Below are 144,179 nucleotides of genomic sequence, written 5' to 3'. Positions count from 1 at the left end.
ACTACTGTTTACGACCGTTTCTTGTTCATTATTTCTGTCGTGTGTACGCAACAACTGTTTTAAACACTAAAAATCACAGTGCTTATACGAAGAACATAGTATCAAAAAGGCTATTTCGGACGTTTTTCTGTTCGTAAATGCGTGTTTGCTCTATTAATACGAAACTTTTGGCCATGTTAATGTGACTTGTTCTTTGTTGGTATAATTCGAATAAGAAAGAAGAGAAGGAAGGGATGTGAAAAGCTTGTTTTAGTAATCCATTTAATTTTACTTTCACTGAACATGTATCGAGAGCAAATGTAGCTGTAACTCCGAAACCCATGCTTTTCGCTTACTGGTATTGCTTCTTCTTCGTTACATCTTTAGGTTTCATCTCGTATGAACATCATTTTTCATGTTCACGTTTGCAAAAAACTTAGTGTCTTCTGTGCTAGCACATAAACGTGGGCACTGAGGAAAGAAGAATGTCAACCAAGTAAAAGAATATTGAAATGTCAAAGAGACAGAACTGGATATAGGTATACCTCCATGAAGAAACGTCACACTCTATATAGAGTTCATGTTTTATTAGATTGTCAATGGAATAGTTGTACTGTGGTTTACACATCGTATACCTCAGAAATCGTGCCTATGATGCGTCATTCCGTGTGAGACCAATAATAACATTTGACAGGGTTGAAAAAGCCATATTTTTAAGCATGTTCCAGCATTTTGCGATACAATAAATGTGATTAAGGGTATGGTTTCCAACGCTTAGTTCCCGTAATAAGGGTATTTTTCTTTAACATGCATATACCGGTAAGTAATTTTTAGTAATGAAAGCCTAACCATGGAACATACAGGCCTACCTTTCCAACAGTAACCTATTTTCTTATTTTCCCGGAATATTTATTGTCAATAACTCTGTAAGTTTTTCATGAATACCCAAAATATCACAACTGGAATGTACATCTAGTTTGATCATCTGATTTAGTTTAAATTTGAGCTTTATTTTGAGATTTTCCAACTATATAATTCTATACCTTGCTTTATAATATACCGGTAGTTAGTTACTTAGTTTCACGTTCCTTGTATCATTTGCACGATAAACTGTAGTGATGTGGAAGAGTCATTTTATATAGGGTGAACATTAATAAGACCGACAAACTGCAGGGACGGATTCCTGAGTGGAAACGGAGGAAAAAAAGGCCCTATGAACATGCGTCCGGAAACGGACGGCGTGCATGCAACGACAACAAATCGTTCCGAAGCACAGTACAGAATTGCATCGCATCCACAACAAATGTTCTAAGTAGCCTCCCTGGGATGCACTGCACGCGTTCAGACGTCGCACCATAGATGGTCGCACTCTTTCCCACTTTCCGGGCTCTCCGAATAGCGTCACAGGCGTCGTGAACACGCTGTTGAAGGGTCTGCACATAAGGAACTGGTTCAGCATAGCGTTTTTCATATGCTCTCCAGAGGTAAAAATCCAGAGGTTTCAAGTCTGGTGATCTAGCAGGCCGTGCTACAGGGCCTCGGCGTCCTATCCAAGTTCTGGGAAAGATGTTGCTGAGGTGTCGGCGAACTGTAATGCGAAAGTGGGGTATTGCTCCGTCCTGCAGAAACCACATAACCTGCCGTTTTGCCAAAGGCACGTTATCAAGCAGTCGAGGTAGAGTATTCAGCAAGAAGTTCAGTTACATTCCTCTGTCGAGGTGTTGCGGAATAATAATCGGCCCAAGAATGTGATCGCCAATAATCCTTGCACACACATTAATGCTGAACCGATCCTGAAGAGCCGCCTCAACTATTCCCCAGCGAATGACTGTAGCCCACAGATGATGATTTAGATTGATGATGCCAGTTCGGGTAAAGGTTCATTCGTCGGTGAAGAGGCCTGATTACAGAAATACCACAACAGAAATGGTCTGTTGCATAAACCATCGACAATATACTTCCCGTAGAGGGAAATCTGTTGTTGATAATCCTTGCACTTGTTACAGGTGATATCGATAGTAGCCGTTGTCACGCAGGGTACACATAATCGTACTTTGACTTACGCCATGTTAGTGGACCACTTGCCAGGAGCTTGTGCTAGGCTTGGCCTCAATATCCTGTAGAGCTCGGTCCTCCAAATCTGGTGTACGCACAGTCCGCCGCCTCCCTGCACGTTCGTCTTTCTGAAAGGACCCAAGATCATACAAACTCGCACACAGGTCTTGAAATGTTGTGTGATGTGTTTGATGTCTGTGAAGATTATTGTTTTGGTATAGCAGTGATGCCTCTCGACAGTTTCCATTTGCTTGGCTGTAGGCAAACATCATGTCCGCCCCGATAGCTGAGTGGTCAGTCTGCTTTCGACTGCGGTGGGGCGAGGACGTCCGCTGCGGCCCGCCGTGCGCGACCGTGAGCGCTTGTTTGTGTTTACTTTCGAGCGGCGCGAGTTGTATTTGTTCCACGTTCAGTGCGGCTATGGCACACACATGGCGCCACGATACGATCAAAATTACTTTTCTACCAGTTCATGCGCGTCCTCGAGCCTATGACATAGAACAGTTCATACGCGACGATCTACGTTTAGATCCGACGACTGTCGTCGGAATAAATTTTTCTATAACGGCGAGCGTGGTTTATGTGAAAATGGCCAGTGCAGAGTTCTGCGCGACAGTGGAGTCTAAATACTCGAACTCACTCAGATTCAAACATTCTGACGGGCATATCGGTGCCGTGACGGTGGATCATGTAGGCATGGGCCTAAGGACTGTTCGGGTTTTTGAGCTCCCCATCGAGGTCCCAGAGGAAGTTGTCAAGGACGCCTTCCGACCATATGGCAATGTTATCAGCCACGCTGCAGAAAAGTGGCAAACTTTCTCGACATACAAGGTCTACAATGGTGTGCGCCAAATTAGAGCTCAAAAAACATGTGCCGTCCAATTTGAACATCGGTGGCTGTCGTGCAATCATCATGTACGACGGTCAACCGCGTACCTGTTCCGGATGTGGGCAGGAAGGCCATGTTCGATCGAGCTGCTTACAACGTAGAATTACGCAGATACCGGTGGGAGACTCCGCTTCCCCGACGGGGATGACAATCCTGCCCCTCACGTACGCTCAGACGACGATGCGCACCATAGATGAGGACGAAGCGGGCGATCAGACACTTCCATTGACGTCAGAAGTACCAAGGGAGGAGGAGGAAGGACCCCCTATACCAACCCATATGTCACCCCCTCCACAGCAACAACAGCAGCAACAGTCCCACGGAATCCAGACGCAACATCACATTCAGAACGCGATGGACATGGACGCGAATATTATCCCGACCGCGGCTTTCATAGCGGAAGGTGATACGACGCTGGATTGCCTCCCACATTCGGATACGGATGTCCACGTTCGAAAGCAACGTTCGCCTCGACGACGCAAGCGACGTCGGGGGACCCCTTCTGACGATTGCCTCCTCCACACGGCCGGTCAAGAAGGTGACATCTCATCATGGATAATGCGCCTGCTGAGGATCTAAGTGGTGTAGACGGTTCACTTGCCGATACTACTAGTGCCAAGTTACAACTTGCACCACAGATGCAGCAGGTCGCGTCGGTGGATGGCGCTCCGTCTACCTCTACCAAATACGACGTACGTGAGAAAGATTTGGGTGCCGATCAGCTACACAGCATCATGTTGCACCCACTGTAGTCGGACGATGTTGAGGAACTTCCTGGAGAGGGAACGGGTGACAGAGGAGGGGGTGGCATTGGGGATGCCACTCCTAGCGTCAAAGACTCATAATTTATAACGGGTTTGGTGGGTTCGGCATCTCTTGCGGTTATTTTTTATTGCCATGGCGTCTACCTTAGGTGAAGAGACTAAGCACCACACCTTTCGCCTTGCCACCATCAATATCAATGCGATAAGGGCACCACACAAACTGACAATGCTACAACGCATGCTCGATGCGGCGGACATCGACGTGGCCCTCTTACAAGAAGTATGTGTCGCTAGTTTCCCTGACTTCTACGGATATACAGCCCACATCTCCCACGCCTCTTCTACCGATTGTGGCGTGGCTATCCTGCTACGGGACGGCTTGGCGGCTACGGACGTACTGTACTTACCGAGTGCAAGAGCCATGGCAGTAACTGTCAACGGTGTCCCACTCATCAATGTATATGCCCCTTCAGGATGAGGGAGGCGGAGAGATCGGGCCCGCCTTTTTTCGGAAGATATTACGCGTCTATTTATGGGCCGCATAGACGATATGGTGATCGGAGGAGATTTTAACTGTACATTATCTCCATCTGATCAACAGCCACATCACGTCCCGTGTGCGGAATTGGAAATGCTAGTGCGTGACCTCCACCTGATCGACACGTGGCGCCACATCCATGGCTCAGCTCCTGGTTACACCCATTATACAGGTCATTCATCAAGTCGGTTGGACAGGATTTACGTCACAAGCACCCTTTCGACGGCGACGAGAGGAGCAGAGCTCTGGCCCACTGCATTCACCGACCACACAGCCTATATTTGCACCATTGCCCTCCAACCTGCACGTGTGTGGCGCAGTAGCCCCCCCCCCCCCCCCTGGACACTGAACGTCGCCCATCTGGACGAGCCGGCATGTAAAGGTGCTATCGAAGAGTCGTGGAACGCGTCCTTACAGCGTCGTGGTCGTTACCGATCGACCCTCAGTTTGTGGATTGAATGTGCGAAGCCTGCTCTTAGGCGCGCCTTCATGGCTTGCGGCCGGGAAGCGGCGGCATGGAGGAGGAGCACGGAAAACTTTTATTACACCGTCCTACATGAATGTCTTGCTATGGAGCCCTCACCTGACAGGCAGATCATAGTCAATCGCGTGAAAGCGCAGCTCGTCTCCTTAGCACGCCATCATTTACAAGGCGCTGTTATACGGTCGCGTGCTCCAGACATGATACAATCAGAAAGGCCATCTATGCACCACGTGCTCCTAGAACGCAGGAAGCGCCGTAGGGCACTGGTAACTGACATGATAACGGACGACGGACGACACGTGGCAGAACAAGCAGATATAGCAGAAGCCTTCTATGGGCATTCCGCTCAACTTTATTCAGCAGTGCTCCCTGATATGGCGACGATAGACACTGTTTCAGCACATGTCCACGGTACAGTTCCACCAGACATGGTACCGACTTTACTGGGAGAAGTGACAGAAGAGGAAGTGCTCGACGCCATTGGTAAAGGTGCTCCCTATAAATCACCAGGAATCGATGGATTACCATTAGAGTTCTATCGAGCATTTAAACGACTGTTGGTACCGTGTTGGGTTGAAATTTGTCAGGAATTGATGTCCCCGGGTATACCGTTGCCTGCACCATTCTTGGAAGGACTGATTGTCCCCATCCATAAGCCGAAGGGACGGAATCATGTCCGCGATTATCGCCCCTTAACGTTATTGAACAGCGACTTCAAGATCTTCTCGAGGCTGCTATCAGAACGTCTTTGCACCACACTATTGCACGTCCTGTTCAGCAATCAGATGTCCTTGGGGGGACCCAACAACATCAGAACTGCGTTATGTCGTTACAGAGACCTCATCTCCCTCGCACGGGTGAGACGCTTGCCGGCAGCTCTGGCGTCTATCGACTTCAGCCAGGCTTTTGACCGCGTGGGCCACACTTTCCTCACGGCCGTTCTACGGCGCATGGAATACCCCGACCACTTTATCACAGTGTTGACACGCCTTCTGCATGGGGCTGCTTCTCGAGTTCTTGTTAATGGAAGACTGACGGCACCCACGCCGATCCGCCGATCAGTACGACAGGGATGTCCATTATCAACATTGTTATTTGCATTGGCCTTAGAACCCTTGTTGTGTGGTCTCCGAGACAGGCTCACTGGGATACAGTTCGGCGGCTCCATCTATCGCTGCACCACATATGCGGATGATTTGATGATCGTCATACGTGGAGCCGACGATATGGCCGCGGCTTTGGACTGGATTGCAACCTACGGTACAGCTTCTGGTAGCCAAATCAACGTTGACAAGTCTTTCGCCTTGAGCATCGGGATTGGGCTACCGCAGGAACACATTGCCCCCTTACGCTTCAGTGATACTGTCCGCTGCTTGGGCTTAGATTTCATGAACGACATGCGACACGCGACGACGCTCAATTATCGACGCCTTCTTAACAAAATTAGGGCCGGAATTGCAAATCAGCGCTTGCGATCCCTCAACATCGTTCAGCGGGCGTATTATGCCAATGTATACCTTGCGTCCCGCATACCGCATTTCGCCCAAACGCTACCCATTCCGAAACCTTTGGCTCGTAGCATTGTGCCAGCCCTGGGGTACTTCGTCACCGCTGGTATGTTACTGAAGATCAGATACGTATCTCTTACCCTCCCCAAGGAAAAAGGTGGTCTCGGCCTAGTTAACGCCCATGATAGGGCCATTGCCCTCTATGGTAGCTCACATTTATGTCTGCTGCGCCGTTGTCCTACGAGCCTCACGAGTCTGCTTCTAACGGCACTACGACCTGCTTCACTAAGAGCGCCGGTGCCACTACAGGACATCCCAGCGCCCCTCTTTTATATAGGACGTTTCTATTTAGAACAAAGTTATTGCAGTGTAGCGCTCACGACACCACAAATGGCCACAACTCGACGCCTATATCATGACATGCTGCAACGCCGCCCCCTAAATGTGGTCGAACTAAAATATCCTGACGTACGGTGGCGCGTGGTGTGGAAGACTGTACACGATGCCATGCTTGACTCCGATGTTATTTCCCAATGGTACGAAGTCGTTAATGGGAAGCTGGTGACGCAAGAACGTCTCTACAATATTCACATGGCAGAATCTCCCAATTGTGTGGGTTATAATACGGTAGATTCTGACGAGCACCACCTCAGCTGTGGAGAGGCGGAACCGGTTTGGCACCTAGTGCGGCAGATGCTGGCTTATCTCTTGCGGTCCATTACCTCTGTCGTGACGGACACAAAAATTTCCTTGACTTCTGGCTCTATTTGCAAGAAAGACATCATGCTATTTCCGGGCATACCAGATATCGACAGTGCTTCGCAAACTACATATGGAGTGACTTTCACAGCCCGCCGTGCAGCTGGAATGTTCCAGGCAGTGGCAGATGAGGTCAGAACGAACTACAAACGAGCATATATTGAACAATCTTTATCAGTGGGCGCAGTCGCTGGGAAGCCTAACTACGATGTGGTAGCTTTCTTTTTATGTTATTTATGTTTCATATCTTCGATGGTGTCTTCATTCTGTTTTAGTTTTCCAGGCTTGATTAACTATGACTGTTCGCACATTGATATCTATATACATAAAAAAGATTTAAGAAAAAAAGTGGGCAGGAGACCTGCTTTCGAATCCAAATAAATACACAAGAACAAAATGAGCAACAAGTAAAATATAATAAAGTATTATACCCTTTCATTTCTCCTTTTATTTTTATAAAAAGTTCAGAGGCATATTTAATTTTTGTTCGTTGGCGGAACCTGAAGTGGTGGCGAACGGACGTCCTAGTTAGCTTCAGGATGAAAGTGGCGGTGGCACTAGCTTTTTTTTTGTTTTTAGGCTAGATAGGTTTTTGGGGGTAGTATGGGTGATAGGGGCCAACGCCTGAAGTGGAAGAGGTAATTTTCTTTCTTTATATTAAAAAAAAGAAAAAAAAGAAAATAAAATAAAACAAAAAAAAGTGGTCAGCGTGACGGAGTGCCGTCCTACGGGCCCGGGTTCGATTCCCGGATGGCTCGGGGATTTTCTCCGATCAGACTCTGGATGTTTTATTCTCTTCATCATCATTTCATCTCCATCCGGCTCCCATGTCGCCCAATGTGGCGTCGAATGTCATATAAGACCTGCACCAAGGCGCCGGCACGGTATCTCAGCGTGTTCGGTCAGGGGGTTCGTTGCCCTCTGTAATAAAAAAACTGAGTACATGGATAAGCGACGAACTGAAACGGGTGTCTTCCGACGTTGGACCTGCACCGTGGGGGGTCTCCCGGCCACTGACGCCAAACGCTCATTTCCATTTTCCATCTCGGAGTGTTCCCGACAAGAATACTGGACCATTCTGCTGATTTCAGTACTCTGCATCGATCTTATAGCCTGCAACACCCAACAGACACACTGCACATTATCACAGGAAGTTTCACTCGTCAGCGTCTTCTACCTTGGCGACTATACATTTCCAGACACGTGTTCATAGGACCTTTTTCCTCTATTTCCAGTCAGGAATCCGCCTCTGCAGTTTGTCAGTTTTATTAATGTTCGCTCTGTATTAACATCAATTGTCTCGACTGTCTTTCTTTGTTTTTTCAAATATGCCGCCATTCTGATCATTTAGTACGTTTATAATTAAAAAGAGACAGATGTTAGTAATTCCTACCCACCACCATTTACACATTACAATAATAGATATTCTTCTGCGTAATAGGAGGATTTGTCAAAGAGAAACGTTTTCAGTTTAAATTTTATTTTGTTGTCTGTCAGGCATTCCTTATTACTGGGTAAGTAATCAGAACTTCTGATTACAACATTGTGAATCTCTGTTTGTGCTATAGGCAACATTAATGTGCGTAATGAATGTCCCTTTTTTCTTCTGATATTGCAAATTATGTAAGACATTGTTCCTGCTAAAGTGAAATGAATTGTTTACAACAAAATTCATGAAGGAATAACTATGCTGTGAAAAGAACAGATTGATACCCACGCACTTAGCAGCATGCAGCACTATCGAAAGAATGTTCACATATGTTTTCGTCCAAAGCCTCCTTCACACACACACACACATTCGTACAATCATACACACAAAACTCACACACACATGACCGCTGTCTCTGGCTGTTATAGCTAGAATCTTTCTTAAATAGGGAGGAAATGTGAACAATTAACAAATCATCGGGGGGAATTTAGGGTATGAGGTGCTGCACCAACAATCACGCGATCACGTAGCCGTGTGTGCTGCGGAGACGAGACGGGTGATACAGTATGGCCTGGAAGGCCATGAGAAACATAGGACTGAATAAAAGTAAACAGCGCAACCTTAATTCATGTATACCTAAGAATACCTTGTTAGAATGATTCCGCTTATGAATGAAACTTTACCTTTTAACTTAAAATTACGATTGGATCGATTAGTACACCGGTAAAGGACGCAAGCTGGCATTTTTGATGAGACAATTACTTCACATAATGCAAGCAGAAGATGCTATTTGAGATACGACGATAAATCTAATTTTCGATTGAGGGAAATATTACTGATAAAAATTTTTTATAACTGGTTTTCGCTACTGATACTGATTTAATACCACCGAGAAAAAGGTGTTGTATTTTCCCTTTTTCTCAATTTTGAATGCGTATAGTCGGCGTAGATTTATCGATAAAAACTATTATAAGCCCTTGACATAGAGTTCGCGCTGTGCTCTATGTTTAAAAGGAATTAAATAACTTTTCACATTAAGAGAAAGCTACGTAGACATGTCTACGAACTTATATGCAAAATACTTCACGTAACTATATTTACATAGATAGACAGCTGGTTGTGTCTATAACCGAACACTATTATTACACCCATCAAAAACAGGTTTGGATCACCTCGATTCCGAGAGTTCCGGAACCTGTAAAGAAAATTGGAATAGAGGTCAACATAAACATCATTTCCGCCCTTTTTATTACTCATGAAAACCACACATACCACCATACAGCGTGACCTTCAGAGGTCGTGGTCCAGATTGCTGTACACATCAGTACCTTTAACACCCAGTAGCACGTCCTCTTGCACTGATGGATGGCTGTATTCGTTGTGGCTTACTATCCACAAGTTCGTCAAGGCACTGTTGGTCCAGATTGTCCGACTCCTCAACGGCGGTTCGGCGTAGATCCGTCAGAGTGGTCAGTGCGTTACGTCGTCCATAAACAATCCTTTTCAATCTATCCCAGGAATGTTCGATAGGTTTCATGTCTGGAGAATATGCTGGCCATTCTAGACGAACTATGTCGTCTTCCTCAAGGAAGACATTCACAAGAGGTGCAAGATGGGGGCGCGAATTGTCGCCCATGAAGAAGAATGCTTCACCAATATGCTGCCGATTTGGTTGCGCTGTCAGTCGGAAGTGGCATTCACGTGTCGTACAGCCGTTACGGCGCCTTCCATGACCACCAGCGGCGTACGTCGACGCCACCCCAAATCAGCAGGAAACCTCCACCTTGCTGGATTCGCTGGTCAGTGTGTCCGAGGCGTTCAGCCTGATTGGGTTGCCTGCAATCATGTCTTCGATGATTGTGTGGTTGAAGGCATATGTGACACTCCTCGGTGAAGAGAACGTGACGCCGGTCCTGAGCGGTCGATTGAGCATGTTGTTGGGCCCATCTGTGCTGCACTGCACGGTGTCGTGGTTGCAAAGACGGCATCATGCAGCCTCGTGCGCACAGTTTGATTCATAAAGCAACGTTCTGTGGCTGCACGAAAAGCATTATTCAACATGGTGGCATTGTTGTCAGGGTTCCTCCGAGCCGTAATCCGTAGGTAGTGGTCATCCACTGCAATAGTAGCCCTTGGGTGGCCTGAATGAGGCATTTCATCAACAGTTCCTGTTTCTCTGTATGTCCTCCATTTCCGAACAATGTCGGACACTTCCCCTGTTCAGAGCCCTTCCTGGCACAAAGCTACAATGCCGACGCGATAAAACTGCGGTATTAACCGTCTAGGCATGGTTGAACCACAGACAACACGAACCGTATATCTCCTTCCTGGAATGACTGAAACTGATCGGCTATCGGACACTCGCCGTCTAATAGGCGCTGTTTATGCATGGTTGTTTATAACTTTGGGCGTGTTTAGTGACATCTCAGAACAGTCAAAGGAGAATATGTGTGTGATACAATGTCCACAGTCAAGGTCTATGTTGAGGAGTTCTGGGAACTGGGGTGATGCAAAACTTTTTTTTTGATTTGTGTACATTCAAAGGGTTTATTATCAGTTAAGGGCCAAGCAAACACAGACGTGTTGGAACAATACTGTCTTGTACGAACATTAGTGAATTTGTACTGGAAAACCTAGATTCAAGTGCGATCTTAACCGGGATCATTTTCGCTATAAGGTAATGCAAACAGAGACAGGAAGTGTCGACCCGGTAGTAACATTCAGGCTATTCGTTCCCTTTCCTCTGGTAGTATAGCACACAGTGTTACCGCACAAGTAAGCCGCCTTGTCGCGCTTAAGTGAACGCTAAGGACGGCAAGATATGAACACATGTTACAGCACTGCTTACTGCGTACAGTTGAGGAACTGTTCGGAAATGATGGTTAATTCTGTCAGCTTGATAATATACTGTATAATAAAGTAACGTCTTTGAGGCAATGACTCGCGGAAAAGAACATTTATGAAATGGACTGGCGTGTCCAGAGTCCGGACTTGAACCCAACAGAACATCTTTGAATAGAACATCCTTCAGTTAAGTAAGAACGTCGACTTCTTTCCACACCCCAGCGTCCAACATCATTGCGTTCTGGCTTTGGTGCTTAGGGAAAAATGGGCTGTCATTCCTCCACAGACATTCCTACACCTCGTGAAAATGTCCCTAACAGAGTTCAAGCCCTCATAAAGGTGAACGACAGACAGAGAACATATTAACATCATCTAATAGGCGTCATGATATGTTTGAGTAGACAGTGTGTACTAGCTGGAAAGTACTTTTACATATGAGCTCAGGCAATAAAGCCACGAAAAGACGCTTCCTTTCTTAATTTTCCATTACGAAACAAAAGTAATGTTTTCGACGAAATTCAGCTATAAATGTTCAGTCAGAAAAATGGAATTCACGCTAATTTCTTTTTCATGTGAAGAAACTGATACATTTTCGTAGCGGTAAAGAGAAAACTGGGAGAGTTGCAGCTTCCTGAATCTCAGCTACTATAAAGGTAAAAATTCATTTACTCGGAAATCTATTACAGGTACGAAAGATCAGATACGTAAAAGAAGTTCACGATTTTGCCAAGAAATAAGTCAGGCGCAGAGTAGCAGCGTAAGTAACGTAGAACAGTAAAGCCTATTTTACACGACGACATTGGGTTGCGCCATTCGCTGCGTGGAATTACTTGCACGCAAATGGTTTCATATTTGACTGTAGACACAGCGAAACCAGTATATACTTCAGTTTCGTCGTTTTGTGAGTTCCTCAGTAGTGTCTGAAATGAAAGTTTTGGCAGCTGCACGTCGCACGAGCTGTGAGTTAAGGCTTGTTGCGTGCAATCGCTGCATAAGAAACGTGTTTCGATTCGTGACACGATGAAGACAAGTCATCAGCTCGGTTTCTCAGCATCCTTGCTGAAATACTTTGTAATGGAAGACCCAAGAAGTTCTTTTAATTATCTTAGAATTTCACCAGAACTGTTAACGTTTCTTCTAAATAGAGTTAATTATGCGATAAGGAATAAAGATATTGTAATGCACGAAGCACTGTCGCCAGAACTGAAATTACATATCACATTGCATGCATTACAATCGAGAACACTCGGCATGCTGTAAGATGCGATTTTATTTGGTGATGACGCTTTTTCATTAACACCAATAATTATTTACATCAACGGTAATAATTATTAACATTAGCAACAATAATTACTCGAAGCATTAAGAAGAGAATGGTTTGCAAACTACTCTCTTGAAGAGAGATCATTACAGTGGCAATATTTCAAAATTCTAACATAAGTGAATGGGGAGCACTGCAGCGCCGTTTTAAAAAGATGACTATTGAATAGAGAATGCTGCTTCTTGAATTTGTATAGCCTTCCCTTCTGTCAACAATATTCCTTAACAAAGAGGTGGCCAACTCTAACGATGGAATTTTAGCCTTATAGACGAGAGCATTACCACAGCTAGAATTACACTAGCTTGTATTTTTCTTAATTCAGTAGTATATGTGCTCCTAACTCAATAACCTTTGCTTTGCAGCTTATATATTGTCAAAACATCTACGTTATAATCGCACATGACGGTATCAGCAGCAGAGATATGTTGCTTACTTTTGAAATCAGCATCACTGAAATCCCACGAACACCTATGCAAAGCATAGATACCCAAACAACGAACATTATTCTCCGTTTCCCACTTCATATTTCCGTTTGTCTACACTCTATGAACACATATAACCTCAAAACTCATGCAACTACTGTCGCCAAAGCTGGAACGCCGAAAGTGTTTAGTTTCACCAACGAGCTGCGCGCAGGCGCAGTCGCCAGTAGCTCAGTTGCCTGCAACCTAGTGTCGTCGTGTAAACTATGCTTAAGTGACGCAGAACAGCTGCTGAATTACATTTTTAAGGCTGGAGCATTTAAAAAATGATATACCAACCGACTTTGTCTGATGTTCCTGTGTCTTTTGAATACGTGCGTTGTTGTCGTTTTTATACTTCTTAAGTCAAGAAGGAGCTAGTAGGACTGTAATGTGTAAGCAGATAAAAGTATCTAATGCGTGATAAGTTTACATCAGAGGTCATGAAATTATGAGACACGTATTCTAAGCCATTTCCACTTTGTCCCGCCACCAATCACTGTAGTTTCTATCTACGACGCACAGTAAAACGTACTGTCGACTCACTTTAATACCGGATAGCGGTCGATGCGGTAGACTATCAGTGGTATTAACAGACAACAACAGAGCCACCGCAAATCCAGTAATGGGTCGAACAGCGCCCGTTCCGCTATCCAGCTGCCGGGAACAAATGCTGCTATTATGGCCGCCTCAGTGAAAGCACCTGTTCCAATTTGGAAATTGTTCCCCAGGGCTGCCTACAGATAGCATGTGTGGCCTACACATTGTTTTCCGCTTGCATTCGTGACTTTTTTGTGAATCCTCTGCATTTCAAACTGGGAAGATTATTACAAATCCCACTGTGCTGGTCCACGGCTGAATGCGACTATTTATTCAAAGCACATTTGTTTTATACTGATAAGTTAGGATCAAACTGAGTGAAGCTTCATACATTATGTGCGCACAAACTTCGTTGGTACACTGCTGTGCAGTTTATGTAAGAGTGATTAGAAGCGATTTATGCGTTTCCATGTTTTCTTTTTGTTCTGTCCTCAAGCTCACGTTCAGTTTGCTGACACTTAGTAGGATATATGAGGCGAGGGAAGATAATACCAGTACAGACATCATATGTAAACAAGACGCTGCATGAAATCTAGTGGGCATCAACAAATGAAGAAATTAATAAAATACTTTACAGTGTGACTTCGGAAAAGAAACAATTCGCTCAAGTTTAGCAATTACGCCTTGTTACTTATGTGGAGTTATGAAATGATGATAGGGAGGTGGGAGAGGCGATGGTTACCTTTGACCAGGAAAAGTATCTGCTGCATCTGTGATTAGTACTACGAGAGCTGCTACTCTTAGATCAGTTACATAAGTATGCTGCTATGTGCGAAAGCCGGAATTACCGTCTACAAATTACTCCAGCAGACTGCGATACTTTATTGTACAGTAAACCTCATTTTAATTGTTTTGTTTTATTTCTATGAGCATCCACAACCCTCAAATGCTTGATAAAAGAAAACATGGTCCCTAGTGGACTATAATGTAAAGGTTCTTTATTTAAATGTTGAGAGTAGCAAATTCGACCATAAGTCATTCTGAGGCACATATGTGATGCTACGTATTACATACGGTAATTATCAGATTCTTTGACTTTACGCCTACAAAAACTGGACGTCATATTTCATAATTACATTAAGAATGAATCCACATCAAAAAACATTACATAATCACTTGCCACATATTGGTAACTGGAATCTAAGTACTTTGTGACATGTGAGGTTGTAGAGTTTTTGATGTGGGTTCATTCTTAATCTAATATGACGCCTGTTTTTAACATTCCAAGCAAAAGAATCTGAAAACTTGCAATATGTGTTACGTACCAACATGCATGTGTTTGAAAATGACTTATGGTCTAAATGAGCTAATCGCATGATTTAAGTAAAGAACGTTTACCTTACAGCCTACTACGAACAATATTTTATAAAATCCTGACTTTTTTGTGGGGCTCACTGCAACCTCTTGGGCTCAACGGGTATAGTTGTCCAAAAATTTACGTAGCAAGAAGTTCTCCTTTCTTCTTGTCATGTCTGCTACGTGCCACACTAGCATCGCAGTGAGATAACAGTCCGTATACTCCAGGTATGTCGACTAAACGCACAACATAGTAAAAGAGACAACTTAATAAATAATAGTAACGAATGTACGTCCAGTGGGTAAGACATTGTTGTAATTTGACATTTTAGCCACATAACGTCGTAGTTAGTCCCCGCTTCAGTTTAATGGAGAGAGATCGCAGAAGTCATTTGTTTTAGAAGCGATAGATATCACTCCTTTATATATCCTTCATTTCAATCACTTAGAAGGAGAAACTGGTAGAAACCGACCTCGAGGAAGATCAGTTTTGATTCAGGAGAAATGTAGGAACACGTGAGGCAATACCGACCCTACGCCTTATCCTAGAAGCTAGGTTAAGGAAAGCTAAACCTACGTTTCCAGCATTTGTAGACATAGACATAGCTTTTTATAATGTTTACTGGAATACTCTCTTTCAAATTCTGAAGGTGGCTGGGGTAAAACACAGGGAGCGAAATGTTACTTTTAATTTCTACAGAAACCAGAAGGCGGTGTTAAGAGTCGAGGGGCACGAAAAGGAAGCAATGGTCGAGAAGCGAATGAGTCAGGATTGTAGCCTATCCCCAATGTAATTAAATCCGTACACTGAACAAGTAGTAAAGGAAACCAAAGAAAAATTTGGAATAGGAATTGAAGTCCAGGGAGAAGAAATAAACACCTTGAGGTTTGCCGATGGCATTGTAATTCTGTCAGAGACAGCAAAGGACTAACAAGAATAGTTGAATGGAATGGACAGTATTTGGAAAGGAGGATATAAGACGAACATCAACAAAATCAAAACGAGGATAATGGAATGTAGTCGAATTAAGTCAGGTGATACTGAGGGAATTAGATCAGTAAATGAGACACTTAAAATAGTAGATGAGTTTTGCTATTTCGGCAACAAAACAACTGAGCATAGTCGAAGAAGGGAGGATATAAAATGTAGACTGACGATGGCAAGGAAAGTGTTTCTGAAGAAGAGAAATTTGTTAAAATCGAGGTTAGATTTAGGTGTCAGGAATTATTTTCTGAAAGTATTTGTACGGAGAGTAGCTATGTAAGAATGTGAAAAATGGACGATAAACTGTTTAGACAAGAAGAGAATAGAAGCTTTTGAAATGTGGTGCTACAGAAAAATCTGGAGATTAGATGGGTAGATCGCGTAACTAATGAGGAGGTACTGAATAGAATTGGGAAGAAGAGCAATTTGTGGCCCAACTTGACTATAAGAAGGGATCGGTTGGTACGACACGTTCTGAGGCATCAAGGCACCACCAATTGTTTTTAATACTGGGGTGAAGCGTAGAGGGATACCAAGGTCTGAATACAGTGACCAGATTCAGAAGGATGTAGGTTGCAGTACTTACTCGCAGATGAAGAGGCTTGCACACGATAAAGTAGCATGGAGAGCTGCATCAAACCAGTCTGTGAACTGAAGACCACAACAGCAATAGCTGGATTTGGTGTTTCGAAAGAAGAATGTGCGTTTAGTTATTCTATCTAATTGTGCGACAATGAAGATATAAATGTGTGACATATTCCGTAATATTTAAAAGTTTGATTAATTTACAAGTGCGAATAACTCACGCGTCAGAGAATATATTTAACGGCCGCCTCTGGCATGGAGGTAAAAAAAAAAAAAGGGAGATGGCGCTATAACTTACCCTGCAGGTTAAGCTAGAATGGACAGGGCTTGCCGCCATCTTAAAAAGATCTCTATATTAACAGACTACTATTTACGTATGCTTCTTGTTCATTATTTCTGTCTTTTGCACGCAACAACTGTTTTAAATACTAAACATTACAGTGATTATGTGAATAACTGTGTTAGAAAGGCAATTTCGAACTTTTTTCTCTTCTTGAATGTGTATTTGGTCTAATAACACGGCACACTGGGCCTCGTTAATGTTTTTGTTTATAGATTGAAGTCCCAAAGAAACTGGTACAAGCACACGTATTCAAATACAGAGATATGTAGTAGTGGTAGTAGTAGTAGTAGCTTCATCATACGTAGATCTCTTTTTACAAGGATATGGGCATGTCAAAGTATTTACAAATGTAGATCAATTTAAAATAAGCTAATTCGTATACACATATATTTACAGACTTCTAATTAGATAAAATCATTAGATTTACACCTGGTATACACTACTTCTTTTACAAATAACTTATTAAACAATGTAATGCCACATTGTTCACTCATATCTCACTATCAGTCACTGCACACACTATACACATATTGTCTCATAACACTTCACTCAGTACACACACACACACACACACACACACACACACACACACACACACACACATTGGCGATCTCTGGGCCATTTTCTGTACCACAGCTTCCCATTTGCTATCCTGAAAAACTGAACTGGCATGTCCCCATAATGAGTGAGATGTTGAGCTCAGAAAGAGGAAGAGGTGTTAGTATTGTGCTATGTTATGCATAGCTTGGAGGTAATTATTTCTAGAAAGGAAAAAAAGAAGGAAAAAAGTATAAAGCGAAGGTGTTATTTGGAATGATGGATATTCTATAATAATAATAATAATTATTATTATTATTTATTTGTATAACATTTTTATCACCCCTTCTCTGTTTTAGCTAACAAGGGAACCTCCCAATCGCACCCCCCTCAGATTTAGTTATAAGTTGGCACAGTGGATAGGCCTTGAAAAACTGAACACAGATCTATCGAGAAAACGGGAAGAAGTTGTGTGGAACTATGAAAAAAATAAGCAAAATATACAAACTGAGTAGTCCCTGTGCAAGATAGACAACATCAAGGAACGTATGAGCTCAGGAACGCCGTGGTCCCGTGGTTAGCGTGAGCAGCTGTGGAACGAGAGATCCTGGGTTCAAGTCTTCCCTTGAGTGAAGAATTTAATTTTTTATTTTCAGACAATTATTATCTGTCACCAGTGTCGTATAGAATATATCAGACGTGTTTCCCTGTGCAGGAATCGGTTGACCTATGACCTTGCGATCAAATGTTTTCGGTTCCCATTGAAGAGGCACGTCCCTTCGTCTACCAACCGCACCGTTTTGCGGTGCGGTGGCAAAACACATAGACTAAACTTTCTACAGTGAACAGAGACGTCAATGAACGAACGGACAGATCATAACTTTGCGAAAATAAAGAAATTAAAATCTTCACTCGAGGGAAAATTTGAACCAAGGACCTCTCGTTCCGCAGTTGCTCACGCTGACCACGGGACCACGGATCTCCTGGTCTCACGCTATCCTTGATGTTGCCTATCTTGAACAAGGATACTCAGTTTGTATATTTTGCTTATTTTTTTCATAGTTCCACACAACTTCTTCCTGTTTTCTCGATAGATCTGTGTTCAGTTTTTCAAGGCCTATCCATTGTGCCAACTTATAACTAAATCTGAGGGGGGTGCGATGGGGAGGCTCCCTTGTAAGTAATCTTTCAATGTATAAAATGTATTGCATAACAGGTAATTTTAGCTGCCTTTTTTAAATAAGTGTATTTTGGCAATTTCTTTAATCTCTTTGGTAGTTTATTATACAGTTTTATTCCTCGATAGAAAATGCTGTTTTGAGTTTCATGTTTATTCTTTCTTGGTAAATGTAAGTGAGTCTTTCTCTTGTTGCATGGCCATGGACAGAGCTGTTTGTGCAGTAATTACGAATGTTATTTTTGATGTGTACATCTGACTGGTAAATGTATTCACATGGAGCAGTTAAAATCCCAGTGTTCTGAATAGATCTTCACAATGAGCTCGACTAGTATTTTTGGTTAATTTTCTTATGGCTCTTTTCTGGAGTTTGAAAATTGTGTTCATATTTTGTGCATTTGTTCGCCAAAAAAGAATGCCATAGCTAAGAACTGAGTGTAAATATGAATAATATGTAACTAAAAGTCACTACATGTTACACACTAATGATAGGATTCTAAGGGTGTAACATGCTGATGACATTTTGATTGGAAGTACCTTTGTGCATTCACACCACCTCAACTGAGAATCGATATTCATTCCTAGAAATTTTTCATCTGTTACACAGTCTATAGAGGTGCCATCTACATTTAATTTAATATTGTCATTTTTCCGCTTCAAATTGAAATTCATGGCATTAGTTTCTTTATGTTCAATGTCACTTTATTACTTATTGTCCAATCATAATTTTCCTTGAGAGTTTTATTTGCTTTCTCGGCAAGGAGTTCTCTTGTTTTCTCAGTGACTATAATATTGCTTTCATCAGCGAAGAGGATTTTTTCACCATGAGTAACACTACTGGGAAAGTCGTTGATGTATATCAGGAACAGTATTGGTCCTAATATGCTACCTTGCAGAACCCCTATATTAATATATTTTAGTTCCGATAAGTGTTTTACTAAATGTTTAGATCTATTTGAAGTATGTGTTATCTCTACTCTTTGTACCCTGTCTGTTAGGTATGATCGAAACCAGTCATGAGCTACCCCTCTTATTCCTAATGATTCTAATTTATTTAATAGAGTCTTGTGGTCGTCTGTATCAAACGCCTTAGAAATATTCAAAAATATACCTGTGACACACTCATCTTTATCAAGAGCATCAAGTACAACTTTTGTGAATTCTGCTATGGCTGAATCAGTATTTTTGTCAATTCGGAAGCCAGACTGAATCGCTTAAAATATTGTATTTATTCAAGTAATTTATTAATCTGTCTTTCATAATTGCTTCTATTATTTTTGTGAATGCTGTCAGCATGGGAATGGTCCTGTAATTTTCTATGTCCTCTGCATTACCTTTCTTAAACAAAGGTACAACTCTTGCCTGTTCTAATTGCTCTGTAAATGTCCGTGATGTGAAGCATTCATTTATTATATTTGCTAAGGGGCCTTTTATGATCCCTATACATTGTTTCAGTACACACATTGGTACTTCATCTAAGCCTAGTGACTTTTTATTTTTTAGTTTCTGAATTGTTTTTCTGACTTCATTCCCTGTGGTTGGAAGCAACATCATTGTATTTAGTGCAACATTATTTACAGGTGTTATATTTTTTGGGGGGAATTTTTGCTGCAGCTTCCGTGCAATACTTTAAAATGCTCGTTTCGATAGTTTAAGCGCTGTGGATCATTTATTACTTTATCGCCCTGCCTTAGCAGTATGTTATTCTGCATTTGTTTGCCTCTCCCCGTTTCCTTTTTTATAACATCCCAGACTGCTTCGCTTTTATTATCTGCATTGTATATTATTTTGTCAATAAACGACTTTTTTGCAGCAATAATCACCTTCCTATAGATCTTTTTGTATCTATGATAGAAATGTAAGAATTCAGGATCATTGCGAATCTTTTTTTATGGAACTGATGTGTTTAAGTGTTTGGGAGGACTTCTTACTCGTAATATCTGCTGTTATCCATCTGTTTATGTGAGATGTTGATACAGGCATGCAAACGTTTGGAAATGCTTTTTCGAAGTTCAATTTAAACAATGTGGAGAATTTAGTGAATTTCATATTCACATTGGTTTTCTTACACACTTAATCCCAGCTTTGTTTTTCTTAGTTCTTTTGAAAAATATTTTATTTTGATTTCTGATAGATGTCGTTTGTAGGCTCATAGTTTAGGGAATGATTCAATGCCTGACTTTACTGTTGTTATTTGACAGAGATGGATCCTTTACAGCTACATCAGATTTTTCCCTGTCCATATTTGTGGCCACATTGACGATTACTGATGAAGTCCTTGTGGTAGCCTAGTTGTATTATTGACCAATAGGGACATGCCAAAACTTCGAAGGTGGTTTATTAAGGTGCTGCTGGATTCATTTATGATGTTAGTGTTGATATTTATGTCCCCACACAGAATTATGTTGACCTTTGTGCTTGAGACTTTATCTAGAACTTCTGTTAACTAACTGAAAAAAGTTACACCTCGCATCTAGCAGCAGCACTTTCTTCTTCCTAACACTTTGTACATTCCTAGGCCTCTTGGCCTCGGTTGAAGTCTGCTGCACATTTCCTGCTCCTACCTGAGGCTCTACTCCACTTAAGTGTGGCAGTGGTAGACAGGCAGAATACGGCGCTGCAGTCGGCAATGCCTATATAAGACGACAATTGTCGGCGCAGATGTTAGCTCGGTTACTGCTGCTTCAATGGCAGGTTATGAAGATTTTAGTGAGTTTGAACGTTGTATTATAGACGGCGCACGTGCGATTAGACAAAACATCTCCGAGGCAACGATGAAGTGGTGATTTTTCCATACGACCATTTCACGAGTGTACCGTGAATATCAGGAATCGTGTAAAACATCAAATCTCCGTCATCTCTAAAGCCGGAAAACGATCCTGCAAAACCGCACCAACGACGGCTGAAGAAAATCGTTCAACGTGACAGAAGAGCAACCCTTCCGCAAATTTCTACAGATTTCAACGCTGTACCATCCACAAGTGTCAGCGTACGATCATTCTACGAAACATATGGGCTTTCGGAGCTGAAGGCTCACCCGTGTACCCTTAATGATAGCGCGAGACAAAGCTTTACCCCTTTCCTGTGCCCACAAACTCCGATACTGGACTGTTGACGACTGAAACATGTTACCTGTGCGGACGAGTCTAGTTTCTAATTGTATCAAGAGGATGTATATGTACGGAATGAAGGAAACCTTATGAATCCATGGACCCTGCATGTCAGCAGGAGATTGTTCAAGCTGGTGGAGGCTCTGTGAAGGTGTGGGGCGAGTATAGTTGGAGGGATATGGGATCCCTGATACGTCTAGATACGACTGACAGGTGACACGTACGTAAACATCCTGTCTGATCACCTGCATCCATTCATGTCCATTGCACATTCCGACTGATTTGGGCAACCCACACGCTCAGAATGGCTACAGAGAGGCTCCAGGAAGACTCTTCTGTGTTTAAACACTTCCGCTGACCACCAAACTCTCCAGGCATAAGCATTATGGAGCATACCTGGGATGCCTTGCAACGTGCTGTTCAGAAGAGATCTCCACCCTCTCGCGCTCTTACGGATTTATGGACACCCCTGCAGGATTCATGGTGTCAATTCCCTCCAGCACTACTTCAGACTTCAATCCAGTTCATGCCACATTGTGTTGCGTCACTTCTGCGTGCTCGCGGGGCTCTTCACTATATTAGGCAGCTGTACCAATTTCTTTGTTTCTTCAGAGTATATTTCGAATAACCAAAAAAGAAGTAAATGTGAAAAACGTGCTGCCGTAATACGTTTAACTCCACTTTTACTTTATTTTAACGATAGCAAATGAAGCTGGAACTCCGAAATCAGTGGTGTTCTTTTTTTTTTTTTTTTTTTTTTTTTTTTTTTTTTTTTTTTTTTTTTCGTTTCATTTTCAGCTTTCAACAACTCGTATACACAACATTTATAATGTTCACGTGTGCAAGTAACTTATCTACGTGTTATTTGCTAGCTCATTAAGGTGTGCAATGAGGAAAGGTGCAAGTTACGCTGTCGTATCTTGTGCATGTCACCAATGTGAACGACTATTGGAATATAAAGGAAATAGAACTGCACAGATGAATACCTTCCTGTAGAATACAGTTCTTGTTTTATAAAATTGTCAGTGCATTAGTTTAATTGAAGTTTACAGATTTTCCCACTTTGAAATCTTACCTTTTATGTGTCATTCAATATGTGACCAATAATAGCAATTTACAGGGTGAATAAAGACAAAATCCTTTTAAAAACGTGTTCCAGCTTTGTGCAGTACTATACTTGTAACTGAGGGAATTGTCTCAAACGTTTAGTCTCCTAAAATGGATATTTTGCTTTAATATATATGTAAGTGTATCATATAGGCCTACCTTTTCAACAGTGGCCTGTTTCCTTCTTTTCGCGCAATATTTCTCGCCTACAGCTCTGTCAGTTTTTCAGGAATAACCAGACATATGACATTTATAGGAATGTGTGGTATCTGTTCCTTCGGACATGTCCGAAAGAACAGACACCACAAGGAATTCGCAGCTGTGATACATGCACTAAAGAACATAACTCTCGCATTTTGCCCATCTACGCGGATCAGTTACATAAATGCATGGTGTCTGTTCTTTTGGCATGTCCGAAATCACAGACACCACGCATTGATATAAGGGATTCATTAAATGAGCAATGGATCCACCTTCTTTAGTACGGATGCACAAGAACGTCCGAACTGCTGCGGGAATCTCAGAGTAGCGAGCATGGAGGAACCGGACAGACTGCAGACAGGTTGCGCTCGGTGGCACGACCGTGAGGAGTGCCGAGGTAGTCCGCGCTGTTGCGAAAATGCTGTGCCCCGGTGGGACAATGGTTAACGCACTGGTTCCACGTGAAGTCCCGATGCAGCTGACATCAGTAATTCCGTAACTGTGACAGTTAGGCGGGAGTTGAGAAAACTTAGATTGTTTGTTTGAGCGGTGGTGTTATGGTACGGTCGCGTTTTTCATGGAGGAGGTTTGCACGTTCTGTTGTTTCGCGTGGCACTATCACAGCACTCACCTACACTGATGTATTAAGCGCCATCTTGCTTACCGCTGTTGAAGAGCAATTCGGGATTGGCGATTGCATCTTTCAACAAGATTGAGCACCTGTTCATAATGCACAGCCTGTGGCGGATTGGTTACAGGACAATAACGTCCCTGTTATGGACCGGACTGCAGAGTCCTAACTTGAATCCTATGGAACACCTTTGAGATATTTTGGAACACCGGCTTCTTGCCAGGCCTCACCGACCGACACCGATATCTCTCCTCAGTGCGGCACTCCGTGAAGAATGGTCTCCCATTCCCCAAGAAGCCTGATTGAACGTATGCTTGCGAGAGTGAAAGCTGTCGTCAAGGCTAAGGGTGGGTCAACATCAATTGAATTCCAGCATTACCGATGGAGGGCGCCAGAACTTGTAAGTCATTTTCAGCCAGGTGTCCGGGTACTTTTGATCACATAGTGTAATATCGTCTCTTGTGAGGAACTTTCTGTGAGTCTGACCACCATTGTGGAACCTCTATACAATATGCAATAATCCAACAGAGAGGAAAAAGAAAAAGAACACAGGCAGCTTGTAAGTAGGCTGTTTAGGTTTTCATGTTGGTAACGCCACTTAGCGCTCTGTATGAAAATCACTGACTATGCTGTGTGGTGCAGTCGGTGGCTGTTTGGACTCATTGTTGGAATATTCGCTAGTGTAGTGTTGGACAGTTGGATGGGAACAGCATTTAGCGTTGCGCAGTTGGAGGGGAGCCGCCAGCAGTCGTGGATGTTGGGAGAGGGATGCCAGAGTTTTGAGAGCGGACGATCTGGACCTATGTCCGTCAGAAAAAGGAAATTTGTAAGACAGGATGTCATGAACTGATATATATATATATATATATATATATATAAATTACTTTTGAACACTATTAAGGTAAATAAATTTTTTGTTCTCTATCAAAAACTTTCATTTGCTAACTATGCCTATCCGTAGTTAATGCCTTCAGTAGTTAGAATCTTTTATTTAGCTGGCAGTTTTGGCGCTCGCTGTATTGCAGTAGTTCGAGTAACGAAGATTTTTGTGAGGTAAGTGATTCATGAAAGGAATACGTTATTGTTAGTCAGGGCCATTCTTTTGTAGGGATTATTGAGTCACACTGCGTAGCGCTAAATATTGTATGTCAGTTTAGTGATGAACAGAATAAGTAAAGAGAAAACTGAATGCGTTGAGGTTTACTCAGCTGTCTTTATATCAAATCACGTAGAAGTTTACTAGCACAGTCATGTATAATTTTTCTGAGGGGACGTTTCAAGCTGTAACATCGAAACACTGCTTATAATTTTTTTGTCGGGCCTGCTGCATAGAATGTGTATTAATATGACATTTTGTAATGAATAATTCCAGGTAAGTTGCAAATGGTTTAATTATTAATTCTCCTTCTTTACTACAAATTTGTTTCGCGCATAGGTACCCCCTCTTTGTGGATCTTAGGGAGTCCATAGAGTCTTGGTGGTACAGGTTCTTGATGTGACAATTTCTTGGCGTCCCCCTCTGGTAGATCTGCGTCCTTGAGTAGAGCCCTGGTCTTGTTCTCCGCCTTATTCGTGGGTTCAGCTTTGATCTTCCCATAGGAGTCGTCATCTAGCAGGCGCTGCATCTTCTCAATGTAGTCCTTACGGGAAAGAACAACAAGACTGTACCACGAAGACTCTATGGACTCCCTAAGGTCCACAAAGAGAGGGTACCCATGCGCCCGATTGTCAGCAATATTAGGGCACCTACTTACTTGCTGGCAAAATATCTGGCTGAATTACTTAGCCCCTATGTAGGTAAATGCCCTCACCATATCCGTAATTCCGTGGATTTCTTGAAACGTCTCGACAACTTCAGACTGAAAGACACTGATATCCTAGTGAGCTTCGACGTGGTTTCACTATTCACCAGTGTGCCTCTACGAGAGTCAGTCGAGCTTATTGGGCAGTAATTTGACGAGAATACCACCGAACTCTTTAGGCATGTATTGACCTAAACGTATTTTCTGTTTAATGGGGAATACTATGAGCAATTGGATGGAGTCGCAATGGGCAGCTCACTCTCGCCGGTGGACGCGAATCTGTACATGGAGTACTTCGAGGACGAAGCCTTGGCGTCATTCAATTGGAAATCTACTTGTTTCTTCCGTTATGTCGATGACACGTTCGTCATCTGGCCCCATGGTAGGGACAAGCTCCTGGATTTCCTTACACACCTAAATTCCATACATCCAAACATAAGATTCACTATGCAGACCGAAGCAGAAGGAAGATTACCATTCCTGGACGTCATGGTCAAGAGAAGAGCTGATGGTACCCTGAGCCACGGTGTGTACAGGAAGAAAACGCACACTGGCCTGTACGTGCATGCAGACAGCTGCCACCACCCTTCTCAGACGAATGGAGTACTAAAAACACTAGTACACAGGGCGCGCAGCATCTCAGACGCAGAGCATCTGCCCCAGGAATCGGAACACCTCAAAACCGTGTTCTGAAAACACGGGTACTCGGAATGGCAGATTAGACGCGCTCTCCGTCCCACCAACACAGCAAAACCTGTGGAGACGGATGAAGTCACGGGAGAAGAGGCAGCCACTGCCTTTATTCCGTACAATGGCGCACTGTCGGGAAAAATCGCCCGTATATTAAAGAAAAACACCGAGTTAAAACCGTCTTTTGCCCACCCAATAAAACACGGGCATTACTGGAAACTGTGAAAGATGACCTCGGTTTGAGGAAGGCCAGCATATACCAAATTCCCTGCGAGTGTGGGAAGACTTATATCGGAAAAAGAGTACGCACCATCGAAGATCGTTGCCGAGAACATCAAAGGCACACTCGACTGAAATATCCAAATAAGTCGGCGGTAGCAGAGCACTGTTTGTCCGAGAAACACGAGATGGATTAAGAGCGTACCAATATCCTGGCTCAGACCTCTAAATATTGGGACAGCGTTATAAGGGAGGCGCACGTAGCAAGCATATCGACGCTACGACAGATTCCGACGTCCACGTCTTCGCGACCGCCGACGCTCGGGCGCGGACGGCGAAGAGAGCGGCCCGCGGGCAGAGGGGATTTAAATCGGCTGCCCGCCTTCAGGTGCTCAGTTCGTCAGAGCACTTGACGATGGCGACATGTCTGATCGCCGAAATATTGGGCCCGTTGGACACTATGAACCGGCAGTATACCCGAGGACTGTTCGAGTAATTCCGTCAAAGTCACCAAGAAATTGTGAGAACATTAGAACGGAGTAGGTAGTGCCTTGAATGAAGGATATAAGATTAACATCAATAAAAATAAGTGCCTGAGCTTACTCGTACGAGCTCAAGTGATGCTGATGGAATTAGGTCAGGAAATGAAACGCAAAACGAGTTTTCCTATTTCGATAGCAAAATAACAGATGATGGTGACAGAAGTGAGGATATAAAACGCACACTGACACAGCTGTTCTGAAAACAACAAGCATGTTCACATAGAATGTAATTTTAAGTTTTAGGAAATTGTTGCTGCAAGTATTTTTGTATCATATGGCCACGTATTTTATGTAAGTGAAAGGAGAATGGGAAAGAGTGCAACTAAAAAGAAAATTGATTTGCAAATGTTTTGGTGCAAAAGAATATCGACGATTAGAATAGCTGATCTCACAACTGTTGAAGAGATAATAAGCCTTTAGCTGTGTAACACAACTGGACTAAAAGAGATTAGCATCGTAAGGCGTCAAAGAAAAGTCATTTACTAATTGAGAGAAGAGCGGTGGGGACCAAATTCTGTGTACAGTATGCAGATTCAAATGGATGCTATTTGCAGTAGTCAGAGATGAAGAGGCTGACTTGGATAAGATTAGCATGGACAGGTGCATCATACTTCGGACTGACGACTTAACCTCAGCAGCCTCACAAACGTTAGTGAGACTTTCTCCAACAATGATATCATGAACTTTACCACTCGTTTGTTTGAAACCTGAAACCTGAAACGAGTCAAATCTACAGCGTTCCTGCTCTCCAGCTGGAGAGTTAGATCGTCAAAATCCCGTGCTAATTCGAGGAGCCAGACGGTAATGCTCGAGACGTTCTCAGTTTGGAAGAAACCCAGCGACCTTGCTGAACAAGTTAGGGTTTCACACGCACGAAGACAAGTAGAAGAAACACTTGTTGTGCGCGGGCGGGCATTATCGTGTTAAAATGTAAGACAAAGTGGCTAGCCATTGAGTGCAACAAAACGGGGCGAGCAATATCGTCGACGTACCGCTGTGATGTAAGAGTGCCACGGATGTCAGTCCCAATGGGGTCCTACTACAAATGAAATGGCCATCCACATCACCATTCGTAGTTGTCGGGCCGTATGGCGGACGAGAGCCAGGTCTGTATCCCATCGCTGACTGGGACGTCTCCAAACTCGTCTTCGGTCGTTTCGAAGAGTGACTTCTCACTGAAGACAGTTCTAGCCCTGTCAATGAGATTTAGGCCAAAGATGTGTCTGGAGACGCCACAGACAGCAGTGGGATCCCAGCTGCTATACGGTCAGACAACCCACGAATGATGATCTATATTGCCATTTGTATTTTATAACAGGATCCCATTGATGGTCATAGTGTCACCATTAGGAACAGCAGTATGTCAATTATATTGCCCTCTCCGATTTATTAGCCTTCATGGTAAGTTATCCTGGGCTTATATTTCAGTAAGATAATGCCCGTCCGCTTTCTATTGCTTGTCTTTGAGTTTCTCAAACCCTACCTTGGCCCTACCCTAAGGTCCCGAATCTCTCCCCAACTGGGAACGTATGGAGTTTTACGGGCAAGGCCTCCAACCATCTCGACAATCTAACGTGGCGATTGGACGGAATTCGGCACAATATACCTCAGGAGGACACCAAACATCTCTATCAATTATTGCCAACCCGAGTAACAACTTGCATAAGGGTGAGAGGTGGGCCAGCGTATTATTGATTTGATCAGTTTCTGAAAATATTTCGCTGGAATAAATCATCCAATTCTTTGGAATTGTAATCATTTGTTTGTATGTACATGTACATCCCATTCGGATATTTCCTTCGTGGTACGTCTCTTTTTGTCTTAAAGTGCATATTTATAATTTTTTCATAATGTGGGGCCACAATCTAATGGCGGTACTAAGTTACATCATGGCATGATTTCTATGAAACGTATCACTTAGAACAGATGTCAATATACAGAAGTGGACACATTTGAGATTTGAATGCAAAATATACGTTATGGTTACTCAAGTGGCTTAACAAATGTTCTAGTAATAGTATACTAAACAAAATACAAAAATTGTATATTATGTCTGTGTAAATAGTGGGCTAACTATAACGAATGTACTGTGGCCCGGTCACTCTAAAACACCTGATAATTTTTATTCGTAGTAAAACACGATTTATTTGGCAAGGTGTAACTTTACTTTTATTTCAGTTACCGTATCAATGACTTCGTACACAAAATTTTTACAATAATTTCTATTTCCTGAAATAACTGAGATATCACTTGTTCTGTTACTTTTATCGACTGTGGTCCAGAGCGCGCGGGGGGGGGGGGGGGGGCAGGTTTACCACAAGATACACGTGATTCTTTATTATGAGATCCAGTCACTCACTGATCAGTCTGGTCTGGCAACAGAAGACAGCAAAACGAAAGCCGAAATTTTAAATTTAGCAGTTGAGAAATCTTTCTCGCAGGAGGATCGTACAAACATACCGCCGTTTGAGTCTCGTACAGATTCCCGTACGGAGGACATTGTGATAGACATCCCCGGGGTTGTGAATCATCTGAATAGGTTGAAAAAAAATAAATCGCCAGGTCCTGATGGGATTCCAATTCGGTTTTACAGAGAGTACTCTACTACATTGGCTCCTTACTTAGCTTGCATTTATCGCGAATCTCTTGCCCAACGTAAAGTCCCGAGCGACTGAAAAAAGGGTACGTGACGCCTGTATATAAGAAGGGTAGAAGGACGGATCCTCAAATTTACAGACCAATATCCTTAACATCGGTTTATTGCAGGATTCTCGAACATATTCTCAGTTCGAATATAATGAATTTCCTAGAGACAGAGCAGTTGCTGTCCATGCATCAGCACGGATTTAGAAAGCATCGCTCCTGCGAAACGCAACTCGCCCTTTTTTCACATGATATCTTGCGAGCCGTGGATGAAGGGTATCAGACGGATGCCATATTCATTGACTTCCTGAAAGCGTTTGACTCGGTGCCCCACTGCAGACTCCTAACTAAGGTACGAGCATATGGGATTGGTTCCCAGATATGTGAGTGGCTCGAAGAATTCTTTAGTAATAGAACCCAATATGTTGTCCTCGATGATGAGTGTTCATCGGAGGTGTGGGTATCATCTGGAGTGCACCAGGGAAGTGTGGTAGGTCCGCTGTTATTTTCTATCTACATAAATGATCTTTTGGATAGGGTGGATAGCAATGTGCGGCTGTTTGCTGATGATGCTGTGGTGTACGAGAAGGTGTCGTCGTTGAGTGACTGTAGGAGGATACAAGATGACTTGGAAAGGATTTGTGATTGGTGTAAAGAATGGCAGCTAGCTCTAAATATAGATAAATGTAAATTAATGCAGATGAATAGGAAAAAGAATCTCGTGATTTTTGAATACTCCATTAGGAGTGTAGCGCTTGACACAGTCACGTCGATTAAATATTTGAGCGTAACACTGCAGAGCGATATGAAGTGGGACAAGCATGTAATGGCAGTTGTGGGGAAGGCGGATAGTCGTCTTCGGTTTATTGGTAGAATTTTGGGAAGCTGTGTTTCATCTGTAAAGGAGACCGCTTATGAAACACTAATACGACCTATTATTGAGTACTGCTCGAGCGTTTGGGATCCCTATCAGGTCGGATTGAGGGAGGACACAGAAAAAATTCAGAGGCGCGCTGCTAGATTTGTTGCTGGTAGGTTTGATCATCACGCAAGTGTTACGAAAATGCTTCAGAAACTCGGGTGGGGGTCTCTGGAGGAATGGAGGGGTTCTTTTCGTGAATCGCTACTGAGTAAATTTAGAGAACAAGCATTTGAGGCTGACTGCAGTACAATTTTACTGCCGCCAACTTATATTTCGCGGAAAGACCACAAAGATAAGATAAGAGAGATTAGGGCTTGTACAGAGGCAAATAGGCAGCCATTTTTCCCTCGTTCTGTTTGGGAATGGAACAGGGAGAGAAGATGCTTGTTGTGGTGCGAGGTACCCTCCGCCACGCACCGTATGGTGGATTGCGGAATATGTATGTAGATGTAGATGTAGATGTAGGTGGGATATTTGGCTTGCTGGAGTGACTTTCTCCTCCCGACATTTGTGGACTCTGCTGTGGTTGCTTGTTGGCCCCCTTCTCGAATATCAGATTTTGAGTTGCGATATAGGATTTCGCCACTATGTCGTTCACCTCAAGAAATACTGATTCGGTGTCCACAGAATGTCCATTTCTTATAGCCGCTACTACAGAGATTAACCAGTAATTATTACAGACTTCCTTCCACACTGAAAGTCAGTGCTACTGCAAATAAAGCATTAAAGCATTTACGAAATTTCAAGTACAACAATGTTTTGAAGCCCATAAAAATATTTCTTCCTCGTCTCAACCCCGTGTTCATACTAAATCTCTCCATCAATTGGCTTCCGAGACAAACTATAATTAAGGTGACGAGTTTCTTGGGTATGCCAAGCTCGGTTAGGCAGTTCCTCAGGCTCTTCCGATCACTGTAATCGAATGCCTTCTTAAACTCTATGAAATGCCCACCAACTTTTCCAAATCTTCTCGGTTAGCTGTGACAGTACATAGATGTTGTCCACAGCCGAAAGTCCCCGTCTGAAATCACCCTCAGATCCGCCAATCACTTTTTCTACCCCTCGACGACGCGGCCCTATTGTCCAGATCTAAGGAAGAACTGATGTGGATGAGCGACAGCGAGGAGATGGCAGCATGATGAGCAGGACTCATGCCTGCTCAAGACATCCTCTCTAGCCATTGGTAGTCGGAAACCGAACCTACAAAAGGGTTCTTAATTTTAAATGTCTAGAGGTAATCTCTACATAGAACGCATGGACTGAGGAAGAAATTAAAGCGAAAGGCCAAGTCGCAAACCAATCGTATTCGAGTCTCAGTTTTTTAAATCAGGCAGTCTCAAGGAATTTCAAACTCCAGCGGTAAAAAACACAGATCCAACCTTTAGGAATATGTTATTGCAAAACCTGGAGTATACGGAAAAAGAGGCTTCAATAATCTTGATCTCTAGTCTGATCACTGAGGTCTGGAGGATCCGACATAATTGTGAGCTGAATTACATCTACAACAGACCAAATGTTTAGGCCTGATGAGACGGAAACGGCTTATATGGGCAGGTCATGTTGCTCGGTTGGGTAAACATCGACGACTTTTGTAATTGGTAAATTTTCCTTCCCGCGGAAGGAGACCACTAGCTAGAGAGATGGAATCCATGAGGACAGCAAATAGAATCCAGTGGAACAGGCGTAATTGCAAGCAGTTCTCCGGGTTGGATCGTGGAAAGTAACAATACAAAATCTATTTCAATAGCCAATTGTGTCTCACAGACTGTTCGCAGATTTGAGATATTTTTTGTAGATGCCCTGTGAAAGACAATTAAGAAATCCAACGAATAGTAACAGAATGCATAGGTATAAGCCACACAAATCTCTTTTAAGCAATTTTTATATTATCCATGTAAAGGCAGAAGTTTATTTGCAGGCACAATCGTACAAATTATAACATCTATATGAGAGTGTGCACTATGGAGCTGACATATTTATCTGAAACAGTCGTATCTGTTAAAGTTGCAGAACAGTAAATCGTGTCTCCAGGACAACTCAGCAATGCGCTGTCGAGCACACAAATAACGCAGAAGCCATGAAGTTCGCAAACTTGCATGCCTGTAGCAATATTTATACCGTTTTCAGTCGCTGTGATTGCGCTCATCTTTCCTTCTGAACGTTGACACGGCACAGCTATTTCATTTAAAAATCATATCTACCGAGTGCAGAATTCCCTTTTGATGGCTCACCTCGATGCAGACTGCTGTTATTTTGCGTTCTCTTTTGCGTTCCGTCGCTCTGGGATATGTGTCCCCATATATTGACACACCGCGGGACAAAGCTGTGTGCGAGGCGTCGCGCTCCCGTTACTCGCCTCTGCAAAAATTCCCACCCCGGTCGCCGTTTGTGACACTTTGCTGCCGCGTCACCGGCAGCGCCGCACACGCGCGCGCGACAGCGAAAAACAGAAAAATTGATACTGGCTCCATGTCTGCAGAAAGTCGTTGCATTGAAATATGATTCCGATTTCTTTACGCTCTATCTGGCGTTATACGTACTGAATGCACACGTGGCGACTGTTTTACATAACGGGTGCTCACTAATAATATCTTGAGGAATAATATCAACACAAACAAGCGTGGTTCATATGTCAAAGAAGCAATTTTAAAAATATTTCTGCAGGCTATTGACACGTGCTTGGTCGAGCAAACTACATCACATGCTTCTAAGCTTAGTTAAAGTGCACACAATCTCTGTAATTAAGTTAATTTCATTGTCATGTTGAACATAAAGTGCAATTTTTAAGATATACAACGTCACAATTATCAGAGGTTTACGAATATTCGTGTAATGTCGAACGGTATTGTTGGTTTCGAAGACGCCAAAAATTTAAATAGCTTACATTATATATCTGGCATTACACTGATTATATTCCATAGAACCCCAAAGCCGCTGATTGGTTAGAAAGTCTATAGGCTTACATATTTTGTGCTTGGAGATAGGGTGCTTTATTGAAGCACCGACTTTACCTGAGCGTTCAATCTAAAATGTCGTAAAAATCAAATAATGCGTATAAACTGATATAAAAAAGCCAAAGTATTTCGGTAGTATGAAAGTGGAAGTCATACCCCGCTGTGGGGACCCTCCACAATGGCTCCACTGCATACGCACTCTGGGTGGTGGCGCCTGAGTCACGGTGACAGGCCATCGGCCTTTTACTCGTAGATTACAACACTTACTTATCAGCACTCACTTGATTTAAAATGTGGTTGTTACAGGTCGTGGTTTTAATCATTTTGATAAATACTACGAGGTCTATTCGAAAAATAAGGGCCGATCGGTCGCAAAATGGAAATCACTGTGAAAATCGAAAATGTTTTATTTGCAACAGTTAGCTACACCTTCCAACTACTTCTCTACATGGTTGCCGTCTGATTTAGACATTTGTCGTAGCGTTGTACCAACTTTTCAATACCCTCGTCATAGAAGGCTGCCACCTACGCTTCCTGCCAATTCTTTGTGCTTGTCTGCAGCTAGTTGTCTGTGCCAGGACATTTTCTTCATAGCCAGCGGTACATGTGAGCAGTGATAAAACTCAGGGAGAGTCAATTACTGGCTCTATTGTGGGTGATCAAACACTTCCCATCGGAAAAGCTGCAGGAGCATCTTCATTGCCCCTGCGGGTTGGGACCGAGAATTGTCACGCAGAAGGAAAGCATGACGGTTATGTTATGTGGGCTGCGTGACATCAGGCGAAATCTCACAGCAGGCCCTCATACTTTGCGGGAGACACTGCTGTTCTATGCATATTTACGTGCTCACTGTGCACTCATAACTGAAGAGAGTGACGTGACATGATCGACGGGCATACTAGAGGCACTGCCCAATGCATCTGTGCAAAGCTTCATGAGATTTTCACTGTGGTTTCCATTTCGCATCCCATCGGACCGTACTTCTCGAATAGCCCTCGTACATGATCTTGGTTTCCATTTCGCACCCCATCGGATCTTACTTCCCGAATAGCCCTCGTACTAGATCTTATGTATTAATGTATGTATGTATGTATTAATGTATGTATCTTATGTATTATGGAGGACACAGCGAATTTGATATTTATGTTGAGAGTTTTTCTTTTCATGTACGTTTTTGTACTTGTCTTAATTTTTTTTGTAACTACTATTGTGACGTTAATACATAATAATATACATTCTTTAAATTTTTATTTTTTTATTTTTTGTCAGCGACATTTTTCTAACAGTAACGAGCATACTGCCGACAATGTACTTACGTACACAGTTGTTAAAAAGCATGGTACATTCTTACTGTACTATCCGTTTTTCATGTTTCAATTCATTTCTAAGTAATTTTGCTTTAAAAGTGGTTAATTTCTTCACTTTTACTGAAAATAAGTTTTCCACTTGTCTCCATATGTTCGGAACTGCACTTAGTAATTTTGTTGATATGATCAACGGTGTACTTAAGTATGATACTGTAGTGCCAGTGTTTGTAAGGAGCATGATGCAACGTTCCTTCGGACATGCATGCATTACAATAAATATACAAGTGCAGGTTAATGACACATGGACGACGACATATGAAAGTTCGGGTCTGTCCTAGAGTGTGCATGCATAGCCGAAATGGTTAGGGCGACCGCTCACGACAAGGGAGAAATCCGGGTTTGAGTGCTGGTCCGCCACACATCTTCAATGTCGTCATTCCATTCTACAGTTGGAGGTAGACTGTATTCACAACTGTGAATACATTTCCTGTAGTGTATTTAAATCCTGGCATTTTAATGAGAATGGTACGGGATTTTAATATTTTAAACGCTCTAACATCCTCTAAATAATGTATATCTTAAGGATTGTTAACTGTTCACTTTAACTGATAGACATTTTCCGTTTATCTACATAGCTCCAAAATAGACTTACTAATGATTATTTGGTGGCCTACACGTACATAAAGAATAAGTCTCTACTAAGGTTGGTACGTTTTCAATATTTTACTTCTTTATTTTGTTATTTTGAACCAATGTACTTTTTAAAGATCGTTAAATTCGCTTTACGGCAAAGATAATTGTATGTTTATTGTTATTTTTGCCGATGTTGTTGTCTGGCAACTCACACAAGAAATAAACAAAATTTTATTTGCGGTGGTTGTCTAGCAACTCACACAAGAAATAAACAAAATTTTTTTTTGCTGTGTTACTGCGATTTAGTCAATTAAAAATAAATTTATAAACTACCATTTTATATGCAGAATGAAGTAAGACAGTATCTCATTGGCTGTGTCGTACTTGTGATACAGAACCAGATTTTATGCCACGGTTCCCTACGTTGCATTAAACATTGAGAAAATTTTTAAGTATTTGATCGTGGCCTAGTGTCCGTATTCGGAAACACTCCGCAGAGTATGCATGCCACGTTAGATTCTGAGGAATCTAGTAGCATCATTCGTGAACGGCGCGTCTGAACAAGACTTCGGCGACCCAGCTACAGCGTAACAGTGGGTTAACATAAGCTTCTTTCCTGTAGTGTATGATTAGACACCCATTTATTGACGACATTGAAGAGATCAAATACAATGGTCTGCGTCTTGCACACACGCTTGTATATCAGTATCATGATATTATCTTTATCAAATGAACATTTTATCCAAAGAGCAGTCAAGTGATGCTACATACAGAGTATTTCACAATTCAAGCTACGCACTTCCAGCGGTTGAAATTTGGTAGAGCAAGTTTTGCACAAGAACTCATGCACGGAAAAGTCGTCCAACGATGCGACAAAGCGACAAAGTTATAGGCGCCAGCGCCTGTAAATGTACGTACATACAGGGTGATTCCTTGATAATGATATAAACTTACAAGGATGATGGAGAAGGATAAATGTATCACTCTGCGGGAAGGGTGCCTGTTTTGGAAACGAAAATCCTTCTGATATCTCTGACAGTGAAAAACAAGTATCATTGCCGATGTTGCTAAGATTGCAGGGTAGGCAACTTCCCGGGGTGGTAGTATGGATGAAAAAAAAAAGTCTAGTGAACATGGGCTCTAAAATGCAATGCATATCTTCAGAGATGTGAGCACATGTTCAATAGAGGTGACGTGTTTCACACTAACGAAGATGGACAAGTGCTCATAGCTCCCTAGGTACGTATTTTAGACCCCGTGTTTACTACACAGTTTTGTTGGATTGGTCTATACTACCGCCTCTGAAAGCACATTCTCAGCAACAACAATACAGGTACGTGTACTCCACAGTCACAGGTAGTATGAGAATGATTATCGCTTGTAACTTTTGACTCGTTCGTTTCCGAACCAGGGACTCTCACCTCACATTGTTATATTTTTCCATCATCCTTGAATGTCTGTAATATAATCACCCATTCACCGTGTATACATATAAATGCGCCGCAGCCTATGATTTTCACGCTCTGTAATGTTGTTGCATGACGTTTCCGTCTAAAACTCGATCTACTAAGCCCCTAGACGTGTTTATGGGCAAAGTTCGTCACAGAAATATTGCAGTCCAAAGATTATACCGTATACAAGCAACGTCAACTGAAATAATACATCCTGTTCCGAAAGCTATATGTGCTGTGCGTGGACTAATGAACCGGTTTTATTCCCAGCTGCACATATTATACATGGCCTATGAGACTCGATCGTGGAAACAATTAAGTTTGAGAAACTCGTGATAATTATTCTTGAATGGAATAGTTATGCTGGTTAATGATCTACTCAGCTACAAAATTAAGAAGAAGGCAGAATTTACAGAGTGCTTGCTAACCATTTTAGCAAGAGAAATCAGTGCAGGTATTTACAATCCCAACGGAATGATTTCATGTAAGCAATTTTCGCTTCCACAAACCGATTTTCTCCCTCGCAACATAGTGTAGATCTTCACAATATCCGTCCGCTATCTCAGATGGAGGTAGACTCTTCATTCGTTCATAAGGTGCACACAGTAATGTATCCCCATTGTAATGGGAAGCACGTCCTTCTTCTCTGATAACTGGATTCTGGCTCCCCCTACAACCTCAAATGCACCTTGAACAGTACTGCCGCACCAAACCAATACTGCTATATATGACTTACTTCCACAAGGCACAGAACTGATTTACCGAGTCATTTATATATAGGTTTGAATTCTATTGCTCTTCCATGTCTGCCTATTCGTATAACTTTATGTTGCTAGTTTGCTGGGAATTCTATTTCTGTACCTGTGCCGTCGGTGTGCTGAACTACTTGTAAGTTCTCAAAAGATCAAAACTTTTTATGGGCAGCGTACGTTGTGTTTTCACGGATACGGACATCATTTGTTAAAGCGTTACATGGAACTCGCAATCAAGTGGGCACAAGTGGATATGAAATGAGTAAAAAGAAAATGTTAACAGCAGATACACGATGTTCGTTTCCAGTAATCCTGAGGTTTGTCTGAAAAATAAATCTTCAGCTCTCAATTTCTTCTAATACAGCTGTTTCGAAGCAGCTGCGTTCTTATAAACGAGAGAAGTATATGTATCGTGTTTTAATTGTAAAATTCCAACAATTTCGTACCGCTCGAACACTGCATTTCTTTAAGACTGGAGCAATGTTTCAATCATTGTGACAATTAAATCTGACAATTAAATCTGTAAGAAATACGGTAGAATTTCGGATGTGGGGCTGCTAAAGGCAGAATACAGTGGTGGAAATTCGTTTTTATGTGTTTAGTATTGCACGCATTTTTCCCGTGGAGTATACAACAAAGCAAAACAAAATACATTTTATCATTTTACCAATTTGAAGGAACAAGGCAGCCTTAGGGGTAGAAGCCGATATAAAGGCACATATGAATAACATAACGTTTTCAGTAAATAGATCACAACTATCACTCAGTATTTAGGCATTTAGTCGAACCTCCACTGTTCTAGTTAAATGCAAAAATCTTCGTAGGCATTGACTCCATAAGGAAAATGATCTCCTCCTGAGATTGACGTCCATTTAATTCGGATTGCAGTTTTCAGCTCGGACAGTCTCAGTCATAGCGATAAACACGTCGTGCTACGACTCGCCTTACATTCTCCACGGGATTTAAATCCAAACTTCTCGATAACCAAACAGAAGTAAAATTCCTTTATCTTGAAACCACAACATTGTGTTGACAGACTTGTGAATCCCTGCATTATGTAGTTGGAATAGTAAATTATCATCGGCAAACTCTTCATATATACGAACCGATTCAATTTCCAGCATTTCTGTATAATGATCGGACCTCATTTTGGGGTGCAGCCAGGCTATGTTGGACGAGCCTTTAGCACAAAGTGCTGTCCATATCATAACGCTGCCACCTCCATAGTTTCTACTCATCCGAACGTGTTCTTTTGCACGGAAATCATGCCAATAATACTGAAAACCATCTGGCCGATCCAAATTAAACTACTTCATCTGTTGAAAGTTACTTTGTTCCATTCTACGGTCCACGACAAACGTTCTTCCGCAAACTTCAGTCGAGCCTCCTAACATGCATTGTTTAAAGGTCGAATGCCGGATTCGCGTCTTGAGCCAGGATTGGTCTAACGCGTCTGGAAGTGACTGATAACTGCAAGTCAGACACTATTTGGGACTACCACAAGCGGTTGACGTTTGCTTTACGTAGAATCCAACGAGTATCTGATGGTGATAATTTTCGTGTTCTGCCATACTTGCCGTTTTTCCCATACTGTACAAGCAATCTGACGAAATCACCGATAACACAACGTGAGGGCTATAATTTCTTAGTAGTCAGATGACTAGTAGGCCCATTTCGTTGTAAGGCTTCAACACGTGCTTGCTCCTCACCCGACAGTGACTTTCCACGCATCATTATCATAACAACCGGCGTACGAAGTTAGGAGACGCACCTAGGAACTGTAACTGCAGCGAACTGTTGACATTCACCACAGTGCGCGTCATCCAGCGGACCTGTCTTTGTACCAAATTCCAATCCTTCCTACCCGAAAGTCCGTCTTTTGGCAGTTTTTAGGGACTCTGCGTAATTCTAATGGTGAAAAGAGAATGTATTTTGTTAGGCTTTGCTGTAAACCGTACGGGAAAAATGTGTGCAGTACCAAATACGTAAATAAACATGTTTTTTTTTCACGGAAGACCACGTGCCTTTAAACTAACTTACTCCTTACGTATAAAAACAGTTCCATGCTGGCACGTATGAGAAGAAAGTGTCATATGAAAACGTGCAGAAAATGGTTTGAGGATAAAAACATCGAAACAGATTTTCTATCGATCTTGGTCCGGTACTGAATCAGAGTCCGCCTTTTTGGCTCACTGTCTCCTCTAGATGCAATCTTCTGCTTTGTCACTGTTCAGATCCTTTATCTTCAGGTCTATGTGGAGGATATCTGCTTTAGTCCTGTCTTGTGCTTGGTCACGGTTGAGACCCGATGTCTTGAGGTCTATGTGGAGACTATATACTTTAAGAGTGTCTTGTGGCTGGTGATGGTTGAGACCCTTTTGAGATCTATGTGAAGGGTATCTACTTTAGCAATGAATAGTGGGCTCCATGTGGTTCCCAATTTGTGCAGCGACCGTAAACCGTAAAATTACCAAATAAGCAGCAACCAGTCGCAAAATCAGTAAATAAAACATGATTTTGCGACTGGTTGCTGCTTATTTGGTAATTTTACTTTATCAATGTCTTTTGCTTGATTATGGTGAGACACGGTCTCTTGAGGTCTATATTCAGAGTATCTAGCCAACGTTGCCTCGGTCTCCCCTCTGTTCGTTTACCACCGAAGTTCAACGGAAACCTATGCTCTCCTTCTGTTTCTTAATTGGTTACAAGTACGTGTCCACCGCATATGACTATCCCTCGTCTTCTCACCGATAATCATCATTATGAGGTGTCAGGCCAAATGTCCACCGAAACATTTTGGTTTTCATTACAGCAGTCTTTGCCTTGCTTAATTGATTGTTGGAAAACATTCCGCACCGGTCAAGCCAAATGGGCGGATTACAGAGCGCTATACAGGATGGCTTAATTAATTTTTGAAAACCCCGGAAGTGACGTAGGTGATACAGAGACATGTGGCTGCTAAGGTCGGGAAGGAGCGCAACAGTGCTGACAAAAGATGATGTACCTTCCACACGGGAAATACGTGGTCGCGAGTGCATGGCGGAGTAATTCCACTGTGTCTTCGTCGAAATGATTCTCCAATAGTTTCAAGAAGTCCTCTAACGGTACCCTCGTGAAGAGGAATGTAACGCCAAACTGACCATAATATCATTTTTGTCAAGACGCCACTCCTTGAGTGTCGTAACAAACTCCGTGGAATTCTTGATGTGGTGGGGACATTTACCCACGAGAGGCTTAAGTAGTTGCACCAGGTGTTTGGCTATACCATAGGTAGGAGAATTGATCGTGTCTCCTATCGGGCGTAGTAGTACCTCCCTCTTGGGGAGGCCGTAAAACCATGGTGGAACCAGAGCTCTGGAGTAAAACCTTTTTATCAGGTCCTGGTTCAGTCTTGAGTTGTTGAGAAGACCGATGGTCTTTTTAGTCACAGCTGTTGTAGAGTCCTTCTCCACTTGTTTGTAAGCCTCGTCCTGCAGCTGCGAATTAATCTTGTCCCAGTAGTCAGCCACTCTTAGCAGCACCGTCGAGTTACCTTTGTCTGCTGGTAGAATGACAGTATCCTCATCTTCTTTGAGGCTGCGTATCGCCCTGCGTTCCACCGCCGAGATGTTGAATTTCGGCATTCTCGATTTGTCTAGGATTCTGCAGGTTTCCTTTCTCACAAGGAAAGGAAACCTGGAAACGCTCACCAGCGTTTCTCTCTTTCAGATTCGACATCAGCCCGCAACGGCCCTTAGGGACTCGTGTGGCAAAATCCACGTGGCGTGACCCCCTGTCGAAGAAAGGAAAAATTGTCGCGGCATTCTAAAGAAGCAAACTTGTCGTGTTGGGGGCCACGACATGGAGGAGGAGCCGAAACGAGATGATCGCTCCGGTGAGATGCAGGGTGTGGCAGATGACGGTCCAAGGGAGGTTCCCCCGACGGCTGCAGCGTCTGACCCCCCACCACCGACGAAGACGACGAGCGAGAGTGATGCTCGCGGCCGCCGGATGGACGTGGAAATTTCCGCGAACGGACGGCGCCGCGCCCGCATACTCTCAGGACGGAGACGACGCATCCAGCCGCCGATCCCCCTGACAAAGGAGGAAATTGCCGCCGCCATCGCTAGGCTGACCCCCGACGAGAGTTCCATCTACATGCAACGCTTGGCCATGGGCACCTAAGCGGGCAGGGAGGACGTACTTTGGAGACTCCGGTCTGTGGTACCCGTGGGTCGCGACAGGCAAGTGCATGTCGCAGTCGCCACGACAGCTGCCGCGCCTGCATTTGCACGAGCCGTGCCGGCTACAGAAGCCGCCACGCCCTCGCCAACGTCCAGGCTGGCAACACCCGACGAGCCTGCAGAGGTCGAGCAAACCTCGCAGAAGCGCCCAGCCGCGGCCGTAGAGGACACTCCCTCCCCCCCCCCCCCCCCCAAGCAAGTTCCCGTTGCGCCAGGTGGAAGAAGAGGTGGTTACGTCGCAGGACGACCGCATCACCGAGGAAGCCCAATGAAGAAAGCTTCATCGCGCCCTCCCGGCGTCACACAGCTAGAGCCAGGTCCTTCGAACTGATGACGCCGTAACAGGTCAAGGCTTCAAACTGGTTTGCAGATCTGCCGGAAGTAGCCGAGACCGACGGGGACGGGATCACGCCGACTACGGCGACGAAAGCGCCCCGTAGCCCGCCGCTGGTTACCATCCAGTGGCGCTAGGGCTATAGTGACCTGTGAGAGAAGCACTACTCAGTCGTAAAACCACGAAATATGATCGCGGGGACCTGCATTTAGAAGGTTAGAACAGAATACATAGAGGAACAAGCTAAACCGAGAAGTGGAACTGCTTTACGCAGAGTACGAAACAGCTGAAGCAGCTGAAGGTCGTTTTTCGACACCTGCCGCTGAAGATGGAACCGGCGTTCCTGCAGCGGCAGCTGGAGGAACTCGGCTTCCAGACCCTCCACGTCGGCCTGATGAGGTCGCCAGGATACAAAGGGACATGCCCTTGTTCCTTGTGGTATTAGTTGACAATGTTGACAACGGACCACGTGGTAAAATACTGCAGGATGCCTGAGCGCTGCTGCAAGTGCGCCAAGGAGCACCAGTCGCGGGACTGCCCCAAGAAGAAAAAAAACCGGCCGAAGTGCTGTAATGCAACGGGGACCACGCCGCCTGTTATCGAGGATATGCCGCTCTCAAGCGCGGGAAGCACGCCAGCCGCGTAAACCCGAGTCGCAGATTCACGGACATCGCTAAGGGGAAGCCGGCCGCCCCCTCTGAGTGGCCGCACCGGCACCGCAGCCGTCGCAGCTGCCTTCGCCGGCGGCACCGCCTGCAGCCAGGGTTACCGGCTTGCAGGCGCCCAAGGCTGCGAGGAGGGTTGCCGACCGCGCAGGCCGTTCCCAATACGCCGATCCGCTGCCGACTACGGGAAGCGTCGCGGTGAGGTCAAAACTTCCCGAAAAAGCGAAGGAAGACACCACCTTGTTGGCCGCGCTCCTGCGGTCGCTCAACCACCTGATGGCTCAGCTACCGGTGCTCGTGGGAGCAGTGACGGCGGCCCTCCATGCCACCGCCGGGAGACGCCAGCCTTAAAATGGATAACGACCATATTTATGGGTTAATCATTTACACATTCAACGCTGGGGGACTCCAGCCCCAGCAGGGCGAATTTCGCCAGTTCCTACGGGACGAGGCGGTCGACATTTGTCTTGAACAAGAGACCTACCTCAAACCCGGGGTCGATGTGCGAGTAGCAAATTTTTGCTGCTACCGATATGACAGAGCCACCCACGGGGGCGGCACTGCCATCTACGTGAAGAAGTCACTGCGTCACCACCGGGTTCAACTGCCGGCGTTCAATGCGCTGGAGGCCACAGGAGTGGCTATCAACACTGCCACCGGAAAGATTTTTTTTGTATCGGTGTACCAGCAGCCTGGCAGACCGCTAGGCGAAGCCGACTTCGAAGTCCTGCTGTCGCTGGAGGGGCGAGCTTTCATTGCCGGGGATTTCAATGCGAAACACACCGAATGGAACTCGCGAACTGTCAGCCGCAGCGGGCGCCACCTCTCCCGCGTTGTTCACCGCAACGGCGTGATCACCGCGGGGCCGTTTGACCCCACGATCTTCCTTGTACGAGGACAACCGGACGTGCTCGATACTGCTCTTCTTAAGGACATCGGGCAATTCGAGAGCGCCGAGACGCGTAACGTCTTGCCCTCGACGAGGTCGGAGCTTCTCTTCCAGAGAGCCGTCTGAGCTATCGCAAGCTCGACGTCGAGCGCTTTCAGATGACAGCCCTCGAACTGCTCGAGGACGCGCCAAACCCCGCAGAGGTAGGGGCAGACACCGTCCTAGCAGTCTTCACCCGAAGAATACTCCGAGCAGCAGAGGAAGCCGCGCCGAGACAGAGTGACATCGCCATGGGCCACGAGACACCTCGCGACACCTACCGCGTCCTATACTGGACGCGATCACCGAGAAGAACTGACTGTTTCGTGAATGGCAGCTCACTCACCAACCAGACACGAGGCGCCACTTAAGCCGCATCAGACGGGAAATTAAGGCAGCAGTCGAGCAACACCGGAACCAGAAATGGTAAGTCCTTGTGTCTACCCTCAATCTTGAGGATGGCAGTGCATGGAGGGTGGTGAAATCCTTCCTACGCCGCCGACAGTGAATACCGGCCCTACAGGTCGGGAACGACTTCGCCAGCGATCCGGACGCAAAAGCCAGCCTTCTGGCTGACGCATTTGCTGCGAACTTCAGACTGGTGGCTGACGTCATCGACGACTATCACATACGGCGGGTGCACGAGCAACTATCAACCTTCCGCGCCGCAAGGGAGGAAGGCGACGTTATCGAGCCGATAACGGAGGAGGAAGTTGCTGTGTAGCTTCACTCGCTGAACCCCAAGACTGCTGGAGGCAGTGATGGCGTCACAAACCTCCTGCTGAAGAACCTTCCGCCGGGATTACAACGGCAACTTGCCGATGTTTTCAACGATATCGTCCGATCAGGTGTCTACCCCTCTGCGTGGAAACAGGAGGAGGTCGTGGCCATCCTGAAATCCGGCAAGGACTCACGCCAAGCATCGAGCTACCGCCCATCAGCCTGCTCCCGTCCCTCTCTAAGGTTTTCGAGAGGCTGTACGCGAGAAGCCTGATGCGACACGTCAGCGAGGAGGGCATCATCCCGGACTAGCAATTCGGGTTTCGAGAAAAACATGCCACTTCCCACTAGATCCTGCGGGTGGTAAAACCGGCGATTAGGGCAGTGGAAACAAGGGAATACCCTGGGGCAGTGTTCCTCGACGTCTCCCGAACGTTTGACTCGGTGTGGCACGACGGTCTCGAGTTAAAACTTTTTGAACAAGGGGCACCGACGTCCCACATGACACTACTGCGGTCGCACCTGTCTGAACGAACCTTGCATGTGAGTGCTGACGATGGTACGTCCACAGACCGGCAGATACGTGCAGGAGCGACGCAGGGCTTTGTCATCGGCCCCTCTCTGTACTCCCTGCACACTGCTGACGCCCCGAAAGTGGCAGGAGTCGAACTGGCGTTGTACGCTGATGATACGGCCCTGTTCACTCTTAGCATGAACGCCCAAGTGCTGAGAAACTGCCTCCAACGCAGGTGCGACGCCTTGGGCTCACGGGCAACAAAATGGCGGCTGAAATTCAACTCCACGAAGAGCCAGACAGTTGTCTTCACACGAAGACTTCTGCCGCCAGGGCTTACACCAGTCGAAATCCTGGGAGAACCTATCCCATGGAGTGGGACAGCGAAATACGTAAGGGTTACCCTAGACCACAGGCTCACCTGGAAGCATAACATCCGTAATGTGAAGGGAACAGCAATAGGAAGCCGTCGCACGTATCCGCTGCTAAACCCGTAGTCGTCATTGCCACCGCAACACGGCATCACGTTTACCTAACATTGGTCCACTCACTGTTAAGAGTATGTGGCCGTGGTCTGGGGGAAAGCCGCAGATGCTCACATTGTGACTCTGCAGCGGATACAGAACCGCGCCCTGCAGATTGCTATGCATCTTCCGAGGCGCTTCTCGAGCCGCCAACTCCACGAGGACACCGGGATCCTGCCTCCCCGAGACAGGTTTCGCACCATCGCCAAGAAGTTCTACGAGAAAGCGGGACACTCCCGCAACCGGCTGATCCGTGGACTGGGCCAACAACCTCACCACAGGCCAACCACGCGTTGGCCTGACCTGCTGAGGAATTAAGTTTTACTAATCCCCCATCAGAGTGTGTCTTTCTCTTTTTCAGGCTACACCAGCAAGGACAAATCAACAAGCGTGGTAAGATTTTTTTTCTCTCTCTATCCCACAGGAAGCGCAGGAATTACAAATTTTGTCCAAACTGCACCATCTCGAGACAAGGATAGGTTCGTGTTTTCAATGTCAGCGTCAGAAACCGACACTTCGCCTGAAGATGGCAAGTAAGAAACCTGCTGAAACGTTTCTGGAAAACAACACATTGACTCGGCTGTCAACTTGAGAAGATTTTATAATCGCTGGGACATTATTTCAAAACACGATGTGTTTACATCCTACAGTAAAAAAAAGTATTACGAAGGAATTCTTCAAATGGGACGGAAATCGGTAAATGTGATGTACATGTAGAGGCAAACAAATGATTACCATTTCAGAAAAAACTGGCGATTTATTCAAGAGGAAGAGCTTCACAAATTGAACAAATAAATTACGTGTTCGTCCACGTCTACCTTAGGAAAATCGCTGTTCCGCTGGTATTGATTGACAGAGTTGTTGAGTCTCCTGCAGAGGGATAACGTGCCAAATTCTGTCCAACTGGTGCGTTAGATCGTAAAAATTCCGGTCTATATACAATACCCCAAACGTTCTCAAGTGGGAATTGAACCAGTGACCTCGCTGGCAGGGTTTTGCAGGCACGAAGACCAGACGTAAAAACTCTCGCCGTGTGCGGGAGGGCATTAACTTGCTGAATTATTAGCCCATGATGGCTTGCCATGAAGGGCAACAGAACGGAGCGTATAATATCGCTGTGATGTATGACAACCACACTGGTCCTGCTATAAATGGAATGGCACCCCAGACCTTCACTCGTGGTTATCTGGTCGTATGGAGGGCGATAGTCACGTTGGTATACCAACGTTGTCTGGGGCGCGTCCAGATGTATCTTCGGTGGTCATATGGACTCGGTTCGAAGCGAGACTAATCATTGGAGACAGTTCTTCTCCAGTCAGTGATATTGTACGCCGAGTAACTGTATGGAAGGGGCCAGAACTGGACTTTGACTTGTTCAATTTGTGAAGCTCTATTGAATAAATCATCAAATTTTTCGGAAACTGTTATCATTTGTTTGTCTGAAATGAACATCACATCTACCGATTTCCGCACCTTTCGGATAATTCCTCTGTGGTGCGTAGTGCATTTTTTTCCTTAGAGTGTACAACTAAAGAGAAAGAGGCAGAACTGGGAAAAAACTGGTCAAACCATTTGAACGGCATTGAAAAAGAAACCTTTAGCGGGCTTAAATTAATCATGGATGACGGAACAAACTACGTTGTCAGCTTGGAGGTGCGCAGTTTATTGAAGCCAATAAATTGATGTGCGGTGGTCACACTCAATTACTGGCCCGACGCAGCTCTGGGACAGCAGCTGCACCGGCGGGCGCGGTGTAATCGCACTGCTGACCGCCGCATCCACAACTATTTACTGCCGCCGGCGAAAATATCTGCCGGTTAAATGGGTTACTCGGCCGCTACAAATCCAATGGGACCAACTCGGTCAGCAAGTTCACCCGACGTGGCTAAACTTATTTCACTTCGTTTTGGGGGCGCTCCAGATACATCGCGAAATTCGCAAACAATGTGGTTTGGACACAAAAGCAATAGCCATAGTTTCAGCATCGAAACAAATTTAATTTGAATGTTAATACAGGTGGATCTTGCAGAGTATTTTCAGAGTTGCAGAAATGGGCATCTTTAGTTATCGTTGAACACTTTTTCCTATGTCCCTTAATATTCTTTGAAATAGCTGTTGCCGGCCGGAGTGGCCGAGCGGTTCTAGGCGCTACAGTCTGGAACCACGCGACCGCTACGGTCGCAGGTTCGAATCCTGCCTCGGGCATGGATGTGTGTGATGTCCTTAGGTTGGTTACGTTTAAGTAGTTCTAAGTTCGGGGGGACTGATGACCTCAGAAGTTAAGTCCCATAGTGCTCAGAGCCATTTCAAATAACTTTTATTTGCACTACAGTCGGCGATAATGAAAAATTCTCTTAAAACAGCACCGAACGGAGTTGAGGGAATCTGCAACGTGGAGGAGTCGATTTCCGTTCTTTGCACCGTTAAGGAAGTTTCCTTTGTAAGAGAAGACGATCGACATTGCTAAGCCTCGTGAGAAAAACAGAGGGGGATTTAGCATCGACGTTTAAAACAAGGGTTATCACACTGGAGAAGTGGATGTTAGCAAGGGAATGGTCAGATGTGTTGTGTTCAAAGTAACCTGAGTTGGCTTTTGCCGCAGTGTTAGTCGAGTTCGGAAAAAGTCCGTACGAAAAATTTTAGCTGCCGACACGAACTGGAAGGAACTGAAAAATAATTGTGAAATTTGAAGTTTTGCGCACGCTATCCCTGCTTGAAACTGCCTAGCGTGCTGCAATTTATACTGCCACAACGCTACGCGCCGCCCTCTTCCCACACTGTTGCTAGAGCTGACGCACCGACTGAAAACGATCGAAAGATAAATAATGTTACAGAAATACAACTTACGCTTCATTTTTAAGCTTCTTTCCAAATTGTATGAATCATACGCACACAAACACGAAATTTTCAACGGATATATGTTAATTTTATGTATTCCAATAACTGAAAAAATATGAAATGTTGACACAATGTTCCAGACATAGACTGTTTGTGCTCCATTAAAATAATTTAAGAACGGCGACTGGCAGCTCTGTCAGGATTAGAATGACCTCTACGTTTTAGCAGAAAGCTGCGCCATAGAACTGACACCCTCCTGTTAAGTGCTCTGCTTAGTTTATTAGTTTCTGAAAGGTGGGAGAGAAAAAAATGTATGGCACTGATTGTAACTTAATAACTGTCATGGTGGTAGACTGAAAACTGTAGATATGTGTCCCTAATAATTTTCCGTGTTAATCCTCTGTGAAAACCATATCACTGACGGAAAATCTCTCTGATTTAAGAGAAGTCGACGTCAGACACTTTCAGGCTTTGAAATACTCCAAAGACGGCAGGTGAAAATTAGTGCCACACATGGACTCGGATCCAGATTTCCTGCAAAAGCGAGCAGTCGCATTGGCCACCTCGGCTATGCTGGCGCACTTCTCATCCGATCCAAATTCCCATGCTGCCGTACGCAAGTAGCGTCCCTATCCATTTCTCCTCCTGCTAGCAGCCCACACTGATTCCCACAGGAGTTCGTATATGCTGTACATTGGAAATGAAATAATCGTATAAGACCCGTTGCTCTCGCAGACATGAAGATAGACACACACGTACCACAAATGCATAGTGCCTGTACTGTATGAGATGTCCAATAGAACAGACACCACACATATAAAGAATGTAACAAATATTTCAACTGGTGACTGAGGATGGTGTAGTGAAAAACATAATGTAAGTATTTACGTCATATGCAGACTAATAATTACAGCCAATACAAGTCGTATGTTTTTAGGTTGGTTAGTATCTCCAAGTACATGTGGCAAGAGCAAGCCATTAATGCTTAAATTCCACAGGACCGCACATCAGGTGTTGAAGTGTCACTGCATGGACGCAAAACGGTTAGTCTATAGCGACAGGTATCGTTCACGTAGTGGTGCAGTATGCCTGTGTAGAACGCAGCAAATTGTAAAGTCTGTGATGTGTTTGTGGGAAGACTGTTTGACGTAGAGAGAAAACAACCAACAAAACTGATGTTTGTACATTATAAGGTACGCACTCCGTCTTCAGGCCACAAGTGGCCCATCGGGACCATCCGACTCCCGTGTCATCCTAAGATGAAGATGCGGATAGGAGGGGCGTGTGGTCAGCACACCGCTCTCCCAGTCGTTATGATGGTGATCTGATGGGAAGCTGTGTATCCAGTGCTGCAAGGCCGTTGCCGCTTCGTATGGTACCACATATAAAGATATCTGCATTTATACGTGTTACACCCTGTACAAGTCTGCATATCTTCAAGAAAATTCCTGGGCCTACTAGCTGAAGAGTATTTGTCACATGCAACCTGTAGTATTTAACATTCTTATCAACGCGAGTTCTAAATGTGGCTAATAATGATTCAGAATTTTTATTATCCATCCAACAATCTATAAAGAGAAAGCGTTTGTTTCCACAAACTGAAAGAAGAGTAAAACTTGAAAATTTAAATATTCAGTTTTCCCATTTTTAACATATTTTGATGTATCTCCTATAAATCTTTGTTTACAGATGAATAATATTTCCACACTAGTGTAAAGATAAATAACAGTAGTAATAATGAACCATACAAACCAACCACAGGCACTACTGTGCATAAATATTTGGACGCAGACATGGCCAGCAAAGTCGTCTTTGTGTTTAGCCTCTTAAGATGCACCTCGTTTCAAATTTTAGGCTGATTTGGAATGTACACGTAAATTCGCTACAACCAACTCTCTTGTTCTTTGGATCTGTGCACAATCACTTTACAATAACTTCAACCAATACATTGCAGCGTTGTCTTTGTCTGCCCCTTTAATTTTGGTTTCCGACTCTTCTTTCAGAGGTAATTCTTGATCAAATGTGGCAATGTCTTTCATAAATTCTCAGGAGTACTGCTATCGTTAGTTTCTATGCCGCAAGTGGATTTAGAGCCTATAACATTCAGTAGTTCAGTCGTTCCTAACCATATGCCTGCACTACACAAACTTTCATCTAAAAGTTTAACGACCATTGCGTACGTGATATAATCAACACTCGTTTCCTGTTGACAGGGTCAGGTGCCACCTGTTACATATCTCCATACCTAACAGCATCTGTACGGTAAAGTACTTTTTGGGAGTACAAACTGTGGATAGGACGAAGAGATTCGAAAAATTTACCAACAATTAAAAGAAAGTGCAGCAAAGAAGCCAACTATAGCTTCCGTCTGTAAGACGTCCGTCCAGCGAGATTCCTCTAAAATGGTTCCAATCGCTATGAGCACCATGGGACTTAACTTCTGAGGTCATCGGTCCCCTAGAACTTAAAACTACTTAAACCTAACTAACCTAAGGACATCATGCATATCCATGCCCGAGGCAGGATTAGAACCTGCGAACGTAGCGGTCACGTGGTTCCAGACTGAAGCGCCTAGAACCGCTCGGCAACACCGGCCGGCGAGATTCCTCTTCAAAGAGCTCTGTGCCAGCTCGCCGCAGTTCCCTGATCATGGGCAGTAGCCGCGCCGTGACAACAGCTGACGACATCCAATATATGTTAGTTGTAGCCAGAAACTACCGGTTTTTCCGACATTTTTTCTTTCTCTTTTTTAGGTAGCTTCCAGTAGGTACAGGAAGGTGACAAAATTTACAGGAGATTTCGACGGGAAATGTCGGAGCATTCAGCTGTAAGACCGTGTTTCTCCCTATTACTCTCTAATGACACTTCAAGGCCAATATTAAAGCAGCAATATGTGCACTGGACATTATCACAGTATTAACAAGAATCTTCCGTCGGTTCTTGGTAGAACAACATTATAATAATAAATGAAAAGCACCAGTTTGCTTTTGTTCTACAATATTACTTTTATTGCTAACCGGTTTTCGGCTTACAAGGCCATCTTCAAACAAGTGCTGAGTATTATCACCAAAGAAGTTAAATGTTAGCAGACAACACTGGAAGAGAAGCAACACATCTAGATTGAAGTAGAAACGTACAATAAGTAACATCTTTGCAATGAAATAGTAAAACTGAACAGTACATAAATAACAATGGAGTTGACAGGAAAACCTTTAACACAAAATAGGAATAGCGTAAAACTAATAAAATAAGATAAAATTAGTACTAGACAAGGCTGCATCAAGAGGCATGAAACATGGAGAGTGATACAAAACCAATTAAAAAAAGAAGAGACAGTTGTCAATGTAAATACAGAATACATAAGGAACTTAAGCAATATCAATAGGATAAACAGAAATTAATAAATGCAGGAAAATGAAGGTGTCTGAGGGAACCTTCAGTTTTAGAGTGTGGTGGTATTGCATTTTATCATTAACATTATAATCAAAGCAGTGGCTGTGTCCCAATTTTCATTCAATAAATGAACAAAGTAAATTATGAACAGTATTTGATGAGACAACTACAAGGGGAGTTAAACATGGACAGTAATACAAGTACAAGTTGAAAGGAAACCCTTAACTATTGAAACTACAGCCTATGTGGAATACAAAGACAACTGCAGCAAATGAAACAACTTAATGTATACAGGAAAATGGGAATATGTAGGAAGAGAGAGTGTGGGAAGTAATGAACAACAAAGATGATTATATGAAGTTTAGGAGAGGGGAAGTGTTGAGTTGTGTCTGGTCATTTAGGATAAGATCTGGACTGTGAGCAAGATGTTTGTTAATTTCCAGGGCTTCCAGCACGTTGAGTTTACGGCCTTTGTTTGCTAAGTGAAGTACATGGGACACTGGCTGGTAGTTGTGACCCTCACGCAGTACATGCTCATCAAATGCAGAGTCTGAATTCTGCAACCTTTAGCTGCGTTCATGTTCAGCCAGCCTAGTTGATATGTCTCTACCTGACTGACCAATGTAAAATTTGTCACAATCAGAACAGGCGGTTTTGTATACCCCACTGTTGGCTAACAACTGGATCTTGCCTTTGCTATTTAAAACACCCTGGTCTGTAGTGTTCCTGACATAGTAGGCAACCCTTAACTTTGAGGATTTCAGTGCTTTGGCTACAGTCTGTGATACCTGACCTAGAAATGGTAGTGTACACCATTTCTTGCAGACAGTGGATGGGGAAGCAGGTGTGGCAGAGAGGAGGGGTATAATTTTCCGTTTTTGTAGGGATTTCTGAAAGTCAGATTGCGTTGCGCTAAAAATATTGTGTGTCAGGTTAAGCACAGTCGTGTGTAATTGTTCTAAAAAGGGGACGTTTCATATGTCGACCCTTAGACGAGGATACCTCACTGGAATCTTCTGATTTTTTTCTTGTAGTTTGTGTAATTAGTGTAGCTATTGTTTATTGCTAGCGCGTAATTGTAGAGAGAATCTCCTTTGTAGTTGCAGCCTTTCATTGTTGTACAGTAAAACAGTTGTGGCATGCATGTAGATTTGCACCAAGTATTTCGCTGCTGCGCTTGCAATTAACGAAATATTATTTTCAGTGTTATGTTAATGTGTTCCCCTATTTTTGCTCTTCAAATTGTGTTTTTCTGTGTTGTCGTGTGAAATATTGTGACAATAATGGCGTGTGAAAAACGTAACACTAGGCTCCAAAGTAAACTGATAAATAATAGTGACGACGAGCGTAGCTTATCAGCGCCGCCGAGTAATGAATTTACTAATGTTCAAAGTAGTAACTTGGTAATTGTGCATAGGGAAATGGAGCGGGCTGCAAATAATGGTGTAGGCAGTGAAACAATTAGTGAACAGGGAAGCATTATCGATCGACCGGTCGGCAACAGCTCGCCTCAGGAATCCGAAATGACAGGACACAATCTCGCAAATACTGTAGATTCAGGTTTTGGGTCCTCACCGTTTTCTCAAATGAGTCAGGACACATTTTCTGCTTGTCAAAATGTGAATGTTGCCGGTGAAAATGCACTGCAAAAAAGAATAGAGAAACAGATTCCAGACACTAATACATTACTATTGCAATTAATGCAACAAATGGAACAAAATCAGAGACAAATGGGACAAAATCTTCAAAAGTTAGACGCAATGGAACAAAATCTTCACACCACGCTTGAACAAACACGTGAAGATTTGACTACTGAGTTACATAAAATCGAATCGAAATGTCAAAAAGTCTGTAACGACGTAAAAGCACAAATTTGTGAGCATTTTCAACCTATTTTTTCGCGGCATGAAAATGCATTACAGAATCACGAAGCAGCCGTAAAAGAACTGCAAATTATTGTTCATGAAAATCATAAGACCTTGCAAGCTAAAATTGACTGAGTTGCATCTACCGATTCGATTACGCAACTTGCAAAAACTCAGGAAAACTTAAAGGACACAGTAGAAAGACACATGGAGGAAATTAGTACATTATCAGAGAAAGTAGTTGAACTTTCGGATCAGGTCACTAACTTATCTACAAAGGTAGATGATGATCTGAATGACACAAGACCTGTAGCCTTCACTGACACAGAAGAGTATGAACAAATTAGAAAATTCAAACAAAATCAAAATCAAATCAATACACAGTACAAAAGAGAAATCCGGGAAGTACAAGATCAGTTGACGCAGGTAATACAAGAATTACATATTTCAGAGGACACTCGCGCTTCAGTACGGGAAGAGGGACATAGAAATACGGAACAACCAGAAAATAATAACACAGGACACTTCGGAAATTGTGAAAGAAATTGGCAAGGCGCATTGGATTTTGAGATGGAACCGCCGACACGACGTAACAATGACCGATATGCTACTCGCCGACACGATGATTTTGACTATAAGCTGTTCATTACTACACGTAAATTCAAAACATTTAAGAATTCTGGCAACAACATTCATCCACAAGCATGGCTCCATCAATTCTCTCATTGTTTTCCTCCCAACTGGTCGTTCGAACACAGATTAGAATTTATGTGTGGCTACTTAGAGAATGAACCAGCAGTAAGAATGCGATCGGTCATTCACGATTGTCACAGTGAAGGAGATTTTTATCATGCCTTCCTCTCAGCATATTGGTCTCAAGCTACACAAGACCGAGTAAAACATGGGATCATAATGATGAAACATTTCGAACAATCTGAATTTTCCAATCTTGTGAAATATTTTGAAGACATGTTGCATAAGAATCAGTATCTTTCAAACCCATACAGCCCCTCAGAACTCATCCGCATTTGCTTACTCAAATTGCCTGAACATTTACGACATATTATTTTAGCAGGACGTTGCAAAGACGACATTGAAGCTTTTCAGGGACTGTTACAAGAATTAGAAATCGACACAGACAGTCGCGGGATGCGAAAACAGGAAAACAATCACTACAGGTCACATCCGTCACAATTCCGTGACGACAGAAACAATAACTGGACACGACAAGGCTATTCTTACAACGCAAATCGTGACCTAAACAGACACCACCCATATGACAAATATGACAACTACTGACAGAGTAATAATAGTTACAGAGAAAGATCGCATTTCCGTAGTAATGACTATCACAGAGACAATCAGAGAAACAGACAATATGGGAACCAAAACAATTATTAGCAAGGGAGGCAGAATAACTTCAGACGCAACAGTTCGGCGCACAGTTACGATTCAGGGAGAAATTCTCCACCATGTGACGGACAAGGAAGAAACTACGGAATCTACCGACATGATGACAGACGATATATTCGTAACGACAGACCTGAATTGCATCAGAACTGACGGGATTCAAACAGGGCAGGGCCTTCTCGTCAGAGTGAATTTGTAGAAGTTAGGTCTCCTAATCCCAATAACAACGCGCGTCAACAAAGAGACAGACACTGACTCGCGCCGCAGGCACCCACGTGCGCCGGCTGGTTCAGAGAAAAATAACATAGAAGCTAAACTTGAGAAAAATTCCAGTATTCTTTACCGACGTATACTGCATGATAATTGCGTTGAAGCTGAAACTCTGAGTACTTTGAAGAGTAAAAGATTGTACCACATTTCAAATGTAAAACCGTTTATTGAAAGATAATCTGCTTTTTAACTTTGTCTTTGCCATAAAACTTTTCAATTGACGCTACTAGTACGCTTTGTCACACTGAGAAACTGTTAACATGCAACAATGTTTTGAAGTTAACTATCCAGTCTAGAACCTAGGGAACTTATTTAAACAGAAATTACGAATGCATTGTTATTGTGAAGAGACGACACAGTGTTATTGTGTGTGTACATTCTTGCTTGTTAGTTGCACGATTACGTAACGACTATAAGGCTCACATACTTAGAACATTTACCAGTACTGCTAATGAGATTTTAATGCAACATTTTGGTTTACTTGAAATTTGGTGTATCATGAGGTAAGTACATTGGCTTCTGCAGAACTTAGCTTTCGGAGGACGATAACTACGACACTTCCACAGAGATTATCTTACAGCAAGATGCACATTTAGCGCTACAAGACACGAATTTGAGTGATTAATTTCGCACTTAAAACATGCATTTTTTAAGATATTTGAACTACAATGATACAAGGGTTTTCCGTGATATATTTCATTCCATTGCTGTAATCTATAACACCTGAGGGTATAATTACATTAATCCTCAGGGGGGTACACGCCTACTTTGTGTACCATGTGTTTGGCAAGCACAAGGAGCCCTAGCTAATATGGTATTTGCTTATACAACTTTACACATCGGTACCATATTTCTCTAACACACAAATTACTCAGCTATCTGATCATTTAACTGAGAGATAAACTTTTTTTTACTACATCAGTGACACGTGTTTACGCAATTACACAGTTGGGTAACTTCACACTTACGAAATTGTATTTTGTCTGTACTTTGTGAACTGTTCATATTTTTTCGGAACCATTGTGATACTATGAGAGCTTTGAATGATGTATTTGGTATGGGATTATGATTTTTAAAGTACATTTGAGGTAGATGACACTTTTGAAACGAGCAGAGAATTTTTTGTAGGTTTAAAATATTCAGAAAGCTACGACGATTTTGAGATGTGATTGATCTGTTATGATGTTATTACTATGACGACGATGTGTATTATGCTGTTGAGGTACGTTTATGTTCAATAAGCTGATGCTATATGAGGAATTTGATTATGCTATATATTTATTACGATGAAATATTGAAGTGTCGTCACAAGATTGACGTGTCGACGAATATGTATATGTGTAATAAGGTAAGGAATAATGAGTAGTGGTTAGGGACTCTGATTTGTGGAGAAGGATGTTGGAAACCAAGAATCGTACTTTAAGAGTTATGAAATGTGTGTAAATGCGTGAATGCATCACAATGCTGGCGAAAATTTTTTGGACGCTGTTATATTTACAGGATTTTGTTTCTACACATTTGTAACGCAAATTTTCGACCTGTGAAATTTTTATATGAGACTGTCACTGTAGCGAAAACTGCTGTCGTAAATATTTCGGTATGAAAGGTAAGTGACCGTGACGTAATTCGTTGTGAGCTGCCAGGTGTGCCAGCCGCCTTGAGAAAAAGCCATTAGGTGGTAGAAAAAAAAGGGAGGCCATTATCCTCGCTATTGACATTCCTTTGTAGAAAGCACCGCAAATACGACACGCTCATTACTTGGAAATATACTTACATCTGCACACCTGATTATGACAAGCGTCTTTCTCGAGAATTGAGAGAATTTTTACTGCCTTATGAAATGCCATATGGCTAACGAATGATGTTTCATGCCGTCCTTTGTACATATTTGCTCATTTTCTTTAATATCTAGTTTCTAACTGCACTGCAGCATTGGTTAAAATAAAATTAAATATATGTACTAATATAGTTATTTTATGCCTACAGATCCAGTCAATAAGAAATTTATGATCTACTTCCAAGAAAACGAGGGCTCATAAATAGACATTTCCCTTCACAGGAATTGCATAAATAATTTCTTTACGATTTGGTAACTTATCTGCTAGTGTAAGTTCTCGTGATGCATCACTCTAGTGTTAAGATGTGACATAGGTATTAGACATGGCCATTTTTAGTGTACTATTTTTTTTGCTTGAGCTTTGCCATGTTTAGGTATAAGTTATTTCATTTTCTGCTATTGTCTGCCAGGCATAGTGCTACTGAATTTCAATTTGTGTTACTCTGCTAAGCCAGATTTATTTTTCTTGTTTGCTGCACATTGCCTCATATTAGTTGTAATGTTGAATTGTTTGGTAATTTAGATTTACTCTAGCTTGCTTTGCAAATTTCCATTTTTTTCATTGCTGTTTGCGTTAATTGCTTGAATAGGATTTTTTTTTGGTAGAAACAAATGTTGAAATAAGACGAAAGATCTATGGAATGAAGTTTTGGGTTGGACTGCAGTACCAAATGTCACACTGAAAACGAACCCTGTCCTTTCCTTTTGTATTATTCCTCTATGTGTTTATGTACACTTGTGTATTTATCTTTTTCCTGTCTTTATGTGTTTAGCTAATAAGATTTATGTTATAGAATTTTTCTAATAATGTGTTATTTTCTTTGTAAAGATGTTTAGACATTATTTATTCTATTTTGTTTTAATGGTCACGTGTGAAGTTGATGTTTCGAAAGTTATTCAGACCTTTTATGTATGTACTTATGTCATAATTCCTGTAACACTGATGTATATGTTATTTCGATTCTTTTGTAAAGTTTGTTACTACAAATGTTACCTGTATTGTTATGTTCTTTAATGATGTATTTTGTACCTTTGTTATTGTATTCTTATGTTATAAAACTTTAATTGACACCAGTTCATCAAATTAAGTAACTTGTAAGTTACATTTCACTGCACACGTTTGTGTTGGTCACAAATGTTATCTGTACTATTATGTTCTTTAATTGTATTTTCATGTTGTAAATTTATAATTGTATAGACACCAGTTCTTCAAATTAAGTTGCATTTCACTGCACACGTTTCTGTTGGTCATAGTATATGGACAATATGTGAGAAGTAGGGACTGTTAGTGTTTACACGTGTGTTAATAATTCAGCAAGGGACTGGATAACACCATTGCTGGTTCTAAGGACAATTCCAAAAACATTGTGAGTGCACATGTGGTGGTTATGGACTTACTATATTATCTGCAAGACTCTTCAATGGTGATTGCGCGCCCGCACAGTCACAAAAGATGACTGCTGGCCATCTCGACAAGGACTACAGTGGGTCTGCATCTTTGATGACCCACCAATACCATTATTTCTACAAGGACTACAGTGGATCTGCACCTTTGGTGGCCCACCAATACCGTAATCTCTACCAGGACTACAGTGGGTCTACTCTGTGATGACCTACCTACCAATATTCTTCAAAACGTCAAATGACTCTGCTGTGGGTTTGCTCTGTTGTGGCCCATTACTTGTCTGCATGTCAAGAGTCAGCACTGTCTTTCCGTTGGAAGGACACTACTTCTTCAAGACTGCATGGAAATCCACTACTTCTGTGTGCATTCTCAGACTTTGAAAAAAAAGAAAAACACTGTAATTGTACTGTGATGAATCAGGACTGTCTTTATAGACGGTGAGCAAATTTTAGTTTTTGACCAACATTGTATCAATAAGTGTGTGCATTTGATCTCTTTGTTATTGTAATTATGAAAAATTTTATCAAATCATTATTGGCCACTGCCCAAAACAATTTGTAAAATTTTTTGTGGGGAGCATGGGGGCTATGTAAGTAGGCTGTTTAGGTTTTTTTTATTGGTAACGCCACCTCTGTATAAAAATCACTGGCTGTGCTGTGTGCAGTCTGTGTCTAGTTTGCATTGTTGTCTGCCATTGTAGTGTTGGGCAGCGGCAGCTGGATGTGAACAGCGCATAGCGTTGCGCAGTTGGAGGTGAGCCGCCAGCAGTGGTGGATGTGGGGAGAGAGATGGCGGAGTTTTGTAATTTGTCATGAACTGCTATATATATTATGATTATTAAGGTAAATACATTGTTTGTTCTCTATTAAAATCTTTCATTTGCTAACTATGCCTATCAGTAGTTAGTGCCTTCCGTAGTTTGAATCTTTCATTTAGCTGGCAGTAGTGGCGCTCGCTGTATTGCAGTAGCTTGAGTAACGAAGATTTTTGTGAGGTAAGTGATTTGTGAAAGGTACAGGTTAATGTTAGTAAGGGCCATTCTTTTGTAGGGATTTCTGAAAGTCAGATTGCGTTGCGCTAAAAATATTGTGTGTTAGGTTAAGCACAGTCGTGTATAATTGTGCTAAAAAGGGGACGTTTCACCTTGCTCCGTCCATCATTGGTTATTTTACTGCCTAGGTAGCAGAATTCCTTAACTTGATTGACTTCGTGACCATCAACCCTGATGTTAAGTTTCTCGCTGCTCTCATTTCTACTACTTCTCATTACCTTCGTCTTTCTCCGATTTACTCTCAAACCATACTGTGTACTCATTAGACTGTTCATTCCATTCAGCAGATCATTTAATTCTTCTTCACTTTCACTCAGAATAGCAATGTCATCAGCGAATTGTATCATTGATATCCTTTTATCTTGTATTTTGATTCCACTCCTGAACCTTTCTTTTATTTCCATCATTGCTTCCTCGATGTACAGATTGAAGAGTAGGGGCGAAAGGCTACAGCCTTGTCTTACACCCTTCTTAATACGAGCACCTCGTTCTTGATCGTCCACTCTTATTATTCACTCTTGGTTGTTGTACATATTGTATATTATCCGTCTCTCCCTATAGCTTACCCCTACTTTTTTCAGAATCTCGAACAGCTTGCACCATTTTATATTGTCGAACGCTTTTTCCAGGTCGACAAATCCTATGAAAGTGTCTTGATTTTTCTTTAGCTTTGCTTCCATTATTAGCCGTAAGGTCAGAATTGCCTCTCGTCCCTTTACTTTTCCTAAAGCCAAACTGATCGTCACCTAGCGCATTCTCAATTTTCTTTTCCAGTCTTCCATATATTATTCTTGTAAGCAACTTCGATGCATGAGCTGTTAAGCTGATTGTGCGATAATTCTCGCACTTGTCAACTCTTGCCGTCTTCGGAATTGTGTGGATGATGCTTTTCCGAAAGTCAGATGGTATATGCGATAATTCTCGCACTTGTCAACTCTTGCCGTCTTCGGAATTGTGTGGATGATGCTTTTCCGAAAGTCAGATGGTATACCGCCAGACTCATATATTCTACACACCAACGTGAATTGTCGTTTTGTTGCCACTTCCCCCAGTAATTTTAGAAATTCTGATGGAATGTTATCTATCCCTTCTGCCTTATTTGACCGTAAGTCCTCCAAAGCTCTTTTAAATTCCGATTCTAATACTGGATCCCCTATCTCTTCTAAATCGACTCCTGTTTCTTCTTCTATCACATCAGACAAATCTTCACCGTCATAGAGGCTTTCAATGTATTCTTTCCACCTATCTGCTCTCTCCTCTGCATTTAACAGTGGAATTCCCGTTGCACTCTTAATGTTACCACCGTTGCTTTTAATGTCACCAAAGGTTGTTTTGACTTTCCTGTATGCTGAGTCTGTCCTTCCGACAATCATATCTTTTTCGATGTCTTCACATTTTTATGTTATTAGTTTTGTTTATTAATAGAAACAGTTATTTAGGCATGCTATTCCTATTTTGTGCTAAATGTTTTCCTGTCAACTCTATTGTTATTTATGTACTGTTCAGTTTTACTATTTCATTGCAAAGATGTTACTTATTGTACGTTTCTACTTCAATCTAGATGTGTTGCTTCTCTTCCAGTGTTGTCTGCTAACATTTAACTTCTTTGGTGATAATACTCAGCACTTGTCTGAAGATGGCCTTGTAAGCCGAAAACCGGTTAGTAATAAAACTAATATTGTAGAACAAAAGCAATCTGGTGCCTTTCATTTATTATTATTATTACAGTATTTGTTATTTGTGTACACTTGTTGTAGTTGGGAATCCCAATGATTAAAAAAATTTTTTGAAGGACATTATCTTTAAGCCAGGACTCTTACAAGTTTTTATTGCACCATTGCAATACCGGCCTTAGGCCATTATCGTTGACATGGCTTAAAGCAATAATATCAGCACTTTATAATAGCCTAAGGCCGAAATTGCAATGGTGCTATAAAAACTTGTAACAGTCTCTGGAGTAAGGATGATGTCCTTTTTATTTGTTTGTATTTTCCATCATTTACTGATACATTAAAAGTACTACGATGTTCTCACTTCTTTATTGGAAACATTTGGTGGCACACCATACTTATTCAGCTTAGCATGCCATCGGCATTTCGTCGTTAAATACACCGGTTCCCGTCGGGTCACCGAAATTAAGCAAAGTCGGGCGTGGCTGGAACTTGGATGGATGGCCGTGCGTATACGCCACACGCTGCTAGCAGGTGGCGTAAAAGGCCCTTCGGCAGCGTGGGAACAGAAAAGTAAATTACCAGTAAAAGTTAATGGCAAATGAGATTTTCACTCTGCAGCAGAGTGTGCGCTGATATGAAACTTCGTGGCAGATTACAGTTGTACGTCAGACCTAGACTAGAGTCCCGGACCTTAGCCTTTCGCGGAAAGGTGCTCTACCAATTGAGATACCCAAGCACGATTCACGACCTGTGCTCACACCTTTACTACTCTCTTAGCATTTAAAATAGGTTCAGTGTTTGCGCTGCACACGAAAGCCGAAACCATACAGTAAACAATCAACTCGAAACACAAACTGCCGTTTGTGGAAATGATTAAACTCAAATAGTAGTGTCTACCAATATAATCACTTGACCAGAATACAAATTAGGCGCTGAGATCCATAAGTGCCTAAACACATACTGCCATCGAATCCACATTTCATTGAATATCAGATGAACCAGTGATACAACTTCTTCTAAATTTTCATGTGTACGATGTGGGCTTATAGCACAGATAAACTTGACTCACCATAACATCGACAGATTTCGGAAGCATGGACACAATCGACAGTTATACGCTTTAGGCTCTGATGATTTTCTGCGTCTCAAATGGATTACTGTGTGATAAAATTCGTAACTTAATATTCTGTAACTCATTCAGAGACCAACAAAATAAGTCTATTGTCAGTACAATTTTAACATGTACTGACGTCCGATATCGAAATAGACGACAGAGAGATAGAGAAACAATTAAAATCGCTCAAAAGAGGAAAGGCCGTTGGGCCTGATGGGATACCAGTTCGATTTTACACAGAGTACGCCAAGGAACTTGCCCCTCTTCTTGCAGCGGTGTACCGTTGGTCTCTATAAGAGCGTAGCGTTCCAAAGGATTGGAAAAGGGCACAGGTCATCCCCGTTTTCAAGAAGGGACGTCGAACAGATGTGCAGACCTATAGACGTATATCTCTAACGTCGATCAGTTGTAGAATTTTGGAACACATATTATGTTCGAGTATAATGACTTTTCTGGATATCAGAAATCTACTCTGTAGGAATCAGCATGGGTTTCGAAAAAGACGGTCGTGTGAAACCCAGCTCGCGCTATTCGTCCACGAGACTCAGAGGGCCATAGACACGGGATCACAGGTAGATGCCGTGTTTCTTGACCTCGGCAAAGCGTTCGATACAGTTCCCCACAGTCGTTTAATGAACAAAATAAGAGCATATGGACTATCAGACCAATTGTGTGATTGGATTGAAGAGTTCCTAGATAACAGAGCGGAGCATGTCATTCTCATTGGAGAGAAGTCTTCCGAAGTAAGAGTGATTTCAGGTGTGCCGCAGGGGAGTGTCATAGGACTGTTGCTATTCACAATATACATAAATGACCTTGTAGATGACATCGGAAGTTCACTGAGGCTTTTTGCAGATGATGCTGTGGTGTATCGAGAGTTTTTAACAATGGAAAATAGTACTGAAATGCAGGAGGATCGGCAATTGAATCTCATTGTAGACAAATGTAATGTGCTGCGAATACATAGAAAGATAGTTCCCTTCTAATTTAGCTACAAAATAGCAGGTCAGCAACTGGAGGCAGTTAATTACATAAATTATCTGGAAGTACGCATTAGGAGTGATTTAAAATGGAATGATCATATAAAGTTGATCGTCGGTAAAGCAGATGCCACACTGAGATTCATTGGAAGAATCCTAAGGAAATGCAATCTGAAAACAAAGGAAGCAGGTTATAGTACGCTTGTTCGCCCACTGCTTGAATACTGCTCAACAGTGTGGGATCCGTACCAGATAGGGTTGATAGAAGAGATAGAGAAGATCCAACGGAGAGCAGCGCGCTTCGTTACAGAATCATTTAGTAATCGCGAAAGCGTTACGGAGATGATAGATAAACTCCAGTGGAAGACTCTACAGGAGAGACGCTCAGTAGCTCGGTACGGGCTTTTGTTAAAGTTTCGAGAACATACCTTCACCGAAGAGTCAAGCAGTTTATTGCTCCCTCCTACGTATATCTTGCGAAGAGACCATGAGGATAAAACTAGAGAGATTAGAGCCCACACAGAAGCATACCGACAATCCTTCTTCCCGCGAACAATACGAGACTGGAATAGAAGGGAGAACCGATAAAGGTACTCAGGGTACCCTCCGCCACACACCGTCAGGTGGTTTGCGGAGTATGGATGTAGATGTAGATGTATAATGAGCTTATTAGCAGGTCTGAGGAGTGTGCTGTTGTCTAGCATGATTGACGCCGAACAAACGGGAATAAAAGTCTGCCACAGTGTGCTACCACCTGGTGTCACTGGCGTATACTTCTAGTTGAGTGGCAAGGACTTGCTGTGCACACCGTGAACCGTGCACTTTCTTTGCCAAATCCGTATGTACTTGGCCTGTAAGACAATTACGTCACACGAGTTTCGCATGCGCAAAATCTGATTAAAACTTTCACAACTGAAGCTGTGCCGCGACCGTGTTTCCACATTTTACAGACTTCAGGGAAGCAGTAGCACGGTAGATTTAAGTGCAGTATCTTTCCGACTGCAGCATCTACGTTACGTTTAACAGCACTGGAAGAAAAATAACCGATAAATCCACAAGGTGTCGAAAGTTAAGGTGTTCATATGCTCGTGTGCTCTTACACAGCAGCCGCGACTGAATATAACGCAAACATGTCACCACACTATACACACACACATCCATTGCGGTCATCTACTCGTATGGGATGCGCTTAACGCGCAACTCTCATGCTTCACGATGTGCGAGAAGGACAGAATAAACCTTTACCATTAGGCGGATGAACCTACCGCTCGTGTCACCCAGACAAGCGTGCAACAATTTTTATTTGGAAGTCATAACAAATGCACAAGTATGATACAAAATCGTCATGTTTGTAATTTGCCTCCCTAAAAGCGTGAGTTATACTTACGGAATGGCTCATCGCTATGTCATGGAAGTAAAAAAGTTTGTGAACGTATAACCGACGAACAAAAAGTTTCTGTTTGAGGGCGTTGCTGTAGCTTATATGCAACGTAGGGCGACTAGGATGCTCCTATATAATCACAGATGTATAGACAAGTGATCAACATGGCACTCGTGTCTTTACGAAGTATGTGAAGTAAATACGGAAACATGAACAATAACGAAGCTATAGAAAATGCGTCCAAACAAAATAAACGTAGTGTTATTCATTTCTTTGTCTAAAGACAAACACTGGTAGGCATCCGTCAGAGAATGGTTCACCATGTCTGTCGGAAACCACTGCTGTGGTGTGGTACTGCTGCTTCATAGTGACGCACACGCCCATATTGCAAACGTCGTAAGACAGAAGTTACGCTAACTCAAGCGGGAAATACTCGAGCAGCCCCTATTCGCCCCCCCCCCCCCCCTTACAATCATGATCGCTCTCCAAGCGATTATCAGACCTTCGGTCCCTTAAAAAGTGCTTCGAAGGGTCGACGATTTCTGTCGAATGAAGATATGTCGAAAACAGTTACGGACTTCTTCACGGAGCACGACCCAGTGTTTTAGTAAACGGGTATCTCAAACATGTTGCTTCGGTTGGATGATCTACTCAGTACCTCTTCATCTCTGAATAAGTACTGCAATCTACACCCTTCTGAATCTACTTACTGTGTTCATCTCTTGGTCTCCCTCTACAATTTTTACCTCCCCCCCTTTCATTTTTCCCTCCAGCACTAAATTGGTGATCCATAGATGTCTCAGAATGTGTCCTACCAACCGATGTCTTTTCCCAGTCAGATTGTGCCACAAATTTCGTTTCTCCTCATTTCTCTTTAGTACCTCCGCAGTAGTTACTTGATCTACCCATCTAATCTTCAGCATTCTTGAGCACCACATTTCAAAAGCCTTTATACTCTTCTTGTCTACATGGTTTGTCGTCCATATTTCCCTTCCACACTGACCTTTTCAGAAAATACTTCCCATACATCTGTATTCGATCCCAACAAATTTATTTTCTTCAGAAACGCTTTTCTTGTAATTACCAGAGCACATTTTATATCCTCTCTACTTCAACCATGATCATTTACTCTGTTGCCCAAAGAACAAAAGTCATCTACTATTTTAATTGTGTCGTTTCCTAATCTAATTCTCTGAGCATCGCCTGATGTAATTAAACTACATACCGTTATCCTCGTTTTCCGTTTGTTGCTGTTCATCTTATATACTCCTTTCAAGACTATGTCCATTCGGTTCAACTGCTCTTCCAAGTTCTTTGCTGTCTTTGAAAGAATTACAATGTCGTTGACAAACCTTCTTCTCCCTGCCTCACGCCCTTCTCAACCACTGCTTCTCTTCATCCCCCTCGACTTTTGTAACTGCCGTCTGGTGTCTGTACGAGTAGTAAATAACCTTTCAGTCACTGTATTTTACCCCTGCTACCATCATAATTTCAAAGAGAATATTCCAGTCAACATTGCGAAAACTTTCCTCTCAGTCCAGAAATGGTGCAAACGTAGTTTGCCGTTGCTTCACCTATCTTCCTAGAGGAGTTCTGAGGTCGGTATTGCGGCGCGTGTTCCTACATTTCTGCGGAATCAAACTGATCTTCCACGAGATCGGTTTCTACCAGCTTCTACATTCTTCTGTACGTTCCTTACAGTTCGGTAATACTGACCACATGCTTTCTTTGGAATTGTATTTATCACATTTTTCTTGAAGGGTAAAGGTATTTCACCTGTCTTTTACACTTTGCACACGAGATGGAACAGTTTTGTGATAGCTGGATGTCCTCCCAAGACAATCAGTAGTTCTGACAGAATGTCATCTACTCCCGGGTCCTTGTTTGGACTCAGGCCTTTCAGCGCCCTATCAAATTCTTACCTTACTATCTTACCTCCCGCCTCACAATTTACGTTCTCTTCCATTACTGCGGAACAAGTATCCACAATAATTTTAATTCTGCCTTACCCATTTATCCGCAGCAGTCGTCAGAAGCTGGTAGTATTGCGGTTAGCATTACTGACTCCTAATCGTGGTGGCCTGGGCTCGATGCCCGGCCGGATGGGGGATTTCTTCACTCAGGACTTTGTGTGTGTGCGTGCGTGCGTGTGTGTGTGTGTATGTGTGTGTGTGTGTGTGTGTGTGTGTGTGTGTGTGCGCGCGTGTGTTTTGTTGTCATCCTCATTTCATCATAATCGCTGAAGTAGCGTCAAATTAAAAGTCTGGCGCCAGATGGCCGAACTTCCCGGAAGGTACTTCTAGTCAAAAATGGCAAACTCACATTTTATTTCATCAAAAACATATGATCTAATATCTACATATTGAAACTACCACAGAAATACAAATTTTAAAAACGGGGGATTAAAGGAACTTGTGCAACTAGCAAACACTATACAAAAATGGGTATTTCGAAAAAATACGGTCTTCACTAAGACAGGCAGCGTGATAACGTAAGCTAATAGTATTTTCTACCCTCCGATGCATAAGTACATCAAAGTACTCATATGCTATCACTCAAACTGATGGTGGCGGAGAAATCTGTGGAACGAACAGGCGGTTCCTGCGGTCCTGTGAATGGCTAGCCAGAAACAAAGTCCAGAGATTAGCAAAGGTCCTCATAAGCGCGAGTGAAACAGTTTGGGTTCGATCATGTCGTAAACGTAAACGCAGGATAAATCTATCACTCAGCTATCAATGGCAAATGCCGATGGCGGCGACACCTTCCGTGGGAGCGAGCTGTGACCATCATATGATGCCAGAGTATCACTGACGTTTCTACTCAATCAATACTTAGGCTGAGAGGGGTTTCTGAATCTATTATGCTGCATTATAAATAGTAAAGCAAATTTTATAAGAGTAATAACTTCTTTTTACTTAGCGATATTTTCATCTGCTAACTGCTAGGTCAAACTTTTTTATTACTCATTATGGGTATAAAAGATGTGAAGTTTACTTTAGACAAATTATAAATGTGCACCTACCGTTCAGCTTTACTTCAGTATTCCTTTTCAGGGGCGTTCCGAATGAGACCAGTAACGAGCCTCAGTACTGAGGCTACTGAGCCATCGCTTAACATCTGTAAGATGTCGTGGTCTCCTGACCTTCATTGCTTACATATTCCGCCCTCACAATCACATTCTGCACATCAAGACGCTTCATTCGAACCCAAACTCGATAAGATAAAGTCAATGTTGTATGAATTCATGCAAACGATACGCAAATAACAAGTGCACACCGGGCTTGAATTACTCAAGGCTAGTGAACACACATACATTCCAGACACGACGGTCAGAGGAGCTTTTAGTTCGAGAGAGGCAGACCGCATACCGGGAGGCCGGTCCCATCAGAGGACGAGTCAACCTCGACCGCCTGTGGAGCAGACAGCGTTTGCCCAAGTAAAAGGATGAACGACCCCGTGTTTGGCTTAAAAGCAAATTCTGATAAATTGTGTGGGAGCGCACAGCCTACATATTCTTTACAAATATCAGAGATTTCCACAGGAAGGCAGCAAGCGCCAAACGCTGATGCTACAGATTACCGGTTAGGTCACCTTAAACGAAACGTCATTCTCCCGTTTTAGAAGAGCAATGCAGATTGGCAGACGATATTCCTGACGCCTTGAGCTGAAGGAGTAATGGAAGAGACCGAAAGATATACCCCTTCACGTCTGGCGTGGAGAGGGGCTGTTCCGTTGTCACTCTTGGAGCGAGAACGCATAACGTGAGTGTGTGAATTCGTACGTGTACTCAAAGAGTGAGGAACAAGTCTCTCCTCAGTACTTCACTGGGAGAGCACCTCTGTCGAGAGCGAATCGGAATGTGACTCTATATTGAGTCCTTGTGATTAAGCGTTGTCCACTGTGTTGTCCGACACACTTATTGTGTAGTGTGAATGGACAGAGTTATAGTTAAACGCCTGCGAGCGAATTTTTCAATGGCACTGCGGTGTACTGGTTATCTGACCGGTGTACAACACCAATAGTTAGACTAGGGGCGAATAGGAGTCCTTGAACTCATCAAGGCTTAGGGAGAGTTTGATTGGCAAAGGTCAATCCAGACAGAACGAGAGTTATCTTATTTGTCAGCGGCGAGCGGCACAGACAGCAGTCATCGCAGCTTACGGTATTGTGTGCTAAAGCTCTTGCGAGCCCCATATTTCCTTGACAACAGTACACTTCACTGCATTGCAAACGCAACAGCCTCGATCGTACCTAGCAACATTCGAACGGATAATCGTTCAAGTTGAATAGGCGTGGCTCTCAGCCATTCTCCCAAGTCAATAACAATCTTAAACTTTGTGCAGACATTTCATTAGCGAATTCTATCCTTAAGAGGTAGCTTCACATTATTATGATTATATTACCGTGTGCTTAATTGATGAAACGCTATCGGTTTTTCTGCTGTGGTTTCAGGGGTATTTCAACCGAGTGCGGCTGTTTTGCAAATGAATAGTGGAATGATTGAAAGTTTGTCTATTATTAAGGACCATAAAGGTTGCGATGTACAAACTGTATTGTATTTTCTACTAACACACAAATTCTGAGGCAGTTGCTACCTTCGTCTTACACGTATAATTACAGTTATATCTTTTCATGCTCATTTTAATTACTTCGTCACACGCAATTCTGATGGTTAACATTCACAACAATCCTCACTGCAGTCAAAGGTTGTTGCTGGCCGACGCGGTTGACGCGAAACACATAATCCGGCACTTGTCACTTTCGGTGTCACATCACTAGCGAAACGGGATTAGTGAGGGTCAACCCCACGACGATCATGGGGACGTGCTCACTCGTCATACTCCGGTGAATTTTACCGTTTACAACTCACTTTGCCCGTCACTCCCACACTACTTCTCACTCGACACTCTCCAGTACTACCTCGCACTCAACACTAGGACTCCTGCCTCCTGCAGCACTCAGCAATCGACTCCTGTCTACTATCGACCTGGGCGTCGGATACTAGCATCTTTGTCCGTGGGATCACGGATCCCTTACATCCGGTACCCAAGCATCCCACTAGTTACATAAGAAATTTTGTGAATTTTTGTGTCATTTCCTTACAGCAGACGAATCCAGAAGACATTTATTGTTGAAAGTTTTTCAGGGATTTCTCTTTAGAACGTTAGGAGCGTCTTTCTGACTTCTGTAGTAGTGTAGGGGTGAAAATTGCATCTTGCAGGAGACACAGGGTAAAGCGTACATCCCTGTTGTGCAGAATGACAGAATAGCACCCACACGCTCACAGAAAATGGCGACCCTGAGAGGATTAGTAAAATAGGTAAGCTACCAGGATAGGTAAAAATAGGTAAGCTACCAGGATAGGAAAGTGTCAGGATAGTTAGGTACCGCAGGTCGCAGCAGTAGCACTTTGAAGAACTTTCTTTCATGTTTTAAATAGCTATTTGCAAAGATTGGGATCAGAATAGATACAGGAAGTGAAGAAAGCAGAATTGTAAGGAAAAGGGCTTGTGTTATTGTGTTGGAAAGTTTGGCATTTTTTACAATTTTTGTGTAGCTGTTAGGGCATAGGTTTTTCAGGTGACGCAGAGACGCAGTGTGACACAGAGACGCAGTGTGACGCAGCATCATATAAGTTAGAATTAAGAAATAACATTTTCCTCCCTTTGCAAGCGCATAGGTGGAGATTGGAGGCTGTAGCAGAGCAGACAGAACATTAGCAACGAAGTCACGATGTTGTTGTTGTTGCTGGTTCAACCAATTGGTAAGCGGTCGTACAGTTTTGTAGATAGGGTTGTGGTGTGTTGAAAGAATTTCCATGTTAACGAGTGCACAAGCCAAAAGGTTACGTGAGAGAGAGCAAATAGAGGAGATGGGGCAGAATCTACCAGATAGACAGCAAGTAAACGAGCTTATTGAGAATAGGACAGAAGGTGAACCTGAGAATAGGGCAGACCCTGAATCAGAGAATAGGGCAGTCGGTTAGCTGCAGAATCAGTAGGCTCAGTTAGACTAGGATGAAATGGAGACAGATCAGACAGATGGGAATCTAAGGGACGAGAACATCGAATTTCCAGAATATGAAATTCCAGGTAGGGCACATTCTGAGCCAGAAATAAACAGCCCACGTAGAAAATGGCAAAGATTAGAAGCGAAACGAGCGCAGGAAACGCGTTTGTTTGCCGCATATTCGCGGACAGAATACGCGTCAATACAGTCAATGAACCGGCAGTTAGCTAAAGTTCAAAGAGAAGTAGATACTGAGGAAGAGGGGGAACATTTAGAATACGTCGAACCTATCGTACACATTCTAAATAAGCCCCAACAACAGACACAGAATTTTGCGGAGTTACGAGCGCCACGAAATGGTTCCGTAAGAGACGCAACTGTACCTGCAAACACAAGACATACACCACAGAGAGGGCAGAATGCTGAGTAGTTTTCGCCACGTAATGGTTCAATGACAACCGCAACTAGTCCTCAAAGCAGACAGCACGGGTTATTGCAGTTATCAAAGTTAGAAACGCCACGGCATAGCCCAGAAAACGACGTAACTGACCGAGTAGAAAACAATAGATCTAGAATACATAGTTCAGATGAAGGTAGTGTTACAGGGCAGGCCGCGATCAAGGAGATATTACAAAAAATGAATGCTAGTATGACGAAACAGAATCAGGATATTAATACTATTAATACACAGGTGACAAAACAGTATCAGGAATTGAAACAGAATAATCAGGCTATTAATACACAGATGACAAAACAGTATTAGGAATTGAGACAGGATACACAGACTATTAAGACACAGATCCAACAGGTTAAAATCCAGATGGAAGAAGGGATCACCAGAATTGATAGTCAGATCACTCAGATAAACAAAGACGTGAAATAATATAGAGAAAGGAATTAGGGTACTAACACAAGGTCAGCAGCAGTTACGCACTGACGTGGACAAGGTGCAATTGGTCACCGTAAACGTTGACAAAAAGGTGGAACGTTTTACGAAAAAAGCCACTCGAACAGCAATACAAATTTCGGAAGAAAATCAATTCAAAGCAAGGTCGCAAATGTTGCACTGAAAAAATATGATCAGCGAATCAATAAAATAAAACTTAAAAACAAAGATCAGTTTGAAAAGCTTCGAACAGAGTTGATACAAACTATCGAAGAAAATATCGAGACCGATTACACCTGTAGCGAAACAACTGACACGTCAAGCATTAATTCAGTACACGAACACACGCCGTCTAAGAAAATTCAAGTGGAACCAAGGCTAGACGTAACACTCACGCAGAAATCGAAACAGAAAACACCGATTAAAGTAATACATGACATACCACAGGACCAGGCACAGTACCTAGAAAAACGGAAGACATACATTCAGCTGATACCAATCAAAACACAGGCCAATGACACTACATAACAGCAGCACAGGTACTATACCGCGAACGACGAGAGTAGAAACACGCGAACAACACTTTTGTTCACCAATGATACGATATGACGCGGATATGAGTCAGGAAATTCAGAATAGTCAGACAGGCAGTAGATTACCAGGGAATAAACACGACGACACTAGCAATGGCAGATTATTTGAGTCCATGAATCAGCCACAAACCGGATTTATGAGTAGATATGATACAGACCACTTCCTTACAGTTAGAAAATTTTAACATTTCAAGGAAGAAGGCGGTAGCTTGCATGCACGCACATTCATCAATCAGTTTCAAGTAGGCTTACCAAACCACTGGAGCGTAGCTCACAAACTTGACTTCATTTGTGCACACATGTCTGGGACAGTAGCAGAGGTGATGCAACGGATCACGGCTACCTGTACGTCTTACCTACAGTTTAGAACAGCATTTCTCGAAAGATATTGGTCTACGGAGGCGCAAAACAAAATTAAATACGAGTTACTTCAGATGACACCATATGAAAACTCATGAGAGAAAAGCGTGGTAAAATTCTTTGATACAATGGTCAAAAAGAATCAATGCCTAGACAAACCATACAACAACGGAGAGCTGATACGTCTATGTAGAATGAAATTACCGGTAAAGTATCAACAGGCGACAGTAGGAAAAAATGAAAATATTGAAGAATTCAAATAGGTTTCAAGGGAACTTGAATTTATGTTTAAAGAAGACGAGGTGAAAGAAAAAAGAAAGGAAAGGGAACAGCAAAAGGAGAGGACTAGGAACGAATATTCCAATAATAATAATCGTAATCCTAACACCAATAATTTCACGCAATTTCAGGCAAGGACAGTGGCATAATGGAGACAATTGGCATAGAAACGATAACCAGAATAATTGGTACCGAAATAGGAACGGTAATGGACACTCATACAGTGGCGGATATGGGTTTAGGAATCAAAATGCCAACGGGCAAGGGTACTTTGAAAGAGGTCACGATGTTAGAAACAGCAACGCGCGAAACCAGGGCGCGATTAATTACAGAGGACATTATGGTCCACAGATGCAAGAACGACACACCAAAGAGAAACCAGACATAGAAGTTAGGCCATCGAATACTGAAAAACGTAAAGATTGAATTGAAAAATGCGGAAGAGGTTAGGCAAACTAACGTCCACCCTATCTTATTCTAACCACTAAATAGAAGTTTTATTAATATATCAACAGAACAACACATTAATTAAAAGAAAAAGAGACACAATACACACTAACAATCTCTTGTAGTATCAAGTACACTACAACATGCACAGAAACAATAAATGGTACACAACAATTAAAAGAATGAAGAAGTGGTAGGACATAATTAGAATAAAAGAAAGAAATCATATATATACAATAATTTTTACCACTATCAGAAAATTTTTGCATTATATAAAATCAGAGTCTTTTTGTAAATAACAAATATATGTAAAACAAAAATTGTAAATATTTCTATGTGTCAGAGAGACATCGCCACCAACACCAATCACCAGCTCCCTTAACTCCAGATACTTCGAGATAGCAACGGAGAGGGTACAGACATGTTGAGAAGGCACTTATGGCAATAACAACAACATGAAGACCAACTCCACACTGGAAATGCAGGTTGCAAGCAGGTTGGACTTCAGGAGGACAACGTGCAGCACAGACATTTCATTTGTCACGACACTGCTACACAATGGAAGAGCGTGGGGGGAATCATAATACGATGAGACGACAATGAAGGTACAAAAAATTACTAAGATCTACAAACTCATCAAGTAACATTTGGAAAGGCAGTCAGATCCTACAAATCCTATATCACTCCTACAATCAAAAGTCACATATTCCTAGCCCAAGAAGAACAGAAGAATGCAAGAAAGAAGAGAAGAACAGAAGATGCAAGACGAAGAAAGGCAGAAGACAGCAAAACACCTTTCTCTCCTATCCTACAAAGCAAATTGCTACAAACGTCTTTCCATAAACTTTGAGGCATGGTAACTACCACAACCACCTCTCCAAAAATAAGCCTTGAATCGTCAAACAAACACAAGCGAACGGCTAACAGAATATTAAGTAGTACCAACCAACATTCTCTAGAAATAAATTCAGCAAAATGAACAGTATTCTCCCTACCCCATCATCAAATCGCCATACCGAACCAGATGTGAAGTACCGAGACGTCACAACACAATATTAGCTGACGATCGTCGGTAGTCAACTGCAATCATCGAACTGCCATACCGTCCCAGGTGTGACAGCAAAATAGTACCAAGACATCGCTGTCTATGTAGTAAACCACAGTCATCATCATCGGTTGAAAGTACCACTCCATGCTGACAATGTCAACAAGTAAGACCCCGTATCGCATGCTAGAGTGCTTCTCTCATGATTTGTGACACCCATACAAATGAGTCGACGCCTTCCAGTATTTCAGTGGGGACCGTCGAGCACAGAAACTGACGCAGCACAAAACGAAAAAACCTAATAAAATACAAATGTAGAGTTAAGAAAATCATATATTTGTAAAAATATTTTTTTCCTTTTTTGTAAAAGTATTTATTTTATCATATATGTAAAGCCCATAATGTGATAGTGACCTTAAAATATTATGTAAAGAAAATTAATTAGTACATGTAGATAATCTTAAAAGTCCCTGTAAGGCCAAGTTAGTTTTCTTATATAAAAAAGTTTTTGGTTAATAATAGGTTGAACGAGGATAGAATCAAGAGGAAACGCTTCTTCAGTTTAAAGAGAAAAAAAAACAGTGACACATAAAGAAAAAAATAACGCCTGAATAAATAAAACAAAGTAATACAATAGAGCTGTTGCGTACATTTACACAAAGCCTAACTGAAGAAGAGAGATAACCACATCGAGACATTATACACTGTACACTTTCCAGTTTGGAAAAATTAATACTGTAAAAACAATTTTTGGAAAAGGAAAAAAAACAGACACATACTGGCAACAACAAAGAATAACAACCTTTGTAAAGTCTATATTTGCCTAACAACAAAACATAAATTGTAGAATTAAAAATAGAAACAATAGCTATAAAGAAAGCATTAGAAAAAATTGTTAAGAATAACTGAGAAAAGTTTATTGGAAAATCTAAAAGAACAAATTTTGCCTGACTTTGTCAATGTTTTCCTCGGAATTGACAAACCTCAGACCAAAATTTTGTCAGAAAGAGGGAGGTATGTGAGACGTCATGGTTCCTGAACTTCATTACTTACATATTCCGCCCTCACAATCATATTCCACACATCAAGACGCTTCATTCGAACCCAAACTCGATAAGATAATGTCAATGTTGTATGAATCCATGTAAAAGATACGTGAATAACAAGTGCGCACCAGGGCTGAAATACTCGAGGCTGGTGAACACACATACGTTCCAGACATGACGGTCACAGGAGCTTTTAGTTCGAGAGAGGTAGACCATACACCAGGAGGCCGGTCCCTTCAGAGGACGAGTCAAACTTGACCACCCATGTAGCGGACAGCGTATGCCCAAGTGAAAGGAAGAACGACCCCATGTTTCGCTTAAAAGCAAATTCCACTACATTGTGTGGGAGCGCCCAGCCTACACATTCTTTAAAAATATAGCACGCAGTTTCAGAGATTTTTACAGGGAGACAGCAAACGCCAAACGCCAATGCTACAGATGTCTGGATTGGCCACCTTAAACGAAACGTCATTCTCCCGCTTTAGAAGAGCAATGCTGCCTGCCAGACGATATTCCTGATGCCTTGAGCTGAAGGAGTAATGGAAGAGACCGAAAGATATACCCCTTCACGTCTGGCTTGGAGAGGGGCAGTTCCGTTGTCGCTCTTGGAGTGAGGAACAAGTCTCTCCTCAGTACTTCACTGGGAGAGCACCTCTGTCGAGAGCGAATTGGAGTGTGACTCTGTATTGAGTCCTTGCGATTAAGCGTTGTTCACTATATTGGGCGATACACTTATTGTGCGGTGTGAATCGACAGAGTTATAGTTAAACGCCTGAGAGCGAATATTTGAGTGGCGTCGCTGTGTACTGGTTATCTGACCAGTGTACCACGCTAATAGTTAGACTAGGGGCGAATAGGAGTCCTTGACTTCATCAAGGCTTAGGGAGAGTTTGATCGACAGAGGTCAATCCAGATAGATCGAGAGTTATCTTATTTGTCAGCAGCGACTGGTGCAGACAGCAGACATCGCAGCTTACGGTATTGTGCACTACAGGTCTTGCAAGCCCCATATTTCCTCGACACCAGTACACTTCACTGTATTTAACATGCGACAGCCTAAATCGTACCTATCAACATTCTAACTGATAATTATTCAAGTTGAGTAGGTGCAGCTCTCAGCCATTCTCCCAAGTCAATAACAATCTTAAACTTCGTATAGAAATTTCATTAGCGAATCCTATCATTAAGATGTAACTTCACATTCCTAAAAGAACCCAGAAATAACTAGTTCAGTTCATAACTAAAAGTGCCATTGTGATTTCTCAGAATTTTTGCAAAATAAATAATAATTTTCGTTAGTTTCATGTTTTTCTTACACTAGCTAGCACTACTCCAGTACTCAAGTATCCCACTAGTTATGTAAGAAATTTTATGAATTTTTGTGTCATTTCCTTACAGCGGACGAATCCAGAAGACATTTAGTGCTGGAAGTTCTTCAGGCATTTCTCTTTAGAAAGTTAGGAGCGTCTGTCTGACTTCTGTAGTAGTGTGGGGGTGGAAATTGCATCTAGCAGGAGCCACAGGGTAAAGTGTAAATCTCAGATTAATCCGTTGCACAGAATGACAGAACAGCACCCACATGCTCACACATCAAGCGATAGCTATTCATGGTGCGGCTGGCCCATGAAACCCTATCCACGTCGTATCCACGCCTGCATGCCATACCGTTGCTGGGTCTCCAATGGAAAAGCTTTTTCGTAATCAACAACTAGGCGACGCCTTTAGGGATTTTCTCAAAGGACTGCGTGTTAGAGATGGATGTGGCTGGTTCTAATGTTTTACATCGAGGTCAGAATTATTTTGGACCTGACACATTTCAAGAAAGATTGAACACCAGATTTAACAATTCAGTCTCTGTTTTCTACCTTTTTAGACAGGAATCGTAGTATTACAGTGGTGTAAACTGATGGCTCAAACAGGGAGGGGGACTCCTTCGGCTTCCCCGACCGTGTCGTCAGGATTCGTTTCCCCTATGCCTGTACAGCAGAGCTTCACGCGATCTTGAAGGCGCCGTTTTTCATCCGCTACGATTCACATAGTGCAGTACAATCGATGCAACACTTGTACCCAGCTCAGAAGATGGCACAGTTGATATATGCCAAGCGTACTTCCTCCAACGGCGGCGGAAGCAGGAGTCAATCTACTGGGTGCCGGGGCATCTGGGAATTCGGGGAAATGAGGAGGCCGATGTGGTTGCCAACGAGGCTTACTGCGGACATGATGCGAAACAATGCGCTAGTCGCTTGCAGTCTTTCATTTATGTGTTACGTCACAGGTCCATGCAATAGTGGGAGGAGGAATGGTTCACTATGACGAACAATAAGCTGCATTTGGGGAAGTCAGATATCTCACTGTGAAGTTCCTCTTTCCGGATGCTCAGGCGGGATGAACTGCGAGAAAGTAATTTGAAGGTGCATGTCTGGTTTCCTGTCTCTTTAAATATTCGCATGGTAAGAGTACTGTCTGAATTCAACACTGATTGGTTAAATTTTTAAGCTGACGAATTACCGCTGGAGAAACTCAGTGTTCCCATTTTCATTATTTAATTTTGGTTTACCTGTAGCACAATGAAAACACAGTGACACTGCTCCGCCTTGAAGGCGCGTCGCATTTGTTCAGCTACAAGTAATCATTGAAATACTGAAATGCATCTCGCCCAAAAAAAAAAAAAAAATAAATAAATAAAATAAAAAAAAATAAAAAAAAGATGCAAAACCCACTTGGTTCACAAGAAATCTGAACAAGTAAATATGATAACTCATATTTTGGCATGGACTTTGGACGTGGACGATGAGTTGGGATAAACTATAACTCCAAATTAAATTCGTTTTCTGATTAGAAAAGATCTATAATGAAAAATTATCGCTTTCTTTGCTTCACTAACTTTAAAATACACACAACAAAATGCGGATCTTTACTGGTCAAAAGTATGCAGTCTCTAACATCGAATGAGATACTTACTAGAAAGAAACTCGTAAAAATGCCATTAAGTGTTCAACGGGTATTCCTACCCCAAATTTAAATTGAAAATTACGCATGGATATTTATCTTTCCCTTTACTCAAGTTTCTGGCTGTCTGAAGCAAGAATGAGTAACTACAAGCTGATGCAATAAAGTGTAAAATCTGAAATCAATTACCTAAAATTAAACTGTTTTCTATTAATCATCAAAGTAACCCCAAAAAATATTATTTTAAAAATGTTTCAATCTCCCTTCTCATTAATCAATAACTCAACATATTCCACTTCCTCAGAATATAACTACAACTGTACCACTCGGCCGATGCCATAATACTACTCATGAAACACACAGCCGACCACTGTCTCTCATCTCACGATTAACAGTGCGCACAACCTCCCGCGCATTTTGGAAAGCAGAGATGGTCCAAGTACGCCTCCACGCGACATATCATCTCTGATGACACTGAGCGCTTACAACGAGCGACATGGTGCAGTTTCCTCTTCTATTACATTACCAGATAATTCTTCCCCTTCATAGGCGCCTTCAGAGTACTCTTTCCATCTATCTCCTCTCTTCTCTGCATTCCACAGTGGAATTCCCATTGCACTCGTAATGTTACCACCCTTGCTTTGAATTTCGCCGAAAGTTATTTTGACTTCTCTATATATCAAGACAGTCTTTCTCGATTTCTTCACTTTTTCATGCAGCCATTTCACGTATTTCCGGAATATTTTTGTACTTCTTTCTTTCATCGATTAACTGAAGTATTTCTTCTGTTACATGAACCTGTTAACTATTTTAAAGTTTTAATTTTGTACCCAATGACAGAATGCACTTCTTTCTACAAGTAAAATAAGCCATTATAGCTTCCATTTTCCTCTTGGCCCGATTTAAGATTTCAAAATCAGAACGCAACTAACGCTACGGTAACGGAATTCCTGTCTCACTACCACGACGCTTGATTGGTGTATACCGATAGTGACGGCGCTGGTAGTGCACATTGGGTATCCCGACGGAAACGACTAGGGCTTAACTAGCTGGATCCCACTCCTACTGCTATGACAGCCGAGCTGGTTTCCATTTTGGAAGCCCTCCTATTCGCACAGACTACCAAACCAGGCACGATAGCCATAATCTCTAACAGTGTGTCAACTCTACAACTGATTAGAAACCGTCATAATGGTTATACCAGCACGATAGTTATACCGGTGATCGACGTTGTGTTTTTGCTGCAGAGGAACTACCGCATCATAAAGATTGTGTGGATGAAAGGCAATTCTGGGATACCTAGAAACGAACAAGTAGATGTCCCTACAAAGCAAGCATCTCTGCGTGGAGCTAATAAGTATGATAAACTCCCTCAGATAAAACAATCATTCTCAGAGGAAGTCTGTCATCGAACTGGCAAGAGGAATGGTCGCAGACAGCAAAAATCAAAGGCAGGCACTATTCACTAACTCTTCCCATGATTTCAAGAGAACATGGTGTAATAAGACAAACATCGAGGAGCTGCACGACAGCACGGCTGAAATTTAATTACTGGAACAGCATCAAACACCTCTATCGGCTCAACTTAAGCGCCTCCCCTCTATGTATTTGTGGAAAGGAAGAAGTTCCAGACCATTTTACAATGACCTCGGAACACTTATCGCATAAACATATTCGCAACTGACGTTCGATATCTTGTTCATCAGTTCCAAAGCTGCCTCCAGACCTTGTTAGCATCCAACGATACAGCAACGTGTAAACTGTACGCGTTCGTCAACAGTGCCAACATTCCTGTATAACTCACTGCGCTGCTAATCTAATGCTCTTGGTAATTAGAATTCCAAGGGAAAACTGAACCACAATTAACTGACTAATTTCCCAGGTACTACTCAGCAGGATACAAACGATCAGCTTATAAATGTGTGTCACTATGTATCTCCTATCTATATGTGAATACTACTCTGTCTATACGTGTGACTGTAACACCCAAATCTGGTTCCTGTAAACTGTTCTTATATTCTGCTCAGGTGATACTTATAGACCTTCAGAAATACTGAGTTCTCTCTCTCCAGCATTTGAAACAGTTCTTACATTACGTACAAAAAAACATTTTATTGGTAATTTAGATACATAGGCAATAATGTGGATTGAAACGGGAAAATTTCAAATGTGTGCCAACAGCGAATTGTCATTTCCTCTTTTGTGTATCCTGTGTAACGGTTTCTTGGTATTTACTCGTTTCAGAATGCTGTGGATGTACAATCTGTATTATGTCAAAATCTGTCCTAACGTATTCTCTGGATTTTCAAAACGAAACTCTAATACAACATTTCCAATGGCTATATGGCTGTATGGGCACATTCGGAAAGCCAATAAATTAAAAAACAATCCTTCTTCCTACGTAGCCAGTTTTCTGTGAAATCGTCCGTTTGTGTTTGTTTACTCTCATTATTGTATAGCTCATCATACTCGAAATGATACCAAATGATTCAGATCATAACGCACTTTCAGAAGACTTAACTTCCTTGTACAGTTTAGCTGGTCACTAGGCACCAAAAAGTGTTAACAAAGGATTGCAGAAACGTTTCATAGCACCTAGATAGCGCCCAGTGATATCATCCCTTACGCTGCTACAAAATTTGCCAAAGATAAGTCATGGCAACACACGGCTAGTAGAAGCGGTAATAAAAGGTAAGGATGGAAATGCCTTTGCGGAGAGCATGGGCCTAGCACACATTTCAAGAACGCCTCCACGCTGCCAGTTTCCAGCCAACCTTGCAATAAATATACTGTGTTACTTCATTCGATCGCGATCATCGACCGTCGATCGCATAAGATGTCAACATACATCACAATATTGACGCTGCCTTTAACTTCAAAATAATTGTAATAGCTGATACCTGCAGACGTACCAAATGAAATTCGCATTATTGCAGACTAGTCATTACTTCGGATGTGTATTCGCGAATAGTGGCATCCGTGCAGAACTCTGGACATAGAATTACAGAGCAATCGGTAGACACCGCGTGAGCATTTCAAATTTCGGTGTACGGAATTTTGCATCCACAAAATGAAACCCTTACATCCAGTGTCCATCACTGATGGAATAATATATGTTACGATAAATTACAGATTATTGTCTCTACAACCATTCTGTAATTAACCGAGTTCTGGTTTACGACGTGGCTCGTCTCTTGTCGTTTTCTATACAAGGAGTTCTTAGTAGCCCACCCAGTCTGTTTAAATAGCTGTGATATTACACTGCATACCAAGGCACGTTCCACCGTTCGCCCAACGGGCACTTCCCGCATAGCGGAGAAATGTTGTACAGAAGCAGGAATGTTAGTCACCGGCTCCGCGCAGATTCCACACTGCACTGCCCGAGGCCTACCCTGGAGGAGCGTCTCAGGTCTCCAGTGTGTCCCCCTCTGAAATAATTTCGTATAATACGTGTCTCTCATCTTTAGTCCTGCGCTGATAATCACGGCAAAATTAATGGTCGCGTTGCCTGACGGCAAACGGTGAAGTCTTTTATTTTTCTTGATCAGTATGGATTTAGTTGATCATTGCGCGTAGGAAAATCATGTTCGAGTAAAAAACTGGAACAGGTCATGGTTTAATATCCCTTTTTCTCTCCCACGAGCTGCTTTAGAAGCCACAACAAGCGCGTCGGCAAATGACAGCATTTACTGAGAAGTTTCGCAAACCAAGTGCAGATGACAAAGTTTTGCCGAAAATCAATCTTTTATTAGTATTCTACAAACAGCCGAATGTAAAATCGTTTCTTTCAATATAAGGACGATTAATCGCCTATTTCGCAAAATGCAGAAATGCGCTTTACATATTGTGTCTTTTCGTTCGACACACAAAAGTTTTCCAGACATCTGTATTCTACGAAACGTAAGTTAATGAAATAATGACAATCAAGGGAGCTCTTGCATCAGATTTAATTGTACTGATTTAAAAAATGACAGACATACACATAATCTATATACTTTAACGTGTTCAATTTTCAGTTTGTACGCGATTATTAGTGGAATGTTTAATTTGAACGAAAAAGTTACACGTTATTCAGTGTGCTGCAAACGAAACTAGTATTAACTGAATTTAACTGAAGGAGTAATTCGTTGGAAAAAGGAAGTGTACATTATTACTCCTACTGCTCTGTAGCTACTATAACATAACGTACACAAAGTAGTAATAATTATTTTTTTCGTACTTTATTCCTACGTATTTTAGTCCGGCAGTCTGCGGAAAGCTCTCAGAAGCAACAAGGAAAACAGTACAGGGCGTCCCTGGAGGGATGGTCGATAATCAGTGACTTGACAGCAACGATTATTCGTAGCAGAAAGTGTGGTAAACATGGGCTCTAAAGTGCATACCTTAAGAGTTTTGAGTACTTGTCCATCTTCGCTACTGTAAAACACATCTTTTCTACTTAACAAGTGCACATAGCCCTTAAGGTACACATTTTAGGGCCAATTTTTACTAGACAATTTTATTCGTCTTTGGCCCATATCACCTCTTTCCAAAGTATGGGGAGAAAAGAATTTACAGTATAATAGATTTTTAGTACAGTACCGAATATTAAGAAGTGCTCATAGAGCTTAAGGTATACATTTCATCATCCCTGTCATATCCCTGAATACTGACCATTATTGCTGGGACACTCTGTATTCATAAACTTAATGTTGTTAAATACGTTCGTAGATAATGAACAAGTGTGTATGCCACGTGTTTTATAGGACTTCAGATTATGTTAACAGTTAAGATGTACAAGTTTATTGAACACAAAATGAAAAACATTTTTTAAAATGATTTTATATTTTTAGATTTGCAAATCAATTGCACATAAGGCAGCTTTATTTTGTTAACATGAGCAGATGATGTGCTCTAAGTGAATTTATTATAATCAGTTTGTTGTGGGTAATTTAATTTTGAGGCACGGTGTCGCCCCAAAATTAAAATAAACAGGCAATGGCGTACTACAATATTCCAGTCAACTGTTGCAAAGAAATAGAATTTTCACTAAATAATTAAATCTCACAACTTATCACTGAAAGTCAAAGTAAGAAAAAAATCTTATCTCCAAATTTCTACTGACATAAATGATGCTGGAATTGGTTGTTGTTGCAACTTTAACACTGTTTTTTAGTGCCGCTCACGGGTATAACATTGATTATTTACTAACAAGATGCAGGAAATTTATTGGTTTTCTCTATAATATAAGATCAACACGAAATGTTGGAAATGTTTTTCAGACACACACACACACACACACACACACACACACACACACACACACACACACAGAATACGTGTATGTATGAACGTGGCCATCACAGAAGTTGGGAATGAAAACATAGGTACAAAGAAGGTAGCTGCGAAGAAACCATGGGTAAAAGAAGAAATACTTCAGTTGATTGATGAAAGGAGGAAGTACGAACATGTTCCGGGAAAATCAGGAATACAGAAATACAAGTCGCTGAGGAATGAAATAAATAGGAAGTGCAGGGAAGCTAAGACGAAATGGCTACAGGAAAAATGTGAAGACATCGAAAAAGATATGATTGTCGGAAGGACAGACTCAGCATACAGGAAAGTCAAAACAACCTTTGGTGACATTAAAAGCAACGGTGGTAACATTAAGAGTGCAATGGGAACTAAACTGTTAAATGCAGAGGAGAGAGTAGATAGGTGGAAAGAATACATTGAAAGCCTCTATGAGGGTGAAGATTTGTCTGATGTGATAGAAGAAGAAACAGGAGTCGATTTAGAAGAGATAGGGGATCCAGTATTAGAATCGGAATTTAAAAGAGCTTTGGAGGACTTACGGTCCAGAAGACTGGAAAAGAAAATTGAGAATGCGCTAGGTGACGATCAGTTTGGCTTTAGGAAAAGTAAAGGGACGAGAGGCAATTCTGACGTTACGGCTAATAATGGAAGCAAGGCTAAAGAAAAATCAAGACACTTTCATAGGATTTGTCGACCTGGAAAAAGCGTTCGACAATATAAAATGGTTCAAGCTGTTCGAGATTCTGAAAAAAGTAGGGGTAAGCTATAGGGAGAGACGGGTCATATACAATATGTACAACAACCAAGAGGGAATAATAAGAGTGGACGATCAAGAACGAAGTGCTCGTATTAAGAAGGGTGTAAGACGAGGCTGTAGCCTTTCGCCCCTACTCTTCAATCTGTACATCGAGGAAGCAATGATGGAAATAAAAGAAAGGCTCAGGAGTGGAATTAAATTACAAGGTGAAAGGATATCAATGATACGATTCGCTGATGACATTGCTATCCCGAGTGAAAGTGAAGAAGAATTAAATGACCTGCTGAACGGAATGAACAGTCTAATGCGTACACAATATGGTTTGAGAGTAAATCGGAGGAAGACGAAGGTAATGAGAAGTAGTAGAAATGAGAACAGCGAGAAACTTAACATCAGGATTGATGGTCACGAAGTCAATGAAGTTTAGGAATTCTGCTACCTGGGCAGTAAAATAACCAATGACGGACGGAGCAAGGAGGACATCAAAAGCAGACTCGCTATGGCAAAAAGGCATTTCTGGCCAAGAGAAGTCTACTAATATCAAATACTGGCTTTAATTTGAGGAAGAAATTTCTGAGGATGTACGTCTGGAGTACAGCATTGTATGGTAGTGAAACATGGACTGTGGGAAAACCGGAACACAAGAGAATCGAAGCATTTGAGATGTGGTGCTATAGATGAATGTTGAAAATTAGGTGGACTGATAAGGTAAGGTATGAGAATCGGAGAGGAAAGGAATATGTGGAAAACACTGATAAGGAGAAGGGACAGGATGATAGGACATCTGCTTAGACATGAGGGAATGACTTCCATGGTACTAGAGGGAGCGGTATAGGGCAAAAACTGTAGAGGAAGACAGAGATTGGAATACGTCAAGCAAATAATTGAGGACGTGTGTTGCAAGTGCTACTCTGAGATGAAGAGGTTAGCACAGGACAGGAATTCGTGGCGGGCCGCATCAAACCAGTCAGTAGACTGATGACCAAAAAAAAATGAGGGCGGAAGCTACTACTGTTCTCTGTAGCATAGTCCAGAGACCAGGTATGTAGTAACAATGGCTGTTAAACGGACAGCCAAAAGAGAAGCTACCGTCTGGCTCATTGGTCAAACGCGAAATTCTGTGGATGCCAGCCAAATGGTGGTGCGACCTGTGATAAAAGCGAGAGTCGGTTTCCTCCCAACCATGCTAGGAAAGAGCTTATTAATCCGAAGGGATCACTTATTGGAGCACCTACAAACCATACGATTGTAGAACGCATGGAAATCTCCTGAACACTGCCTAATTTTGATAACGGTCAAATCTTTCTGAAGAAAACTAAAACTCTCTTTCATATAAAATGTTGATACATGATCCTACGCACAATTGTAGACCGTACTGACAAATACGCCCTGTCAGACAAAAATATATATTAACCTTATTAAGCTCTCCTTTTGAGGTGAAACTGTGACACATTTAATGGACAGAAAACGCTTAAATACTTTCTTTTCTAACAATGTTTCTGTATTTTATATATATATATATATATATATATATATATATATATATATATATATATATATGTGTGTGTGTGTGTGTGTGTGTGTATGTATGTATGTATGTGTGGGTATGTATGGGTATGTGTGGGAGGGTGGTTGCACGTGGTGAGTCGCGTAACATTTAACGCCCTTTTTTTTCTCGAACGGTTTCAAATATCGAAGCGAGGTTTTCGACTATTGAAGTTAGATACATGGTGAGCTACCTTTGGGCACATCACATGGGAATTAGGAAAACAATGTCCAATGTGTGTACACTTACAACTGCAGTTACGTGAGTTTTTCCTTAAACTCTCCCCGTTGCTGCTTACTTTGACAATGCCGAAACAGAAAAGCTTATCGTTAATACTTCATAATAACAAAACATCACTACTCATGGACAAAAAATCTAATGCACTAACGTTGTTAGATTAGGAAAAAATATATTACCTGACCTGTCTTTGTCCAGACTCGTCTCAATGCTTCTTAAAGATAAAACAATTCCTTGATCAATATTCTCTGCAACGGAGTGTGCGCTGATATGAAACTTTCTGGCAGATTAAAACTGTGTTCCGGACAGAAACTCCAACTCGGTACCTTTTCTCACACCTGTGAGGTGACGTCATGAGTCGTGCTTCGGTACCTGAGTTGAAAGAGCCCTTCTTCGCAAAAAGCAAAGTCCAGTGTTCGAGTATCGGTCTGGCGTACAGTTTTAATCTGGCAGAAAGTTTCATATCAGCACACATTCCATTGTAGAAACATCCTCCAGGCTGTGGCTAAGCCACGTCACAAAAAAAAAATAGATAAATAAATTAATTAATAAATAAAAATAAAATAAAATGGTTCAAATGGCTCTGAGTACTATTGGACTTAACAACTGAGGTCATCAGTCCCCTAGACTTAGAATTACTTAAACCTAACTAACCTAAGGACATCACATACTGCCATGCCCGAGGGAGGATTCGAATCTGCGACCGTAGCAGGAGCGCGGTTTCCGACAGAAGCGCCTACAACCGCTAGGCCACAACGGCCGGCTAAGCCATGTCATTGCAATATTGCAATATCTTTTCTAGCAGGAGTGATAATCCTGCAAGTTTCACAAGTGAACCTCTGTGGAATTTGGAGGATAGCAAATGAGATACTGGCTGAGGAAACATTGAGGACGGGTCGTCAGTCGTGCTCGGGTAGCTCAGCTGGTAGAGCCCTTGCCCGCGAAAGACACAGGTCTCGATTCTCGGTCTGGTATACAATTTTAATCTGCCAGGAAGTTTCAGCTGTCGGACAAATGAGTCTATCTATATATATTACTCCAAATCGTAACTAGCCGGAATACACTTTGAATAAATTAAACATTTTATTTAGAATTACTGACGATAAGTCGCCCACAAAATATATATTTTTCTTAAAGAAACATAGTTTTACACTTTACTTACGAGTGTGCTCAAAATCTATGCCATTGATTGCACGGCAATTACTGTTCGATGATATGCCGTTGCATGCTGTCGCCATTCGATGGCGCGTGTCCTCTGGGATAGTCTGGGCTTCATGATACACTATTTTAGTGCTCACCGTAGAAAGAAATCAAGGTGAGTCAAATCAGGATATCTGGCTGGCCATTGAACTGCAGCATTCCATCCTTTCAAACGTTCTGCAATCTTTTCATTCAATATTTGCTTTGCAACATGGGAGCTGGGCAGCTATCTTGTAGGAACCACTTATACTGTCGCTATTCCAGTTGTACTTCTTCTTGAAGATCTTTGTAAGATAATGTTCAAACGTATTTTCATTTAACACCCCTGACAAGAAGTACGGTCCCACAACAGATTGGTTGATCTGGGAGGAGGGGACCAAACAGTGATGTCATCGGTACCATTTGATTAGGGAAGGAAGTCAGCCGTGCTCTTTTAAAGAAACCCACCGGGCATTTGCCTGAAGCGATTTAGGGACATCACAGAGAACCTAAATTAGGATGGTTGGAGGCAGGTTTGAGCCGTCGTCCTCCCGAATGCGAGTGTAGTGTGCTACACCACCTCACTCGGTCCCACTACCGAATTCTCTATGGTGCGACACCGCACGATTACGCTCCGTGGACATTTGCGTTGTACCAAACGAAGCCAGCGTGGATATTCAGCTGCCCAGTAGTGCATTACCGTAGTTCGTAAAAGTTACTTAATCGGTGAAGAGCACACGTTGGAGAAACATATTGTCGTCTCCTAAGCACTGCAAAACAAACCGGTAGAATTCTATACGACATTCGAAATCACATCCTCCAAGTGCCTGATGTAATAACAGGTGATAAGGGTGGAATTTACAAGGGTTGGAACTTAAATAGTGGCAACTATTTATTCACAACCGATACAAAAGAGTTACATGTTCGTACCTATTACTGTCCTTCAAAGTAGTCATCGGTGATGTGTAGAACCCGTTGCCAGCAATGTGGAAGGCGTAGTATACCGTTACCAGAGCCGGTTCTGTTCATGGTGCGAATGGAGCGATCTAAAGTCATGGTGATTCTCGTGCACGACTGTGATGGTGTTATCCTAACGCATTACGTTCCTCCTCGGCAGACAGTCAACACACAGTATTACTGTTCGTTTTTGGAGCATCACCTACGACCAGCTTTGCGAAAGAAGCGGCGACACTTTCTGCACAACCCACCCATCATTTTGCACGACAATGCGCGGGCGCGTACAGCGCAAGCCGTGGCTGCTCTGTTCGGTCGATGGGATTGGGATCATCCACCATACTCCTCGGAATTAAGTCCTTGTCACTTTGATTTGATTCCGAAGATGATGGAACCACTTCGCAACATTCGCTTCAGAACTGTTCCAAAGATCCGACAGGCAGTAGACCGCTCCATCCGCACCATCAACACAACAAGCTCTGCTAACGGTATACTACGCCTTCCACATGGCTGGCAACGGCTTCCACACGACACTGGTGACTACTTTGAAGGACAGCTACAGATGCAAACATGTAACTCTTTTGTACCGGTCGTGACTAAATAATTGGCACTATTTAAGGTCCAACCCTCGTATATAGATAAAAGATGCGAATGACTCTCGTCTGGCTAATGCTATATTCTTGGCAGTACGTCTTATGTCACAGTGCGGATTCATAAGCATCGTTGCTAGGACAGCTTCTCAGTATGCTATGTGAGCTGCAGTCTTCCTCCTCGTCCTCTGACGTTGAAGCTGCCTGTTTGCAGGAATGACCTAATAACTAGTTCAAGTGCCTGACACGACGGTCAACAATGATTACAATAGACATTCCTATACCGCCGTGCCGTTTCGAGAGCATGCCTTTGACATTCGTCGCATAAAAGTAGGGTGTTCAAATTCTCCTAATTTGTGCACTCGTTTCCATGCAAGGAATATTAAAATAGAAATGACCTACCGACAGATGTCCCAGATCCTGCTAGTTTTGCAGTGTGGACAAGTAAACAATCGAAAGGCTGTATACAATGCCGCAGCCTGGCATGAGCGTGTTAACAGTGGAATAGCCGATTCCAGCCGAAGTGCTTTTCAATTTTTGTAAATTTCTCGGATTCTTTTCCGAAGAGACTCAACCTCAAAATTAACAAAGATTAAATTACTATAGTTATCTTTTCAAACGCTTTCGGATTCCGTTAAAAAAGTATGTCACTATTTGAAAAATTCATACTTGCTTGAGTAACTCGATCGATGCAAGACTTAAGACTGTTTATCACATACATAAGTCCTTGCCATTTACTATGCAACTGTTTACCGAAAATCTCATTTCACTACCTGGAACCGTACACGAAATAAAAGTCGTGTTGCGACTTACGTGACACACACACACATTTTGTGTATATAATACCCCGTAGGTAACCGTATAGCGCATAGCGGAGGCTACTGCATATCTACACTACGTAACAAATCACTGTGCTTGCATGTGACACTATGAACTTCATTTCAGTAAATTAATTATCTACGAAATTTTCGGACTTTCTTTCTTAAAAAAAAGAGAGAACTGATATTCAGTCATCCTTCTTCTTCTAGTCCACTGCTAGAAGTTTGTATTAATCTCGTATCTTAAATTCTGTTATGAAATAATAACTAAATCTAGAGCTTTTAACTGTTTGTTAGTAGTGTGCATAGTCCTGCATGCATGAGATAATTAAATCATTTATATATCTTTTGGCCTTTTAAATTTGTTGGTAGTAGTCGGATTGGTGAGGCAACGATCATGCGCCGTAAATGCGCTACTGCTTTTTTCCTATTTCCCACATTGTAAATCGAACACATTGTATGGTAGTGAAACACCGACTGTGGGAAAACCGGAACAGGAGAGAATAGAAACATTTGAGATGATGTGCTACAGGCGAATGTTGAAAATTAGGTGGACTGGTAAGGTAGGGTATGAGGATGTTCTGCGCTGAATCGAAGTGGAAAACACTGACAAGGAGAAGGGTCAGGGTGCTAGCATATCTATTGAAACATCTGGGGTGACTTCCACGATACTAGAGGCAGCTGTAGAGGGAAAAAACTAAAGAGGAAGACAGATGTTGGAATATGTCCAGGAAATAACGAGGACAAAGGTTGCAAGTGCTACTCTGAGATGCGGTCTGAGGCGCTGCAGTCATGGACTGTGCGGCTGGTCCCGGCAGAGGTTCGAGTCCTCCCTCGGGCATGGATATGTGTGTTTGTCCTTAGTATAATTTAGGTTAAGTAGTGTGTAAGCTTAGCGACTGATGACATTAGCAGTTAAGTCCCATAAGATTTCACACACATTTGAACATTTTTTTCTACTCTGAGATGAAGAGTTTCGCAGAAGAGAGGAATCCGTGACGAACTGCATCGAAACAATCAAAAGACTGATGACTCAAAAAAAATGTATTTGAACATGCAGCTTATGTTTTTGACGAAATGAGATCGAAATTATTGTTATTAGTATTATTATTCAAACAATTTCCTTACATTAACAGTTACATGGTCTTATGTCTCCGAGTTTGCTGCATTCCAGCGATGACTTCCGGGTCTGTAGCAGAACTCGCAAGTGTGAAGAAACAATCTCTTGCAGAATTCTCTTACACCACAGTATCGGTTTCAAGTTCGATACTCTCTCATTTTCATAACTATATGCTGTATTTTCTTGCTGGAAATATGGTGTGTTATTTCTTCGTTAAAATTTCACTTTGCTATTTAGATCTAAAATCACGAAGATCCGCACTGCAGGGAAAGGATACATTACACGGTCTATCATATTACAGGCCAGTTTTATGAATATTCCCTGTATGACATTTTATATTCCTTACATTCATACAGGTTGCTTTCTTCTGTTTCATGTAATGAATGCAAATCGCTAATGTACCGACAAAAACTGTTTGAAGCTGAAGAAAAATAAGGACGCGATTGATAGATAAAAAGAAATTGATGAACGAAGGAACGGATATAAGATTTTTAGAAATTAATGTTAATGATCTACATCGTGTCACAACGTATCAGGTAAGGGAAACGTTCCTTATCTTACTTTGTCTCTACGTATCATATCTGTTGCCAATCAAAATAATTTTTCACGGCCAATTTTTATTCAAAATTTTGTTATTACAATTTTGGTAATTATCTGTAGTACTTGCGAAGTGAAATCGTACAAGTTGTCTGACATTGTATAAGGTGTGCTCTAGATGGTGCTGTGCTGCTTCATTGTTTCAACTGATTGATGTCTCCTTGCTGAGAATTTAGTGTTCAGCATTATTATTATTGTGTAGTGTTATTAAAATAAAATATTTAATTTCATTAAAGTAATTTCAGGCATCTCCGTGTTTGGGTAAAGATAGGAAAGTCTGTAAAAATTGAGTCTGAAGCATGTAATGACGTAGTTATCACATGCCGAACCTAGCAAATTTCCGATTATAGCTGTTGAAAATACTGATGCTTCAGCACGCGAAAATGGAATTGCAGTCTGAAAATAAATTATTCCATCAATCAGTCGTACGGAAGACCCATTTACAGCATTAGATTGAAGTTCAGACTCAATGATAAAAACAAATTTTGAACACTTGTCATTACGGCAGAATGAAATGTCATCTGTAATATCATCTATGCTAAATGATCTGTGATCTAAGCATAATGAAATATCGTCTAAATAAGACGAAACGTTGTCTAAATTGATAAATTTGTCATTCCAACGGAATGAATTGAAACTGAAATTCTGAATTGAAAACCGAATACTACCACAATCCTCATGCTATCGAAAATTAACTAACAGAGTTATATAGAAGAATCTGTTCGGAAGGTAAATACAAAAGTAGATAATTACACTGCTGAACAAGAGTTTAAGATAAGTAAACCGTTTGACGCATAGAGGGAAACCTTCTCACAGGACTTTTCAAGTTTTCGCATGACAACAAGGTCAATGACAAATTAGATTCAGCATTACAACTTGACTTACAGCAGTCTCTTTCTTGTGTAATTTGAGAGAGGCACTTCAAAATAATCAGTTGGAGAATTAAATGAAAACTATTTTAAGTAAATATTTACCTGAATGGCATGGCAGTGTCACTTCTCAGGTTAGTCATATGCAGCAGGAGTTGTCCACTGTCACTCAGATAATACATGACACGCTGTCCTCGGCAACCAGGACGTGTGACGATTGTAACAGTACGGCACCATCTGACCGTATGTGCAGACAAGAATTTATATCATGCTGGTCTGTCACCTAACCATATGTCGTATCGAATTGGGAACTTTCTTCTTTATCGTACGTTTTGCTAGAATAAAGTTTCTTGAAACACCGAGAGTTCCAGATTTTCATACCTGACAAGAAAAGATTCATCCTGTTGCGTGCCACTGCCTATAAGAGAAAAGACAGTCCACTTTACAGAGACAAACATAGAACACCGCATATCCATATTGGATCCTGCTAATTGAATACATGAATATTCTAAGGTGAATAACACCAATAATAATAATGGTGGTACGGGTCAGTCCACTCCATAGCATACACAGTTCTACCATGACGGCAGATCAAAATACAGCCGGCGACACTTGTGCTGCGCAGTGCTCAGCATTCTGACCAAGGTCCGCCGAATTCTAACAAAATAAGAAGAGCTAATAATAGATACCGCTCCGTATATTATAGGGACAGAGTAGATCAATGGAATCAAAGCAATAACAACGAGTGGAATTCCCATACAGGAAAACACAGTGAATGAAATATAAAGGATCCAAACCAGAAAAGTGGTCCAATACAAAACAATGCTGTTGACACATGCTAGCGATAGCAAAACCCAACATGAATTCTGTAGAACGAAAAACTAGTCGAAGTTACAAATTTTTAATTTTAAATCATTCGATGACTAGTGTTCCGGCAGAGATCCATCTTCAAATCATCAGAAAGAGTCGAAAATTGCATTTACAAGGATGTCAAAAATATGAAGTGAACATTTACATGTTTACTGCACATTTTTGACATCTTCTGAAATGTCAAAAATGTTCAAATGTGTGTGAAATATTATGGTACTTAACAAAAAATGGTTCAAATGGCTCTGAGCACTATGGGACTTAACTGCTAAGGTTATCAGTTCCCTAGAACTTAGAACTACTTAAACGTAACTAACCTAAGGACATCACACACATTCATGCCCGAGGCAGGATTCGAACCTGCGACCGTAGCGGTCGCGCGGTTCCAGACTGTAGTGCCTAGAACCGCGCGGCCACTTCGGCCGGCTGTACTTAACAGCTAAGGTCATCTGTCCCTAAGCTTACACACTACTTAACCTAAATTATCCTAAGGACAAATACACACACCCATGCCAGAGGGAGGACTCGAAGCTCCGTCGGGACCAGCCACACAGCCCAGCACTGCAGCGCCTGAGACCGTTCGGCTAATCCCGCGCGGCTGAGAAACGTCATTTTCGACCATGTTATGTTGATTTGAAAATGGGTCTCGTCCCGAAAACTAGCCATCGAATGAATAAAAAGTAAAAATTCGCAAATTCAACTGGTGTTTCGTTCTAATGCTTAACGGAAGCTGCTGGTCCAAACTACTCCAGTTTGCTGGAAGTCAGCCAACAGTAAGCGTTATTGATCTGACTGAAGTATCATGCTCGACTATGACTGCTTCAGCAAATTAGAGCCAGCTGCATTATGCAATCCAATGACGGTCATGTGTTGCGCGAGAGAACATAATTTAGTGAACTTGTTAACGCATAGCAAAGACACAGACATTAGAAGTGAGTTAGGAACTTAATTCTATTAATGTCGTTATCACAGAGAAAATATAGTTCATGCAACTACTGGTTCTTTTGTGAGAAAAATTTCTAACGCAGTTATTTTCTAAGGTGCTACTCTGCGTGTAATACCAGCGGACCTTTTAAATAACATTAGTGGTGTCAAGAGAGTACCTACTTAGTCAGTATAAAATTGCAAAGTTTATGGGAGTTGTCGATATCAGGTTATGAAATGTCAAAGTGCAAACGCAGGTTCAGATACTTACAGGAAACGGAGACACAATTTGCCCGTTTTTAATTATAAATATGTTAATAGATGAATTAATTTTTGTCTTGGAATTTCTGAGGGAGAGGGACGCAAAAATAGACGTCTCCTTGGTCATGTTTTATCTGACTATCAATGGTGAATATATCCTTGTGAATTTGAATATACGAAGGTTGTGCATGGAAAATACTAAGTAGGCACAGGAGTTAAGTTTATGAAGGCAAAAGCTGTCTTAATCGGTAAGAGAGTCAAGAGTGCAGAATTCCACATTAATGTCAAAATGTCAGAATCTTCAAGTAATAACTCTGAACAGCAGGACGAACCTAAAGAACTGTCACTTCTTTAAGTGTATGTAGGTTTTGAATAATCGGCAAGGTATCATACATACTTATCATTCTATGGAAGTATTTCTACACAAAATTTACTGCCTAACTCATATCCCATTCCACAGTAAAAACTAGAGACAGTTGCTAAAGAAATATGACGGATGTCAGAATCAAAAATTGTAGAATAATCCCTCTTTCCTTATCGCAGCTTTTTATTAGCTGTAAATAAACCTGATTTAATGTCCGCTTTGTACTGGATGCACAGATATTAATCAAATATATTCCCATTATAATCTTAAGAAATATCTAAGTTAACGATTGATCTTGTTTAACTTTTAGTAATGTTTGTAAACACGTGGGTAATTGATTTATATCAGTTGATAAGTTAATTTTTTTATTCTTTTAGGAAATATTAAAATTATACACGGAATCCACATGGAATGCAAGAAGTAAATGTCATCAATGCTGTTGCACAGATTAAGAAATCCTCGCCACAATATTTTCACTCATCACATGGGCTGAATACTGGGCACTGCACTCGCTATGTCTCACTTAATGACTGAATGTATATGTAAATAATAGCTGGTAGAGGAACAGAGTAAACAAACATTTTGAGTGTTAGCGTCTATTTTGAATAAACTACCAATTATGGCACTGAGGACTACATATTGTAGTTCCCAACAAGGACAGTGTACAGAGTCATGAGCTGAACGAGTTATGTTCAGTACCTCTGGTGGTTTAGTAGAATTACTGTAATGTTATCTTATCTCAAGTTACTATACCTATGTTCTCAAAAAAGGGAGAAATTTGTGCACAAAGCTAGATCCTTAACTGTGTAAATAATTTACCCTCTATCTTTTCACAATACTAAGTATTCAGCTGTAAGACGTATTTGTCTTCCCTAGTACATCTGAAATAAGTGAAATCAGACCTTGATGCGTGAGGGAATTTCTTTAGCTCTGATCGTTTGTACTAATGTAATATAACTTCATACCATGATATTTGATTGAGGTTTTGACTCTGTATTAACAGCGTTCAAAGTCATGTGAAATATAGCGTTATTAAATGTACATGGGTTTCGAACGATTACCTTTAACCTGACATTTCGCGATTTCTAAGTAAATATTTTGCTCTGTTTGTGCCTGCTCCCTATTATTTCTGAGTTTTGATGTAATTTTGCCCATGGCTCTGATTTTTATGCACTCTACAAAAATAGTAATTTTGCTTTAAGTAAATAAATACGTTGTCCTGGTCTGCCTGAATGGTATGATACTAAGGAAAACCGGCGTTTTAATAGCTCATGCCAGAGTCGTAAAAATTTATACTTTTATATTGACATGTATATCTCATTGTGGGTCATGGGTATCTTTCCCACTACATATATACACTGAGGTGACGAAAGTCATGGGATTTCGATATGCACATATGTATATAGATGGCGATAATATAGCATGCACGACGCTTAAAAGGGCAGTGCACTGGTGGAGTCATTTCCACTCAGGTGATTCACGTGTAGAGGTCTCCGACGTGACTATAGCCACATGACGGGAATTAACAGACCTTGAATGCTGAACGGTGGTTGGAGCTGAATGCATGGTACATTCACTTTTGGAAATCCTTAGGGAATTCAATGTTACGAGATACACAGCGTCAAGAATGTGCGGGTGTAACAAAGTTATCATTTCTCACTGCAGACAATGCACTCGCCGACGGCCTTCACTCAATGAGCGACAGCTGCGGCGTTTGCACAGAGTTGCTAATGCTAAGAGACAAGAAACACTGCGTGAAATAGTCACAGAGATCAGTGGAGGACGTAAGACGAACGTATCCATTAGGGCACTGCTGCGAAATTTGGTGTTAATGGACTATGTCAGCAGACGACTGACGCGATGAAGTTATGGTCCCATAGTGTGCAAGCTGGTGGTGGCTCCATAAAGGTGAGGGCTGTGTTTACATGGAACGGTCTAAGTCATCCAGCTGAACCGATAATTGACTGAAAATGGTTATGTTCGGCTGCTTGGGAGTCATTTATAACCATTCATGGAATTCACTTTCCAAGATAATTTCTTGCGATGGGTTTTAACAATATTCTGGACAATTCGAGTGAATGATTTGGGCACCCAGATCGCCCAACACGAATCTCATCGAACATTTATGGGGCGTAATCTAGAGGTCAGTTGGTGCAAAGAATCCTCCTGCACCGGCAACAGTTTCGCACGTATGGACTGTCGTAGAGACAACATGGCTCAATATTTCTGCAGGGACTTCCAGCGACCATACCACTTCTGGCTGCTGCAGTAAACCGGGCAAAATGAGCTCTGACACGATATTAGGAGGTATCCCATGACTTTTGTCACCTCCGTGTACGTTCTGCAAATGTTTTGTTTCTCCTCTATTTCAACAAAATATTTCGCTCTGTGAGGGCGAAATGATGGACGCGTATGTACGAAATAGGTACTGAAAGGCTATGACACAGTAAACTCAATTTGAAAATTTTTTCTACACTGGTGAATGTCCGGTGAAACTATGGGACACTGACATACCAATATAATGCTAGCGCATATTGCAATATACAGCCAGATTAGTACACCAACAAAACCCTGTGACACTTTTTACTTACTTAAGTTTGTGATCAGCAAACTGTTATCTCGCTTGTGCTTTGTCGCATATTAAAATCCTCTCCGAATGTGGCGAGGCAGTAACTGTCATGGACGTGTAACAACCATGATGCTTCAACATGCAGTAGCCGACAGTTGCGTCTATCTACAACAAAACTCGGTTGTATTATTGACTTAAACTGCACAGTAAATAAAAATGAAAATTAGTCTGACACACAGTATATCAGAGCATCTATTGGGCATTACTTATACAAGAATGATATGCACGTTATCTGCTGGTTCAGAGCGATAGTTGGCTGTTTAAATCACAGTATACTGAACGCTAAGCAAACACGGATCCATTCCTCTGCCATTCTTATCTACGCAAAAAATTTCTTGTACGTAAATAAAGTTTTCCTTCTCAACTTATTTATGTTGTGCATTACGTAGTTCTGATTCTGTTGTACAACTGTTGAGTTTAACATGCCCATGAGAGGCTTCTTGGTGCCTCTTTGAGATGCAACCAGAATACTATGAGGCATTCTAAGTGCTGTTCCGGTCATCGATCTCACTCACTGCCTCGATCCTAGCCATCAAGTTGCGTCCTTTTTCAGACCGCAAACATCGCTTGCATCCTGACCTTGTACCCCATTTTACGTCGTCTTCATCAGCTAGACCATGGGACCACCATCACAGCATTTCCAGTTCCTGATTTCCATTGTCATAAAATAAGACCTGAAGTCATTCTCACATTGTACCTATACTACGTGTCATGTATCACATATGTGTCAACAAGAGAACTCAAATAAAACGACGCAATCCAGAGACATACACATCTACATTGATTTGGTAAAATGAAAGATCCTCATAAGAGCGACTTCTAAAACATATGCTAAATACTACCTTCCTGGGCAATATGTTTCGTTACATTAACTTACTACAAGAAACATATAAAAAAGATGCAGTGTTCGTATGGAATTTCGAAATGAATCTTCAATAAAATATGTGTTCGCTTTGCAGTGACCTGTATTGTCTTTAATAGTGTAAAGCTTTGAAGACTGAAAGCCCTGTCTCAGTTTGCTCAGGTTTCCTGTTGACTACGGCCGAATGTGGGAGTGGGGAGAGGTCACAAATTCACTTTCATAAATTCCTCAGATTTTAACCATAAGCTATGATACGTAGTACTACAAAACTTTAGAAACTAGTGTCTCTCATATCACTTACATAAATTCATGACAAAGAGGTCACTCATATTAATTTTACTCAAATGTTTTCAAGAAATCGTTATTAGTCTATAGCAAGACAATTGTTTTAACAAAACAACTCCATGTTCCTTCAGTAATGGCTACGTGATTACTGTTACCGTATGTCGACTGTTTCGGCCCCTGAGTGGAGACGGTTAAAGTGACAGTGAATGGCGCACCCACGTGCTATAACAGACGTTTTTTCCTGCCATTTAAGGGGTCAGTGTAGCAAATGAAAGTGTTATAACGATATTAGTGACAAGATTACATGTCGATTTGTTAATTATCTATGAAATTATAGATCTTTTTCCTAAAAGAATAAACTTAAGAATAAGAATAAAAGAATAAGAAATTTAATATTCAGTCTTCCTTCTTCTTCTTCTTCTTCTTCTTCTTCTTCGAGCCCCGCTATTAGTAGGTTGTAGTAATCTTATACGTCGAGTTCTCCTTTCGAGGTATAACTCAATCTAAATCTTTTACTTCTTTGTTAGTAGTATGCATAACCCTACATCCAAGAGATAATGAAACCTTCTGTATGTTTTTTGGTTTTTGAAATTTGTTGGTGACGCAACAATAACGTGCCATAAGCGCGCTACCGTTTTTCCGCATTTGTAAATTGAACTTGCTGTCTATGTTTTTAAAGAAGTCCTATTGTAATTATTATTATGCATATTATTTCTTTGGATTAACAATTAACAGTAACACAATCTCGTGTCATCAAGTTTGTTGCTTTCCAACGACTTCTGGGCCTATGGCGAAACTCAAGAGTGAAAAAATAAACTCTTACAGGACCGTTTTATGGCGCAAGAACAGTGTTAAGTTCAACGAAGTCTCTAACGTTTATAACCATATTTTTTTCATGTTGGCAATGTGTCCTTCCTTTGTTAACACTTTACTTTCTTATTTTCATTTAAGACCACAAAAATCCACAACGAATGTAAAGGGTACGCTACAGTCAGAAATTGTCTGTTCCAGTCCATTTACGGAAAGTGTCCTTACGATTACACACAACCTAATCTTCGCTATCTTACTCACACCATCTTTATCAGATATGTAGGATACTGGCTTCATACAACAATCGATAACAAGATGTTGTCAGCTGCCTGTACATGTAAACCACACAGAAGCTTACCTGTGCGTAAACTACACAGGAGCCGGTGGTGGTGTACTGCGCAAGGTGGGACTGGACAAAAGTATGGATGCACCAAAAACACATTAGGATGACTAATGCGATGTAGAAAACCAGTTGGCATACAAAACACCATGCAGTCATCTCGAAATGAATAAATACAGGTCCTGTGTGGTTTCCAAGGGAATCTTACACCTTCCTTCTTGAAAAATACTGGCAAATTCTGGTAATGATGATGAAGATGTATAACGAACACCCACCTTTCTTTTCAAATACTAAGAAGACTCAATAATTTCAAGATCTGGAGATTTACTTAGTGTAACCGCTCAGTGCCATTCAATACGATCACGACGACACCCCTCGATCGACGTAAGCACTCGTGGTGTCACTCGCCTTCATACATGGCAGTGGACGTTTGAAAATTCGTGACGCTAGCTCAATGGTCGTCAATTGATTTAAATGATATTCCCGGCTGACTCTTAATTCAATTACTGCCACGGGGGTGAGGAGAAAGAACACATCCTGGTGATACCAGCATTGTGCGTATTTAGATGTTCGACTAATCTGAATGGTTTGCAATGTTCCAGGGATTCTATTCGAACTCTATGCTGATGTACCGACAAGGACCAATTTCGCAGATAAACATGCAAGTACGTAATGGATGTTCAATTTCTCAATATAGTTCGTCGCACTCACACATCATACATTCGCTGTAAGAACAATTTCATGCATTTACATTTTTGGTGTCTCACAAAATTGGTTGGCTAAATATTATGACGATACGTTTCATACAACTTCCTCAGATATTGTTTATCATGTAGTCAAGACTACGTAATGAAGCCAAAATCGTGGATAAAATTGAAATGTAGTTTGTTTATTAACACTTCTCTTTTCACTAATTAAATATGAAATATGAATCGGGGTTGGAGGTGATGATCCTATGCTTCTTTTTTAGTATTTTAGGTCCCCGTTAATTAGTATTTGGTAGTTATTAAGCGAACTACTTTTTGTGCTGGCGCGTTGTTTGTATCAGTTACCCCCGCAATCGTCCAAGGATAAGATTCTATTAATGTTCCGCGCACACGCTTTTCACCATTTTATAAAATGCAGATATACGTAAACTATAGCTTACCGTTGCGCACAACTTTCGTGGGTTCCACAACCGTTATAGTTTCCCAAGAGTATTTTTCCGAGCTAACACAAAGTTTGAATTATGATGTCGGATTCATTTTCACTCCACCCGACAATAAACATCTCTGATCACTTCGTCACACGTAATGTATTTTAAACGTGCTTGAAGAGTCTTTAAATAATCGCCTTAACGAATTTCGTAGTCGCGTACCACTTTCTCATCGAGTAGCCCGATCGCGATAACTGAAGGTAGAGAGCTCAATAAGGTGTTACATGTTCTTTCATATGTATTAAAAAACAAACGCGCCCCTATATCTTTCTGTCCCGCTTGGTCTTTGCTACATTACTTTTTATCACTTTTCATTGTATTGCTTCTTAGTAATACTGTGCAGTTATTAAAGTTTCGTATTACTTTCCCTTTTTTAATTCTTCCAAAATAAAGTCTATTTATCCCCCATTTTAATTAATATGATGCTAATTGATACGCCTGTCCGCAAAGTACCGTTATATTGGCCAGGGGACATGCGACAATTCGCTCTCGAGCTGAAAGAACCAGTGCTGGACGATGCGTGCAGTGTAAACATGAGCCCTGTCGTCTTCATATAACGGCATCACCATTGGAAAACAAACTTGTACAATCTGATGGACCCGATAGGCCAAAATGGTCACACAATGCTTGGCAGTAAAGCGACCCTGCAGAGTACCATTGGACCCACCTAATGCCACGATATAGCTGCCTAAATCATCACCGAACTCCGCCATGTTTCACCCTTGTGACGTGAACTGAGCCAGAACTTGGAAGCAGTTTGCAACAAGACTCATCCGACCAAATGACTTTCTTCCATTGCTCCACAGTCCAAGTCTTATGGCTTCAGCACTACGTTTTACTGTTACAGGAATTTTCATCACTGATGAATGGCTTTGGAATTCCAACTCGCCTTGCAATTCCTTGCTCAGTTCTTGTTGCTTTGGTGCCGACATGGTTTGCGAGTGCGACATTCAGATATGTAGTGACTTTTGTCGAAATGGCCCTCTTATTTTTCGTCAGAATCTTCCTCAATTACCGTCCACTACGACCACTTAACACATACTTTCGTCAACGTTGTGACTTAATGGATGATGATCTTCCGCTTTCCATGCATGCGATATAAATCTTCGATATGGCTCCTGTTATAAGACAAAACACCTTGGTTACGGAAGCATCCACCACAGGAGCACCCATATTTTACATGCATGCGAATTCAAAAACTACCTCTGACGTATTGCACTCACAACTACACACTACGCTGTTGTGACCACGACTGAACTCGCAACGTATTGATGACCTCACACGGAATCGCTCAAACACAACAGCGCAACCTGCAGGCTTGAGTAGCATTTACGTATTTTTGAGACAGTCTGATCCCTGCATTTATCCCAACGCCTATTGTCACATAGTGGCATACTCCATGTCCATTCCATGTCAGACAATCATTCTGCCGGTTCTAAGGTTAAGGGAACATTGTACATGAAATTTGTAGAAATTTGACATTCTTTGTTTTCCACTCCATAATGTACTTTGGACTTTCCAGAACATTTTGGTATATAATACATTAAAATCAGACAATTGTGAGACCTTGAAATCATATTTTGAATGTTGGGGTGTGACTGTCAAATTTTGCGGTTATGCATGTACTGCCACAGTTGAGCAATCATATTTTGGGAACTACAGTCTAGAAGGCTGTGAATTGCTTTGTTTTGTGCCTACTGCTACGTCTCAGAAGTTGGCATTACGAATAAACAAGTTCAAGTGTTTGTGAAATCTTATGGGACATAACTGCTAAGGTCATCAGTCCCTAAGCTTACACACTACTTAACCTAAATTATCCTAAGGACAAACACACACACCCATGCCCGAGGGAAGACTCGAACCTCCGCCGGGACCAGCCGCACAGTCTATGGCTGCAGCGCCTTAGAACGCTCGGTTAATCCCGCGCGGCTACGAATAAACAAATCAGTCCTTTTTTCTGATACTAGTTTTCGTCGAAAGTAGTGTGATTATCGGCTATTTTTGTAGTAAGCTAACTTCTATTACCTTTTATACGATTCATGGGAATGCCATTAGAGGTAACAGTGAAAATTTAGAGAGGATGGAAAGAACTGTGTGGAGCGCTTTCTTTCATCGAATATCAACCGATGAAAAGCCATGTCATGCTTTTTGTCCACCTCCACGAAAAACTTGGTACAAACGTAGCCAAGCTGAATTTTCTGGCACCCTGCATGAATTTACACATAAACATTGTCTTCCTTTAGCAGTAATCGAGACAATCAACCTTATTTACAGAGATTTGGCAAATCCTGAACTGCTAAAGAAGTGTTTACGTGGGAAGACCCAGAATGTGAATGAGTCCATCAATAATGTTGTGTGGTGCCACGTGCCTAAAAATGTATCTGTTGGCCTTATGACTCTAAAGTTAGCAGTGTCTGATGCTGTAATAACTTTTAATGGTGGTAACTATGAAAGACTTGAGGTTCTGGAGAAGTTAGGGGTAAGATTTGAACAGAACACAGCTAAAGGACTGCGGGAACTGGATGAGCTTTGTGTACGTGAAGCAGAGTTAACTGCTCAGCAAATGACAAAAGAAGAAAGAAAGAAAAGGAGGAGGCAAGCACTGGGCTGTTGTGACACTGAAGAAGACACAAACTAAGGGCCAGGGCAATTCTAGTGCATAAAAGACGCAGAAATGTAAGTCTGAATAAGAATTTGTAATAAAAAAGTTTTAAACCTCAATAACAAAAAAAATACTGATGGTACAGACGTGAAATTTTCATAGCATGCCAAGCGTATGATTCGACACATATGGCACTAGAATAATTAAAATATCTTGAGTTGTTTTGTTTTTATGTTCATTTATTTATAAAATTCTGTCAAAAATTGAGTGTTAGAAAAAAAAGATAACATGCCCCACAATACAATTTTAGTAATAATACTAGTTCAGTGTATCTAGAAAGGTGCATTCAATAAATACGGAAAATTGTAAGTTGGTGTCTTAAAAAGTTTCCAAGGTAATGGGTCGCAAAATTCGATAATTTAACATTGGCGGCATAGGACATACAATGTCCCCTTAAATATGTAAGCAGCTGATCATGTTCCCACTTCCCCCCCCCCCCCCAACCCTAAAATATACTGTACAGTCACATTAATGTGACCACCTGTCAAAAGACTGAATAGTCACCTTTTGCAGCGTGAACCTCTGGCTGGCGTCCAGGAAGAGTCACTGCTGTCCTGGAAGAAACGTGGAGCCATACCGCCCACAGTACCTCCTTTGTTGCAGGGTGATTGAGTTTTGATTTCAGACGTTTCACGCCATACACAACGGCCATCAGTCCAATAAAGCATAAAACATGTTTCATCTGAAAAGGCCATCTGTCGTCACGCAATGGACGTCCAGCTGCGGTATTCGCTTTGAAATTCCAGCCTTAGTCGCCCATGAAAAGCTGTCAGCATGGGTACATGAACCGGGCGCCTGCTGCGGGAGTCCATACATGGCAACAATCGATAAACGGTCGTTGAGGTGAAACTGTTGGTAGTCTTTTAGTTGATCAGGGCGGTCAGTTACTCAACAGCTGCACGTGTGTTCGCCCATACACATCACTGCAACCATCTATCAACCCTGTCACCTCTAGTCATTGGTGCGCCACTTTTGCCTCAGCCCCGGATTTGGATAACGAGAAAACGGTATAGTTGATCCACGATGGCAGACGACCAGTTTACTAACGTAGTCGGTTCGGAAATGCTTCCATCCTTGGCCCGACAGCCAATTATGATGATGCCCTTTTAGACGTCGTATAGATCGTTCCTTTTCAGCATTAAGACAATCACTGCACTGTGTTCCGCGCCCCCCCCCCCCCCCTCCCTCCCCACCCAATAAACGATAAATCCTCCACTGCAAGTGCTGCCACCCGCCGTCTGTGACATCGTTGACATCGAACGTAGCAGGTGATCACATCAGTAATACCGGGCTGTTTGTTATTTACGTGGCATCTCTCCAGTCGAATTGTTGCAGACGATACATGCTGCTTATCTTTTGCGAGCCGGCGAGTGACCTCTATTGCCAACAGAACAGATCTGTTGAACGGTGTGTGGTAGTTTTACCTTGCTCTCAAAGCCACATATGTGGCGATAAAGGCTGTTTTCGTACAAGCAATGACCACGCGTCAGCAGGTCAACTTACCCGGGAATCGACACATCACACCAGCTGTCCACGCTTGCATGTACCACAGATCCTGACATGCTCAGTTTTTTGTGTATGTACTCAAATCATATCAACCATGAGAATTCTGTGTTGATAATTTTTGCGTAACTGCTTGTGTTCTTTCTATTACGAGGTGTAAGAAGCATACATAAAGATGATGAGCGTCCTTATTCTGTACTTTTACAGTGTTTCCTTGCCATCTGAATAGCAATTTCTTCCTTTGTTGCTTATAACAACAGTTTCATGTGTATCAATTAAATAAAAACTTTGCATTCTTTGTATAATAAGTACAGTTATCAGTTTTGTTGAAGCTGCGTATTGCAAAAGGAAATCATAGACAAGTACCAGCTACTGATAGTATCATTGACCCAAAGGCTCAGTTGACTACTGGCGGGCAAATACTGACAGTGAAGATGAATTGCAGTCTTCAAAACAAGTTACTGGTAAATTAATGAACAATACGCGGCTGGTCCCGGCGGAGGTTCGAGTCCTCCCTCGGGCATGGGTGTGTGTGTTTGTCCTTAGGTTAATTTAGGTTAAGTAGTGTGTAAGCTTATGGACTGATGACCTTAGCAGTTAAGTCCCATAAGATTTCACACACATTTGAACAATACGTTACTGGTGCTAAGTGGCTACTGCTTTGATAGTCACTGTCTATGAATATCAGTTTCACATAATTTCTAATGTTTGCGTATGGTTTAAACACTCTAAACCATTAGTTCACCTTTAACAGTCACTGCAACGTCAGATCTCACTGGTAACTGCACTACTTTACACGGTGGTGTAAGCCCACACGAAAAAAAGCAGCAGTACCAAGAAAAATTCATGAAATTTCGGAAATACGTTTGTCTAGATAACATATTTAGGTCATTAACGTTGGAAGATGGCAGAATAATTTAAACTCTACATAAGCCATCACACATATGAAATGCTAATACATTAATAACCGATGTAACCGTCAGAATGTTGACTGCAAGCATGCTGATGTGTTGTACAGGTACCGGATGTCAGTTTGTGGGACGCATTTTCATGCCTGTTGCACTGTGCCGGTCAATACAGAGACGGTTAATGCTGATTGTGGATGAGCTGGAGTTGTCGTCCGATTATATCCGGAGACAGATCTGGCGATCGAGCTGCCAAGGCAATATGTCGACAGCCTGTAGAGCATGTTGGGTTACAACAGCGGTATGTATGCGTCCGGTATCCTGTTCATGAATGGCGGCACAGCTGGTCGAATCACCAGATTGACGTACAAATTGTCAGTCAGGGCACGTGCGATAGCCACTAGAGTGCTCCTGGAGTCATGCGAAATCTCACCTCAGACGTAACTCTATCTGTAGGCCCAATGCATGTAACACGCAGACGGGTTGATTGCAGACCCTCAACTGGCCTCAATCTAACCAAGGCATGGACATGAGTGGCACCGAGGCAGAACCCATATGATCAAAAAACACAACACATCTCCACCCTGCCCTCCAAGGAGCTCCCGCTTGACACTCCTGAAATCCCAAATGGTTGCGGTTTGGGATCAGTGCAATGCACGCTACATGGCGACTGGCTCGGAGCTGTGTTTGAAGTAACCGATTTGTAACAGTTCTTTGAGCCACTCTGGCGCCAGCTGCTGTTCAGTTTGCTGCTGCAGAAGGAGTACTGTCGGAAAAGAAAACGTAACACTAAGAACGAGTTCAAAAATGGTTCAAATAGCTCTGAGCACTATGGGACTTAACATCTGAGATCATCAGTCCCCTAAAACTTAGAATTACTTAAACCTAACTAACCTAAGGACATCACACACATCCATGCCAGAGGCAGGATTCGAACCTGCGACCGTAGCGGTCCCACCGTTCCAGACTGTAGCGCCTAGAACAGCTCGGCCACCCCGGTCGGCAAGAAGGAGTTGTCCGACATAAACGAAAGTTGGAACGTATCTTTCAAATTTCACCCCAGCCGCACGAGAGTGCCACTAGTAGCGGAAATGTGGGGATTCTAATCAGTTTTGCTTTAAATATGCCGAATACGATGGTCTTCCCTCTCGGTAGTGCCAAGTGGACGTCCGGAATAGGTCTTCTTGCGACAGTGCGTTCTCATGACCACCGATGCCAACAATCATGTACGGTGGCTACATTTCTGCCAAGTCCTTCTGCAGTATCGCAGAAGGAACATCTCCATGTTACTCTATCCTGTGCAAGCTGATTCATCTCCCAGTACATACTGCAGCCTACATCCTTCTGAATCTGCTCTTGGTCTGCCCTCCAATATTAAATTGGTGATCCCTTGATGCCTCAGAACACGTCCTACCAATCCATACAGCCCTGTTACATCACGTCGTTCAAACTCAGTGAGATGTTGACATAGGTGTCTTCGTCGCTCTAAGGGTATTCTTGACTAACATCATCTCACTTCGTCCAAGGTCAAAGGTAACTAACCCTCATTACGTTGGTGTTGTTGTTGTTGTGGTCTCCAGTCCTGACACTGGTTTAATACAGCTCTCCATGCTACTCTATCCTGTGCAAGCTGATTCCTCTCCCAGTACATACTGCAGCCTACATCCTTCTGAATCTGCTCTTGGTCTCCCTCTATGACTTTTACCCTCCAAGCTGCCCTCCATTACTAAATTGGTGATCCCTTGATGCCTCAGAACACGTCCTACCAACCGATCCCTTCTTCTAGTCAAGTTGTGCCACAAACTCCGCTTCTCCCCAATTCTATTCAATACCTCCTCATTAGTTTTGTGATCTATCAATCCAATCTTCAGCATTCTTCCGTAGCACCACATTTCGAACGCTTCTATTCTCTTCTTGTCCAAGCTATTTATCATCCATGTTCCACTTCCATACAGGGCTACACTCCATGAAAATACTTTCAGAAACGACTTTCTGACACTTACATCTATACTCGATGTCAACAAATTTCTCTTCTTCAGAAACGCTTTCCTTGCCACTGCCAGCCTACATTTTATATCCTCTCCACTTCAACCATCATCAATTATTTTGCTCCACAAATAGCAAAACTCCTTTACTATTTTAAGTGTCTCACTTCCTAATCTAATTCCCGCAGCATCATCCGACTTCATTCAACTGCATTCCATTATCCTCGTTTTGCTTTTATTGATGTTCCTCTTATATCCTCCATTCAAGGCACTGTCCATTACGTTCAACTGCTCTTCCAAGTCCTTTGCTGTCTCTGATAGTATTACAATGTTATCAGCGAACCTTAAAAGTTTTTATTTCTTCTCCATGGATTTTAATACCTACTCCGAATTTTTCTTTTGTTTCCTTTACTCTTTGCTCATTATACAGATTGAATAACACCGGGGACAGGCTACAAACGTGTCTCACTCCATTCCCAACCACTGCTTCCCCTTGATGTCCCTCGACTCTTATAACTCCCATCTGGTTTCTGTACAAATTGTAAATAGCCTTTCGCTCCCTTTACAAAGCGTATTTAAAACTAATCTGATTTTCTTCCTCATAGTGGCGCTACTAGCGCCACTCATGCGACTGGCGCCAAATTTGCATAGGCGTCTTTCAGTTGTAGAAAATATGCCTACCAACTTTCGTTTATGTCACACAATACCTTCCTGGTGTTGCTATTTTCTGCTCCGTAACTGCAAACTCTGGAGATCATAAGGCATCTGGAAAAGTGATTCTGGTCTAGAAGTGCGAAAGTCTGTCCCAGTTATTTCTGTAACCAGGTAAACAGGTGACTATGATTATCGTGGTGCGCTGAGCGCGGTGACAGCTGTGTATTTGCAGACAGGCGAGTGGATTTTACAGCACGGGATCTGCATGCTGACGCATGTCATGCGGGGAGCGGCGTGTATCAGCTGTCACAAGCACTCGCGGCAACCCGCAACACTCCATGCCACGTGTCAGGCAGCCACTCTGCTGCACGACTGCACAACAAATAAACGAGAGCGGCCTGGTGGTTACGGCTCGTCCGGAATACACGGACGGCAAAACTAAACGCACCCTTGCGGTACTGAAACACTATTCCATGTGCCGTGCGGTTTCGTATGCAATTACAAACTAAATGACCTGTCCACTACAACAGTAAGAGCGTATGCCAAACTATAGCACTCTCCATGTGCATAGTACCTGTACTGAAGTGAGAAAATTTGCTCTTCAACCAGAAATCGCACCGTAATTCGTCAAGCGAAGCGTGGCCCTGTGTCCCCCTCCCCTCACACACTCAAAAAAAAAAGTTGTGGTACTGACCCTGAGGTCAGACGATCCCTACTGCTAACAATGGAAATTTCCGTCGATATTTGATTTTTAAATTCGTTTTCCGTCACAAAATCTGCTCAGTGCTTTCTCAGCTCTCACCTTTCGATAAAAATCAAATCACATTCTCAAAGCTACATTTCTGATATTTGCGATTTCTGTAACAGCGCTCCTAAAAACGCGTAATCGTAAATAACGGTTTCTTTGAACTATCTGTTACAGACAGCAGACCGTACAGTAATGCAGGACCTGTTGCATAGAATCGAACAATCCAGGAGACTACTGTGATATTTTAGAAACAGGGAGAGTGCTTCCATGGGACAAGAGTGGAATCTCCTTAAATAGGTTCTTCACACGCAAGATCACGATACTGTAAAACGGGATTCGTCGGGAGACTGGTATTCAGAGTTACAGAGAAAGTGCCGTGTCGAGCAGTCTGATCCTAGCAGAAGACATGTAGAGCCTCTGCCACTGCTTGAATATACCCACTACGAAGCAAGCACGGCTGTTAGGAGCGTTCTTTTTAGATTCACATTCTTCCTCGAGCCATTTCACCTTGGCTTCGCTCCACGACCTAATTATTTCATTGTTAAGTGACTTATATTTCTTTATTCCTGAATTTGCCTGAACGTTTTCTATTTTCTTCTTTCGTGCATGAGTTGAGGCGGTTTTTTGTTACACAAGGCTTTTTGTAGCACCTTTCCTTGTACTTACGTTTGGATGTCCAGCATCTGTGTCTGCCCTTCTTAGAGATATACACTTCTATTCATCGTACCGTGGTGTTAATTACCACCATCTATAGCAACACAAAGAATCTCAAACGCAACTCATCATTCTTCAGTACTCCAGTATCCCACTTCTTTGCACAGTAATTCTTCGATTCGAGACTCTTAGACTGCGGAATGGTCTTCATTATTAATAAAATGTGATTCGAGTCAGTGTCTGCTCCTGGCTACACCTTACCTTCCAATGTCTGGTTTCGGATTCTCTGTCGGACCATGATTTAATCCAGCTGGAATCTTCCCGTATCTAGAGATGTTTTCCAAACACACCTTCTCCTCTTGTGATTTTTGTACAGTGTATTCCCTATTATTAGCTGAAATTTATTGCAGAACTCAGCTAATGGAGAGATGGTCATGAGATTTTTTCAATTAGTGGCCACATGTACCATGTCTTTAATGCAGTGATTTGGGTTTCTTTCTCAATCCTCATGCAACACATCACTGTTGATTCTTCCGCCTGTCCGCTCCTCCGCCATCTTTGACAAGCCCGTTGGCAGAACAAGGGTAACTCCTTGTACTGCTGATAATTTTCATTAAAAATTTAAGCAGTGAAGGGATTCGAACCTAGGACTCAGAACGTTTTCACGTTGCTCGTTGACACCTCTTCTTTTTCTTTCTTCCGATCTATTTTTTTTAAATATTATGGGACTTAACTGCTAAGGTCATCAGTCCCTACGCTTACACACTACTTAACCTAAATTATCCTAAGGATAAACACACACACCCATGCCCGAGGGAGGACTCGAACTTCCGCCGAGACCTCCGATCTATTGCGTCGTCGTTTGTTCGTCAGTAGTTCTGTGCAGATGTGGCATGATATCTTTCAAATTCCATCGATGAGAACTTCACTCATTATTATTATTATTATTATTATTATTGTTACTACTACTATTACTGAAGGTGAAAAGTCCCCTGATTGAACACGATCATCTACCGTGCCGGCTCCTCTGAACCTCACGTCATTGGCCGGTTAGGGTGTTGGATTTTTAATCTGAACTGCTAAATATAGCTCTTGACTTAGGAATTTTTCCTAGAGTGGTATTTGCGTTCAGGACTTATCATAATATCCGCGGGTGTTCGCTTGCTCAATGACTTAGCATTTGGTTCAGTGGTCTTCGAATTAGAACCACTTAAAGGTGCTCCGGGTTTTCAATTACTTTTCTGTGGGTTTCGAGTGATAAGAACTTTGTTTTATTTTACAACATTATCGGAACGTAAAATTGATCACCATACGTATTACAGACAACGAGGTCTTTCAATCTACCGCCACACGTTCAGATTAATCATACATGAGGAATAAATGAGTTTGTTTAGAAAAGAAAGACTACTATGTTGAGGACAGTTATTTTTTGCCATATTTCTCCTAGCTGCAATTTAGTTAATTTTCCTGAAGTGAGAGAACAGTCTGTTGAGCAATATAATCACCTTCTAGAAATTATTGAAATAATCGCTCATTAAGAGCTGGCCACATACTTTTATTTAGATCTGATCATTAGGGAAGTGGAGGAATGACTAGTCGCATGCACAGCATGGGCGAAAGTGACAACAGTCGTGGGATAGTAATATGCATGTAGAATGTAGACAGGTGGCTATGGTATCGCGAAGTGGCACTGCGAAGCTGCCATTTGTATTCTGGTGATCTATGTGAGAAGGTTTGCAACTAGTTTATGGCCACACGACGGAATTAACAAAATCAAATGGCTCTGAGCACCATGGGACTTAACTGCTGAGGTCATCAGTCCCCTAGAACTTAGAACTACTTAAACCTAACTAACCTAAGGACTTCACACACATCCATGCCCGAGGCAGGATTCGAACCTGCGACCGTAGCGCGGAATTAACAGATTTTGAACGTTGAATGCTAGTTGGAGCTAGACGCATGGGACATCCAATTTCGGAAATCGTTAAGGAATGCAATATTTCTCAATTTAAGTGTCATAAGTATGCTTAGAATACCAAATTTCAGGTCTTACTTCTCACCATGGGCAACACAGTGGCCGACGGTCTTCACTTAACGATCGAGAGCAGCGACGTTTGCATAGAGTTGCCAATGCTAAGGAAAGCAACACTGCGTGAAAGGACCTGAGACATCGATGTGAGACACACGACAAACGTATCCGTTACAACGGTGCCTCGAAATTTGACGTTAATGGGAGATGTCAGCAGACGACCAACACGAGTGCCATTGGTAACAGCTCGACATCGCCTGCAGCGCCTGTTCTCGGCTCACGACCATGGCAGTTACATCCTAGGTAATTGGAAAACCGTGACCTGGTCAGATGAGCTCCGATTTTAGTTGGTAAGAGCTGATGGTAGGGTTCGAGTGCAGCGCAGACCCCAGGGATCCAAGCACCCAGGTTGTCAACAAGCCACTGTGCCAGCTGGTGGTGTCTCCATAGTCATGTGAGCCGCGTTCACATGAACCAATCATTAACGGGAAATAGTTACGTTCAGCTACTTGGAGACTATTTGCAGCCATTCATGGATTTCATTTTACCAAACTAAACTGCGTCATGTCGAAGGGTCACAACTGTTCACGGTTGGTTTGAAGAACGTTCTGGATAATTCGTGCGAATGATCTGGCCATCCGGCTCGCTCAACAGAAATCCCATCGAAAATGTATGGGACATAAAACTGCGTACACTAGTTCAAGCTGGTAGAAAAGTCCGATTACCCACTCTACAAGCGACATGGTCACGCCAAGTGCACTGGTAGCGTGGGAAAGCGATACAAATAGGCTAAAATGCCCTTGAGTGATGACAGATCGTACGAATTCCCGTATCAGATGTGGCGCCAAGATGCACAATGTCCAATATTATTAATGAAAGTTTGACCAGTATGCCAATGCTCCAATGCTGAGGACTTCACGCGTAGTGATGTTTATGTAATTACAATTTCAGTCATTAAAAATTGACCCAAAGAAGTCAACAAAGGAATTAATTTCAAGTTACGAATGTTGGTGACCATTGCCGAGCTATCACGAAAGCGTGCACTGCACAAGGAGGCAGGGAAAGTAAGACACTTTGTAACTATCCCGGCCACGATGTGAGCACGCACTAATCACGAGTGCTTGGGTTTACTTAAGAAAATAATATAAAGTTTAATTTTGTATAATGAAAAGGTAATTTTAAGTGAAGAAACGTGGAAATACCATACATTATTTTGTAAATATATCTGTGTTCAAGTTGTTATAACCGTTATAACTGCAGGTGGTGGCTCATGTCTGTACCAATGACAAGTGTCGCTTCGGATCGGAGCACATTCTGTCTGGTTTCGGGCGGCTAGCGGAAATGGTAAAGACTGCCAGTCTTCCTTCCGAGATTATAGCGGAGCTCACCATCTGCAGCATCGTCGATAGGACCGACTGTGGTCCTTTGGTGCAGTGCCTGAATCAGAGGCTCAGGCAGTCCTGTGATCATGTAGGTTGCAGGTTCCTTACTTGCGCCATCGGGTGGTGAGTTTACAGGTTCCGTTTAATAGGTCAGGAGTCCACTACACGCAGGAGGCGGCTACACGGGTAGCGGAGGCTATGTGGAAGGGACTGGGCGGTTTTTTAGGTTAGAGGGTCTCAGGGAACCACAGAAGGGAGGTCCGTCTAAAAGTGGCAGGTAAAACACAGTGAGGTAGTTGTAGAAACGATTGGTATTGTAGTAAATTGTAGTAGCTGTGTTGGGAAAGAACCAGAGCTCCAAGGCCTAATAGAAAGCACTGAAGCTCAAATAGTTGTAGGTACAGAGAGCTGCTACTGACAAACTGTGTAAGAATGGACACTTGAGAACTGGTCTGCGACACTGAAACTAGCTAAAGCCGGAAATAAGTTCAGCCGAAATTTTTTCAAACTGTCTAACAGTGTTCAAAAAGGATAGAGTAAATACAGTTGGTGGTGGAGCATTTATTGCTGTCAGAGGTAGTTTGCCTTGTAGCGAAATTGAAGTAGATAGTTCATGTGAAATAGTATGGGTAGAGGTTATATCCGACAATCGGACTAAACTAAACTATTAATTTGGCCGTTTTACCTACTCCCCCCCCCCCCCCCCCTCACCGACTCAGAAGACACAGTTGGTGAACAGTTCAAAGAAAACTTGAGTCTCATTTCAAATAAGTACTCCGCTCATACAATTAGTGATTTAAATCTACCCTCGATATGCTGGAAAAATTACACGTTTAAAGCCGGCGGCAGGCATAAAACATCATCCGAAACTGTACTGAATGCTTTCTCAGAAAATTATTTTGAGCAATTAGTTCATGAGCCTAATCGAAGCGTAAATGGTGGCGAAAGCATGATTGACCTTTTAGCAACAAATAATCCTGGACAAATAGTGAGTGTTGTGACGAATACAGCGATTAGCGACCACAAGGCAGTTGCTGCTAGGCTGAATACCGTAACACCAACAACTATCAAAAAGAAACGCAAAGTATATCTATTTTAAAAAAAGCTGATAAAAATGCTCTTTTTAAGAGACAGTCTTCACTCCTTCCGATGTGATCATGTATGTGTAGAAAAGTTGTGGAATGCTTTCAAAGAGATAGTATCAACAGCAATTGAGAGGTATATACCAGATAAATTAATAAGTGATGGTACTGATACCCAATGGTACACAAAACGGGTCATATCGTTGTTGCAGAAGCAACGAAAAACGCATGCCAAATTTAAAAGAACGCAAAATCCGCAAGATTGGCAAAGTTTTACAGAAGTTCGAAATACTTCAATGCGAAACGCATTTAATAATTTCCACAACGAAATTCTGTCTCGAAATCTGGAAGAAAACCCAAAAATATTCTGGTCATACATAAACACACCAGTGGCAAGGCGCAATCAATACCTTCACTGCGCGATAACAATAACTGATGACAGTGCCACTAAAGCAGAGTCATTAAACACGGTTTTCCGAAGCTTCTTCACCAAAGAAGACGAAGTAAATATTGCTGAATTCCAATCAAGAACAACTACGAAGATGAGAAACATAGAAGTAGATATCCTCGGTCTAACAAAGCACCTTAAATCACTTAATAAAGGCAAGGCCTTCGGTCCAGATTGTATACCAGTCAGGTTCCCTCACAGAGTATGCTGATAAAATAGCTCCATATTTAGCAATTATATGCAACCACTCGCTCACAGAAAGATCCTTAACTAAAGACTGGAAAATTGCTCAAGTCACACCAATAGCAAAAAATGGAAGTAGGAGAAATCCGGTGAATTACAGGCCTATATCATAACGGCGACTTGCAAAAGGGTTTTAGAACATATTCTGTATTTGGACATTATGAAGTACCTCGAAGAAAACGATTTATTGACACATAGTCAGCACAGATTCAGAAAATATCGTTATTGTGAAACACAACTAGCTCTTTATACTCATGAAGTAATAAGTGCTATCGACAGGGGAGGTCAAACTGATTGCATATTTTTAGATTTCCAGAAGTATTTCGACACCTTCCTCACAAGCGTCTTCTAAACAAACTGCGTGCCTACGGAGTATCGCCTCAGTTGTGCGACTGTGTTCGTGATTTCCTGTCAGAAAGGTCACAGTTCGTAGTAATAGACGGAAAGTCATCGAATAAAACAGAAGTAATATCCGGCGTTCCCCAAGAAAGTTTTATAGGCCCTCTATTGTTCCTGATCTGTATTAACGACATGGGAGGCAATCTGAGCAGCTGTCTTAGAGTGTTTGCAGATGATGCTGTCATTTATTGTCTTGTAAAGTCATCAGATGATCAAACCGACCTGCAAAATGATTTACATAAGATATCTGTATGGCCCTAAAAGTGGCAATTTACCCTGAATAAAGAAAAGTGTTAAGTTATTCACATGAGTACTAAAAGAAATCAGCTATATTTCGATTACGCAATAAGTCACACAAATCTGAGGGCTGTAAATTCAATTACATACTTAGGGATTACAATAACAAATAACCTAAGTTGGAACGATCACATAGATAATATTGTGGGTAGAGCAACCCAAAGACTGCGATTCACTGGCAGAATACTGAGAAGGTGCAAGGGGTCTACCAAAGAGACTGCTTACACCACGCTTGTCCGCCCTATTCTGGAGTATTGCTGTGCGGTGTGGGATCCGCATCAGGTGGGACTGACGGATGACATCGAAAAAGTACAAAGAAGGAGAGCTCGTTTTGTATTATCGCGGAAGAGGAGAGAGAGTGTCACAGACATGATACGAGAATTGGAGTGGCAATGATTAGACAAATGCGTTTTTCGTCGCGACGGGACCTTCTCATGAAATTTCAATCACCAGTTCTCTCTTACGATTGCGAAAACATTCTGTTGGCACCCCATACATAGGGAGAAATGATCATCACGAAAAAATAATAGAAATCAGAGCTCGCACAGAAAAATTTAAGTGCCGTTCGAGAGTGGAACGGTAGAGAGACAGCATGAAGGTTGTTCATTGAACCGTCTGCCAGGCACTTTCTTGTGAATAGCAGAGTAATCACGTAGATGTTGATGAACCGTTACAACGAGTGTTAAGTTTCGACTGGCTCATACATAGGACTGACTACGATAAGGATTTTCTCCTCTGTTAGATTCAGAATAATAAATGAGGTGGAATTCCGCGTACTGAAATATCGGAAGTACAGCTCACATATAGGACTGACTATGATAACGAGTCTTTCCTCTTTTAGGCTGGACTCAGAAAATGAGGTGGCGTCCCACGTATTGAGACAATGGACTTACTGTGCACTGTTGATCGCGTCTTATGCAAATATTTTTAGAACCAACCCAAGTCATCTTTAGATGGACCGAGCTCTGTTGTTATGCCTACTCGCTGGCTGGACTCTGTTGGCGTAACTCCGCTGTTTACAGCACACCATTAATCACTCATCACGTGCGTCTCTTTATAATATACTCCGAAAGAACTGCAGAACAGCTCATTTTTCTCAGAATAATCTTCCTGTGTCTCTAGATAGCGGTGATTTGCACCACTAAAAAGCGACCAGACGGCGGTCCACTTTCTAGGTGCAGCCTTCATTCCACTTTTCTGACGAAACGAGGAATAAAAACAGTCAATAATTCTGATTGGCCAGCCGCTGTGGTCGAGCGGTTCTAGGCACTTCAGTCCGGAAGCACGCGGCTGCTACGGTCGCAGGTTCGAATCCTGCCTCGGGCATGGATGTATGTGATGTCCTTAGGTTAGTTAGGTTTAAGTAGGTCTACGTCTATGGGACTGATGACCTCAGATGTTAAGTCCCATTGTGCTTAGAGCCATTTGAACCATTTTGAATTCTGATTGTATTTATTCTAACAAGAATCCCTGTGGTAGATTTTGTGGTATTAGCCTGGAGTTTTGCCGAATCAGATGCTCACCATCAGTGTCACTTATTCTGCAAGTAACATTTTATATTTATTGTCTCCATCAGGAAGGTAATATGTCCTCTTAAAACATAACGTCTTCCAAATCTCATCTTGTAAATTTCAGTTTACCCGCATCCAATCCTCATAAGATCACTGCAGCGTTTCTATCGAAGCTTGGAGGAGGCAGAAAGCAACCCTGTCTCGTCGCTTTTCTGTTCTTCTAAAGTGCGTCGCTATACACTGATAGGCCGAAACATTATGACCACTGCCCATCGTGACGTTGGGCGCCGCCTGGTAGCGTTGAGGGCGTTTTATGTAGTAACAAAAGTGTGTAAGCGGACCAGACAGGAACGAGGGATCATCCTAGTGAATATATGGGCTGCAAATGGGGAAATTAATTGAGATAAGCGACTTTGACAAAAGGCACATTATTATTACGCAGAGTCCGTGAGCGAGTATCTCGAAAACGCCTAAGCTGTTCGAATGGACACGTGCTACTGTCTTGAGAATCTACAGAAAGATATGGGACAATGAAAGTACCACTAGCCGCCAAAAGGTTGGACGCCTACGATTCTTCGCGGTATGTGGGGTCTGGAGGCTTGTCTGCTGTGTAACGTAGGATAGATCTGTGTCATCTCTGTCAAAAGAGCACAATGCTGGTGCACGCATAAGTGTTTCGGAGCACACCGTTCACCGTAAATTTTTGAACATGGAGGAGACCGCCCCTACGTGTTTACATGTCGTCAATTACAATTGCAGTGGACACGCGACCATCGGAATTCGACAGTCGATCAATGGTTCTTTGGGTGAAACACATTTTTGTTATACTATGTCGATTTTCGTCTCCACCGTTATCGAGGTGAACGGCGGATCGAAACGTGCAGCGCGCCACTGACGCAGTATGGTGTAGGCAGTATTATGCTACGGGAGACATTTTCGTGCGCTTGTATGGGATGTGAGGTAGTAATCTGATATACGCTGCCAGCTGCGGACCACCTGCAACTCTCCACGCTTGCCCTGACGGCAATGTCATTTTTCAGCAGTGTAATTGTCCGTGTCTCGGAGACAGAACAACGGTACAATGGTTTAGGGCTATTATGGCGAATTCACAATGTCCTGGCTACCGAATTTGCCTGATGCAATCCTATGGAACTCATCTGGGTCGCTATCGGGTGCCATCACTATGTACGCAAATCAGAGGCCCGTCATTTACGCGAATTAAATGACCTTTGCGTAGACATCTAATGCCACATACCACCACAAACCTACCAACAAACAGTCGGATCCCTGATACGCAGAATCAGTGATGTATTTCGTTCCAAAGACTGACAAAAAAGCTATTAAGCAGGTGGTCATAATGTTTTGGTTCATCACTGTACACTGTCCTTACTAAAATTTCCTTATAGAGGAAGTTTTGTGATCAGTTAAATGGTTGGATATCTACATTCCACGGAAACCTCTTCATCAGAAGCCTCAAACTAGACGTACACTTTTTCCGATATCCCGTCAGTCTCTCGATGACTGAAACTAAACCAACTCACGAGACACGAATGAGGTCTTCAATTCTGTGGAGGTGACACTCTTGGATGAGAGAAGAAGACTGGTGATTACACTTCCACTTCTGCATCTGACACATTACTGTACATCTTAAAATTCGTGGAGTCTTAGGAAAGACTGTTTTTTTTTTGTTCTAGTATTAAAATGGTGTTTAGCAGTGTTTCCTGAACAAAGAGTAATGCTGGTGACGGAAACACACATTATTAAGTTTTTGTATTGTTAAACGATCACCAAATCCACAGGTAGTAAAATGTTTTAGACCTGTAAATCTTAGAATTATTGCTATCTTACATTTATGTATTCTGAAGATGTCACCTGTAAAGGAAGATTTGTTGAAAGAGGAACTCCTGAATCCTTTAACCACTGGAAATATGGCGAAAAAGTAATTGAGCCCTATTAAGTCTGGGGTCATATTTCGCAGATCAGTGTGGATCTATTCGTAATTCCAGAAACTGAACGCTATCATGTTTTCTACGTCCTCTTCGTATAGACTGTAATCACACGTGCTGGCTTTCTGCTAGAAACTCTGAACTGATACACGGATTCCTGTCGAAATTTAAATGCTGTATTTATCTACAATTGAACATCGACATCCTCCTTGATTTCTTACCAGCTGCTTCAGTCTATATACGAGTCCAACATATTTTACATTTTATTCTCAATTTTGCCTCTTGACCGGACATAATCATACAATTCACAATACAACACGTTTCGGCTGACTACGATCGTCATATCATTAAGTGTATTCTGGTACGAGTATTAACGCAAAATAAAATTTCCGCTGGAGGCCTTTACTGGGGGTCATCTTTCCTCTGACCCGTGATGCGGCCGATCATGAATGTCACTGCACGAATCTTTTTATCTCGGAGCAGCCCTTATACACAACGTCAGTTATTTACTGAACTTATTCCAGTCTGCCTTCCCTTCTAACTTTTGTCCTCTGTGACTCCCTCTATTAGCTGTCGACGTTATTGTTTGATGTTTCAACACATCTCCTACGTTAATATCCTAAATATTGCAGCCATATTATCATCACAGCTAATAAAAGGAAAAAATTTGTACCCTATGGCGCTGCACACGGAAAGTCATTAACGTATATTGTGAAGAACGCAGACCGCAAAATGAAATCTTGTTCTGATGCCGCTCACTGCAGATGTGGCAAACTAATGTCGCCATACCATAAATACTGCAATTATCAATGATAGTAACTAGTTTTGCTCATAATTTGATTAGTGATTGTATGTGCAAATCAAACGAGAGGTACCAACTAACATTAATGACGCCCTATTGCCGAGGTATTGCTTATGATTTTCGCTGGTCGTAATGCCAATGAAATCAGATATCAGTGATTTTCGCGTCGTTTTCCGTTGAAAGGGAGCTTCTGTTCTACGTTTGAACAATTCTTCGCCCAGAAATATGATAGACAAGCACAAGAAATGTATTCTCTGTTGCGAATATGTACAAATATCAGTTTTATAATGGATTGACGACAGTGAAAATTTGTGCCAGATCGGAATTCGACCCCAATTTTCCCACTTATCGCTAGCAATCGCTTTACCATTAGACTATCCGAGCACGACTCACGGGCAGACCGAAACTTTCATACGTCGTCAACGACGTGTCTACAGTTTGTATTCGTACATCCATTATGTAATTCCCGTACAGAAGAAACCTTTTACTTGAAATTCGTTTGCCAAGTGTCGGCGCACAGATACCATATTGCAGTGCCTGTGTTATTCCGAATGATGATGCAAGTCCGAATGAAGAGAAACTGCGGCGACTACAGCCGTTATGAAACATAACAAATTTACTCACAGTGGCGAATACGAACAACCGCCAACTGAATAGTGATTTGACGACAATGAAAATTTGTGCCGGACCGGGACTCGAACCAGGGATTCCCGCTTATCATCTGTAATCGACGCAGTGCCTGTTCCTTTGCAAATGCATGCAGGTCCGAAGGAACATTGCGTTGTAATTCGGAATAGAGCTGCAATGTGGTATCGTATCGTAAAATAGAGTAGCGCTAGGGAAACGGTTTTTACCGTCATAAGAAGCCACGTTCACTGAAAGAGCTCTATCTCACCAGGCCCTGAGTCCTCCTGTTGTCAAAACTATCTGTGTGCTGTGCAGTCAGTCACCAGACACGTGTTCCTACCGTTAAGGCGCCACGTTGAAACTGCTTAACTGAGTGTTACAGGCACCAGAGGCGACTATGATAGACTGGTGGTTAGTCTGGGAAACACTTAATCATCATACTGTTTCTCGCTAGTTTCGACAAGCAGATTAACCACAACCACGATGGCTACTTCACAATCGCAAGTCGACCTCCGATGCCTCCCTGCCACCGCTGAGTTTATGAGTAAACAATCGCTGTATCATTTGAGAGTTACAGGGACGAGCGAGTTTGACGAGACTTAGCCCAGTTCACTGCTGCTTGCCCCACGTCATCTAAACGCGCCTGTGCGTAGCATACAAGTACTGCAGCACAATCTAAGAATGAAATTAAAAGTTAAAGTAGCTTTCCCAAACTTTGTCAACATATACTTCAGTATATTATTGTTGAAATTGTTTCAGGGAGATCAGATGAATATGTTTTCCTAAATACATCGTTTTAAATAGAAAACAAGTAGCGCTAAATAATATGGCGAGAAAGTCAAAAATTGTGTAAGATGTACATATGTATTTCAAAATCAACGTCTCAACTTGATGGGACCAATATTTTGGTCAAAATCGGCGTCTTTATGAAAAATTCAAGGCACTAAATATCAGACTTGGAAAGATGGAAATTGGTATGAAGCGTCAGTTTGATATATAAACCTTAACTATGTGACCCCATTAAGATAACACTAATAGTTTTCAAGTAATTTACTACAAACAAAACTGGAACAAAATCGGTCTTATTTGTAATAAATTATCATTAATATTAATGATAGAAGGTTCTGATTACTGTACTTGATTACATTCATTAAATAGCGAAGATATAACAAGTTTCAACACCTTAATGTAAATACCAGTCAATACAAGTTTTCTTAAAAATGTTGTTCAGAGGTCATGTTCTACTGTCGGCCCCGTTCTAAAAATTCTAGCCGGCAAAATTTAAATGCAATCGAGCTAAAACTTTCTCTGTAATTAAAGCCAACTTAAATCCGGTCGTATAAAAATTACGAAAATTGTAAATTGATTCATCACCGAACTATTAAATAGTACGAGAAAGCGGACATTTAGATGCTGCTACCTGGGCTTAGAGCAGATGACCCCTGATGTTCCGTTTGGCAGTCCGTTGCACACATATATTAAGTACGGCCTCAGAGGCAGTGACAAACACGCTTCGCACCCAGCTGTCACTCTCTCCGCGTCAATCAAACGCCGGCTTACGTGCAGACGTCACAGCCAGGCTTCTGCTAAATGCATGTTTTTGGTACAGATAGCGAGTGAACTCTCGAGGACTATACACCGTCCTGGATCGCTTAAATTTCGCGGAAGCACCTATTTGTACGCCGCCCGTAATGTTAACAAAATCGCGTGGTAAGGGGTGAGATTATTTTCCACTTTTGTGGCGAGCCATTAACTTTGATTATTAGCAGTCGGGTAAAAGACCATTTTAACTGGAACGTACCGTAGAGGTCGCCTTTGAACTGTACTTAGTTCTGTTTGTGATAGAGACATCGTTATTATTATTATTATTATTATTAATATCATGAATATTATAAAGTCTGTATGTTTGACCTTTTTCTGAAAATATTTGAATCAGTCGGAGCTCAAAACTTTTATTTATAATCATAGTTCGTTATTCCGCTGAGTACACAGAGAGTAGAAAGATTTCTTTCAGTGAGCACAAGAAGAAGGTGAACTTGCACGCTAGAAACTATTGTCAGGACGTTCTCCATCACTTTCTGGCTGACCATAACAATAGTTTTCAGGCTCTCGTAAAAGACGACGGCGAATCTTATCGTAAAACTAACCCGCCGCTCCACAAGATGATCTGCCATCTACTACAGTCATGTGCCTCATTATAATATCTCTCTCTGGCACTCAGCTACGTGTGATATTTCTTTATTTTGTGTCCTTTGATTACGTGTGTTGTTTTGACTTGACTAAGTGTTGTGCGCCAGTCCAGTATTACCTTTGTGGATCACTAGCAACCTATGTCAGTGCTCCAAACCCAGTCGATCTATGAGTTTCTTATTAAAATGTTTTCGGGTCATTATGAAATTATACGTATTTGATTCTGTCTGTGGTCGACTCTTATGTAAGCAGAGTTGCGCTATTGTCACTCTTAATTTAACCTGTGTGATTGTGAAGACATGGTCAGATCACCTCTGTAATAGGAGACAAATTCGATGCCTTAGGCACGATCAGGGTTGGGAGTAAGATAATTGGTGCTCGTTTCAAAACGAGAGAGCTGTACAGATGGTTTCAGCTTTTCCCACTGCAACACACCATTCCTGCTTGCTTCACGTTCAGAATGCGAATTTCTGCTTCATGAACATACAGCTAAGACGAGAACTATGAGCCTACTCCATCAAGTATTCCGCATGCGCTGTTGCATGGCAAAAATTGTGACTACAACACACTTCAATTGAACAATATATGAACACTGTGTTTACTAGTGCCTCTCTGTCGAGCTGTGACCAAGGGGAGCAGTAGTATGTTCCCGAAATTGGATGTTTGCTACTACCTGTAATGTAAGATCGTGGCTGAATTGATCTTACATTTATATGACTAGGTAACAAACGATGCATTAAAGTTCGAGTCAACAATTTATTCACTTAACACAAAACTAAACGCGGACCTGATGAAGCTGAGTGCTTTATTGTATGCACAGCGACTAAAAATTGGGTATCCCTTTGAGTGGAAGCACATCAGTAATGTCCATAAACTGAGCTTAAACTACCATAAGTTCAACTTATTCTATCAAAAGGGCCAAGTGAGTGTTAAACGTAGTGAAATTTTCGAACGTGTTCACCACTATTAATATCACAAGTGAGTCTAAGCAAATCATTTCCAATTCTTCAGTACGAGGGATATCTGCAAAGTAAGCCATAGAGATAATATCACAATACCAATTTTAAAAATATATAAAGCCACCTCTATTACTTCTCTACATAAATGCAATTCGGATTCTAACAATTATTATATATGTTATCGAGTTGACAAATCCATCTTTCACAAATTTCTCTTAGATTGCAGTAAGCCTATGATGGCACCTTGCCACAGGTGCCAGCCTTCTCTCCATCCCCTACCCACACCAACACCTCCCACCCCCCCCCCCCCCTCAGCTGTCCTCCCACAACCCTCATACTATGTCACCTGCCTCTCTCCTTGCCACCCCTCCTTGCTCTCTCTCTACTGAACAGTCTTGTTCCATTGAGGGAAGTCGTATTTTAGGAATGAGCAGGGAATGTCATTTAGTAGATTTGGCTCAGGATCTTTCAGTTTCTCAGTTTTGTGCCAGTCCTGCCATTTCACGTGGATCGTGCAAGTTGTTGCACAGGTGTGACATTAAGTCTCTATGATTCAACAAATTACGATTTTGTAATATTGCAGACACGCGATTGTTTTGAGATCAGAATTCTGTTGTGCATCTGAAACGGTTATATTTACTCTCTGACTGTGGAGTGCTACGTTGTATCCCTGTAAGAGAGTCTTATGGAAGTGTACTGCAACGACATGTTAAGCATTTAGGTAAATGAATATCCGTCTTCCCTTTCCTGGTAATACCTCTCGTAATGCTAAAATCATGTGGCTCACACAGTGCGCCGCTTTATTACCAAAAAAAAAAAAAAGCACTATGAGACTTAACATCTGTGGTCATCAGTCCCCTAGAACTTAGAACTACTTAAACCTAACCAACCTAAGGACATCACACACATCCATGCCCGAGGCAGGATTCGAACCTGCGACCGTAGCAGTCGCGCGGTTCCGGACTGAGCGCGTAGAACCGCTAGACCACCGCGGCCGGCTTTATTACTTTATTACCATCTTGGCCACTGTTTTGACATGTGTCAACTCAGTTGATTAACAGAAGTTGTGAATGCTTCTCACAGGATTACATTGGCTGTTACGTAAGCCATACTATGTTGTAATGGTTGTTCACTGAGCCCAATGTCAGCTATATTATGTATCTTCGATATGCAGTTATATCCTGCAACACGACAACTTTCAAATAATTTCCGGCAATTCAGCAAGGTAACACTTTCAGCGACCGCCGATATTTCGGCGGGAGAACACCTCTCCGTTTTCAAAGAAAACTGCAACGGACGGGCGACGTACAAGCAAATTTAAAACCTCGGTTCTCGGACTGATGCCGGAAAGATAACACACACTGAACACTAGTGCCACCAAAGATGACCAAAGTCAGATATATCGATAGTGGGACTATGAACATCGCTTGGATACTGGTCACCCCACGTTATGCAGGGTGTTACAAAAAGGTACGGCCAAACTTTCAGGAAACATTCCTCACACACAAAGAAGGCAAATATGTTATGTGGACATGTGTCCGGAAACGCTTACTTTCCATGTTAGAGCCCCTTTTATTACTTCTCTTCAAATCACATTAATCATGGAATGTAAACACACAGCAACAGAACGTACCAGCGTGACTTCAATCACATTGTTACAGGAAATGTTCAAAATGTCCTCCGTTAGCGAGGATACACGCATCCACCCTCCGTCGCATGGAATCCCTGAGGCGCTGATGCAGCCCTGGAAAATGGCGTATTGTATCAGAGCCGTCCACAATACGAGCACGAAGAGTCTCTACATTTGGTACCGGGGTTGCGTAGACAAGAGCTTTCAAATGCCCCCATAAATGAAAGTCAAGAGGGTTGAGGTCAAGAGAGCGTGGAGGCCATGGAATTGGTCCGCCTCTACCAATCCATCGGTCACCGAAGCGTACGAACACTTCGACTGCAATGTGCACGAGCTCCATCGTGCATGAACCACATGTTGTGTCGTACTTGTAAAGGCACATGTTCTAGCAGCAAAGGTAGAGTATCCCGTATGAAATCATGATAACGTGCTCCATTGAGCGTAGGTGGAAGAACATACTGACGAAACTAAAATGAGCTCTAACATGGAATTTAAGCGTTTCCGGACACATGTCCACATAACATCTTTTCTTTATTTGTGTGTGAGGAATGTTTCCTGAAAGTTTGGCCGTACCTTTTTGTAACACCCTGTATATAGTAACACCGAGATATTGGCATGCACGTCCAGCTATGAGGACAGTGTTATTAAGGAGGCAGTTGAGATTAAATTAGCGAGCAACCTTGTTAACAGGGATGGAGGTTTTTGTTTAAACTCTGTTTGGAATCCAGCTCTCTCCCCTGTCAAAAAACAGAGGGACAAAAAAATGGTTCAAATGGCTCTGAGCACTATGGAACTTAACTTCTGAGGTCATCAGTCCCCTAGAACTTAGAACTACTTAAACCTAACTAACGTAAGGACATCACACACATCCATTCAGGAGGCAAGATTCGAACCTCTGACCGTAGCGGTCTCGTGGTTCCAGACTGTAGCGCCTAGAACCGCTCGGCCACCCCTCCCGGCACAGAAGGACAGAGTCAATGCTACCTCACTTCCGAGTTCAGAGTCTCACTATCGATATTTCTGACTTTGGTAATCTTTGGTGACACTAGGTTTCAGTGTGTGTGTGTGTGTGTGTGTGTGTGTGTGTGTGTGTGTGTTGTCTTTCCTGCGTCAGTCCGAGAACCCAGATTATAAATTTGCATGTACGTCGACCATCTGTTGCAGTTTGCCATGAAAATGGCGGGGTGTTCTCCCGCCGAAATATCGGCGGTCACTGAAAGTGTTACCTGGCTGAATTCCCAGAAGTTATTTGAAAGTTGCACACGCCAGGAGAAACTCAGGTCAACACGACAACTGATTACAGAATATATATTTAGCCATATCGGTTGCACAAACTTTTTGTCAAATTGACCATGGTTTCTACTGCACTAGGGCCGTCTTCATCAGAATAAAAAATTACATGGATTACATGTAATCATACCTTGGGTGAAATACGTCTGGGGAAAAGTGCTCTCGTCAAATAGAAAATACCGCAAGAATAAAAACTAAAATGTAAAAATGTTACATGATTTGTCAACTGGGTAAAATATTCCATGGAAATACAATGGGAGCCGCAATGTCGCTTAGGGCCAAGAGCTGCATCAACACAGCCGCTACCGTCAGTCGCTTGATACGAGTGGATCATCGCCTTATTGGCGAATATTACGCTTCAGAATAAATGGTAGACATAACACTTATCGGTGTCAGTTTGGAAGCATTTATTGTTTGTTGAGAGAGGCCGTCACGATTCCATTCGGAAGACCTTCGCCTCCCGCATGGCCTGTAAAAGAAGATCCAGAGAAGCAGTCCTCAATTTTGTGACTTTCAGAAAGCAGTTTTGGAACCCAATGAGCAGTGATTCAGTATTAACCTAATTGCTTAGTAACGATCTCATGAAAATTAACCGGAGAAATTTGTCTATCAGTAGAAACAGGTGACATGTCAGTTAATTTTCTGTACCACATCGTTGCTGACATTTAGCAGCAGTCTCAGAGTGTCGCTCAGAACGCAAGTCGATGACATAAAAGGCAGTACATACGCTATAAAACCGAATCAGAGTCTCAATTTACAATACGAATAAAACTCAATTCCATTTGGAGGGCCTTGGAAGGTGAAGGGGTGAGCCCCTGGGCAGAGGTTCCGTGTTTATGGTATCGCGCGTCCCCAGCGTTTCATTGCGCTGTGGCGTAACGGCAGCGCCTGGCGCCGGAGAGCGATTCCATACATATTTGAGGAGCGAGTATTTCGCTTCCTACCTTCCCCCGGTGTCGGCATCAAGATGAAAGTCATGGCCTCAGGGAGCCGAAATATTGAGCGGCCCACGTGTCTCTCCGCTCATTCCATTCCTCTCGAGTAGTATTCGTGTCGCCTACTGGCAGCCCAGTCCTAGCTCTCTCGCCTTCCGTGCAAGAGGTAGCTGACTGTTCGAAAATACTGTACGAGTAATATTGTATTTGGTTAAATTAGCATACTCAAACTTGCTAACAATTCAAGATTCTTTAACCCACACGTCGACCGCCCTGACAATTATTCGGGTTTTCCAGACTCCATCTGCGAAATTCCGAACTAGAGACAGTGTAGCAGACCGGTACGAAATACCTCCGATGTTTGTTGCTGCTTTAGACTGCTCAGATAATTAACATTTCTTGGTACACTTTCTAAGAAATATTTTTGTTTTAGTGTTCCGTACCTCAATCGGTAAAAATGGAGCCCTTATACGATCTTTTAGTCATCCGTCTGTGTGTCCGTCTGTCCGACTGTTAAGAGACCTTTTTATCAGAAACGGGTAGACGTATGAACTTGATATTTATGTCACATACTAAGGTCAACGATCTCTGACAGCGTGAAAAAATGTATCTTCTAAGTTCAAATGGCTCTGAGCACTATGGGACTTAACTTCTGAGGTCATCAGTCCCCTAGAACTGAGAACTACCTAAACCTAACTGACCTAAGGACATCACACACATTCATGCTCGAGGCAGGATTCTAACCTGCGACCGTAACGGTCTCACGGTTCCAGTCTGTAGCGCGTAGAACCGCTCGGCCACTCCGGCCGGCAATACCTCCAAAGTGAACGTAGCCAAAAGACACGGCCATTTATTTCACATATTTTAATACAAACTCACTCATCAAAACCTACAGGGCACTTCCCCTTGACAAAGAATCATCAACTCAGGAAAGAAGCAAGGTTTCACAGTACAAGCAAGGGAAAAAATTCTAAAATTCTCAATTTGTAAATATATCACACGAAAAGAAAATGCGGAAGCATGCAAAAAATTTAACTTATAACTTAAAATTAAAACATTCTCGAAAATCTTGGTATTCCTCGGACCGATATCTTGCCAGAATAGATATCGACAACAGGCAAAAATTGTCAAGATTCTCGATGCCTGGTATCTATGTACATAATTAACGTTACACGAAACCCTGGGGGCGCACTTCGTCATTTCTTTTTAAATGCTCCTGTACCCGTTTATCCTATAATAACATTCTGGTCACTCGTTCCCCCTTCTGCATTAACGAAATTGAGAAGTTCAATTTTGTAGGTTACTTGGAAATCTAAGCCGTTTCCCTCACCAGACGTTCGTCTACAGATTTATTCGAAGTAGTTTCCAGAAAAAAACGTATTCCTGAAGACCTTTCTAACTGATTGACTCTCTCGTTGTATAACCGTATACTTGAAAGTTCCGTCCATTACTATAGATCGGAAAATTTACCAGTGATATTCTTTAAGTTCTGTGTGAGGCCTTCTGGCACTGCACTTCCTGAGGCAACTTGTCCGTATCCCATTACTGTGTTTTCAAAACCATAGTTTCTAACCTTCCCCAAATTATCGTGCATGCAGAAACTGTACTAGCCGAATTAGATATTGACAGCAAAATCTTTATGAGTGAATTACTGCATCGTCTTATAATAATGTTAGTTTAGTATTTTATAAGATGGTGCAGTAAAGTATTTAAATGCAGTTGACACTGGCCACGAAAGCCTACGTATTTACATCATGTTAGACATTGTGGAGCACTTTACGAAAATGATTACGATTATCTTCCAATATTTATTCCAGTTTGAATTTCAGATTTGATAGCTATTTACTTCTGGTTTCAGTCGGCTCTTTGGACCCAGTACTGTTGACATTATCACATTAAATAAGAGAGACCAGTTCTGGCATCTTACGAAGGAAGCTCCTGAAATTAACCCATACCACATTAACATGTTATTTCTCGGCTGTGTGATCAATACACGTTATATTTCGCCTCCCCCATTGTCAAACTACAGCGCGTAACTCATAACTGAAACCAAATAAAGTCACTAAAGAATGTTACTCAAAGTACTACACACTTTAAAAAAGGTTTTGCATCGCCCCGGTCCCCGGAACTCCTGAAGAAAGATGCTGACTGTGGATATTGTATTACAAACACAGTCCCATTGACTGTTCAGAGATGTCACTAAAAGCGCCCAAAGACATAAACAACCAAGCATGAGTAGCGCCTATTAGACGGAGGGGGTCCGACAGCCGATCAGTTCCAGTCATTCCACCAGGAAAGAGGTACACTGCTCGTGTGTTCAACCATGCCTAGACGGTCAATACCGCTTTTCGATCGCGTCCGCATTGTTACTTTATGCCAGGAACCGCTCTCAACAAGGGAAGTGTCCAGGCGTCTCGGAGTGAACCAAATCAATGTTGTTCGGACATGGAGGAGACACAGAGAGACAGGAACTGTCGATGACATGCCTCGCTCAGGCCACCCAAGGGCTACACCGGCAGTGGATGACCACTACCTGCGGATTATGGCTCGGAGGAACCCTGACAGCAACGCCACCATGTTGAATAATGTTGAATAATGCTTTTCGTCCAGCCACAGGACGTCGTGTTAAGACTCAAACTGTGCGAAATAGGCTGCGTGATGCGCAACTTCACTCCCGACGTCCATGGCGAGGTACATCTTCGCAACTACGACACCATGCAGCGCCGTACTGATGGGCCCAACAACATCCCGAATGGACCACTCAGGATAGCCGTCAAGTTCTCTTCACCGATGAGTGTCGCATATGCCTTCAACCAGACAACCGTCGGAGACGTGTTTGGAGGCAACCTGATCAGGCTTAGACACACTGTCCAGCAAGTGCAGGAAGCTGCAGGTTCCCTGCTGTTTTGAGGAGACTTTATTTGGGGCCGATGTACGCCACTGGTGGTCATGGAAGGCGCCGTAACGGCTGTACGATTCGTGAATGCCATCCTCCGGCCGATGGTTTAATCATATCGGCAGCATATTGGTGAGACATTCGTCTTCATGGACGACAATTCGCGCTACCATCGTGCATATCTTGTGAATGACTTCCTTCAGGATAACGACATCGCTCGACTAGAGTGGCCAGCATGTTCTCCAGACATGAACCCTATCGAACGTGCCTGGGATAGATTGAGGATGGGACAATCTGGACCAACAGTTTCTTGATCAGTGCAAGAGGACGTGCTACTGGGTATTAGACGTACCGGTGTGTACAGCAATCTGGATCACCACCTCTGAAGGTCTCGCTGTATGATGGTACAACATGCAATGTGTGGTTTTGATGAGCAATAATAAGGGCGGAAATTATGTTTATGTTGATCTCTGTTCCAATTTTCTTTACAGGTTCCGGAACTCTCGGAACCAAAGTGGTGCAAAATTTTTTTGAAGTGTGTATAACAGCACATAATACGAACTGTGACTCTGTTGCTGTATCCTTCAGCTCCATGAGAAGTGAATGCTACTTGTCTCTCAGGAGTCTGTTCGTTGCAAAAAGACTACAAGAAGCAAGACTGCAGCGGACAGAAACACAAATATGAGATTCAAGTAGGGGACGGCAAGCTGCCCACTCCGAATCAGGATACTTTACACGGAATGAGCTACTTGTGGACAAACTACGACATTTTTCAGTGGGGTTTGAAACCTAAAATTATGGATAAAGGTATGTAAAGCGAAAGGTTAGAGTTAGGGCCCATGTACCATCATGTATCATTTCCTGTTACTACCTTAATGATATGAATACCTCTGAAACAGGTAAGTCTTTGGCAGTCACAATTTCAGTTAATTACAACACAGATTGAGTAAGATATCAGATCTCAATAACAGGGCAATAAAAGAGGTAGGCTTTGGTTAATAAGAGTATCAGCTAACCCAGATTATGAAATTCCCTTTAATTAAAATGGACTGGGCAAACGTTCAGTACTAACAGCATCAATTAAGTAAAATTACTAAGTAGAAAAGAGACAGGCCTTCAATAATAACCGCCTCAGTTAAACAGGCAGTCTTCAATAACAACAGCTTCAATTGAGTGAAGTTACCAAATAGAAAAGAGGCAGGCCTTCATGAATAAGTGCTTCAGTTAAGTAACCAGGAGTATGAATTTCCTCCTCACAAGGGGTGCACCAGAAGACTTACAATGAAGGAGCACCAGACTGTACCAAATAGAAAGGCCAAGAAAGATTACAACGTGACGACCGGACGTCCAAGGCCCTTTTCGTCTGGTGCAGATTGGCAAAAGAAATATTAACATAGCAAGCGTAATTGCGTGGAAACAACAATATCTAGCTAAGCGTTATACATTCGTCACTGCAAGATACCGCCTCTACAAAGACGGCGAATCTCCTGAAAAAAAAAACTAGCCCGCCAAACCCAGTTACATAGACTCATTAAATGCAAATTTTGAGACCCAGGCACCTTCTAGGCCAGTGTAATTGACAGAGGGATGACGTCTGCAATGCCTGAAGGTATCTCGAAACCGGCCTCTGGCCGTATTACAAGAAAAAGGTAATTATCTGGCGTTCGAAGACGTTTGGCAGAGAGATCGGCTGAAACCCAAACATCTAGGTGCTGCGTGACGACGGGTGGGAGGGGGGGGGGGGGAGGGTGTGGTGGTCGCGGCAACAGCATAGGAGAAACACTATCCCATCGGCTCACACAGCTTAAGATATCCTGTTAACAAACAAGCAAGACCAGTATCGACTCAGGAAAAGCAAACGACAGCCGCAATTCTAGGAACCAACTTGTAGTGAAATGGATTGCCTAAGAAATAGTAATGGTTACAACAGACCTTCCCAGTTCCTAAGGGAGCCCAGAATTCAGCACTGCGAAACTGGCTTCGAGTCTTTCATCAGTGTGTCAGGTCCCAGAGCTCACTGGCCAGGCTATGCACCAAGACGCCACTCGGATTCAAATTGGCCGCAAATATGCCCCTGCAACCACTCGCCGGACTCCGCGCCCAAGACACTTGCGGAAGTGCTCGCCTTATTCGTTGGGCGGACCTTTCACACCGTCCTCCTGTAGTGGGACGCGAAATTGAAGCGTCACCTCTCCACCAGTGTCAGCCCACTTTGCAGGTGAATATAAGTTTAATTTAGTTTTGGTTATGTATTTTTTTGTAATATTTGTAATGGCTGTGAATTATCCAAAGTTTTGTATTTATTTGTTATGTTTCATGTACGGAGAGGGCGGCGCAACGAACGGAGACAGCATCTTCGTTGCCGGGACCAGAGAGAAAATTGCTGGCCACTATACGTCGCGGGTCGACAGCCAAAGAGCAATAGAAGATCCTGAAACCGAGTTGTTGCGTCGTGCTTCTAAAACTTAAAAAATTGAGAATTTGTAATGTTTCTACAACAATGACGTCATAGAAAGTTTAATCATGTGTAAATGTTCAGTCCTATCTTGTCAAGGCTCAGGTTCACGCATATGTATGAAGATAATAAAATAGTGTATACTACAAAAGTTTAAATACGTGTTCCGAGAGTTTATTTATGAAGAATTATATTAAGGAAGAAGGATGACTGATTTATTTGACATGATTATTCATTTTTGACAATATTCATCGGGAGTTTGAGTCTTGAAAGTTTATTCAATGTGGTTCCAATATTTGTTAAATCAGATAACTTGCATTAATATAACTTCTGAGAAGAAACAAAACGACATCTAAATTGAAAAAGTTTACGCAAACCAATAGGACTGAGTGACGTAATTCTGGGCATACGACTCAAATGATGATGTTTTAATTACAGTTTCGTTCAAGAACCATTCAGAGACAATTTAAAAAGAGTTTAAATAATTTTGAAGTGTGTTGTAACTGACGTAGGTGACGAAGTCTGCACATGGTCATATATCAAAAGAAAACCATTCATACGAAACTATACGTCGTTACACTACACCGTGGCGACCTTATAAACAGGACTTGTGTGTAACTAAGGCACACAGGTACGAAACAATTAAAACATCAAGAGTCCTTCGGAAGTCAACGCGAGTTTGGTGGAGCCTTCACCAGCCAGCGGCGACATCGCGGGTGTGAGCATCTGACGGAGCGCAGCCAAGCAGTACAGTCACGCAGTTATTCCACGAGAAGGCGCATCTGTTGGGCAGCAACTGAACGCTGCAAACCCCGGCAACCTTTTCTCCCTAAACTAACAGGCCCAGTACATCAGCTGGGGGGGCGTTCCTCCGGCTGGTATTAGAGGTGTTGCTGAGGGCTTCGCCTGTCTACGGTGTGGCCGGGCGTGGTTGCAGCCAGTGACATCTCCGGTGTTCGACTCAGCGTCCTGCCGGTTGCGGTAGCGGGGTCGCAGCATCTCAGCGGCTGCATAGACGGCTGTTACTTCAGCAGCCCATAGCAGCACACTGATCATCGAGAACTACAAACTAAAATATTAGTGTCCGGTGAGTCTGTTTTAAGTTGGAAGTGGAGTGCTGTACATAGGAAGAGTGCTTTTACAGGATTGTTGATAACAAGTCTGCGGGTGTAACTAGTTAATATCTTACAATAATGTCGGGAAGTGAAATGTCAGACGAAGAGCAATCCATGTCCGATAGCAGCATGAGATCTTTTTGTAGGGCGATCGCTAAATTGAAACAATCTAACGAAGAATCTACTGCTAGATTAAAAGAGGAATTAAAACAGTCTAACGAAGAATCTACTGCTAGATTAAAAGAGGAACTAAAACAGGAATTAAAACAGTCTAACGAAGAATCTACTGCTAGATTAAAAGAGGATCTAAAACAGGAATTAAAACAGTCTAACGAAGACTCTACTGCTAGATTAAAAGAGGAACTAAAACAGGAATTAAAACAGTCTAACGAAGAATCTACGGCTAGATTAAAAGAGGAACTTAAAGGGGAGCTAACAAAATCGACAGACAGGTTACAGGAGTATCTTAATGAAACCAGTCGAGAATTAAGTGATGAAATAGAGGCTTCTAAAGTTGAAATGCAGGAAAAACTAGTAGGACTTAGTAATAAGATTGCTGATAATTGTAAAAGGTTAGAGGAACATATCCAGGAAACGCGTGAGGAAAAAGCTCGCATGCGTAATGCTATTACTTACTTAACCGAGAGACTAGATAATGTCAATATCTTAGTTGTAAATGAAATAGAGAAAAATAACGATAAGTTCGGAGATGAATTTTCTATGCAAACAGAAACTGTTCGTAGAGAATTATTAGAATCTATTACAGAGGTCTCTACCAAACCTGTAGGGATTTCTTCAATAGATAATGTAGAATTAGAGACATTAACTCATCAAGTAGAAAAAGATCATACTGAAGTAGAAAACATGAAATTTTTAATTACTGAAATATGCAGTAACCTTGAGACCTCCAAAGATAACACATTGACGAAGGTACAGAGCGTTCACATCGTGAACACAGTGAAGAATCGATATTAGCTAACCCCGTATCCAATACAGAAATGCGAATACAGGAAATTACTAAAAGGTTATCGGAATTAGATAATAATGAAAACATTTCAAGTAGTAGAAGCAATAACGTAATCAGAGACAACAGTCGCATCGTGTTTGCTAGCTCGGACGACAACAATACAAATAAAGAAATCATGGCAAGCAAATCCGACGCAACTCCGTCTCTGCAATCTAAACAAAATCCAACTATGTCTCTCGCAGAATGTTGGGATGATATAACGACAAATTCAAATGTAGCAAGTCGATTTCCTGTATTCAAACCAGCAGGCGAACTTCACCCTATAATCTTTATAAAAGCTTTTGAAACTTCATTATCTCCTAAATGGAGTAATGAGAAACGGATTCAATTTGTAATAGGACATTTAGAAGCAGAAGCTGCGGAATGGGCAGTACTGCATAGAACTGAATTTAGGGACTGGGATGATTTTGTTAAGCAGTTTAAACAAAATTATTCGTCAAGAGAAAAACAACAATACTTAACTTTAGAGTTGTTAGACCCTCTTCCTTATTCTAAACGGTGGAGAGGTTATAGGAATTATTTCGAATGGCATTTAAACCGTGCTAAATTAATTGAAGAACCAATTATTGAAAGTCATCTAATACGAGTCCTAATTAGTAGGTTACCGTATTATGTAAAGGAAAGAAAAATGTTATTCCACGAATTGTCCATCCGAACGAGAAAAGGGAGATCTTGTATTAGTACGATCTCATCCTAAAAGTTCCAAGATCAATAAGGAATGTAGAAAATTCTTCTTTATCTTTGAAGGTCCATATGTTGTACATAAGATTGTACATCCCAAAGCGTTACTTCTTATGGAACCTTCATCAGGTGTAATTAAAGAATTATATAGTGTCGATCAAATGAAACCCTTCATTCCTAAATAAGTTAATATTTAGTATATGTTACATACGGACGAGCGTTCATAGTTTATTCATGTGAAGTTTTTCGTGATAGTTACGTGTTATTTTAAAGAAATGACAGGAAGTTTAAACATGTGTTCTACAATAATCTACCGGTACTTCAAAAAGGGAAAGGTAACTAAAAGGGGATTTATATGGGAGAAAGTTTTGTTATTAGGTCAGAAGGAATTTTCTATATTTTATATTTACTCGGACAGTAGGAACCAAAGGGGATGGTTAATAATTTTAGGGACCATGGGCGTCCAGAGCTGTATGGCTCACGAGAACATAGCAGAGTTCCTTTAATAGAGATTTGTAATAATGTTAATATAGAACACACCAAACGGGGCTCTCTCGCTTGTTTCTCCTAAATAAATTGCCATTACCCAACGAAGTGTCCGAAGGTAAAGAAAGCCGTGCCGAGATTCTAAAGAAAGTTTTGCTTGATTTCTTCTTGACCTCAGGCATAAATAAAGCATTAGGGAAAAGAACGACGTAAAGTAAATAGTACTATTAGTTATTGGGAGAAACTTATTAGTAATATATATTTTGGAAAGAATAACTCTGGTAAATGAATAAAATTGAAACTAACCTATCACAATTTGAACGCTCTGTCCTAATGTAACAACGTTAAAGAACGTACTAAAGTATTATTCACTAGCAACTATTAAATGAAAAGGAGTAATCTCCATATATTCGGTTGTGAATTACCATAATAGCACAATTAAAAGTAAATGACAAATAGTCACAACAATATCGACATAAAAGGATTGAATCTATCTAAGAGGAAGGACTTTAGATTACTGAAAATGTGAGAAAAAATGTATAATATTAACAGTTAAATATTATATTTAGAAGAAGTTTTATTTTCGGTTAAAACCTGACAAACTGAGCTTATGGGTGGGGTATGTAGTGGGAAGCGAAATTGAAGCGTCACCCCTCCACCAGTGTCAGCCCAGATTGCGGGTGAATATAAGTTTAATTTAGTTTTGGTTATGTATTTTTTTGTAATATTTGTAATGGCTGTGAATTATCTAAAGTTTCGTATTTATTTGTTTGTTTCATGTATGGAGAGGGCGGCGCAACGAACGGAGACAGCATCTTCGTTGCCGGGACCAGAGAGAAAATTGCTGGCCAATATACGTCGCGGGTCGACAGCCAAAGAGCAACAGAAGATCCTGAAACCGAGTTGTTGCGTCGTGCTTCTAAAAATTAAAAAAAATGAGAAGTTGTAATGTTTCTACAACAATGACGTCATAGAACGTTTAATCATGTGTAAATGTTCAGTCCTATCTTGTCAAGGATCAGGTTCACGAATATATGTATGAAGATAATAAAGTAGTGTATACTACAAAAGTTTAAATACGTGTTCCGAGAGTTTATTTGTGAAGAATTATATTAAGGAAGAAGGATGCCTAATTTATTTGACATGATTATTCATTTTTGACAATATTCATCGCGAGTTTGAGTCTTGAAAGTTTATTCAATGTGGTTCCAATATTTGTTAAATCAGATAACTTGCATTAATATAACTTCTGAGAAGAAACAAAACGACATCTAAATTGAAAAAGTTTACGCAAACCAATAGGACTGAGTGACGTAATTCTGGGCATACGACTCAAATGATGATGTTTTAATTACAGTTTCGTTCAAGAACCATTCAGAGACAATTTAAAAAGAGTTTAATTAATTTTGAAGTGTGTTGTAACTGACGTGGGTGACGAAGTCTGCACGTGGTCATATATCAAAAGAAAACCATTCATACAAAACTATACGTCGTTACACTACACTCCTCGCTCCGTTGCATCTCCCCAACTCACCATGCCACCAACTCACCATACCACCATACCCCCATCGCCATCAATAACCTCGAGCAAAGATCTTAATGGCCGCAAACCAGAAAGACATATCGCAAGGCGTCGCCTGCAACCTCACCACGGCTCTGCCTTCCCCCTTAAACCAATGGACCCCAGTCCATCATACAGAAGAAGGGTTCACATTGATTAAGATGCACATTGAGGACCTCATCAGTGGCTAGATGCTTGACAAGCAAGTTAACCAGAACCAGAATTTTGATGATACAGCATCGGCCCATGAAATGAGGAGTGAACTTTCCAAGCTAGGCACCACCCCCTCACTGGACCAGCACAGTTCTCCACAAAAACCTCACTCCTACCTTTCGTTAATGGGGCATCTATTCCTATTATATCGCCGTTCCCGGCTGCGGTGGGCTAACATAATGTTATTTCTGGCCCACTCCCAATTTTCCCTAAGATCTTCAGAAGTAACAGACGAAGGCAGGAGGTCGTTGATATCCCACAGGTTGGATAGAGGGGAATGCATGGGATACGCAAACAAGGAAGTGGCAGAAACGGCCTTGGGTGCTTCGTGTTGTACAGTTAAACGCAAAACTGAGCAAAGTCAAGGTGGTGTCCCAATATTCAGAGACTTATGATTGAGAGTCACTCTGTCGGCAAAAGATGCTTGTGGGTAATTTGACATGGTGGTCAGGTGTTTATAGGCGTTCCAACAGCAACCCTTCTTATACTGTTTGTACACACCCGTCGGACGATTAAGGCTAACGAGAGCATTAGATGTCCTAACCAGATGATTTTGGTCATATGTGCAATGGTAATGGCCGACGTGACTCCACGACTAGCGATTAACCGTACAAACCTGGAAAACCCGAACGCCAGAATATATCAGTTGTCCTTCTTGGTACACGGAAGAGGCCCCACGAACTACATCTACATCTACATGGATACTCTGCAAATCACATTTAAGTGCCTGGCAGATTGTTCATCGAAACACCTTCACAAGTCCCTATTTTTCCAATCTCGTATAGCAAGCGGAAAGGACGAACACCTACATCTTTCCGTACTAGCTGTGATTCCCTTATTTTATCATGGTGATGGTTCCTCCGTATGTAGGTCGATGTCAACAAAATATTTTCGCGTCCGGAGGAGAAATTTCATGACTGCAATTCCTTGAGAAGATTCCGTCGCAAGGCAAAGCCTTTCTTTTAATGACGTCCAGTCCAAATTCTGTATCATTTCAGTGACACTCTCTCACATACTTCGCGATAATACAAAACGTGCTGCCATTCTTTGAACTTTTTCGATGTACTCCGTCAGTCCTATCTGGTAAGGATCACACACCGTGCAGCAGTATTCTAAAATAGGACGGACAAGCTTAGTGTAGGCAGTCCCCTTAGTAGATCTGTTACATTTTCTAAGAGTCCTGCCAATAAAACGCAGTCTTTGGTTAGCCTTCTCGACAATATTTTCTTCGTGTTCCTTCAAATTTAAGTTGTTCGTAACTGTAATTCCTAGGTATTTAGTTGAATTTACGGCCTTTATATTTGAATAATTTATCACGTAACCAAAGTTTAACGGATCCCTTCTAGCACTCTTGTGGATGACCTCACATTTTTCGTTATTTAAGGTCAACTGCCAATTTTCGCACCATTCAGATATATGTTCTAAATCGTTTTGCAATTTGTTTTGATCTTCTGATGACTTTATTAGTCGATAAACGACAGCCTCATCCGCAAACATCAGAAGACGGCTACTGAGATTGTCTCCCAAATCGTTTATATACCAGGTGATCAAAAAGTCAGTATAAATTAGAAAATTGAATAAATCACGGAATAATGTAGATAGAGAACAAAAGTTCAAAAGATGCCCCACAGATGGCGCTTCATCTGATCAGAATATCAATAATTAGCATAACAAAGTAAGACAAAGCAAAGATGATGTTCTTTACAGGAAATGCTCAATATGTCCACCATCATTCCTCAACAATAGCTGTAGTCAAGGAATAATGTTGTGAACAGCACTGTAAAGCATGTCCGGAATTATGATGAGGCACTGGCGTTGGATGTTGTCTTTCAGCATCCCTAGAGATGTCGGTCGATCACGATACACTTGCGACTTCAGGTCACCCCAAAGCCAATAATCGCACAGACTGAGGTCTGGGGACCTGGAAGGCCAAGCATGCCGAAAGTGGCGGCTGAGCACACGATCATCAGCAAACGATGCGCGCAAGAGATCTTTCACGCGTCTAGCAACATGGGGTGGAGCGCCACCCTGCATAAACGTCGTACGTTTCAGCAGGTGTTTATCAGCCAGGCTGGGGATGATGCGATTCTGTAACATATCGGCGTACCTCTCACCCGTCACGGTAGCAGTTACAAAACCAGAATCACACATTTCCTCGAAGAGTAAAGGCCCGATAACGGTATGTGTGGTAAATCCAACCCATACCATGGCTTTCTCGTCGTGCAATGGAGTTTCCACGACAGTTCTAGGATTTTCGGTAGCCCAAATTCTGCAGTTGTGGGCGTTGACAGACCCTCTAAGCGTGAAATGAGCTTCGTCGGTCCACAACACGTTACTCAAAAAATCGTCATCTTCTATCATCTTTTGAAACACCCACACCGCAAATGCCCTCCGCTTCACTAAATCGCCAGGTAACAGTTCATGATGCCGATGGATTGTGTACGGATAGCATCGGAGGGTACGCCTCAGTGCCAACCAAACAGCAGTGTATGGAATGCCGGTGCGACGTGCGACTGCACGAGCGTTGACTTCCCCGTGCATAGACGAACCCGCTACAGTCTCCATTTCTACCTGAACTGTCTCAGCAGCATTACGCCTTGTGCTCGGTCGGCCACTACTAGGTCTATCGTCTAAACAACTCCTGGCTTCGAACTTCGAAATCATTCTCGCCACAGCTGCATTTGTCAACGGACCTTTACCCGTTCGAATCCCCTTCCTATGGCGACAGGATCGTAACGCTGAACTAGCACATTCCCCATTCTGATAATACAGCGTCACTAAAAGCGCCTTTTGAGGTAACGTCAACATGCTTCGACTGCTGGCGCATCTGATTCACTCTTTCAATTCACGATTTTCATGCGCAGTCACTGACGCTTTGCTGTCCAGCACTATCTGTCGGACATTTTGTGAACTTTTTTTTGTTCTAATAAAACCCTGTGTCATTCCGAGCATGTATGTCCACTTTTACCTCTCTATCAATATTATTCCATGGTTTATTAAGTCTTCAAATTTATACTGGCTTTTTGATCACCCGGTAGATAAAGTGCAGCAAAGGGCGTATAACAATACCTTGGGGAACACCTGAAATCACTTATGTTTTACTCGATGGCTTTCCGTCAGTTACTACGAACTGTGACCTCTCTGACCGGAAATCACAAAGCCAGTCACATAACTGAGACGATATTCCATAAGCACCCAATTTCACTACAAGCCGCTTGTGTGGTACAGTGTCAAAAACCTTCTGCAAATCCAGAAATATGGAACCGATCTGAAATTCCTTGTCAATAGCACTCAAAACTTCATGCGAATAAAGAGCTAGTTGTGTTTCACAAAAACGATGTTTTCTAATCCCATGTTGACAGTGTGTCAACAGACCGTTTCCTTTGAGGTAATTCATAATGTTTGAACACAATATATGTTCCAAAATCCTGCTGCATATCGACATTAACGATATGGGCCTGTAATTCAGTAGATTACTCCTACTACCTTTCTTGAATATTGGTGTGACCTGTGCAACGTTTCACTGTTTGGGTACGGATCTTTCTCAATCAAACGGCTGTATATGCTTGGTAAGTATGGAGCTAATGCATCAGCATACTCCGAAAGGAACCTAATTGGCATACAGTCTGGACCAGAAGACTTGCTTTTATTAAGTGATTTGAGTTGCTTATCTACTCCGATGATACTTACTTCTACGTTACTCATGTTGGCAGCTGTTCTCGATTCGAATCCTGGAATATTTACTTCGTCTTCTTTTGTGAAGGCATTTCGGAAGGCTGTTTAGTAATCCTGCTTTGGCAGCACTGTCTTCGATAGTATCTTCATTGCTAGCACGCAAAGAAGACATTGATTGTTTCTTGCCCCTAACATACTTCACATATGACCAAAATCTCTTTGGATTTTCTGCCAGGTTTCTAGACAAAGTTTCGTTGTGGAAACTGTTATAGGCGTCTCGTATTGAAGTCCACGCTAAATTTCGAGCTTCTGTAAAAGATCGCCAATCTTGGGGATTTTGCGTCTGTTTAAATTTGGCATGTTTGTTTCGTTGTTTCTGCAACAGTGTTCGACCAGTTTTGTGTGCCAAGGACGATCAGCTCCGTCGTTTGTTAATTTATTTGGCATAAACTCTCAACTGCTGCCGATACTATTTCTTTAAATTCAAGCCACATCTTGTCTGCACTTATATTAGTAGTTTGGAAGGAGTGTAGATTGTCTCTCAGGAAGGCGTCAAGTGAATTTTTATAGCGCTCTTTTTTTGAATAGGTACATTTTTCGTTAATTTTTGGAGGATTTGGGGGTTGTAATATTCAATCTCGCTACGACAACCCTGTGGTCACTAATCCCTGTATCCCTTTTGCTGCTCGTTATTAACTCATGATTATTTATTGCTAAGAGGTAAAGTGTGTTTTCACATTCGTTTACTATTCACGTGGGCTCATGAACTGACAGCTCGAAATATAACGTAATCGATAAATACACTCCTGGAAATGGAAAAAAGAACACATTGACACCGGTGTGTCAGACCCACCATACTTGCTCCGGACACTGCGAGAGGGCTGTACAAGCAATGATCACACGCACGGCACAGCGGACACACCAGGAACCTCGGTGTTGGCCGTCGAATGGCGCTAGCTGCGCAGCATTTGTGCACCGCCGCCGTCAGTGTCAGCCAGTTTGCCGTGGCATACGGAGCTCCATCGCAGTCTTTAACACTGGTAGCATGCCGCGACAGCGTGGACGTGAACCGTATGTGCAGTTGACGGACTTTGAGCGAGGGCGTATAGTGGGCATGCGGGAGGCCGGGTGGACGTACCGCCGAATTGCTCAACACGTGGGGCGTGAGGTCTCCACAGTACATCGATGTTGTCGCCAGTGGTCGGCGGAAGGTGCACGTGCCCGTCGACCTGGGACCGGACCGCAGCGACGCACGGATGCACGCCAAGACCGTAGGATCCTACGCAGTGCCGTAGGGGACCGCACCGCCACTTCCCAGCAAATTAGGGACACTGTTGCTCCTGGGGTATCGGCGAGGACCATTCGCAACCGTCTCCATGAAGCTGGGCTACGGTCCCGCACACCGTTAGGCCGTCTTCCGCTCACGCCCCAACATCGTGCAGCCCGCCTCCAGTGGTGTCGCGACAGGCGTGAATGGAGGGACGAATGGAGACGTGTCGTCTTCAGCGATGAGAGTCGCTTCTGCCTTGGTGCCAATGATGGTCGTATGCGTGTTTGGCGGTGTGCAGGTGAGCGCCACAATCAGGACTGCATACGACCGAGGCACACAGGGCCAACACCCGGCATCATGGTGTGGGGAGCGATCTCCGACACTGGCCGTACACCACTGGTGATCGTCGAGGGGACACTGAATAGTGCACGGTACATCCAAACCGTCATCGAACCCATCGTTCTACCATTCCTAGACCGGCAAGGGAACTTGCTGTTCCAACAGTCCAATGCACGTCCGCATGTATCCCGTGCCACCCAACGTGCTCTAGAAGGTGTAAGTCAACTACCCTGGCCAGCAAGATCTCCGGATCTGTCCCCCATTGACCATGTTTGGGACTGGATGAAGAGTCGTCTCACGCGGTCTGCACGTCCAGCACGAACGCTGGTCCAACTGAGGCGCCAGGTGGAAATGGCATGGCAAGCCGTTCCACAGGACTACATCCAGCATCTCTACGATCGTCTCCATGGGAGAATAGCAGCCTGCATTGCAGCGAAAGGTGGATATACACTGTACTAGTGCCGACATTGTGCATGCTCTGTTGCCTGTGTCTATGTGCCTGTGGTTCTGTCAGTGTGATCATGTGATGTATCTGACCCCAGGAATGTGTCAATAAAGTTTCCCGTTCCTGGGACAATGAATTCACGGTGTTCTTATTTCAATTTCCAGGAGTGTAGTTCGTCAATGGGGTTCTCCTAACGCTCGGATTGTTGCGATCCCCTCGGTGGATTGTTACTGAGTTTAGCCTTCCTACAGGTGTCACGCTCACCCAGTAACCGCTTAATATCCTTATACAAGGTGGGCCAAATGAGGCGAGTCCTGATCTTTCCCAAGGTTTTATAGAGGCACCAACTCTTCAGACAAACAAATTTTGAAGTTCCTGG

This window comes from Schistocerca piceifrons, chromosome 2, assembly GCF_021461385.2.
Source record: "Schistocerca piceifrons isolate TAMUIC-IGC-003096 chromosome 2, iqSchPice1.1, whole genome shotgun sequence".
Classification (NCBI taxonomy): Eukaryota; Metazoa; Arthropoda; class Insecta; order Orthoptera; family Acrididae; genus Schistocerca; species Schistocerca piceifrons.
The sequence above is the reverse complement of the archived record's forward strand: the minus strand, read 5'-3'. Positions refer to the sequence as shown.